The sequence below is a fragment of the Pinus tabuliformis genome, chromosome 1_1 (genome assembly GCF_031772625.1).
Source record: "Pinus tabuliformis cultivar Carrire ecotype Pingquan chromosome 1_1, CPIR1, whole genome shotgun sequence".
NCBI lineage: Eukaryota > Viridiplantae > Streptophyta > Pinopsida > Pinales > Pinaceae > Pinus > Pinus tabuliformis.
Genome location: NC_142297.1, coordinates 28,872,162 through 29,016,340, shown reverse-complemented (window position 1 = coordinate 29,016,340; position 144,179 = coordinate 28,872,162). Strand labels below are relative to the sequence as shown.

Sequence of the window (144,179 nt, the reverse complement as noted above, 5' to 3'; positions counted from 1 at the left end):
CGAGTCAATGTGAGAAACCGGTTTAATAACCAACACTAAAAACCAATCAGCAAGTAAACAAGCAGCAAAACAACCTCAAGAAAATCAATAAGACGGTTGCGGATGAATCTTGGACAGAGAAGTAACCCAAGAAAATGACTTCTCGATGAAACATTTCACGGAGCTGGGTCACAAGGTCTGAAAACACAAGACTCACTCAATGAAACCAAAGAGAAACAAACCTTAACTAAAAGCAGTCAAAACAAGTTGATGAGAGACAAGAAGCAACAAGGGGCAAGCATGACTGGTGGATTCAGGAGGTAAAGTTGTAAAAACAACTTGTACAGGAATCTTCGTGGGTATATAACAAGCAACTTGAGACGAAAAGCCAATCGTTGCAAGTGGAGGGACAGCAACTGGGTGACATCATCACAGGTGTACACCTGTCTTCTATGGCGTTCCGATTTCAGGAATCATTGTGACTGGATGACGGGTTATCTACAACATGCAGGTTTGGTAAAGAGGACAGGTGTGATGTCGTCACATCTGTTAAGCTATCTTCAGTGACGATCTTAATAAAGGGAAAAGATAAATAAAAACACCTAAAGGACACAAGACTAATCTTCTAGACAGTAAGAAGGACTCCTAGATTGACCTAGGTAACCCAGAATACTGATGGCTTAGCCCAAAAATCAAGAGACACTATATCAAACACAAATCAAGAGCAAGCAAGAGGAAAACATACAAAGGACTCCCTAGTGGAGTTGCCAACTTGTGAAGTAGGAAATGTTCCCTCTGCGGACAGAGGCAACCCCTCTAGCCCTAGAGTGGGTTTAGTCATAGCAGAACAAAACAATAATTAATTCCCTTAAACAATCATTGTTGTAGGAGCCTACCTCAAACTGGTGTTTTATGAAGCTTTCGTCGCGCTGCTTCAGCTATCATTTCCTTCTCCTCAATGAGTAATCAATCCTGAAACAACACAAGAGAACAACAAAACACGTAATCATTGATTGTATTAAAATGAATCAAAAGCAAAGCTTAGAACCAAGCCTTAACGTCGCAAGCCTTCTTGGAAGGTCCAATCGATATGTTTCTTCAAGCATTCACTCTCAAAAGGGTCTCCCAAATGGATGTTGACTCTCTCTCTCACTCACAAGATCTAACACAAAGCTAAGGCAAACCACAACCAATTTCTAAGCTATCAACAATTCACACTGCAAACTCACACCAAAGCTAGCTAATTTACTCCAATCCAAAAAACTAAGAACTAGCCAATCATAGCAATGGGGAGTGCTTTTATAAGAGGAGGAGCCTCCATAAAATGAGGGAGAGGGAGCTTATCCTCAAGGGAGGTTTCTCAAAAGGTGGAACCACCATCCCAGAGGAGGAAAGGTGAACCAACTTGACCCAACAACCAGTTCTAGAATCACCCAGAAGGCCAACTACTTGAACTAATTCACCTAATCTGGATCATCGCAAGTCATATGCTAGGGCTTAGTGATGACATCACAAGGAAGCAATGCATTCATACCAACCGTCGCAAGAAATATATTGAGCACTTGCGCCGAACCCTAACATTCGACCGTCGTAGGAAAGACGTGTACACCTGCGAAAAAGTCGTGACGATACAGTTTAGAATAGAGAATCGTTGCAGACATAAAGGGGCTCACTTGCAACGATGCAAAAACATAGGCAAAAGGGTCAATCTTCAGTATTAGAGAGCACTTGTTTAATCTTCTTGCATGAGTGGGAAGATATGGACATTTTTATTTATGTATGACACAGTGGAGATGTCGCTCAGGGACTGAGATGAGGTTAGTGACAAATTGCTGTGCAACACGGACCCAAAGATGGTGGGTGGATATACCCATGGTTTTTTGCATCATTTTTACACATGGTTTTGGGCATGATGGTTTTTTTCCCATGGCATTTTGTAGATCGGATCAAGGGAACTATGGTTATGTTATAATCCAAGGTTTATGGATGCTTCACCATATATATATATATATATAGATATATTGTAATAATGAAAGGAATATAATTAAAAATCAATCTAGTAGTATCAGTTTTGGGATCCAAGCGAAAATCTCCTTGTATATTTGTTTTTTGTTCTCTCCATTTTTTATTGTTCTGTTTGAAGAATGTGTTTGCAGGTAATTTTTGTACAGGATTAAAACCTACATTTGGTATTAGAGTTGATTCAACTTCAAGGGGATGCCTTTGTTGCCGAGTGATTTTTCTTAGGCTTGCGGTAGACCCTGTTCAGTGGGAGATCTGCGAGTTTGATTCTTGAGGTGAAAGAATATGGAAAACAATGGAAATATAGAGATTGAGAAATTTAATGGGCAAATTTTAGAGTTATGGAAGCTCAAGATGGGGGATTTTTGGTGGAATGAAATCAATGGATTGTTGTAGATCTAGACACGACATCGATAGGAATTTTGACATAAGACTAGGCAGTAGTCACAAAATACTCTGACGCTTCCCTGACAATAGCGTTAAAAAGTGGTGAGCACCAGTATTGCAGCAATAATGCTGCAACTCCTGGGGCTTCCTACTTTACTCTTATCAACCCGGTAGTTCGTAACAAACTTGGAAGCAACGGTGCTGTATGCACAAGTACTAGCTCTTAGTGCAGGCTGTTACTTGGTCAGTGGACGCAAGATCACTAGGAGCTCAAGCCAACTTCTATGAATTCCAGAAGAAGATTTTTAACTGTTGATGAAAGAAAGCTAACTCTACAGGGGCTATTCTACTTGCAGAAAGAGAAAGAAGACTGGAATGTAAAGCAAACCCTAGCAAACCCTAATTTTTCTAACTAACCCTACTTTTGCAGAAAGAGAGGTAAAAACCCATGAAATGAATGCCATTACCTACTGAGAGAGCATACTACATCTACTTAAGCTATTTCTAGAAGAAAATGAGAAAAGAACATCTTTTTGAGTTTTTATGTATTTTATGTGAAATTGGTATGTATGTGATTTTGTCTTGTTTGTGACTGTGGCAGAGGTTTGGTGGTGATGGAGGGTGGATTTGATTTTTCAAAGGCATAGGAAGGTGTGGAGGGGTCCTAAGAAGCCTCTAGTACCCTTCTAAAGACTTCCCCTGCATTCAGACTTCGAAAAATCACTCACAGGAAATTCTATGGGAGGTTGTAGGGGATCTACAGGAGGTTCTACAGGAGGATGCCGAGAGTTGTTTTTAGAGGTTTTGAAGGTGGAAAAATGGTGGGGAAGGGTATCTGAAGACTAGAGAGATGTGTTAAGGTGTCTGGGGCTTATCAAGGAAGATTAGGAAAGAAGATGATGGTTGGATTTGTTCAAATGATGAGAGGAAAGCTTATGGAAAAAGTGCAGAAATTAGGGCAGATTCGTGAAGGACTGTGAATGACCTGTGGAACTTGTGAGAAATGAGATGATGCAATCATTTTTATGGATGTATTGTGAGCTGAGGTGTGTTGCGAGAGATCTACACATCTAACTACCAAGACTGAGCAAGAGAAGGTCTAGTTGTACCATGAAAACAGAAATATATCTCTGGTTAACCTAATTTCTAACCTAGAAACATAAAATGTTGAACAGTATCCAATGAACAGAAAAGCATGCAAAGAGATTTATTGCAAAAATAGGAAATGATCTTGGCAAAATGAATCTGAAGCAACACATTAACTTTCAAATCAAACTACCACACGAGAAATTGCGTGGAGGAAGCAAAACTGTGTTTTTGGTTGCAGCAATAGTGCCTTGACCTCAAATCATGGTCCCAAAAGGGAAGAAGAGAGATCAAGGCTCTGTTGTTGGCCTTTTTGGATCTTAGCCTATCACTGTATCAATGTACTTCAGCAACTGAAACAAAAGTAGCTATGCAAACCATCAAAAGCAACCTATTTTAAACAAGGTAAAATAAATCTATCTAACAAAAATTAACTCATGAACTGAAGCAAAAACATATAAGTACAAAGAAAGAGATGTTGAGCAGCTTGGGTTGGGCACTAACCCAAGAGCTTCAGCCCTCTAGAAGAGATCAAAGCTGGCTTAGAAAATATTGCATCTCCATTTATAAAAAATAATAGTCACATTACATAAACGGTCCACAAAAAGGAAGCTCAAAAATGAGCTAAACAAGAGCTGCACAAAAGTGCGAAAATTTGACTAACAACTGACTAAAAAAATTGAGGCCCTAAGCCCCCTTATTTATACAAATGGAGTCCCCTAGCAGCCCTCCTAAAATCAAGGGGCTCGGCTTCCCATTACTACAGATAGACAACAGTCCTTCTTTACTTGCTCGGCTGCCCCTTGGATGTATCAATGTGGTTTCTTGTGCTCCAAGTTTCTGATGGAGGATTTGAGGTAGGGAGTCATAAATGAGGGGGACACCCTCCTACAAATCCTCTCCCCTATTTTCCTCGAATATTGACTACGAAATGCTCATAAATCCTTTGACTTTGTCCAAAATTGACCAAAAAATCTTCATAAAGCACACATTAGACTTCATGGCATAATGACTAACCCAATTCACTCTATTTACATAAATATAATCAAAAGCATGAAATAAACTAATGAGAATGGTGGATTAAGTTGAATTAAGAGGAAAAATGAGCCAATATAATTACCCATTTCTGGGGATCATCAAAATCAAAAATATTTTTGACAAGAAAACCAAAGCTGATGATTTTTACATAGGTGACAAAGTACTCAAATGGGATTCTAGAAGAGAAGAAAAGGGTAAACATGGTAAATTTGATTTCCTATGGCAAGGACCTTATATCATGTATGGTTACAGAGGTAACAATGCATTTTTCTTGAGGTAGTTAGATGGAACAAATCTAACAAGTGGACCAATGAATGGTAGAATGTTGAAGCATTATTTGTCCCCAGATTAACATTACTTCAATTGTTTACTTTTCTCATTGCGCATAACATTGCAAAGTTTAGATTGGATTGGATGATTATCTTTTGAGGTTGAAGCCCAAAGAGAAGGCCTTGAGCTTTGAAAGGTGTACCATTATATGTATGAATAAAGCAGATCACTCAGAAGCAGTTACAAGGCAACCACAGTCAAAGTTTCAAAGGCTATTGATCTTAAAGTTCTTGACATTTCACTAGGAAATGCCATCCCCATGTTGAGCCAATGTTAGGGTCCTATAATAATATGATTCATAATTTTGAATTGGCTATGATTATTGGTGGGCTCCAGTATTGCAGCAATAATGCTGCAACTCCTGGGACTCCCGTCTTTACTTTTATCAACCCGGTAGTTCGTAACAAACTTGGAAGCGACGGTGCTGTATGCACAAGTACTAGCTCTTGCCGCAGCTGTCACTTGGTCAGCTGGCACAAGTCCGCTAGGGGCTCAAGCCAACTTCTATGAGCTCTTAGAAGAAGCTTTTTTAGCTGATGGATGAAAGCTAACTCAAAGGAAGCTAATGTACTTGTGGAAAGAAACTGAAAGCCAAACAAAAATGCAAACCCTAGTTCTACCAGCTAGATCTACTAATGCAAAGGAGAGAATGCAAACTACTGGAAGTGATGCCATTATTTCTATGAAGGTAAAATACATGTGTCTAGACTACCTCTACCTGAAGAAAACATCTTTTTGTATTTTTGAATAGTTATTAGAATTATCATGCATGTGCTTTTAACTGGATTTTTACTGTGCAAGGGTGGATCAAGGAGGAGAAATGCTTGGAAAAGGTTGGGAAGGTTCGGAGAGGGTCTAAGGAGTCCCCAACATCCTTCCAGAGAGTTTCACAAAGTTTGGCTATCAGGAAACCTCATTTCTGAGCTTCTACAGGAAGTCTGCAGGGGTTCTACAGGATGTTCAGAAATTTCTACAGGATGTTCAGAAATTTCTATAGGATGTTTAAAAAGTGGATTTTAGAGGATGAGTGAGTGAGGGAAGATGCATGAATGGATAGGGAGGTAGGACAGGGGCCTGGAGTGACCCAGGGACTGGTGGATGGAGAGGTGAGAGGGTGTATAAGGCTGACTTGGCTTAAAGAAGGCTAAGACAATGATTGAGCAAGAAGGTAGGGTTACGTGGGCAAAAGGACAGGTGTGAGACGAGGAACCTAGCTAGGAGATGGAACAACTAGCTCTGATGAAGCTTACGTGGATGAGAGAGTGGTAGAGATGCCCTACACGATGTACATTTAATCGAATCAACAAAGTCTTACAAATAATCAAAGCCCTAGCTAATCTAATCTAACTGTCAATAAAACGAATGAACAACAGCTTTATTTGGAGGAGAACCATGTATATCAAAGATGCAATGAACCATTTCAGAGATCTGAACACATAACCAACTTCTGCAAATGAAAAAAGTACACTCAGGATTGCATGGTAAAGCAAACTAGTGTTTTTGTTGGGACAGCACTGTTTCTTCAATTCCAGCCCCTGATCCAATAAGGATGAGGTGAAACCGAGAGTGTTGTTGACCCTTTTCTTGAAGCACTTTCCTGTTATTATCCTACCAATCTATTTTAAACATCTGAAGCAATTCTATTCATAAGCAGTGACCTATTTAACCAACACAACTAAATCTGCCCAACAGAAATACGTTTCAAATGCATAAAAGGAAAACAACGATGCATAAAGGAAAGGTAACAGTACAAAAAGGAAGCCCTAGGCTCTCAGGTTGGGCCCAACCCTGAGAGCTATGGCTCCTATAGAAAACTCAGAGTTGATATAAAATCAGACTGCTTCTCATTATCAAAAAATAGTCATAAGTCAAGAGTTATGCCAAAATGGCTACAAGAGAACAACGTAAGGCTAACAGCACTGTAGTGCAAAATATGCAATGGTTTCAAAAGTCCCTCACGAAGGCTGAGGCCTTATCATTTATACACCATGAGGGCCCTAGTTGGCCTCCTAAATCTATGGGACTTGGTTGTCCAAACTGTGAGTAGACAGCCCCTTCCAAAATTTGCTTGGCTACCTTCTAGATCTGGTTTTGGTGGCCATTGGAGCTCGGAGTTGGGGGTGAATATCCCGAGGAAGGGCTATTTAATGCCATAGACAACCCCCCTACAAATCCTCACCTCAAGCTTGGCTACCTTCTAGCCCATAATTGGTCGGGTTTGCTCCAACATGTGTCAAAAAACCTGAAATGAGCACGTGTTAGCCACCTAGGAAGAGTGACTATCCTTATTCGTACAAATGACATAAACATACTGAAAAATAATGCATAAGCTATGAAAAATGAAGGATTGAACAAGGACTGAACAAGGATAATTAGGCCAAATGAGCCTGTTGGATACCTATAGTAATAGGTTTCATATTTCATGATTGGCAAGAGAAAAGCCAAATATGCTCTGCTTTGGTATCCCAAAGATCCCATATTTCCTAGAAAGCAAGAGCTGGGTAAAGTGTTTCAAGTATTGAGGACCTTATTTCAATTTTTGTGGATGATTCAACAGTTTAATCTGGATCATGCGATGTTTCAATTTTGAGTTGTAGAATAGAGAAAGAGGTCTGTCCAAACAGCTTAATCTTGGCAGACAAGTAGTTCAGGTAGAGAAGCAAAGGTTCCCAAAAGTTTAATCTGGGACCTTGGAAGACATAAGGGTAGAAGTAGATAGAGAAAAAGAGGAAAAAGCCAAAGAAAAGAAAAGGCAATTGAGGGTTGCAAGTTCAAGTGCCCCTCCAAGAAGAAACAAAAAATGCTAGGCAAAATAGTTGGGTAGGCAGTTGTGGTTGCAGAAAGAATAAGATCACCATTACACAACTATCAATAGGTCTCTTGCCAAGGCAATTAATCTATCAGCAAGCAAAGTGGTGAAGTCCATGAAATTACAGCAAAGAGCATCACTAACTTCCTCTCTTTCCCTCTCTACTCCATCACTAACACCCCCTTTCTAAATTCCCCTCCTTCATTCATATTAACTCCTAATTCTACTATATAACCTCCCTTATCTTACCCCACCCCTAATATTATTAACACTAAGGTGTATAAAACCCCAAATCTTATGTATATTCCCTCCCCTAGGCATAATAGCCGTGTTTTTTTCAAAAGGGGCCAAATGGCATCTGGCCACTTTGGTGAACCTATTCCACCCTTTTTCCCCTTTGCTGCAAGTCAATTTGCCTTCAAATCACCTCTGCATTGCTAAAACCCACTTTCCAAACCCATTTTGCCTACAAAACCTTTGCAAAGGTCAAATGCCCGCCTCTGGCACGTTTCCCAATCCTACCGCATTGTGGTTCAATCAAAACATTTGCAAAAACCCACATAAAACCCACAAATTTTAATTTTTCCGCCCGCAATATCAATGGCGCTTGTTTCCCCTCCGCCAGCCGTCGGATCAAGCCCATCAGATCCGACGGCCTACAGCAATATCGGAGCGCCTCCCGTGGCCGCACGTTAACTTCCGGGGAAGTGACGTTGCGCCTCGTCACGCCTCCTCCACGCGTCGGGCGCTAAACCATCTCGGAGCCCGCTCTGACATCCTCCGCGCCGTACCTTAACCGCCCCGGGAAACCGCAACGGTTAAGGCCTTAACCGTGACCGCCGCACGTTAACCGCCACCTACCCGCCGCTAATTCGCCGCCACGTTTGCCTGCCCGTACCCGCTTATGTTATTGGCCCACCTCACTGCTGACTGGACTGCCACCTCGCCGAACCTTTGACCAGTCGCCCACTGCCACGTCGCCCGATGACGTCAGCTGACGTCACCTCACCATGACCCACCAATGACGTCATGCTGACGTCAGCAGAAAAAAGCGCCAAATGGTAAAATGACCCATATTTACCAATTTTTCCCGTGTTTTTACCATTTTCACTGTGTTTTTTACTGAGCGCTCTGCTTGACCGTTTGAACTCGAATTTTCGCCAACCAGCCGATTAGCCCGGGCGACCTCCTCAAAAAAGCACCTGTGCACCTGTGTTTCAACCTCTGCTCGTCGAATTACAGGTATTTAGACCATTTCGCCCTCCATACGACCTTCATTAGGCTCAAAATTTCTCACAGGGATAATAGAACCATAAAAACTATATTTACACCGTTCATTCCCCTTCATTCCTCCAGCATTGTCATTGTGAGGGCCAAGAAACACTGGCAGAGCTCTAGAAACCTGCAATTCCCATTAAACCTCTGTAATTCTGCGTTTTCCCGGCAGAATTGCTAATAGACATAATTCACCCGGTTATAGAGTTCAATTACACCGCAGAGAGGTTCTATCACTAGACTCCAGTAGTATTTCAATTGCTACTGAGAGAATTCCCCTTGAATACTCAAAACCTCAACTGTTTCCACAGAAGACTGTCTCCAGACTGTGTTTTCACCATTCCACCTGTCTATTTGCAATTCTGGTAACTTGAACAGCTATGGAGACCCCTATTGCACTGAACATTAAGCCCATCAATGCACCTCACCAAGAACTAGCATGGAAAGCCCTGGGGGACATGGACTACCAAATGCTGGATTGGTTTCCCATGGGAACCAAGTATAATGTGTTAATGCTGAATGAACTAAGAGCCCAGCACCTCAGTGGAGCAGATATCTTGGGGATTTGGGAGTCAAATTTGCCCATATACAACCTTCCCCAAGTCAATCCAATGCCAGAGCTCATTTACAGCTGCCAGGAATGCTATGACCCCAGCCAAAGGGCAGTCATAAGCCCCACAGGCCTAGTCCTGTTCCACATCACCCCAGAGAGCATAAACCAGATGCTGCACTTCAGTACAGCCAAGAAATTGACCCCTCTGTCCATGCAGAATCTGATTAACACAGGGATCAAGCTGTCCAGTGACCAGATTATCAAAATTAACCAACTGTTTGTCACACCAAGCTCAGAAACAGTCAGAACCCCTCCTATTGGGTACCGTTATCTGAATGAGTTGGGCAGAATGCTGGTGGATCTGATTAGCTATGTCCTAGGGTTCAGGGGGCTGGAAGATGTAGATGAAAGTCTAATGGCAATGCTGTCCATGTTTGCCCCTGGTAAGCCTCCAGCTGTGCAGTATGACTATGCAACCTACATAGCAGAGAAAATCCATGATCAGTTCATGAATCTGAAGAGGGAGAGACTGTTCAGGTACTCCTCATATATCTATCATTTATTCCTTTTCTATCAGCCAGCTACCTTCTCTGTTCCTTTGAGGCCACTCAATGCCCAAGGAAGCCCAAGATCAGTTGTTTTCTGGACCTCTGTGTTTCATTTTACCTCAGTATCACCCTATACATACTGTGAGTTCATTGATTTATTTGTTCATCCAGCCCTAACAGTTCTGCAAGGCTCTCCTCCTCCTAGATTAACCGATGAAATGAGGAGGATTCTACATTTGAACAAATCTTACAATATTGGCAACTGGTACTTCTACCAGAACCACACAGTCATTAGGATATATGGCTGTGAATTGAACCCATTTAGATTGCCAAGGTATGTCCCCATGAGGCTTTTTGCCCTAGAGTATTTCAGGCAGTTTGGGAACTCAGATTACCTTCACTTTCAGAGTAGAAACAAGAAGTCACAATTGAAGGTAAGAAGTCAGCTAGGTTCCTTCCTGTATAACAAGAAAGAGGAAGGGTGGAAAGAGGCACACAGCATCCTGGAAGGCCTCAGATTGCAGACCAGTTTTGAATGGATTCCCTATGACCCCAATCATTCTATCTCCCTCAGGAGAATTAGATACAAATTGGGCAACTATGCACATAAAAGACAACCTGAAATTGAACAGTATGCCAATGCACTAGATTGGGAAGAGGGTACACTAGTAGAACAAGTCACTGAGGTAGAATTACTTGAGAAAGAAGCTAGGAATGTGCAAAAAGAAGCTGACTTGGAAACTTGTGGACAGGTGCCCCTCTCCTACAGAAGGCAAATCGGAACAGCTGCTAAATCTCCAGCAGCACAGCAGCAAACCACTGAGAAGACATCCCAGGCAGCAGGCAAAGACAAAGGTAAACAGGTGGAACAGCCACCTGTATTGACAGAGGAACAAGTTGACACCTTGCTACAACAGCAAGAAGAAATGGAACAGCAAGAACTGGGACAGCAACAAGAAAAAGCACAGTCCAGTGAACAGCAGCCCTTGCAGCAGGAAAAGGGGACAGATTTACCCAGTAACACTGAACAGCAGCCTCAAACAGAGGTGCCTCCCAGGACAGACACCAATGTAGACACCTCAGTCCTCCAAACACCACAGAAGGAGGATGTGACTAGGAAAAGGGAGAGAGAGACCCCCCACACCTCATCCTTCATCAGAGGAGAGAAGAGACAAAGACTGAATGACTCCCAAGAGGAGGACATAGCAGTAAGGCAAGCCATGGGCATGGGCCCACCCAGTGGAGAACTTTCGGCCAGCTCATCTCAGCGAGGACATGACATGACTATGGGAGGAGAGGTCAGCTCCTCCGGTCAAACTAGAAAAGGGCAGTCAAGTATAAAACAGCAATTCATTGACATCAAGAGGAGGAGTGATCCAATAAAAGTGCAGCTGTACGATCACTTGTTGAACCTAGCTCCTAGCAACCAGCAGAGACTCATGTCTGCTTTCGATGTGAGCGAAGGCAAAATGATAATGAGCCACTTCATGCCTACAACTTTGCAGCCTCAGTCCACCTCAGACTATCTAAGAACCAACATGGAGGTTCTTGCCAAAGACATACACCCCATGGACAAGATTGAACTACATAAGCAGACTGGTGAAATGGTGTATGCCTCCCTGGCAGATGAGACATTGGAGAATTATAAATTAAAGAGCAGCCTGGACAACACAGCTTCTCAGCTGGAGTTAGAAAGAGCTTCATCACAAGCCAAGGACAATAGGATCAAGTCCTTGGAAGAGGTAATTATAGAGATAGGGCATGATCCTAAAGATGTCAAAGGCATCCAAGAGCTCCTGAAGATAAGGGATGCAGATATGGCAGCCCTAAGAAAGAAAATCAAACTCCCGGCCACCATCCATCCACAAACAGATGAAGTTGCCCAGCAAAGGCAAGAAAAGGATGCTACAGATCTGCTGGTATCCCTATACAAAGAGCTGGTTAGGACTCAAGACCAGCTGGGACAAACTGAAGCTGCAAAGGCAGCACTACAGGAAACACTGAAGCAAAGAGAAGAGGGCCAACCCTCCCAGCCTCCTCCTGTGATAATAAATCTTGAGGAAATCCCTCCAAAGACTACTCCTCCTCCTCAGCAAACAGAAGCTACAGCACCAACTACAGCACCATCCACAGCAGCAACAACTACAACATCAGAACAGGCTGCTAGCTTAGACATGCAAAAGCTGCAAGCTGAGATCCAAGCCATGGAATCTCAAATCAAAGAGCTGGATGAGCTTAAGAAAACCTTGACTAAGGTAAATGAAAGGTTTGACAAGAGCAAACAGAATGAGGCAGCCAAGGACAGAGAGGTAAAAGCTCTTAAGAGAAGAATTGCTGAACTAGAGAAGGAGCTTGCACTAGAAAAGGTGACAGCTGAAATGAAAGCAGTGCTATGGAGCAACATTGGAAGGTCCATTGCCAAACAGTGGCAATATATTGAGACCATGGATGAGCAAATGGTGCTCATCACTAAAGCAAACAAAGAAATACAGAGAGCCAGGGCGAGCCTTGGACACATGCCAGAAGCTGCTACTAGGATAATCAATACTCTGAACTATAAGACTAGCTCTCAATTAGCTGTCATGGGAATCACCAACAGGACAGAAACAATTGCTGTAGCCAAAAGAGTCATTACATTGAGGAACTTGGTTGGAACACTGGAGAGGAGGACACAGGATATGCAAACTGAAATCAACAGATTCCTGGAGAAATTCGTGGCACTACAGAACAGAGGCCTCCCCAGCATTTTAAGCAGTGTAGGAAGACTGCTCACCCTAGAGAATTACAATAAGAGAATTGATGCCCAGGCAGTAGCAGAGATTGCACAACCGCCCAGCACTTCAGCAGAACCAGGGCCAGCCACCGGGCAGAGTATGTATGACAGAGTGGAGAACCTGTTTTTCCTCATGAATGAAGTTGACCATCTGTTTGATACACCACCTAACTTCTTCAAATTCACAGAAGCAGATGAAACTCTAGGGGCAATCTTAGCACACCAACTGCCCACACAGGATGCCTGGAGAAATTTGACACAGACAGTTTTGTCAGGCCAGAATCAGTAACGCCATTTCTACAGGCAAATAAGCATACATGCGCAGGCACAATTTTGAAGAAAGAGATCTACAGGGAAGAGGCAGAAGCTGAGCCAACTCAGCAGGACCATTAACTCGCCACAAGCAGCAGTCACAATCACAGGTGACAAGTCCAGGATACAGCGTACAAAGCCTTAAAGACAGATCTTCCAGCATTTATTCAGAATATCTCGACCGACTTAGCTGTTCCCAAAGGCTAAAATATCTTCTGACAGAGCATTAAAATGCCTGTACTCTGTAATCAATGCTGCATTAAATTTTGATCTTAATATCTTAAGTAGTTGGTAAGAATGTAAAATCTGAGATAACTCAGAACTCAGATATTTTGTAAATCACCGCAAGTATATATTGACCCTTCACAGCAGTTGAAGAGGTTGTTGTTATTTTCTTTTGAAAAGCTCTAGCTCGTTGTAATATTTTCAGAGAATTAATACAAAGGAAGAATGGAATTTCCAAGGCTTGGTGTTCTTTGATGTATTGTGGTGAAAGATGAATGTTACAGGATTCCAGGGTGTTGCATAAAACAGCAAGTATTCTCAAATCTCTTTGTTATGTGTTTTTGAGTCTTTTGTTCTCTTTTGTTGTTCAAATGTTTTTACACTTGATAGCAAGGTGAAAGGATAGTCCCAGGATTTAACAATGTTTACCCTGGACTCAAACTGAGCTATTATACATGTTTTCCTCAGATACAGTGACAGAATTGTAATTCTTAATTGCTGCATTTCAAAACTGTGTCTTTTACTGTGACAGTCATTCTCAGGGATTCAATTTTGCCCCTAAGACCTCTGTTTTCTCCTCTTAAAGCTGTCTGTTGGGAACATATAGATAACAAGTGAAAATTCTTAAATGCTTTCACTGTTTGTATTACCTGTTTCCAGTAATTTAATTAAAAAACCTGTTCTATTAAGCACTCAAATGGCCCTGTAAGTTCCATCTTTCATCTCAAAGTTTCAAACACATATAGCCACAGACTCCATTGCCCAATGGTACTCAATCTCTCAGAAAACTACTTCACTAGAACCTAAAAGGAGTTTCATCAACCAAAACATAAGCAAAAAACCAGTACATAATAGCTAGCCTAAAACCCTATCACAAACAGTTACAAATCATAAAGAGAGAGCCCTCTCTGATCGCAGTTTGGCTAGAAACAGTGATCCGAAGATTGGTTAGTGGTTACCCCGGCCGTATTCCCTTGGGAGTCATAGGGAACAACCTGGGTGTTAACATAAATGGCGACTCCACTGGGGAGTTAAGATTTTTTCAATTACTATCTATTTTCAAAAGCTACCATCAAGCCTGAAACTAGCCAAGAGGCCTTAGGACTGTTTCTGTAAACACAGGGACAGCTTTAGGGAAGAGCTAACTAGGGAATCTTCATCTTAGCTTTGAGAAATATATAGTCATTCCAGAATTCTTACCTAGTCCTTGTACATACAAAACTTTCTGTATAAAGTTCTAAAGAATACTTAGAAGCTGGCTCCCAAAAGAAACCCAAGGCACACTAGGGCAAACCCTGACCCTAATCAACCCATCATCGTCGATAACCCAAATATCATACCAAAGAACATAAGGAGACAGCAAAAGCAGGAGAAGCTTGCTGATTCAGATATAAGTTTAGACCAACCTATCCTCATTCCAACTCCTTGTAAAGTCCTTTTCCGTTCCACACCTAATTCCCCTAGCTCATCATCAACACCTCACAGCCCTTCTCTCCCATCTTCACCATCTGCACACACTCCCTCAACCAGTTCCCCACTTATTACCCATCCTCTTAACCCGGTTACACCTGTAATCCCTGTTGTCCCATTTGTTCCTATTAACCCTATAAATCCCATAAACATGGCTAACAGATATGCACCTCTGCAGATACCAGCCAATGCTCCAGCTCTACCCCAAGACTACCAAACTAGACTCTCATTTTTTGACTCCCATGGCCCTTTGACAGCCATCCAGCATGCTAAAAAGATGCAAGACCACTTTGAGACCTATGAAATAGATGATGACAGTGTTAGGATGAGAATTTTTGTTCAAAGCTTAACTGGGGATGTCAGAACTTGGTTTAGATCCTTAAATGCAAATTCCATTGCAACCCCTGAAGTTCTATACCAGGAATTTACCAACAGATGGGAGAAAAAGAGAGATCCGCACCATATACTTGGTGAATATAACACTATTAAAAGAGGTCCCCAAGAAACGGTGTTGGAGTATTGTGCTAGGTTTAACAACATATACAATGCTATCCCCCAGAACTTAAGGCCCCCTCCTGATTTGGCCCTTTATAAATTCCCTGATGGTTTTGATTCTGATATGGCCTATCAGTTGAGAGAAAGAGACCCTCCAACCCTTGCAGAAGCCCAAAGAGTTGCAGTCACTGTAGAGGCCAACCTAATTGCCAAAAGAAACAGGGCAAAGCTTGAAAAGAAGGTTGGTTTCAAAGAAGAGCCCTCAGGCTTTGATCAAAAGTTGGATGCAATACTAAACAGCATGAAAAGACTAGGTGAAAGAGTGGAATCAGTTGAAAGAAAGTCATCATGGGAGGCACCACAAAACAATCCTCCTAGAAACCCAAATTTTAGGAGAACACAGAACCCCAATATAGGGAAGACAGGTGCTGACCAAGATATCAGACCCCCTTTTCAAGAAAATTATGCAGAAACTTCCTCAACTAATCAGCTCAATGAAGATCCTGACATCAACTTAATAGGTCTGGATGGTAAAAGCCATGTTTTCTTAACACAAGAAGACCATGAGGAGGATGAAAGCAAAACATTCCAAACACAATCTAGAGAATCTTTTGACTTTAAACAAGGGTATGATACTGCTGTCTATGAAGTCCATAAACAATACAAACTAAGAAGTCGGACTGTAAATGCAAATCAGCCTGAGAAGGTAAAGGAGAAACAGCAATCTAAAGAAACCTTAGTCACTGAACCTAATGACAAAACAAACTTACCTACAAAAGAAGTAGTGGTTGAGGAGGTCACTGAATTACTGTCCACACCACAACAACCCTTGGCAACCTCATCCTCTCACCCAAATCCGAACATTACCCCTCAAGACATCAACATGAGGGGCAGGTTCCAAAATCAAGATGAAATCCAACAAGAAGATTCAATGAAGAGAGAAAGGACTGCTATCCGTGACTCTAAAATTCAGGTGGATAAACCCTTTGACCTAGGAACAGAAATTGGCAAGTTAAAGATAGCAATTCCCCTTTCAGAGCTAGCCAAGCATGACATATATAAGCAACAGATCAAAAAATCCCTTCAGCTCACCAACAACAAAGATGATGTAAATGTGCTAGATGACACTCCAGAATTACTGTTTGGCCCAGAGGTAGATGGAAAAACAGTAGTCACAGGGGTTTTACCTTTTTATGTCAGCTTGCATGTTCATGATAAAATACTGCATAATGCAATGTTTGACTCAGGTGCCTCTCACAACCTTATGCCAAAAGCTGTCATGGAAAGATTAAACTTGGATATAACAAGACCATACAAAGACCTGTTTTCTTTTGATTCTAGTCAAGTCAAATGCTTGGGCCTAATTAAGGATTTATGTGTGTCCTTGGTTCAATTTCCCAACAAAACCATTTTAATGGATGTTGTTGTTGCTGATATCCCACCCAAATATGGGATGCTCTTATCAAGATCATGGGGAGCCAAGCTCCAAGGCTCCCTGCAATTAGACATGTCATATGCAACCATCTCTGTCTTTGGACAACCAAAGAGACTTTATAGGGAAACACTCATGAAATATATGGTCAGCAGTGAAGAAAAGCCTCAAAATTTTCCAATATATGCTGTCCATTCGGACATAGACTCCTTCATCCTCTTCAATGACAGCGCAAGCTTCTCAAACAATGACATTAAAACCGAAACACCCATACGAGAACAAAACATTGATCAAACAAGTGGCACCTGCCAAATTTCAATCAGCCCAACAATACCCATTAACCCTCCTCTAGTTGTCAAAGATTGTCAAACAAATGATGAAATTATCCTAGGAGACAAATGGGAAAAGAAACCTCAACTCATGCTCACATGGCCATCCCATGAAAAGAATTTAAGATCCCCTGACCAGCAAGATAGTCTGTGGGTCCTAGAGTTTGATGGCTCAGTTAACAAGTTAGGGGCAGGAGCTGGAGTATGGATACATAACAAACAGAAAGCCTGTGCACAAGGCCGGGCTTATAGATTGAACTTTAAATGCACTAACAACATGGCAGAATATGAAGCTCTGCTATTAGGCCTCAAGATTGCAAAATCATTACAAGCACATAGCCTCTCAATCATGGGGGACTCTGATCTAGTAATCCAACAAGTAAAAGGGGATTTTGTCACCAATGACAAAAGATTAAGGTCCTATAGGTCTGCTGTAATTGAAATACTAGAAACTTTCTCCGAGTTTGTTATCACAAAGATTCCAAGGGGCCACAATCTCCATGCTCACAGCTTGGCAACATTTGCCAGCACCTTCAAATTCCCACTACAACCCAACAATTGTTTCACAGCAGAAGTCAAATATAGGCCTTCTATTCCAAACAATGTCAAAGAGTGGCAAGTATTTGAGAATGATAGGCAAATAAACAACTTTTTAACCTTGCAACAAGAGTTTACAGGATTAAATATTGACCTTGAGACAGCAAGTCAATCTCAAATAGTTGATGGAGCAAGTCAATCACAATTACAGTTTCAACAGTCTGCCCACCCAATGTCACCTAGGACAGCAAAACAACTACTCAGTCCAACCATTTTCAACAAAGAAAACATTCAGCAAATTCACCAAATTGACTGTGAAGAGCTGAGCAACGCTGAAGATGAAATCATACAACTCAAAGACAATCTTCTTCCAGCAGGCCTTACCCCACTAGAGGACATTTTTGACTCAAATGATGTCCCCAGGAAACCAAAGATGCAGCCATTAGATGCAACAATTGAAGAATGTAACATTGGTACCACTGACAAGCCTAAAATAATAAAGCTATCTGCTGCTTTGCCCCCTGATCAAAAACCCAAATATGTTGATCTCTTTAAAGAGTTCCAAGATGTCTTTGCCTGGGGTTATGAAGACTTGAAGTCTTATGATACCTCTGTTATCCAGCACACCATTCCCCTCAAGCCTAATCAAAAACCATTCAAACAGAAATTGAGAAGAATCAATCCTGTCCTTCTTCCTTCCATTGAAAAGGAATTACAAAAAATGTTCAAAGCTGGTATCATAGCACCAATCAGATTTTCTGAGTGGATTTCAAATTTGGTCCCTACAAGAAAGAAAACTGGTGAGATTAGACTTTGTGTAGACTTAAGGAATTTGAACCTAGTGTCACTCAAAGACAACTACCCCTTACCCAAAATGGACCACATCCTTCAAAGAGTAGTAGGAGCCTCAAGAATATCATTGTTGGATGGCTTCTCAGGTTTCAATCAAATCCTGGTGCACCCTGATGATCAAGACAAGACTGCATTTACTACCCCATGGGGTACTTTCAAGTATGTGAAGATGCCCTTTGGATTGAAAAATGCAGGGGCAACATTTCAGAGAGCAATGGACATTGCTTTTGCAAAGGAAATTCATGATTTCTTGGTCATTTACTTAGATGATCTTACACCCTTTTCAAAATCTGACCAAGAACACTTGAAACATCTGAGACAAATCTTCATAACATGCAGGAAATATGGTATTTCCTTAAACCCCAAGAAGTCTTTATTTGGCTTAGAAGAAGGGAAACTTCTAGGACACATCATTTCGAAAGATGGCATAAGAATTGATCCAGATAGGATACAAGCTATCCTACAAATGCCTCACCCAAGGAATGTCAAAGAGCTGCAAGGATTCTTGGGAAAAATCAACTTTTTGAGAAGGTTTATCCCAAATTTAGCAGAGTTAATCAGATTATTAAACAATATGCTAAAGAAAGATTCAAAGGTCAAATGGACTGTTGAAGCAAAACAAGCTTTTGAAAGTATAAAATTGGCCTTGACTCAAACCCCAGTGTTAACTAACCCTCAGTTTGACAGAGACTTCATCATTTTCTCCTTTGCCTCCCAACACACTATTGCTGCTGTTTTATTACAGAAAGATGACCAAGGGAATGAAAAGCCCATTGCTTTTTTCAGCAGAGCTCTTAGGGATGCCCCCCTAAAGTACCAAATAATGGAGAAACAAGCCTATGCCTTAATCAAAGCTATCAAAGACTTTAGGATTTACATCCTTTACTCCCATGTTGTGGCTTATGTACCAAGTCCTATTGTCAAAGACATTCTCACACAAGAAAACTTAGAGGGAAGGAGAGGAAAATGGATTGCAAACATACTTGAATTTGACATTGAAATAAAGCCTACAAAGCTGATAAAAGGGCAAGGTTTGGCCAAGTTAATGACAGAAGCAAATTTCCAAGCTTTAGATATCAACCAAATGGACAGTGAAACAGAGCTGGCGACTCCAAAGATCAATGTAGCCTTTGAACAATCTCCATGGTACTCTGATATCTGTTATGTGTTACAAAACCTGTGTGCTCCCCCAGGACTGTCCAGAACTAAGTCTAGGTTCCTAAAAATGAAAACATCTAAATTTTGTGTGATAGATGAGAATCTACTCTGGAAAAACCATGAAGGTATTTTGCTGCACTGTCTTCTTGAGAGTGAAACTGACAATATCATGCAAGAATTCCATGCTGGAGACTGTGGTGGACATCTGTACTGGAAGTCCACTGTGGACAAGATATTAAGGGCTGGTTATTACTGGCCCACTATGTTCTCGGATATGAAGAAATTCACAACATCATGCCACAAGTGCCAACTGTTTGAAGGCAAAAGACAGTTGCTGCCACTCCCTTTGAGGCCCATTGCAACAGAGAGACCTTTTCAACAATGGGGCTTGGATTTCATTGGAGAAATTCACCCCTCATCTTCAGGGCAACACAGATGGATTCTAACAGCAACAGACTACTTCACCAAGTGGATTGAAGCTGCCCCATGCAGACAAGCAAATGATTCAGTAATCATTCAATTTTTGGAGAACAATATACTGGCTAGATTTGGCTGCCCAGACAAGATAATAACAGACAATGCTGCTGCCTTCAGATCCAAGAAGATGGTCAATTTTTGCCATAAATTTCACATTACTTTGGGCCATTCTACAGCTTACTATCCTCAAGGAAATGGTCTTGCTGAATCATCAAACAAAAGCCTGATAAACATCATAAAGAAAGTGCTGGAAGAGAACAAAAAGAACTGGCATAAGAAACTAGTAAATGCTTTATGGGCAGACAGATTAACCACCAAAAGATCAATTGGGACCAGCCCATATGAGTTAGTCTATGGATTAGAGGCCAGATTTCCTTCATCACTAGGAGTGCCAGTTATGAAACTTCTACAAGAAAGCCAAGCAGAGCCAAATGACATGCAAAGAAGGATTAACCAGATAATTTGTCTACAGCAGACTAGAGAACAAGTTTTCAGCAGAGTGCAGATACTACAAGAGAAACTGAAAAAGGCCTTTGACAGAAGAACTAAAGCTGAAGATTTCAATGTAGGGGACAAAGTTTTAAAGTGGGATGCAAGAAGAGAAGAGAAAGGAAAACATGGGAAGTTTGATTCTTTATGGAAAGGACCATTTGCTGTCCAAGCAGTACAAGGTAATAACACCTACTTCCTAAAAAGCTTGACTGTAACTGAACTGGATGAAGGTCCTGTCAATGGCAGGATGCTGAAGCACTATTTTGACTGTTCACTATGATAGAAATTCAGAGGTTCATTGTATATATGCAATGGTACATAATATTTTTGATTTAAATTATATAAAGAGGTTTTCCCAAATGCTGCACCTAGCAGCAACAGGCAGATAGAATCAGAGGTTCTCCAAGAAAGAAACACACTATTTTGACAGATTATATGCAGCAGATTTTAAAGACAAAGATGGGCAGTCAAGCAACAAGGCAATCTGACCTGCTGTTCTTGGTCTTTCAAAAGAAAAACCATCCCCATGTGGAGCCACTGTTGGATACCTATAGTAATAGGTTTCATATTTCATGATTGGCAAGAGAAAAGCCAAATATGCTCTGCTTTGGTATCCCAAAGATCCCATATTTCCTAGAAAGCAAGAGCTGGGTAAAGTGTTTCAAGTATTGAGGACCTTATTTCAATTTTTGTGGATGATTCAACAGTTTAATCTGGATCATGCCATGTTTCAATTTTGAGTTGTAGAATAGAGAAAGAGGTCTGTCCAAACAGCTTAATCTTGGCAGACAAGTAGTTCAGGTAGAGAAGCAAAGGTTCCCAAAAGTTTAATCTGGGACCTTGGAAGACATAAGGGTAGAAGTAGATAGAGAAAAAGAGGAAAAAGCCAAAGAAAAGAAAAGGCAATTGAGGGTTGCAAGTTCAAGTGCCCCTCCAAGAAGAAACAAAAAATGCTAGGCAAAATAGTTGGGTAGGCAGTTGTGGTTGCAGAAAGAATAAGATCACCATTACACAACTATCAATAGGTCTCTTGCCAAGGCAATTAATCTATCAGCAAGCAAAGTGGTGAAGTCCATGAAATTACAGCAAAGAGCATCACTAACTTCCTCTCTTTCCCTCTCTACTCCATCACTAACACCCCCTTTCTAAATTCCCCTCCTTCATTCATATTAACTCCTAATTCTACTATATAACCTCCCTTATCTTACCCCACCCCTAATATTATTAACACTAAGGTGTATAAAACCCCAAATCTTATGTATATTCCCTCCCCTAGGCATAATAGCCGTGTTTTTTTCAAAAGGGGCCAAATGGCATCTGGCCACTTTGGTGAACCTATTCCACCCTTTTTCCCCTTTGCTGCAAGTCAATTTGCCTTCAAATCACCTCTGCATTGCTAAAACCCACTTTCCAAACCCATTTTGCCTACAAAACCTTTGCAAAGGTCAAATGCCCGCCTCTGGCACGTTTCCCAATCCTACCGCATTGTGGTTCAATCAAAACATTTGCAAAAACCCACATAAAACCCACAAATTTTAATTTTTCCGCCCGCAATATCAATGGCGCTTGTTTCCCCTCCGCCAGCCGTCGGATCAAGCCCATCAGATCCGACGGCCTACAGCAATATCGGAGCGCCTCCCGTGGCCGCACGTTAACTTCCGGGGAAGTGACGTTGCGCCTCGTCACGCCTCCTCCACGCGTCGGGCGCTAAACCATCTCGGAGCCCGCTCTGACATCCTCCGCGCCGTACCTTAACCGCCCCGGGAAACCGCAACGGTTAAGGCCTTAACCGTGACCGCCGCACGTTAACCGCCACCTACCCGCCGCTAATTCGCCGCCACGTTTGCCTGCCCGTACCCGCTTATGTTATTGGCCCACCTCACTGCTGACTGGACTGCCACCTCGCCGAACCTTTGACCAGTCGCCCACTGCCACGTCGCCCGATGACGTCAGCTGACGTCACCTCACCATGACCCACCAATGACGTCATGCTGACGTCAGCAGAAAAAAGCGCCAAATGGTAAAATGACCCATATTTACCAATTTTTCCCGTGTTTTTACCATTTTCACTGTGTTTTTTACTGAGCGCTCTGCTTGACCGTTTGAACTCGAATTTTCGCCAACCAGCCGATTAGCCCGGGCGACCTCCTCAAAAAGCACCTGTGCACCTGTGTTTCAACCTCTGCTCGTCGAATTACAGGTATTTAGACCATTTCGCCCTCCATACGACCTTCATTAAGCTCAAAATTTCTCACAGGGATAATAGAACCATAAAAACTATATTTACACCGTTCATTCCCCTTCATTCCTCCAGCATTGTCATTGTGAGGGCCAAGAAACACTGGCAGAGCTCTAGAAACCTGCAATTCCCATTAAACCTCTGTAATTCTGCGTTTTCCCGGCAGAATTGCTAATAGACATAATTCACCCGGTTATAGAGTTCAATTACACCGCAGAGAGGTTCTATCACTAGACTCCAGTAGTATTTCAATTGCTACTGAGAGAATTCCCCTTGAATACTCAAAACCTCAACTGTTTCCACAGAAGACTGTCTCCAGACTGTGTTTTCACCATTCCACCTGTCTATTTGCAATTCTGGTAACTTGAACAGCTATGGAGACCCCTATTGCACTGAACATTAAGCCCATCAATGCACCTCACCAAGAACTAGCATGGAAAGCCCTGGGGGACATGGACTACCAAATGCTGGATTGGTTTCCCATGGGAACCAAGTATAATGTGTTAATGCTGAATGAACTAAGAGCCCAGCACCTCAGTGGAGCAGATATCTTGGGGATTTGGGAGTCAAATTTGCCCATATACAACCTTCCCCAAGTCAATCCAATGCCAGAGCTCATTTACAGCTGCCAGGAATGCTATGACCCCAGCCAAAGGGCAGTCATAAGCCCCACAGGCCTAGTCCTGTTCCACATCACCCCAGAGAGCATAAACCAGATGCTGCACTTCAGTACAGCCAAGAAATTGACCCCTCTGTCCATGCAGAATCTGATTAACACAGGGATCAAGCTGTCCAGTGACCAGATTATCAAAATTAACCAACTGTTTGTCACACCAAGCTCAGAAACAGTCAGAACCCCTCCTATTGGATACCGTTATCTGAATGAGTTGGGCAGAATGCTGGTGGATCTGATTAGCTATGTCCTAGGGTTCAGGGGGCTGGAAGATGTAGATGAAAGTCTAATGGCAATGCTGTCCATGTTTGCCCCTGGTAAGCCTCCAGCTGTGCAGTATGACTATGCAACCTACATAGCAGAGAAAATCCATGATCAGTTCATGAATCTGAAGAGGGAGAGACTGTTCAGGTACTCCTCATATATCTATCATTTATTCCTTTTCTATCAGCCAGCTACCTTCTCTGTTCCTTTGAGGCCACTCAATGCCCAAGGAAGCCCAAGATCAGTTGTTTTCTGGACCTCTGTGTTTCATTTTACCTCAGAATCACCCTATACATACTGTGAGTTCATTGATTTATTTGTTCATCCAGCCCTAACAGTTCTGCAAGGCTCTCCTCCTCCTAGATTAACCGATGAAATGAGGAGGATTCTACATTTGAACAAATCTTACAATATTGGCAACTAGTACTTCTACCAGAACCACACAGTCATTAGGATATATGGCTGTGAATTGAACCCATTTAGATTGCCAAGGTATGTCCCCATGAGGCTTTTTGCCCTAGAGTATTTCAGGCAGTTTGGGAACTCAGATTACCTTCACTTTCAGAGTAGAAACAAGAAGTCACAATTGAAGGTAAGAAGTCAGCTAGGTTCCTTCCTGTATAACAAGAAAGAGGAAGGGTGGAAAGAGGCACACAGCATCCTGGAAGGCCTCAGATTGCAGACCAGTTTTGAATGGATTCCCTATGACCCCAATCATTCTATCTCCCTCAGGAGAATTAGATACAAATTGGGCAACTATGCACATAAAAGACAACCTGAAATTGAACAGTATGCCAATGCACTAGATTGGGAAGAGGGTACACTAGTAGAACAAGTCACTGAGGTAGAATTACTTGAGAAAGAAGCTAGGAATGTGCAAAAAGAAGCTGACTTGGAAACTTGTGGACAGGTGCCCCTCTCCTACAGAAGGCAAATCGGAACAGCTGCTAGATCTCCAGCAGCACAGCAGCAAACCACTGAGAAGACATCCCAGGCAGCAGGCAAAGACAAAGGTAAACAGGTGGAACAGCCACCTGTATTGACAGAGGAACAAGTTGACACCTTGCTACAACAGCAAGAAGAAATGGAACAGCAAGAACTGGGACAGCAACAAGAAAAAGCACAGTCCAGTGAACAGCAGCCCTTGCAGCAGGAAAAGGGGACAGATTTACCCAGTAACACTGAACAGCAGCCTCAAACAGAGGTGCCTCCCAGGACAGACACCAATGTAGACACCTCAGTCCTCCAAACACCACAGAAGGAGGATGTGACTAGGAAAAGGGAGAGAGAGACCCCCCACACCTCATCCTTCATCAGAGGAGAGAAGAGACAAAGACTGAATGACTCCCAAGAGGAGGACATAGCAGTAAGGCAAGCCATGGGCATGGGCCCACCCAGTGGAGAACTTTCGGCCAGCTCATCTCAGCGAGGACATGACATGACTATGGGAGGAGAGGTCAGCTCCTCCGGTCAAACTAGAAAAGGGCAGTCAAGTATAAAACAGCAATTCATTGACATCAAGAGGAGGAGTGATCCAATAAAAGTGCAGCTGTACGATCACTTGTTGAACCTAGCTCCTAGCAACCAGCAGAGACTCATGTCTGCTTTCGATGTGAGCGAAGGCAAAATGATAATGAGCCACTTCATGCCTACAACTTTGCAGCCTCAGTCCACCTCAGACTATCTAAGAACCAACATGGAGGTTCTTGCCAAAGACATACACCCCATGGACAAGATTGAACTACATAAGCAGACTGGTGAAATGGTGTATGCCTCCCTGGCAGATGAGACATTGGAGAATTATAAATTAAAGAGCAGCCTGGACAACACAGCTTCTCAGCTGGAGTTAGAAAGAGCTTCATCACAAGCCAAGGACAATAGGATCAAGTCCTTGGAAGAGGTAATTATAGAGATAGGGCATGATCCTAAAGATGTCAAAGGCATCCAAGAGCTCCTGAAGATAAGGGATGCAGATATGGCAGCCCTAAGAAAGAAAATCAAACTCCCGGCCACCATCCATCCACAAACAGATGAAGTTGCCCAGCAAAGGCAAGAAAAGGATGCTACAGATCTGCTGGTATCCCTATACAAAGAGCTGGTTAGGACTCAAGACCAGCTGGGACAAACTGAAGCTGCAAAGGCAGCACTATAGGAAACACTGAAGCAAAGAGAAGAGGGCCAACCCTCCCAGCCTCCTCCTGTGATAATAAATCTTGAGGAAATCCCTCCAAAGACTACTCCTCCTCCTCAGCAAACAGAAGCTACAGCACCAACTACAGCACCATCCACAGCAGCAACAACTACAACATCAGAACAGGCTGCTAGCTTAGACATGCAAAAGCTGCAAGCTGAGATCCAAGCCATGGAATCTCAAATCAAAGAGCTGGATGAGCTTAAGAAAACCTTGACTAAGGTAAATGAAAGGTTTGACAAGAGCAAACAGAATGAGGCAGCCAAGGACAGAGAGGTAAAAGCTCTTAAGAGAAGAATTGCTGAACTAGAGAAGGAGCTTGCACTAGAAAAGGTGACAGCTGAAATGAAAGCAGTGCTATGGAGCAACATTGGAAGGTCCATTGCCAAACAGTGGCAATATATTGAGACCATGGATGAGCAAATGGTGCTCATCACTAAAGCAAACAAAGAAATACAGAGAGCCAGGGCGAGCCTTGGACACATGCCAGAAGCTGCTACTAGGATAATCAATACTCTGAACTATAAGACTAGCTCTCAATTAGCTGTCATGGGAATCACCAACAGGACAGAAACAATTGCTGTAGCCAAAAGAGTCATTACATTGAGGAACTTGGTTGGAACACTGGAGAGGAGGACACAGGATATGCAAACTGAAATCAACAGATTCCTGGAGAAATTCGTGGCACTACAGAACAGAGGCCTCCCCAGCATTTTAAGCAGTGTAGGAAGACTGCTCACCCTAGAGAATTACAATAAGAGAATTGATGCCCAGGCAGTAGCAGAGATTGCACAACCGCCCAGCACTTCAGCAGAACCAGGGCCAGCCACCGGGCAGAGTATGTATGACAGAGTGGAGAACCTGTTTTTCCTCATGAATGAAGTTGACCATCTGTTTGATACACCACCTAACTTCTTCAAATTCACAGAAGCAGATGAAACTCTAGGGGCAATCTTAGCACACCAACTGCCCACACAGGATGCCTGGAGAAATTTGACACAGACAGTTTTGTCAGGCCAGAATCAGTAACGCCATTTCTACAGGCAAATAAGCATACATGCGCAGGCACAATTTTGAAGAAAGAGATCTACAGGGAAGAGGCAGAAGCTGAGCCAACTCAGCAGGACCATTAACTCGCCACAAGCAGCAGTCACAATCACAGGTGACAAGTCCAGGATACAGCGTACAAAGCCTTAAAGACAGATCTTCCAGCATTTATTCAGAATATCTCGACCGACTTAGCTGTTCCCAAAGGCTAAAATATCTTCTGACAGAGCATTAAAATGCCTGTACTCTGTAATCAATGCTGCATTAAATTTTGATCTTAATATCTTAAGTAGTTGGTAAGAATGTAAAATCTGAGATAACCCAGAACTCAGATATTTTGTAAATCACCGCAAGTATATATTGACCCTTCACAGCAGTTGAAGAGGTTGTTGTTATTTTCTTTTGAAAAGCTCTAGCTCGTTGTAATATTTTCAGAGAATTAATACAAAGGAAGAATGGAATTTCCAAGGCTTGGTGTTCTTTGATGTATTGTGGTGAAAGATGAATGTTACAGGATTCCAGGGTGTTGCATAAAACAGCAAGTATTCTCAAATCTCTTTGTTATGTGTTTTTGAGTCTTTTGTTCTCTTTTGTTGTTCAAATGTTTTTACACTTGATAGCAAGGTGAAAGGATAGTCCCAGGATTTAACAATGTTTACCCTGGGCTCAAACTGAGCTATTATACATGTTTTCCTCAGATACAGTGACAGAATTGTAATTCTTAATTGCTGCATTTCAAAACTGTGTCTTTTACTGTGACAGTCATTCTCAGGGATTCAATTTTGCCCCTAAGACCTCTGTTTTCTCCTCTTAAAGCTGTCTGTTGGGAACATATAGATAACAAGTGAAAATTCTTAAATGCTTTCACTGTTTGTATTACCTGTTTCCAGTAATTTAATCAAAAAACCTGTTCTATTAAGCACTCAAATGGCCCTGTAATTTCCATCTTTCATCTCAAAGTTTCAAACACATATAGCCACAGACTCCATTGCCCAATGGTACTCAATCTCTCAGAAAACTACTTCACTAGAACCTAAAAGGAGTTTCATCAACCAAAACATAAGCAAAAAACCAGTACATAATAGCTAGCCTAAAACCCTATCACAAACAGTTACAAATCATAAAGAGAGAGCCCTCTCTGATCACAGTTTGGCTAGAAACAGTGATCCGAAGATTGGTTAGTGGTTACCCCGGCCGTATTCCCTTGGGAGTCATAGGGAACAACCTGGGTGTTAACAGAGCCCAACAAGTTACCAAATTTGGGGCTCATCATCACCCCCCTGCTAAAAGGGTTGCTCATCCTCTAAGCAACTAGTCCAGCTCCTCATCCTTCATTGCTTTAATCGCCACCCTCACATCCCAGGCTTCTGAAGTAGTATCCTCCTCACTGTCATGGAATCCGGCTTTCCTTTCCACCTCTTCCCACTGTTTATGCTCTTCTTCTTTTGTGCCTCCTTCTAACAATCCCAAAAGCAGAGGTGGACTTAGCTTGAGGCCTATCCAGCTGGCCTGGAGGTTCTGCATAGACTTCTTGTATAGAGGCACTCGTGCCAAGGCCTCCCTCATTCTAGTTGGAGTGTGATATTCCCTGATTTTGAGGCTGTGGGACAATGTGTTCCACCTACGGGTGCAAGCATGAACACAATTGTCCCCTAATAATCGCTCCATATCCTCGAAGTGTGCTACAGCCTGAGCCTGCCGATCCATGTACTCTAATAAAGTCTAAGAATTGGTTGCTAGGTGCTGGTGAGCGGATATCAATGTTGTGGGGTCCCCTGGCTCTGCACTAATCAACAGTGGTTCATGTAGTTCTCGGTCCATGACATTTCTGACCTCTGCCGCTCTCTTTTCTTCGTGGTTTAACCATGAGGTCATTGCCATCAGTTGCATGTCCCTTACTGCTATGTTGGGGTCCCACGAGGTTATATTTGGAAGGGCCAAATTATGAAGGTAAAACTCTGAAAGCTTAGCCTTATCTTCCAATGAACTGTTGTTACATAAATCCATAAACTGCTGGGGGTTTTGGATTTGGGAGATACCCCTTTGTGCCAATGTGTTGATTTGGAATTGCAGCCACTGATCCCTTAAGTATAGGCCATAGGATTTGGCCGGCTGCCTACATTGCAGAGCTTCCATTGCCCAACTGGCCATGCAGGCCAGTTGTGCCTCCTTTTCTTGCATCTGCTATTTTAGAGATTGTATCCCTATGCCTGCCTGCAATTCCCTTTCCTGTAATTGCCGGTTTAGTTCCTCAAGATCAGCTTGCACTCCTTCTTTTTCTTGAGGTTCTGCTGTGGTGTCCTTGGCTGTTGTGTCCTCTTCTTTCCTCTGTCCTTGTAGCTGTAGCTGTTGTCTAAGCAGCTCATTCTCTTCCCTTAACTTGGCCTGTTGGGAGCTTTCCACATGCCGTACTCTTGCCAACTCCCTTTGTGTTTCCTTGAGCCTTTCCTCTAGAGGCCCTATATCTGCTACCCCTTTGGATTTAGCGATCCTCATCCAAGTGTGGGTTCGTACTATTTCTTCCTCTAGTGCTAGAAATAGTGGCACTGTGAATTTTTGAGGAATAATTTTGCTGACCTCCAAAAAGTTATAATAAGATCCCAGGCTGGGCTGGGCGCTTGGTTCCATGATGACCTCGGTCTTCTCCTCCTCCTGTGGTGACTTGGCTGCTATTTCCTCCATCTGCTCAGTTTCTTTCAGCCTAGCCAAAGTTTCCTGTAGAATAGCCTCGACATCCTGTCGAGAGGCTTCCAAGTTCAATTTCTCCATCCTTTCCCTCCATGAGGATGTTTTCAGGCTCCCCCGCTCATAAGTAATGGATGCCTTGGAGGGGGACCTATCCCTTAGTGTGGTAGGGGTATCCACAATTGTGATTGGCTCTTTTGATGGAGGTTGGGGTTTGCCAGTCTTAATTCTCACACTCCTTCTTGCTTTAAAATACAGAGGAGTCTCCCTCTTTCGTTTTTCCTTTGGTTTGGGAGAGGTAACTAGGGTGTCCAGCACAGCTGCTGCCTCCGTAGCTAGAATTTCGGCCGACGTCTCCTTCTACTGTCTTTTTTTCCGGACTTCCTGTAGAAAGTCCTGTAGTGGCTGGTTTCTAGCTTCCTGTAGAAGCCATTTTTAACTTCCTGTAGAAATAGCCTTCTTGGTTCCTGTAGAAGCAAATGGCACTGTTTTAGCCTGCTTGGCTGAGGGTGCTTTTTTCTTTAGCTTGGCTGAGGTTGCCTTAGGGGTGCTCTCACTGGCTTGGACTTTCTTATTCCTTTCTACCCTGCTCTGTAGCCTTTTCTCCCTGGGTGTTGGTGTAATTTTACCACCCCCTGTTTTGGCAGCTTGGCCTTTTTCTTGTGTTCCTTTCTGTTCTTTCTTTGGTGTTTTGCCCAATGTTTCTTTTCCTTTAGCTTTCTTCTCTGCCTGAGTGTGCTTCTTCTCCTCGTTGCTGGAGGGAGTGAGCTCCTCAGCCAAAATTCAGATGTCATCATCCTTAGACATATTCCAAAAGATTTCCCAGGAGAGAGGGACAGTGTAAGTGTGGAGTGCATCTTCCACGAGGAGCTTGATAAGCCCATGATGGGCTAGCTGGTCTGGTGTCCCCTCTCTCAGTTTGGTGGCACACTCAATCATGGATTGTAGGAGGAAGTAAGGAATGCTCAATTTTTGTTCTGAGGGTAGGTCCATTTGGTGCCTGAGTTCTGTGAGCAACCAGAAATGATAGCCATACATGATGCTAAATCACCCCTCACACGTAATATACTTCATAATTTGGAGGCTGACTTCACTCCAGAACGGTTGTAGGCTAGTTCTTCGAACTCCATTCTTGTCCTCTGAAAATTGTTCCTCTAGCAAGAAGAACTCTTTTTTAGCTTTCTGACCCAATTTTCTCTCCTCCTTATCCCAGGGTACCCCCATCGGTAGATCAGTTACTCTGCTAATGAGCTGTGGGGTGAGTCTGAGGGTCAATCCTCTGAAGTTGACAATGGCCAATGTCTTTGACTTTGGCTTCAAGGACCTTAGGAATTCTTCTGTAATTTTGTCATCGTGACCTTGAAGCTTGTCACAGAATGACATCCAGTGTGCATGGGAAAACAAGTCCACCACCTCAGGGGTTTCCCGTAATTTCTTGGAGTCTGAAGGTTCTTTTCTAATGAACCCTCCCGGCATGGGAAAAACTTTGTTTTTTTTGTTTTGAACTTGCCTGCTTGTGTACAGAAGGAGGACTTCGGGATTTCTCTACATAGAGCGTAGAGCTACGTCTCCATTATGCACACAGTCATATAAAATTCACAATTTTTTTACCAGTGAGCCTTGACAGTGTCTCAATTTTTCTACAGGAGGGCTTTTAATTCAAGACCCTGGAGAAAATCCTGCATGTAGACTACGAAGACAATTCAGGCAGCGATAAGAAAACGGCTTTTGAATTCACATTTTCCTTACCCCCTAAACACGTCGAATTCACCACCTTTTGAATTATTTGCATGGGAGAGTGATGTTCAGGCCTACCTCATTGAGAATTGCCACCCTCGACGTGAACAGTCCAAGCTTCTTCGTATGCTGGGTTTCCGGTGGCGCAGCTTCCTATAGAAATCGTGCACGGCTTCCGGAGGACGCTACAGTGGTTCTGGACGAGTCTGAGTAGCAACAGGATGTTGGAACAGACCGAGAACTCGGGCTAACAACTTGCAGAGGAGGAGGATGCGTACTTGGCTACAAAATGCTTGTGAGTGTAATGATTGTAGTGTATCATAAGTTATTTGGCCAGCTGATTTTGAATTGCTGCGGAATTCATGGCACGGGGGTGAGCTGTCCTGGTCAATCCGTTGGTCGACATCACAGTCATCATTCCTCGGCGTGTCCCTGACCGTTGAATCCTTCCCTCTACATTCACCGCCGCCATTCGTGTCATACTGTCGCTTCTCCCCGACTGGACACTTCTCACGTGTCAATTTCCCGTCTTTCGACATAACCAAGCCCATTCGGATCCTACGAGGCCATCAGACTGGTTGTGCTGGTCAGTTGCATGGCTACCAGACTTGTTCAATCCGTCCATTCTCATAGTCATGCACATATAGAGTATATCTTATGTAATTTGATGAAATAAGGTTAGGCACTTACCTGTGCAGCCGTGGACATGGTTTTTTTCAGGTTCCGGGACAAGGAATGCTGGATCTGCTTGTTGTTGCTTCGTGTACGGGTGCTGGAGCTCCCCTTCATTGGCTGCTGCTGGCTACGATACCTTGAGGCCTGATTTCCTGGTGGTGAATGCTGCATGCACCGGCTTCATGAGCTGCTGGTGTTCCCATGGTATGTGCTCCAGCTGGATCAGCTGCTACAGGATTCCTGTAGGACATCCTGTAGTCGTTTCTCCTCCTGGGGTGCATGCTGAAATAAATGAGTCACGTTTACAGGTGCAGGGTCTTGAGGTCGCCTTGATAGGTAAAGTGTGCGAGCCTCTGCATGCTTCATTTCCCACTTAAAAACAATTTTTTTTCTGAGAAAACAGGGTTCTGGTATGACTGTGCAGGTATATTCGACCAGATGGCCGCAATGGTGGTGAAAGGAGGTGAAACAAGCGGAGGATGGAAGAAAAGAGGGGTGGCATGCCCCCTCAATGGACTTCAAGCTTTAAATCCTTCTCCATAATCGATCTTGGCCCACCCAAAAGCTCTACAGGATGTTTCCTGTAGAAATATAGAACTTCCTGTAGAAAGTCCTGTAGCTTCCTGTAGAAGGCTAAACCATGAGTAGATCGTGTCCAAACCTTGGAAAAAATGAGTGTTCATGGAGGGAGTGTATGTGAGGTTTCTTGGTAGCTTGGTAGGGACCCTTGTCCTTGAGTTGAGAGGCCTCTTTTTTTTTTGCATTGTGTTCCTGCAACCTGCAACAATTTCCGGAGATTAAACTTGTTTTCTTCTGTTTCTTCCTTATTTTTTTCTTTTTCTTTCTTTTTGTTTTTTTCAAGAGACAGCAGGGGCACCTCAATGAGGTTTTCACTCCTACTATTTACCTTGGGCGCCTCAGAGAGGTTTTCACCCAAGGATCTTTTTATTCCAATTCTTTTTCAGAGGGACAACAGGGGCGCCTCAATGAGGTTTTCACCCCTACCATCTACCTTGGGTGCCTCAGAAAGGTTTTCACCCAAGGATCTTTTTTATTGCATTCTTTTTCTTTTTTTCTTTTTTTTTTCTTTTTTTTTTATACATAATGATGCTCAGGGTGTGCCGAAAATAGAGGCAGAACCCTTCTCTATGACCAGCACTGATTTTTCCATAGTTTTGATGAACTCTTGCCTCGAAAGAGATTTCCTGTAGATCTTTAGTAGATGCCCATTGACGAGCATGGGGATGGCTTCTTCATCAATGGTCCAGATAAGGATAGAACCATTGTCATTACACTTCTCCACTGCATATGGTCCCAGCCATCTTGTCCTCAGCTTCCCCTTGAAATCCTTATGTCTAGAATCATACAGCAGCACCCAATCTCCCGGCTGGAATTGTTTGTCATTGAGGTGCCGGTCATGCCATATCTTCCTCTGAAATTGAACCAATTCTGAGTAGAGGAGGGCCTGCATTCGGTGTTCATCTAACCCATTCAGCTGCAATAACCTTTCTTGTTGAGCATGGCTGAGATCTAGGTCCAACTGAGCTGCCATCCTCAATGTGTTGTACTCAAACTCGATTGACAGCAAAGCTCTCTTCCCATAGACGAGCTCATAAGGTGTGAAACTGGTTGTGGTCTTCCAAGTGGTGTTTTAGGCCCAAGTGGCCTCAACCAGGCGATCTGCCCAATCCTTTCTGCTACTGCTCACCACCTTAGTCAAAATCCCTTCTAATGCTCTATTGGTGACTTCCACCTACCCATTTTCTTGAGGATTATATGGGGTGGAAGTCCTATGCTTGATCTTGTGATGAGCGAGCAAGTCTTCAATTAAGTTGGAGGTGAATTGGCTTCCTTGATCGGTGACTAACTCTCTTGGGTAGCCAAATTTGTAGAAGATGTTTTCTCTTAAAAATTCAGCCACCTTTTCTTCTGTTGTTGCTTTGATTGCCTTGGTTTCTGCCCACTTCGTCATATAGTCTATGCACACAATGATGTAAGACCTTTGCCTTGAAGGAGGGTTGATAGGACCCACAAAATCCATACCCCACTTCTCAAATGGCTCAAGAGTCACTTGAGGTTGGAGAGGCATTTCGTCCCTTGGAGTCGTTTTCCCCATCCTTTGGCATCGATCACATTGGCTGATATATCTTCTGACATATTGATGAAGAGTGGGCCAATAGTAGCCTGCCTGTAGGATTTTGAAGGCAGACCTCTTGGCTGCAAAATGTCCTCCACAAGGCCCATCGGGACAGGTTAGGAGGATGTCAAATATTTCCTCCTCCCTTACACATCGCCTTAAGATCTTATCGGGGCCAAGTTTGAATAGGTTGCCCCAGATCCAAGTGAATGAGGCACTCTTCCTCACGATTCTGCTCTTCTCCTTTGAGGATAGATGCGGAGGGAACTGTGTTGAGACCAGATAGTTTTCTATATCAGCAAACCACGGAGAGAGTACTGAGATAGAAAACAGATGTTCATCCGGCATCTGGTCATCCACTGTTCCTTCTTCACCTGCAGGCAAATCCAATCTAGACAAGAAGTCAGCAACAACATTTTCTTTACCTGGTTTGTCAACGATAGTCAAATCAAACTGCTGCAACAAAAGTAACCATCTAATAATACGAGCATTCACATCAGGCTTATTCATTAAATATCTAATTGCAGCATGGTCAGTATGTACAAATGTTTGATAGCCAGTGATGTAGTGTCGGAACTTGTTCAGGGAATGGACCACGGCCAGTAACTCTTTCTTAGTTACAGTATAATTCATTTCTGCCTTGGATAAGTTTTTGCTAACAAATTATATGGCATATGGAAGTTTTTCTTCAACTTGTCCTAAGGTTGCCCCTATGGCTTTGTTCGAGGCATCAGTGTGGATGTGGAAAGGCAGGGCCCAGTTTGGGCCTCTCAAAATTGGGGCGGACACCAAGTTATCCTTTAATTCATTCAGAGCCCTCTGACAGTCGTCAGTCCATTTAAACTCAACATCTTTTGCTAAGAGGCCAAACAATGGTGAGGCCAGATTACTGAAGTCTTTAATGAACCTTCTATAATATCCTGCTAAGCCGAGGAAACTCCAAACTTCTCTTACCTTCTGAGGAGGTGGAACCTTTTTGATGATAGCAATTTTATTAGGATCCACCTGTAATCCTTGGCGAGAAATGGTATGACCTAACATGGTCCCTTCAGTCATCAGGAATTCACATTTTTCAGGGTTGAGGGACAGGTTCATCTCAATGCACTTGCTCAAAACTTTTCCCAGGTTGGACAAGGCTTCTTGGAAGCTAGACCCGTAAGGAGTAAAGTCATCCATGTAGATTTCCACTGAATCATGAACCAACTCGGCAAAGATGCTCAATACAGCTCTCTAGAAAGTGGCAGGGGCATTGCATAGCCCAAAGGGAAGGACTCGGTAGGCAAAGGTACCCCATGGACAAGTGAAGGTGGTCTTATCTTGGTCCTCCGGGCTTATTTGGATCTGATTATACCCGCTGAACCCATCTAGGAAGGAGAAAAACTTCTTTCCTGCCAGTCCATCCAACACTTGATCTATGAAAGGCAGAGGGAAGTGGTCTTTCTTGGTGGCTTTGTTCAGTTCTCTGTAGTCCACACAGATTCTCCACTTCCCATTTTTCTTGGGTACCAACACCAGAGGGGAAACCCATTCGCTATCCGAGATGGGGTAGATGAATCCTGCATCCAACAATTTTTGCACTTCTTCTTTAACAATGTCCTTAAGGGCTGGATTCATTCTCCTCTGAGGTTGCCTGACTGGTTTGTAGTCCTCCTTAATGTAAATATGATGGGTACAGACCGAGGGATGGATTCCTTTCATTTCCTTGTAGCTCCAGGCAAAAGCCTCCAAATGGCGGGTCAAGAGGCTACATAGCTCCTTTTCCTGAGAGGGAGAGAGAGAGGAGCTGATCTTTAAAGTTCTTTCAGGGCCAAACTCCACATTCTTAACTCTGGGAGTGGTCGGATCAGTCGCACCTAGGTCCACTAAAGCACTGGCTTGGGTATCTTCCACCAACTCTTCCAAGGATAGCGCACCGGGGGAAGGATTTTGGATCAAGTTTTCAATCAAATCATCCTCAGTTTGAGGACCTCCCCTGGTGGCCTCCACTATGCATAATGGTGCAGAGTAGACCTCATCCTCCTCTCCTTCTTCCAACCAGAGGGGTAAGTCATGTTCTAGCAGAGGTTGGGCAGGAGGGTATAGGACCAGCTATTTGGACATAGGCCCATTTTTTATGGTCATGCTTCCTGCTCGACAGTTGATGTAAGCATCCGCAGTAGCTAACTAAGGCCTTCCCAAAATGAGGGGATATCCAGTGAGTTTTTCCTTTGGCTGAAGGACCAAAAAGTCCGCAGGGTACTCCCAGGAGTCAACAGAGACTAAGACATCTTCCACAATCCCTTCGGGAGTCACTATGGAGCAGTCTGCCAATTGCAGTACTGTCGAGGTGTTCCTTAAGGAACTCCGAAGGTTGAGTTTAAGCATGGTGTCCCTAGTCATCACATTAATGGCGGCCCCTAGACCAATCAAGGTGTGGGGTATGATGGTGCCATTGATGTGGACATCAACTACAGGACACCCAGGGTCCAAATACTTTGGACAGATTACTTGCCCTAACATGAGATCGGACAGTTGTCCTACGACATTGATGGTTGAGGCATCTTTCTTTCGCCTGCCTGGGTGCCTGAAACACTTCTCCTTAATCAATTTGTTGTATATTGGTACATCTTTAATGGCCTGGAGAAGTGGTATTTTTACACACAACTGCTTGAGTTCTTCCAGAAGCTCATTCTCTTCTGGGTTGGGTTGTGTGGTTACTGTGAGTCGCTCAGGAAAGGGTGGAATGGCTTGGGGTTCACTTTCCTGTTTCTCTTCCTCCTCCTCTAGGGGAGGAGGTTGGCGCTTTGGAAGGACCTTCCCAGATCGCAGGTTGATCTCCTGGATCTCCATAGCATAGGTAGGGCATGTTGTCTCCCTAGTATATACCTGTTGGGCCTGTCTGTTATTGGGGTTCAAGTTCGGTTGAGCAGGCATCTGGGGTTGTCTTGGAGGAGCAGGAGGTAATGGTTGTGGTTGAGCCAGTGATGTAGGAAAAATGGCGGGAGGAGTGTTTGTACTAGGGCCTCCACCCTGGTTGAGGTGCATTCCATTGAGGTTGTAGCTGGGCATGAGAGTGAAACGAATGAGAAGGAGTTTGAGTATGGTATGGAGATGGATAAGACCACGGAGGAGGTGCAGACCAGGAAGGATGAGCAGGGGGGCCCCAAGAAGGTATATGAGCAGATTGGTTGGGGTTATAATAAGCTTGGGATGTCCCTTGCATCCCCTGCTGGTAAGGTCTCGGTCCATGTGGCCTCCTTTAGTTGAGGAAGTAGAGAGGTTCAGTAGCCACCTCAGCCCCTAGATACATGGCTTTAAATCCAGGCAAGGTAGGGCATTGGTTGGTGGGGTGGTCTTCCTCACAAACGAAACATACCTCTACTAAGTGCAATGGGCACTCATTCTTAGGATGCTTCCTCGTGCATCTAGGACAAAAAATGGCCAAAGCCCTCTCAGCTTCCTCTTTCTTTTGTTGAATTCGGAAGGTATCAAGTTGCATGGCAATGGTCTGTCTCATCTCACTCTTGAGGTCCTCCATCTGGTTAGCAAACTCATTCTTGGAGAAGGTGGTACTAGCTGAAAGATGATTCCCCCTACCTCTCTTCCGGGCTGCCCTAGAATGGTTTCTAAACACGGTCTTTATGTCCTCATAAGGTAGTTGGTAGACGTCTCCTCCAGCCAGCAGGTTAAGGGTGTCCAGAAGGTCTTCAGGGACTCCTCAGAGCAGGACCAGCTTCAGAGATTCCAGGTCAAGTGTGCACCTGGCCCATTTATAACTGAGTTGGAACCTTTCCTCGTAATCTTCTAGAGACTCATCGCTTCCCATGGTCATCCGAAAGATTTATCCCTTGGTTTCCTTGGACCTACAGTAGTCCTGGTATTTGGCATTGAAAGCTTGCTGCATCTGAGCCCAAGTGGTGATACTATTTCCAGGTAACCCCATGAACTAGCGTAATGCTGCGTCCTTGAGAGTAGAGGGAAAGAGTTTCAACTTTTGTTCATCCTCAGCATAGTCATAAGTTCAACAAAGGACAGGAAACTCAAACAGGAAGGTATCAGGGTCTTCAGTAGTCAATCCATGGAAGTGAGGTAAAGCTGAGGGACTTATGTTCTTCATTTTCATGTCTCCATTGGTCTCCCGGATGGGAAAGACACCTTCTATTCTCTCATCTTCTCTTCTATCGTTTCGATTTTCAGCCATGGCTTCAGATGGAGTGTTCTCTAATTCTTCTTCTATTATAGGATCTTCGTATATCTCAAGAGGTTCACCTATAGGTTCTTCTGGCTCACTGTCACCAGAGAGGAGAGAAGGTTGACTCAGTGATGTGGTGGGGATGTTGGGTAAGAATTTGCCGGTTTTATCTCTGTTCCTACGAGGCATGAAATGGAAATACTTTTATTTGCTTTTGTTTTTTTTCTCTGCTTGTACCTGCAAAACTGAAACAGATGGAATGGCAACTAACTAGAATCTATCTTGCAGAAATGAAAATGCGGAATTGAAATGAAAGCAGGAAAGGACTAATCTACTCTGCTGAAATCAAATTGCAAGAAGGAAATACTAGACTATGCTTGCAAAATTGAAATTCTATTTTACGCTTGCAGAATTGAAAGTCTAATCTATGAAAGCAGGAAATGTCTACTTTACTTTTGCAGAAATGAAATTGCAGAATGGAAATGAAATAAACTACTTAGTAGAAAGTGAGAGTAGAGAAATAGAAGAAAAGCAGCAATCACAAATACTCTGACGCTTCCCTGGCAACGGCGCCAAAAAGATGGTGGGCTCCAGTATTGTAGCAATAATGCTGCAACTCCTGGGACTCTCGTCTTTACTTTTATCAACCCGATAGTTCGTAACAAACTTGGAAGCGACGGTGTTGTATGCACAAGTACTAGCTCTTGTCGCAGCTGTCACTTGGTCAGCTGGAACAAGTCCACTAGGGACTCAAGCCAACTTCTACGAGCTCTTAGAAGAATATTTTTTAGCTGATGGTAGAAAGCTAACTCAAAGGAAGCTAATCTACTTGTGGAAAGAAACTGAAAGCCAAACAGAAATGCAAACCCTAGCAAACCCTAGTTCTACCGCCTAGACCTACTGATGCAAAGGAGAGAATGCAAACTACTGGAAGTGATGCCATTATTTCTATGAAGGTAAAATACATGTGTCTAGACTACCTCTACCTGAAGGAAACATCTTTTTGTATTTTTGAAGAGTTATTAGAATTATCATGCATGTGCTTTTAACTGGCTTTTTACTATGCAGGGGTGGATCAAGGAGGAGAAATGCTTGGAAAAGGTTGGGAAGGTTCAGAGAGGGTCTAAGGAGTCCCCAACATCCTTACAGAGAGTTTCACAAAGTTTGGCTATCAGGAAACCTCATTTGTGAGCTTTTACAGGAAGTCTGCAGGGGTTCTACAGGATGTTCAGAAATTTCTACAAGATGTTTAGAAATTTCTACAGGATGTTTAAAAAGTGGATTTTAGAGGATGAGTGAGTGAGGGAAGATGCCTGAATGGATAGGGAGGTAGGATAGGGGCCTAGAGTGACCCAGGGACTGGTGGATGGAGAGGTGAGAGGGTGTAGAAGGATGACTTGGCTTAAAGAAGGCTATGACAATGATTGAGCAAGAAGGTAGGGTTACGTGGGAAAAAGGAGAGGTGTGAGACGAGGAACCTAGCTAGGAGATGGAACAACTAGCTTTGATGAAGCTTACGTGGATGAGAGAGTGGTAGAGATGCCCTGCACGATGTACATTTAACCGAATCAACAAAGTCTTACAAATAATCAAAGCCCTAGCTAATCTAATCTAACTGTCAATAAAACGAATGAACAGCAGCTTTATTTGGAGGAGAACCATGTATATCAAATATGCAATGAACCATTTCAGAGATCCGAACACATAACCAACTTCTGCAAATGAAAACAATACACTCAGGATTGCATGGTAAAGTAAACTAGTGTTTTTGTTGGGACAGCACTGTTTCTTCAATTCTAGCCCCTGATCCAATAAGGATGAGGTGAAACCGAGAGTGTTGTTGACCCTTTTCTTGAAGCACTTTCCTGTTATTATCCTACCAATCTATTTTAAACATCTGAAGCAATTCTATTCATAAGCAGTGACCTATTTAACCAACACAACTAAATATGCCCAACAGAAATATGTTTCAAATGCATAAAAGGAAAACAACAATGCATAAAGGAAAGGTAACAGTACAAAAAGGAAGCCCTAGGCTCTCAGGTTGGGCCCAACCCTGAGAGCTATGGCTCCTATACAAAACTTAGAGTTGATATAAAATCAGACTGCTTCTCATTATCAAAAAATAGTCATAAGTCAGGAGTTATGTCAAAATGGCTACAAGAGAACAACGTAAGGCTAACAGCACTGTAGTGCAAAATATGCAATGGTTTCAAAAGTCCCTCACGAAGGTTGAGGCCTTATCATTTATACACCATGAGGGCCCTAGCTGGCCTCCTAAATCTATGGGACTTGGCTGTCCAAACTGTGAGTAGACAACCCCTTCCAAAATCTGCTTGGCTACCTTCTAGATCTGGTTTTGGTGGCCTTTAGAGCTCGGAGTTGGGGGTGAAGATCCCGAGGAAGGGTTATTTAATGCCATAGACAACCCCCCTACAAATCCTCACCTCAAGCTTGGCTGTCTTCTAGCCCATAATTGGTCGGTTTTGCTCCAACATGTATCAAAAAACCTGAAATGAGCACGTGTTAGCCACCTAGGAAGAGTGACTATCCTTATTCGTACAAATGACATAAACATACTGATAAATAAAGCATAAGCTATGAAAAATGAAGGATTGAACAAGGACTGAACAAGGATAATTAGGCCAAATGAGCCCAACAAGTTACCAAATTTGGGGCTCATCAATTAGTCTTGTAATATTGTACATACTTTTGTTTTCTGCAAAATGTTTTCCTATATTAAAAATAAAAAATGTAAAGAGGGTAAGTCCTAAAAGAAAAATCAAAGGACTAAAAGAAAAGGATCAAAAAGAAAATAAAATATGAACCCCACCAAAAAGAGATTAAAATAGATTTTGAAAGTGATGCAAATTCAAATGCCACTACTTTTTACTTTGCCTTGCAAAAATAAGATTGTGTGCAGCTTGTCAAAAATGCCACAATCCATGATGGTCAAATAGTTTAATCTTGATTCATTCATGCTTTAAATTTCATGTTGATAGATAGAGAATGAAGATCCAACCAAACTATTTAACCTTGGTGGATCAATAGTTAGGTAGAGAATAATAAGGAGCTCATCAGTTTAATCTGAGCCCTTGGAAGTTATAAGGTTAGAATTAGATAGTTTGCTTATCAAAGAAAAAGAAATCAAGGGTCAGCAAGCTCAAATGCACCCAATAAATGAAGAGAAAATGCTAGGGTAAATAAAGGGTAGGTACAAGAGGTTTTGGAGTGCACAAGGTTGCAAGCTCAAATGCACCTTCATTATGCTTAACCCTACGTTTCATGTGTAGGAGGAACTGTCGGAGGAAAGAGGACATTCACAAAAGTTGTGTAGTACTTTGGGTATTTACCCTAAACAAGTTCTATATGATTTTAGGCCTAAATACTAAAGTTCATTCACTAATTTCCCCTCATTTCACTCAAACCCTTACATATCTAAGTTTCCCTCCATTACCCCTTCATTAATTTTCATTCACTAATTTCCCCTTCTTGATTCCAAAGGACCCTTCCCTTTCACTTCCTCTCATTTTAACATATTCCCATTGTAAAAACCCTTTCCCTTCATTTTAACCCTATTTCCCCTTGATTTTACACTTTTCCCTAGACATTACCCTTTAAAAATCATTTTCCCCTTATTAATTTCCCTTTTCCCTTAAAAACCCACTAGACCCCCTTATCCTAAGTTATTTCCTAACCTATAGTCCTACTTTATGTATATTAACCCCCCACTATATAAATCCTCGACCCTCACTAAACCTTTGAAAATATGTAACCCACCACATTATTTATCCCCGGGCCCCGCCAACCACACACCGACTTCGTCCTTGCAACTCTGTCGCGAGATAGCCATCAGATCAAACACTCCCAGATCCAACGGCCCATATTCATATCACGCGCTCCCAGCATCCGACTGTTAAAGTTTTGCCTGAGTGCTCTTTTTCTATGGGCAGCCCCACATTATATCGCGTGCTCTCAGAACATACTGCCTTTCACTCAAAAGCTATGTGATGTGCCACAAAACCACCTCCCTGCATAGGATGACATTGCCCACTATTCATACTTTAATCTCGCACCCAAATGTTAACCATTTTTGGATAAAAGCCAAAAAGCTGCCCTTTTACCCTTTTCGTCGTTAGTTCGTTGCAAACAACCTCTACAGAAAAATTCTAAACCCTAAAGCTCTGCTCAACCATTTTAACCTCACCTACAACCAGAAGATGTCGCAGACTTCAATTCTCAAGTAGTACACAGGCAATTGAGGTCTCAGAAACCTCTACTGCTACCACAAAACCCTAACTACACACCAAAACTTTGTTTTTCCAGGTATTCTTGAATAAAACCAGAACGACCTTCTACTTAAAATTTTCACAATAATTATAAAAGGTTAATTAATTAAATTAATTATAAACCTTACCAAACTGAAGAAACCTACTGTGCATCTGAAGAAACCCTTTTCTCTAGAATATATTCACCCTTCCCACTGTTCCAGAACTCCTAAGCTTACTTATTAAGCTAGATAAACAATAATTCAATAGAACAAACCAAATTATGGATTCCCAAAGCATTCTAAATGAGAAACCCCTACAAACCCCTCACCTAGATGTTGACCACCTCCCATTGGCTAACAAAGATTTCCAAATTAAAGACATAGTTTCCCCTAGCCATCTATTGAAACTCCATTGCTGGAGTAAAGACAAATTCCTGAACCAAAATGATGACATTCATCTATGGGAATCCAATTTGCCCAAATACTTGTTCCCACAGGTATACCAGTTCCCTAAAATCATCCATCTATGCTAAAATTGTTATATCCCAAGCCAAAGAGCCATAGTCTCTCCTAACCAGTAGATTTTGTTTACAATCACTGCAGAGTCAATAAACCAAATGTTGTAGATCCAACCAAACCCAAATGAAACCCAATTTTCCATTGAATACCTACTTGAACTCTATTTGAAGCTGGACCTTCCCAAGAGGACTCAAATATTTCATACTTTCATCCTAAAAGAGTCTCATACCCCTACAGATAGTCCCCCATACTCTGCTACCATTTTCTCTAAGAGGGCTAAACAAATTGTGACCATGCATTCTTGTATTCTATGATACACCACAGATGAACATGTAGATGAGCCTATTCTTACTTTCCTCTCTATTTTTTCCCAAGCAAGCCTCCAGCTACAATTTTCAATTTTATCCAGTTCTTGGCAGACAGAATCCATGATCAATTGATTAGATTTCGAAATGAAAGAGTATTCAAATGCTCTTCAGTATTATTCCACATGTTCTTGTATTTCCAATCAGATAAGTTTCCAGTCAATATCCAGAAGCTGGACACTAAGGGCCATCCCAGATCAGTCATCTTTTGGACACCCTTAATGTTACACAGTAATTTTTCATCGACTCTACATTCCCTGATCTCGGATACTGCCAGTCGATGTTACTGACATCTGTGCTGTGTCATGTTGCCAATGATGTGTCATTACCTTCCTTGTAATCTTAGGAAGAGTGTCTCATTTCATTATCCCTGAAGAAGACCCTTTTTTCCTAAGTTTCTAGGTCATCACGAGTAAGGAGTTATCCCCCTCGCGAAGATGTTCAAGTTAACACTAGCCCAAGCGAAGTCTTCTCTCTATCTCCATGTTGCACCCGCGATGAGCTAGATTTGGCAATTTTTTTCAACAACTTGTCGAAACTTCGAGATGAAATTGGTTCATGGGAAATCCTAGGGCTAGTTTTTGGGTCAGTTGATCTTGCCTTTCTCCTCTGGGATAGTTGTTCCACCTTTTGTGTAACCTCCCTAAGAGATAAGCTCTTCCTTCCTTCTCTCATGGGACCTCTCCCTCCTATAAATATCTCCTCCATGAATAAAATCAGCGATCTTGGATGTAACTGGATGATAGCTAGATGTAAACTGATAGTTTCAAGTTTCTAAGTGACGAGTAGAGGTAGAGAGTGTTATTGGAGTGTGGAAGTAGCCTCATTTGTATTTTGATTTAAGAGATGCTTGAGTAGAGTTGGCTTGAGAGCTTTCTAGTATCAACCCTTTTGTACAGAGTCACATGTTCCCTTGGGAGATGATTCACAAGTAAATGCTTATGGAGACATACCGATAGGACCCTTCAAGGAGGCTTACGACCTCAAGGCTCGGTTGTAAGTTTCATTTTGATTTATATTAATACAAATTAATAGCTCGTTTCCTATATCGTGTGTTAAATTGTATGTTGGTAGCTTGAGGTTCCTTAACTCTTCAAGTAGATTGTTTGGTTGTTTTCTATTGTGTTTGTGGTGTTTCTCTACATGTTTTCAAGCATGAGCGACTAGAAGAACAAGAGCTAGAGCAACATGACGAGGACTTCATCCAACGTCGGATTGAAGGTAGGTCTTCATAAAACCAACTTTCTAAGGAAATTTGCTTTGGTATTGTCTATGCAGTGACTAGACCCACTCTAGGGCTAGAGGGGTTGCCTCTATTCATAGAGGGAACTTACCTGTGTCACAAGTTGGCGACTCCGCTAGGGACATGCCTTTTATCAATTGCATTGATTGGCTTTGATGGTTTATTGTATTCCTTATTGTTTGGATAGCATACTTCATTCTGGAAATTGTTGGACTACTTCGATAGCTTTCCTACCCTTTTGAGTGATAGATCTAGCCCTGCTCCAATCAAACTTTCATTTTTTTTCTTTTGATTCTGGGTCATCGCTGTTTATTTCCTAACAGTCACGAAGTAGTTGCGTTTGCACTGTCTTCTAAGTTGCACCTTTTACTATACGGTGCAGATAAATTTTCTAACAATCATGACGAATCCTAAAATTGGCTCGGCACAACTAACTGATGTACTTTCGCAAAGACGTCGCAAAGTGCTTGGTTAGGGAGGTGAAACGATTTGTTGTTGCCGCATGTTGCTAGTGTTTTACTTGTGACGATTCCTGTAAGTTTCAAATTTTGAGGTTTGTTTGGTTGATTGGCCAATGTGTTTTGTCCTCAGAGCTTGTTTTTCTCCTCTTTGTTGTGTCAAAAGTGTTGGTTGTTAAGATTTTTTATTTCGGTTTTCAAGTCTTTTCAAATCCTCTCTCTTGAACCGTGTGACCTAGATACCGTAGGGTTTCTCCACTGCTTGGTTTGCTTGGGTCACTCATTCATTGAGATCTTTAGACTTTGCTTGGTAAATCTCTCTCGTTGTTGAGGCTTCTTGTTTTTTGTTGTTTTTCATCCTCTTGAATGGTGTGTGTGTGTTTGGTCACCGAACTTCCTTGTCTTGTTCGTTCAATCCCTCTCTTTCACTTGGTATAAATTGCTTTGCATCCCAGTTAATGAGATAGTTTTCTAGTTTTGTAAAAAGGATTATTTCTTTAGCTTTGAGTCTTTGATTCATTTGTACATGTAGTTTCTTATCATTTATTCAAGAAAATCAAAAAGTGCATTAATCTTGTATTAAGGTTTGAAAGACGATTTTTTGCATTAGTATATTCTTGCGATTAAGACATTGAAAAGAAAAAAGTGTGTTTCTCATTCTTTCTTTTCTGGATTGCTTGCAGGTATGGGTAAATGGTAGAAGTGTCATTTTTATTTGATTGGTTTGATCCATTACTATTCAGTTGTTATGCATTGAACCTCTCACTCTTAGCTAGTTTTTCATCCAATGAAAATGGTCTTTTTGCTCATTTAGTTGCATTCTAGGAGTGTTAAACATACATTCGATATGGCCTTGAAATCGAGACTTACCTAAAGATATTTATTGAATGAACTTAAAAACGCATTGGAACCTAATGCTTACATATCTAGAGGTCTAGGCTAGATATGTGTTCCGGCGTCGTTAAACCTAGTCCCTATTTTTTTCACTAAGGTTGGGTGATTCCTCCTTTTGTGATAGAATAGATACTAGTATAGATTTGTGCTCTCCATACAGTCGCATATATATTGGGAGACCCAACTAGGTTATCATCCTAGTATCCATAGGAAGTTGAGTCTACCGCCTTACGAGTCGTAATGCACTGAACACAAAATTCAGGAAGATTGATTGCCGTATGAGAAGTCCTTGGTCATTTCTCTTTGATTTTGTTACCAAGGTGTATATGTAGTTTTACAATTTGTCTAGTAAACCTCTTGCCTAGAATTCTAGAGTAGTCACTTTTGTTCCTTTTAGACTCTTTAAAAGTAAAAGGATCATCTGAGCACTTGTCCTTTTAGGCTCATTAAACTTCAAAGGCGACTAGAGTCATCTTTAGCCCTTTTTCTCGACTCTTTAAACATGAAAAGGCAGTGTTTCATTCTAGTGTCATAAAATTTATTTGTCTGCGATAACATTTTACCTATTAATATTGGTTGTATTGTGATCACATCTTGAAAGATTTTTTGCAACCCTATTGGTTATATCTTTCCTCCCAGACTTCTGAGTTAGGCCATCCTGGCGGACTCACTGAAGCTGCCATCCCTGCCAAGTGACGGATAGCCCCTTTCTCCTGTCCCTTCTGAGGTATCATCTGTTACTGAAACTCTTCCTATTGTCCCAAGTGTTCAGCCCCTTGATTCTCGAGCTCCGGGTGAGGACCCTTTTAATTGGAATCCTCCCAACCGTTGGGAATTTTTAGACACGCTTCTCCCGTCTACTCGTCCTGGTGCTTCGATTCCGATGGCCACTTCTAACATGGATGATTCAAGTCCCATTAGCAGTCAAGAGAGCCTTGGGTCAGCCGGGGAACATCAGTTTCCCCCAGAAGGTTTTCCTTTCCACACTGCTCCGCCTGTGTCGTTGCCACTTCGCTATCCCACTCTGGCTAACATACTTGGTTCTACATCTCTACATTAGAGCTCTATGTGGTCCTGTTCTACCATTCCGTCTTCCGGACCTTCCATGTCTACTCAGTTGGACCTGGCTTCCATACCTCAGACATAAGTTACATCCATTACATCAATTCCCATCGTGTGTGTGGAATCCACACCCCCTTCTGTTAGTGCAATTACCGCATCTTTGGTAATTACTACTGTTACAGGGATATAGTCCAAAACCACTGGCAGCAGTCCTTCACCTCTGGTTTCCAGAGTCGGTCAGCCTACAGGTAATGTACCAATCTCTTCGAATTCCATTCCAGTGAGATTATCATATGAGCATTACTTGTTTGCTCTTCAAAATCTGATTCATAACCCTTTAGGTTCTCAACCGATGTCTATTCCACATAACCCTCTGCACTACTATGATCACTGTGGAGCTCATATTTATTACACTTGGTCTCTTCCTCCAGGAATTCCAGTTGAGAATTATGTTCCACTTTCGGTTGCCTAGAATCATACTACCTACCATGGCCCACAAGGACAACCTTCGAGTTCGCAAGGGTAACCATTTCAAGGGAAACCTTCAGGCCTCCAAGGACAACCCTTGTTATAGACATTTTTGTGCCTTATAGCATGAAGCATGAAATGTCCATAATCTAAGGGATCCAAAGTCCCTAAACATGTTGTTCCTACCCCTAGAGGAACAAGGTCAGCAAACCACAGCACTGAATAAAAGTTCTCCACCTGAAAACACTAAAAAACAAGGCAATTCTGGATCATGTCAACTGCTCCACTGAGCATCTGCGTTGAATGTCAACTGCTCCACTGTCTACCTGCGTTGAATGTCAACTACTCCACTGTCTACCTGCGTTGAATGTCAACTGCGCTGGGTGAGTTTGGACAAGTGGCACAATCATTCCTCAAGGTGTCAATGCCCAGGAAGCTTCCAAAATGACACTTGGATCAAGGAATTCGACTGGTGATGAGTAAGAGGTTCCAGATCTCCAAGTGGACTCAAGAACTGAAGAATAACTGAAGTGAGAGACGACACTAGTCAGCTTCATGCTAGCCTCAAGCTGACTCATCCTTTCTCCAAAACTCCTATATATAGATCTCTCTCATGAGGTCTAGGGAGGCTGGAATCTTGTGAAGGTAAAGAATTGTTGTTGATTTGAGTTTAGAACTATTGGGTGATTTTCTTTGAAGGAGGTGAAGAGGAGATTTCTTTCTGCTGGGAAGGTGATGCTGGATTGGGCCTCTTATGGTTGTATCACTTCCTGAACTTTACTTCTTCCATTAATAAAGCATTTGAGGTTCTTCTATATGCATGTGTCTCAATGATGTATTGTTATACTTGTGTATTTGATTTATTCTAATCCTTGAATCAATTATGAATGTATACTTCTTGTAGTTTCCCTCTCTTGTCATTTTGCAGGATCTTGGTGTAGCTAGGCCAGTGAAAGAGCAAGGAGCTGGGGGCAAGCAGCAAGGAGAGAAGATTGGATCAATCATTAGCGGAAGACATCGGTTAGTGGATCTCTTTCTCCCCTCTTTTACATCTCATAAAGAAGTAATCTCAAATAGTTTTGCTTTGATTGTTGCTGAGGTACTATCACCCTTAGAGTGGGATAGGGTCATTCCGTATTGGATACTTTTCCCAACAACAAATTGGCGACTCCGCTGGGGATCGTATCTTGTTGGTTGTTTGTGTTTTTGCTATTCATTTCCTAAACACAGGGAGTACCGAATCGAACTGCATTTGGATCTTTCAAATGCAAAGTAGAGGGTAGCTACTCTAGCTCAGTTTCTGGGCATGTTTATGATTTGAAAAGCTGATCCACAAGGACTCTGAATAGCTCTTAGTGATAGCTTTTCATCCTCCTTTTCATCCTTTAGTGTGTACTTGATTGATAGCTTTGATTTGGCCAAAAACTGTTGATTTTTGAGCAATCTGTGACCCAGAACCTGAGAAAAACGAAAGTTTCTCTCTTCATTGCAGGCACTGTGAAGGCAGTCTGCATTTCATCGCAGGTCCCAAAGGGGCTACCTGCGCTGAATGTCAAACTAATAGTGTTCTACCTGCGCTGAACCAGTTAGGCCTTGTGCAACTGGGGTTCTCTGCTTTCTGTTGCCCTGTTTTCATCCCTGTTTTTGCAGCCTGTTGTCAGTCAATGTACCTATCTGAAACCACCTTTCTTTGCCACTATTCCACCTCGGTTGTGTAAAGAAACTGTATTTGTTCTTTGTGTATTTCTTACATCATTTGTAGTTTCCCATAACGAAAGTGAACTAGTCTTGCTGTGGCCTCTTAGATCTAGACCTGTGATAAGTGTCGTTCTGATCTTAAGAGTTAGTTTGTTTGTTGTTCATAGCTGATTGAGCTTTTGCTTTCGTCATATGGTTTGAATTTATGTATTTCTAGTGTTGAAACAAGTAAATCTTAAGGTGTCTTTTGATTTTGGACAAAAGCTTGTTTGCTTTCACTTGAAATTGAATTCAAAGTTATACAACAGCTTTCTTTTTGTAGTACATCAACATTAAGATAGAGAAAAGAAATACCTGCATTATGCATGTGCATTTTGACAGCTTGCATGTTGGTTTAGGAAAAGTGAATTAGTGTGTGCTCTATGATCTGTGTGAAAAGATGATGTCTTTCTTTTCCCTCAGTAGTTAAGATTTTCATAAGTTGAAAAGATTGAAAAAGCTTGCTTCTCATCTTTAGACTGCATTTAGGAGTTGTACCATACATCTCATGGTGATCCATAAAGGCAAACTGCTAAACAAGATCAACCTTAAAATAAATTGAATTTACATAACAACGCTTTGAAACATAACGCAAACATATAGAGGTCTAAGCTAGAGACGTGTTCCGGCGTCGTTAAACATGATATCTTAGCGTTGAGTGGTTGGGTGATTCCTCCACGGTGAAGCGATAAGTATCAATACGGACTTGTGCTCCCACGTACCGTCGCGTATATATTGGGAGACCCCTATAGGAACAAAGCCTTTATCCATAGGAAGCCATGTTGGCCGCCCTACTGATCGCAATGCAGTGAACACAGCATTCACGAAGATCGACCACCCGTACCGTAAAACGTATTCTGTGGTTTTGCGAAAAGTTTGGCACACCCTCTGCCTAGATCTCCAGAGTAGTTTCTTTTGGCCTTTTTCAAACTCTATAACTAAAAAATTCCATCCGAGCATTTGTCACTTCAAGCTCGTTAAAACATCAAAGGAGACTAGAGTCATCTTTAGCTTTTTCTCGACTCTTAAAAAGTGAAAAAGCAAGTTGTGTCTAAAGCGTCGTTATAAAATTTATTTTAAACGGAACATAATCACCTCCCATTCCTGCGTTGATCTGTAGGTTGAGAACATGGAATGCACCAACCAAGGAATTCCTCATGATGGAAATCCTAATCCTTTCTCCTCTTGGGGAGAAGTTGGTGCGCCCCACATGGCCACATTGTCGCTTCTAGGACTGACAATTGGCCTGCCAATATGGCTATTCTCAACCAATGTAGTTCAGAACACCATGGTTCCTGAACAGTCGAGTCAACAGTTAGATCCGTCTAGAGCTGCCCACCAGCCTTCTACTTCCTATAACTCTTCCTCCAATCCTTCATCTTCGCAAGGTAGAGCCGGCAAAAGCCAAGCTCCCATGGAGAAGAAGGAGAAGAAAAAGAGAGAGAAGAAGAAGAAGGAGCCTAAGGCGACTGGGGGCAAGCAAAAGACATCTGACAAAAATCCACACACAGCACAGACCGGGCCTAAATCGCCATGTTTCATATGTAGAGGAGACCACTTCCATAGAGATTGTCCCTGTATTCCCCGGATACTAAGGGACTGGTCCCCTCGTTTGCACAGTTCGGGAGCATCAACCTCTGATAGCCATGTTGAATGCTTACCGTCAACCAGCGAAAGTGAAGGTTCAAGACAAAGAGGGGGAGCAAGATCCCCCTGCAGACTGTGTGAAGGCGATCACGCCATCCACCGTTGTCCCTTCTTAGACGAAGCGAAGAGAGTTTTGGAAGATCGTCCGGTTTCACCGTTGAGACTTCCTCCTGGATACAAAAAACTCGTGCCAAGTCCTTCGTTGGTTGAGAATACGGCTGGCCCGCTCAAGTGGTCAGCTGAAACGTCAGTCATTGAAAATGAACCTACTGAATCCAGACCGGACGAAAGTCCAAAGGTCGAAATGGCAGTTGACCCGGTTCTGCCTTCGGAGGTTTCATCTTCAAATGACACCGTCAATGAAGATTCATCTTCAAATGACACCCTCACTGAAGAGAATAAGGAAGACACCATCCAGATTCTTTTCATCAACACAGACTCTGATGGGCGTCAGGGCAATGCGCCCATTCCTTTATCGCAGGAAGGAACATCGTCAGGGTCATATCCGGTCGTATATTCGGTCCCACCACCAAGCAACCTGGTTGTATCCTTTGATTGGAACCAACTAGGCAGACCCCGGTTGCCAGCCAATATACCATTCAGAATCATAGTCCAAATTTACAGAATGGTAATGGCTGGCACTATCATTGATGAAGGGGCATCTGTGAGTATCCTTTCCTCTGTTGCTTGGAAAGCACTGGGTTCCTCGGCGCTTTTGCCTGAGATAATAAATCTCTCGGGTTTCGATAAAGGAACCAGTCGACCATTAGGGATCCTCACCAATGTGCCTGTTACATTGAAAGGGAAGACCGTTCAAATGAATGCGATGGTCGTTCAAGGACCCTTGGATTATAACCTACTCCTTGGACGAGAATATATATATTGCATGGGAGCAATAGTCTCCTCACTCTTTAGAGTAATGTGTTTTCCACACGAAGGAAGGATGGTCAAGCTCGTAGACCAACTTTCATTTCCGGGATCACGCATCGCAAATAGTCACATACTAACCCTGAATGGTCTATTCAATCAAGAAATGTCTCCACCCCCATTCCTCCTTCCCGATGAGTGTGAGTGATTCGGAAAGATGGGACTGGAACCCAGGGGGCATGCGTCCTGGTCTGCGTTGGGCAGAGAAAACTTCGGGTATAAGGTAGAATTTCCACGAGAGAATATGACTAGTCCGTACCCCGTCCGTGGATGGAAGAGGGGTTGTTCTAAAATAGGATTCTTTTGTCAAAGTTACGTGTTTGGCACCAATCATTCACCCTTGTCTATTTCGGTAGGCATTGCCGAGGAAGTGTTTCGTTTGAAAGATTAACGAGACAATCTTTGGGTAACTAGAAAGAGGTAAGCCTCCCTCGATAACACAAATGTTTTGTCTTTGAGTAGTGTTCTTATCTTGTCGCAAGTAGTTGTTCTCTTGCGATCTTGCGAATAATCTGTTAAAAGTTGGGCTAACGAGAAGACAAGTATCGTATAGACCCGTTAAAAATAACGAGAAGACAAGTATCGTTAACATTAGACTAGCAAGACGACAAGTAGCTGTGAACACCCAAAGAAAAGCAGAGGTGGGAGAGAGGAGGGGCAACCTTGAAATTGTATTTTATACCTGGGGGCATGCAAACCTTTTGGAGTGCAAGCTAAGAGTCGTTATTTATCTGTTTTTGGGATTAGCCGTTTCCGAACTTGCATAAAAAAAGGATATGGAGTAAATCTTAGTGAAGATGAAACTCCTTAAAAAATAGAGATCTCACAGGGGACATTTCTTATCTTATGACTGGTATTATCGAGCAGTTTTAGCATAAATTTCATGCTCGTTAAAAAATAAACGCAATATCCGAGCAGTTTTAACGCGGTCTTCATGCTCATTAAAAAATAAATAAAAGCAGTGAGCAATGTTTCCTCCAGAGTTTAAGCTCATTTTTATCTAAAAAATAAACCTATCCCGGTAAATAACCATTGTGATCGTAAATTTATCAGCCGTAAAAGCCTTGGTCGTGTTTGCACCTGCCGCCTCCACTTTCATTTGGCCGATCGTTCACCTCCATATGATTGTTTACCCATTTTGAGGAACAGCTGCGAAGAGTGATTTCACCTAGCCATCCTTGTGACACTGTCGTGATTGGAAAATTCCAACCTGTACCTGGAATCAGTTGCTATCCCTGTTTATCACTCGTTCCTCAAAAGACGAGTCTTCTTTAAGCTCTTTTCAACTGACTCGTAAAATATGAAAAGTTTGTCGAGTTTTGGCCTTCCAACTCGTTAAAATGACCGGAAGAGCTATCCCTCCTCTAGATTTTAATCTTTTTAGACCTGAGGGATTATTGCACAAAAAGGTCGAGTGCTTGTTTTATTCGGCTCGTTAAAGTTATCGAAAACAAATCCCTTCTGTATTGTTTTATACTTTTTCGGACTTAAGGGATTAGATGACGAAAAAGGAATTTTGGAGTTGACTTTATGTACCTTTTCAGACTCTCTAAAAATGAAAAGGACCGAGTTTTCCTTGTCGTTAGCCTCGTTAAAATGATTAAATAGCGACAAACTTGTCTTTAGAGGAGAGCGAGTTTCCCTATCGCTAGGCTCGTTAAAACATAGCGATGGGCTTGCCCGAAGGGCAAGTTATAGAACAAGCATATGTTATCCTCCTCAAGCTTGACAAAAATAAAGAGGTACTGGTCAGAAATGACTGGGGAAAAATTGGGAGAACCTCAAAGCTTTAATGGTAGCAAGTCGCTCTTGAACATGACACTTTTCCTCCGTATCACATCGGGTTGGGTTGTTTCATTCACCGGTCTCATCACCATGGTCTCGCCAAACCATCCACATTTGGGGTAATGCTACCGATCCATCGGATCCGTGTCGTTATATGTTCAAGAGATGTCGTTCAGAAAGAGTCAATCGTGTCCCATCCACTACCATACATCATCTTTCATCCTTTCATGACCGCCACCCTGAATCGTATTTCACAGATTGTTTTCACCTCCATTAAAATCATTAGCTCCGTTCCGTGTCACTGATGTGGGATTCATTAAGGCCCTCCTTTGACGGATCGCTTCTTGTCGACTTCAGCTCATTATCCAAGAAGTTGATCTAGGAACAAGCCCCTCAGTACTTTGAAGCTTGCATGCCTCAATGGCAAGTTTCTCACTTCCGGTGACAGGTATACATCAATGACCTTCGACCAAAAGATTTTGCATGGTGTTCGACACCAAGTCCTTTATTCACACCACGTGAATTGTACTACAGTACCTTGAGGGTCATTATCATTATCGGTGATTCCTCTCGCGCTTGTTAACGGTTTACATCATTGACTGGTAATCAAGCGATGTCTTTCCATGTTCGACTTCAGCGCAATTCTCACATGGATCGACTTGTACTTAGAGTGAAGATCGAACGAGTTTGAAGACCCCGGATCTAGTTTCATCCATCCGGGCTGCGATATATATTCAGGAAATATAAAGACATTTGACATGTACATCATTGCAGCAGATGATCATCCTACTCAAAGGATGATAATTTCAGCAGAGAATTATCAATCTACCATCAGACGATCGTCTGTTCTATGTACCAAAATGAATTTATAAAGCTGAGCATGGGAATGCCCGCCTCAGCTAGATCATGAAAACAATATGGAAAATAATGTATTGTATTGTATCTTATTACAGGTCACCTCTCAGCGATTGAATGAACTTCGGATCCTCCTGATAAAGCATTTCACCCGATAAACAACCTCATACTTTAGGGGGCAACTGTTATAGACATTTTTGTGCCTTACAGCATGAAGCATGAAATGTCCATAATCTAAGGGATCCAAAGTCCCTAAACATGTTGTTCCTACCCCTAGAGGAACAAGGTCAGCAAACCACAGCACTGAATAAAAGTTCTCCACCCGAAAACACTCAAAAACAAGGCAATTTTGGATCATGTCAACTGCTCCACTGAGCATCTGCGTTGAATGTCAACTCCTCCACTGTCTACCTGCGTTGAATGTCAACTGCAAAGAAGGCTACCTGTGCTGGGCAAGTTTGGACAAGTGGCACAATCATTCCTCAAGGTGTCAATGCCCAGGAAGCTTCCAAAATGACACTTGGATCAAGGAATTCGACTGGTGATGAGTAAGAGGTTCTAGATCTCCAAGTGGAAGCAAGAACCTCCAAGTGGACTCAAGAACTGAAGAATAACTGAAGTGAGAGAGGACACTAGTCAGCTTCATGCTAGCCTCAAGCTGACTCATCCTTTCTCCAAAACTCCTATATATAGATCTCTCTCATGAGGTCTAGGGAGGCTGGAATCTTGTGAAGGTAAAGAATTGTTGTTGGTTTGAGTTTAGAACTATTGGGTGATTTGCTTTGAAAGAGTTGAAGAGGAGATTTCTTTCTGCTGGGAAGGTGATGCTGGATTGGGCCTCTTATGGTTGTATCACTTCCTGAACTTTACTTCTTCCATTAATAAAGAATTTGAGGTTCTTCTATATGCATGTGTCTCAATGATGTATTGTTATACTTGTGTATTTGATTTATTCTAATCCTTGAATCAATTATGAATGTATGCTTCTTGTAGTTTCCCTCTCTTGTCATTTTGCAGGATCTTGGTGTAGCTGGGCCAGTGAAAGAGCAAGGAGCTGGGGGCAAGCAGCAAGGAGAGAAGATTGGATCAATCATTAGCGGAAGACATCGGTTAGTGGATCTCTTTCTCCCCTCTTTTACATCTCATAAAGAAGTAATCTCAAATAGCTTTGCTTTGATTGTTGCTGAGGTACTATCACCCTTAGAGTGGGATAGGGTCATTCCGTATTGGATACTTTTCCCAACAACAACCCTTTCAGGGAAAACCTTCGGCCTCCACAGGTTCTTCTTTTGTTTATATAGGGAAACCTTATGGTTAGCCAGGCCAGCCTCAATTCCAGTTAGGCCAACCTGCTACCCAGTAAGGTCAACCTTCTGGTCAACTAGGTCAGCCTCAGTTTCAGCAAGGCCAACTAGTTTCCCAGCAAGGACAACCCTCTTGTCAAGTAGGGTAGCCTCAATTTCAGCAAGGTCAACCTTCTGGGCAAGTAGGTCAATCTCAATTCCAACAAGGCCAACCTTCTGGTCAGTTGGGTCAATCCCAATACCAACAAGGACATCAATTTGGTCAAGTCCATCACACTCTTAGTCAAGCTGGTTCCCAAGTTCAACCCAGTCTCCAGACTCAGGCTGGACTCCAAGCTCAACCCGATCCCTAAACTCAAGTTGGATTTCAAACCCAACATGTTTATCAAATGCAACTTCGGCCCCAGGCATAGTTTGGACCTCAGCCACAATATGGTATCCAAGTACCTCAGCAACCCCAAGGGCAACCTCAGGGTGCTCTGTATCAGAATTATTAGCAACCTTAAGTTAATCCTTATCATAATTTTCAGCAACCATAGGCTGCCCCTATTGGTCAAGCTGGTAACCAATGGTTTGTTGGCCGTCCAAATCCTGGCCCACAACCAGGTTATGGCATTCCTCCACCCAACTATAACCCTTATGGATAAAACCCATATGGGAAAAATCCTTATGGACAAAATCCATGGGGGCAACAAGGCTCTGGTTGGAACCCTAATGATGGCTCTTATCAACAGCCCATGATGTCCTTTAACCCTCAATTACCTTTTCTTGTGAACTTGGAACTTCCCAAAGTGTTCAAGCTGACGAATGACCCTATCCTTCATAATGCATATTGACCACCAGTTCCGACGAAGATTCCTGGTGACTGTCCTAAATTCAACGGTAAATCTGGAGAGGATCCCCAAGCTCATGTTATGACTTATCATCTATGGTGCTTATCTACCTCATGGCTTGATGATTCTATCCGTCTCCATCTTTTTCAAAGGAATCTTACTGGCTCTGTTGCGAAATGGTATATTGAACTCACTCGTGGAAATTTCCAAGACTCCAATTCGCTTGCGATGGCATTTCTTACCCATTTTTAGTTATCAATTCACTATGAAACGTGAACACACCTCCTTACTTCTCTAAAATAGGACACGGCTACCCACATATCCAATCATATTCATGAATGGAGACGGAGGCATCATTTGATTAAGTTATGGATCCTTGATCAGCTTCTAACTAACTAGTTTACTACCTCTTTTGTCGGTCTGATAGCCCAAGTCAATGCTATGGGGGCATGTGTTACTGAAGAGCAAGATATCTCAGATGCTTAGTATCTTGACTTGGTTTATTCCCAATCTGGCACGCTTTATGATCTCTTACCTGATGCTCCGCGACCTGGAACTTCTAAAGCCCCATCGACGCCTTCCGTCGATGGTGTTATTGGTTCCGTTGCTCAATCTTCCCGAAAGTCTTCCACGACTCCTGCAAAGCAAAAACCTACTGCTCCTAGTGAAAATGCTTCTCAGTCTGCATCTAATATTGGGAAAACCTCTGAAGTCAATGTCGTTCAGTCCACCACGGTAGAAAAGACTTCGAAAGGTAAAAAGAAAGGGAAAGGTAAAAATAAGGCCGATGCACCGAAGCAAGATCCTCTAAAGCCTCTTGTCGATGATGGTTCAAAAAGGAAACCCAAGTATCCTTGTCTTATTTGTGACGAGGATCACTACACTAAATACTGTCCTAGACGATCTGAGGTTAAGCGTTTTCTTAAGGGGACTTCGGGCACTCCTGTTGTACTTAAAAAGCCTTTTCCCTCCCAGTAAACTCAAATGGTGGTCGATCAACCTCAGTCCTCTTCCACTTTTGGCTCCCAAGTTTTTATGGTTGGGACTATCCCTATTCATGTAAGTACTCAATAGAAATAATATGCTCCACCCACCAAAAAGGAACCTGAAGATCCTTCTAACATTCCTTCATCCAGTTCTGGCCCTCTTCATATTGAACGACCCAGCACTAAGTTTATCATTAGACCTCCTACTAAGGGAGTTCTCTGGAAATCTTCCTATACCCCCAATGCTCGTGCCATGCAACACTATAGCATTGTCAAAGACTTAGCCCAAGCTCCTTCAGCTATGTCTGCCTTGGAAGTTTTCCAAAGTTGCCCCCCAATGGAAGTCTTTGTTATTCACCGTTGGTGGCATTGATCTGGCCGATTCGGAGTTAATTACATTCGATATTGAAAACCATGTGCCACGATTACCTCATCAAATGTCTTTTCTTATTCAAGTCATAATTAACTTGAAGAATATTCATTGTATTGTTATTGACAAAGGCACCTCAACTTGCATTATGTCTATTGCTTGTTGGAAGGCCATCAGTTCCCCGTCTTTGAGTCAATCTCCTAATACCTTATAAGCCTTTGATGGAAGAGATTCTTGTCCATTTGGTATTCTCCCACGCTTGCCTATCACTTTGGAATGGAAGACAATCGACATCGAAGTCAAGGTCGTTGATGCTAATCTGACTTACAATCTTTTGTTAAGCCGAAGTTGGACATATGCCATGCATGCCGTGGCTTCGTCTTTATTCTGCGTACTCTTTTTTCCTCATCAAGGGAAAATTGTCACGGTCGATCAGCTATCCTTCTTCACTTCCTCTTCCTCGGATGGCAATGTTCCGTTTGTGGAGCATACCAGTATTCCCTATGACAGTGTGGGTGCTAGTCCCTTTAAAGATCCTACCCTTATGGGTGTTTTTTCACTCCCACCTCCTCATGTTGCCTCGATTAATATGATCTCTATCAATCCTTCCCTCGGTAATTCTCCCCATCGATTAGGTGGATAAATGGGGTGAGGTTATGTCATTGAGCCCTACAGAGCTCAATTATGTTGCAATCATTTTGACTTTGGTTTCATCTTTTGATTCTAGTCCATCGAGTAGGTCTCTCGACACGTATGTGCAATCCCCTTGGCTTGGATAAATTGCTTCTCCGGATCCGTTACAAGATACATTTTCTTCTGATGATGCGATTCTTGAAACTATATCTTTTGAAGATCCTCCTTGGTTCAATAATCATCATCGTTCCTCTTTTCTCCCAGGCTTTGGGGCCATGACTTCCTGTATAGATAAGTTTGCTTCCTATGTTCCTTCTCAACCACTCCAGACGCCTGTCTTGCTTCATGAGGTTTTTTCTGAGGGGAATATGGGGAGTATTTTGCAAACCATGCCCATCGACATCTCTGTTAAACCAAGGATTGTTGAAAATATTCACATTGTAGTTACTTGTTCTCCTGAGGAGATCCAACTTTACACCGACCTTTTCAGAGAGTTTCGTGACGTGTTCACCTGGTTGTACGAAGAAATTCTCGGTATTGATCTAAGTATTGTGGTACACGAGATCCCTACGTATCTTGGTGCCAAGCCGGTTCATTAACGTTTATGTCTCGTGCACCTGAGAAAGGTCGTTGCCATTAAGGGAGAGGTTGAAAAACTTCTCAAGGCAGGTTTTATATACCCTATCCCACTGACAGACTAGGTATCTAACATTGTCCCTGTGACCAAAAAGCAAGGCACTATTATAGTTTGTGTTGATTATCATGACATCAATCGTGCATGTCAAAAAGATAACTATCCTACTCCTTTTATTGACCAACTTATCGACGACTATGCTAGGAGTGAGATATTCTCTTTTATGGATGGCTTTTCTAGTTACAACCAGATCAATATTTTGCCTACCAATCAACACAAAATTACCTTCATCTGTCCGTGGGGTAATTTTGCTTACAAAAAGCTCCCTTTTCGCATGAAAAATGTTGGTGCAACTTTCTAGCGTGAATTTTCCTATTCTTTTCATGACATCCACCACATTATTCAACCTTATCTAGATGATATTCCTACTCATTCAGCCAAATGCTCAGACCATCCGAATCACCTCTGCCAAATTTTCCTTCATTGTAGGCATTACCGTATTCGTCTCAATCCACACAAGTGTGTCTTCTACATCGAATCCAACAGACTTCTTGGGTTTTTCATTTCTAAAGAGGGTATTCATCTCAATCCTCTCAAGGTCGAAGCTATTCTGAATCTCCTGCCTCCTACTTCTTTGCATCAGTTGCAGAGTTTGCAGGGGAAGGCCAATTTCCTACGTCGTTTTATCCCTAACTATGCCAAGATTACTAAAGGTTACACGCATCTCCTTAAGCATGACACTCCATTTATTTGGGATGACATTGCCCACAGGTCATTCGAGCAACTCAAGACACTTCTTGTTTCTGATCCCTTGTTGTGTCCACCCGACTATCATCGCGATTATTCACTTTATCTCGTTGTTGCTGATAGTACTATCGGTATGGTTCTAGTCTAGGACGACGACGATGGTTCCAAGCACGTGATCTATTATCTTAGCCGCAACCTTCTCGACATCGAGAATCGCTATGCCTATGTCGAGAAGCTAGCCTTGGTAACTATTCAGGCTGTCCAACGCTTTCGTCATTATATTTTGTTGTGCACTATGACCGTGATTTACGATTGCAACCCGATGACGTACATTCTGTCATGTCAATTGTTGGGGGGCAAATACTCCAAATGGATTGTGATCCTTAAAGAGTTTGATTTGGAGTTTACCACTACCAAGTCTAAGAATTCGCTGGTCTTTGTTGAGTTGATTTTCTCATTACCATCTGCTTCTGCCCCCTCTCGAATAGAGGACTGCATTCCGGACGACATGCTTTTCTTGATCAGCACCCTCGATCCTTGGTATGGTGACATTATTGTTTACCTCCAGACATCTTCATTCTGCCCTGATTTGTCTAAGGATGCTAGGTGATGCATTCGTCACCATTCTTAGCCCTATCGTATTGTTGGAGATACTTTATACCATCTCGGCATTGATTCAATTCTATGTTGTTGTCTAATTTTCGAGGAAGCTGAAAAGGTCTCAAATAACTGTCACTCTAGCACTTGTGGCAGTCATATGTCTGGCTATGCTACTACTCAAAAGATTCTTCATGCTAGTTACTTTTGGCCCTCCATTTTCAAGGATTGCATTCTAGCTATCTGTTCCTGTCACGCGTGTCAAATTTACCAGCGGAAGATGCATGCACCACCTTCCCTTTTGCATCCTGTCATTACCGTCGGCCCTTTTGCTAAATGGGGCATTGATTTTATGACCTATAACCCTCACTTGGTTGGGGGCATGGGTATATCATTGTTGCCATTGATTATTTTACGAAATGGGCTGAAGCAATGCCTACATTGTCTAACGACGGTAAGATAGCTGCACAATTCCTGTTCAATCATGTGATTACCCGGTTTGGAGTCCCTCAGGCTATAGTCACTGATCATGGTTCCCATTTCTGTGGTTATATGATGACTGAGTTGACAACCCAGTTAGGCTTGCATCATGATAGTTCGATGCCTTATTACCCTCAGGCCAATGGCCAAGTCGAAGCAGTAAACAAAGTGTTGGTTACCATGCTTCAGTGTACCATTGGAATGCACAAGTCCAACTAGCATTTGATGTTGTTTTTTTCCTTATGGGCCTACTGTATCTCGGTGAAGGATGCAACTGGATTCACACCATTTCAACTGGTTTATGGTCTAGAAGCTACCCTTCTGATTGAATGCGAAATCCCTTCTCTCAAATTAGTTGTCGAATTTCTCCCGAATACTACTCCAGTGGAAGAATGCCTTCTTTATCTAGAACGGCTTGATGAGACTCATCAACTTGCTTCCTTAGTCATCGAAGCACAAAAGAAGAGGGTGAAAACTCACTTCGATTAGACAGTCAACCCACGTTCCTCCAGGGAGGGAGATTTAGTCATGCTATATGATCAAGCTAGTGATAAGCTAGGGGTAGGAAAATTCGAACCCATGTGGCATGGGCCCTATATTGTTAAGCATGTGTTGCAAAAAGGGGCTTATGAGCTAATTGATTATGAAGGAAACCCTTTAGATAAGCCACGGAATGGGCTTTATCTTAAGAAAAACTATGCATGAGTCTTTCATGCATTCCTGTGTACATAAGTGTGTTTTTCATTTTTTCTTGTCTAGATTGGTGTGTAAGCATTTCCTACTTATTGTGTCCTTTTTGCTTCTTATGCAGATGTCTGTCGCACCTTATGTTGGTTTCGTTGATGGTGCCTGTCACAGTACCGGAACCTTTCCTCTGCAGCATGGGTTATCTACAATCCTCATGGTGAATTGGTGGATCTTCAAGGTGTTTGTCTAGGATGCACCACAAATAATGTCGTTAAATATAGTGTAGTCATTGAATTACTGGTTGAGGCTATTGTCCTCAATATTTGCTAATTGATTGTGAATCTAGATTATCATCTTGTTGTTCTTCAACTCAACGGACGTTATTCCATCAGAAATCCTCAAATTTTAAGGTTGTATTTACGTGTTTGTTTACTAGAAAGGAATTTTGATTATATTACATATCAAAACATTCCTAGAAGACTAAATACATTAACTAATGCATTGGAAAATCATGTATTAGATAGACATTTGCGACATTTATGAAAGTAAATCGTTAAAGACATAATAAGTTCGATAGCACAAAACATAGGTATATATATATATATATATATATATATATATATATATGTCAGTGTTGCACATCGCAATGCTCAAAAAATATGTGTTCGGTTACATCACAAGACACATGTCTTTCAAAATTTGCAGAAATTAAACCTAGAAGTCTAATCTATGTGGTCCTCTCTATAAAACACAACCACTCGGACCACATGTCTGAGAAGACAATGAATCCTGCCCGACATCCTTACTGTGTGTCATTGGTACTGTCGAGGAACATCCTCGAATCTAGCGTAGTCAGGAATTCCCTTCGTCAATCCCTCTAGGTCGCGAGCAATCTCATCCTCTACATCTCCACTAGGAGGGGGAATCTCAAACTCCCGCTCTACTCTACGAGCAATCGGAGACAAGCCTGCAGGCCTTTCCGGCCCAACCTCTACAAAATTGAAACATAGTGATTAAAACATATATATATATATATAAAATGATAAAAATTATAAAAACTTTAAAATAATTAAAATATGTTACCTCTGTCATCCCAATGTTCCCCAGGAGGGAGTACTAACTCAAGATCACCCCTGAAATCTAGCCCAGCATATGCCCAGTCCTCGACAACGACAAGCTGGTGGTCCATCTAGCACACCTATTGAACTAGCAGATGGAAAAATTCGGGCCTCCATGACATATGTTTCCCACCGCCTTCTTTGGGCATCAGCAGTGCCCACCGAGTGATCCGCGGCTCCCATTGAGTCGACCATGCTACAACTACTTCCTGTCTTTGAAAGATAGGAAGGTGCTCAAGGATGAATGATACTAGGATGGACTGTACCCGAACTGTTTCATGTCCCACCGTCGACACTTTGTTAATTGTTGTTTCATGTTATCAGCCACGGCCTCGGCCCAGTTGAAGACGGTGGGATCCATACAGTCGGATGCCAACTGAAGTTGGGTTTTAGTCACCTCATGAGGGGCTTGTGAGCGAGCTACTCTAGTAATAATCGAGAGGAGGACATGGAGAGTCAAGTCTCTGATAATAGCAATCTTGAGCTTTCCGCCCTTGTCTAACTTCTCTGCCTCTGGACACAATCTTCCCATCATCATGTCCATAGTTTCTCCAGCAATCCGAGTCTCGGTCATGCCTCGTTCAGATCCCACACTCCAACTAGATATTGGAGCAAGTCTAGTTGTGCCCTCAGACTAGGCACCATGAAGAATTTTAGCAGACCACAGTTCCGGAGTACATCCAGGCAATTTTGGTCACCCATGGCTAGTTCATCATCGTCGGTATGCTCTCGTTATTTCCACTCAATCACCATTTTTATTCCTGCACACACACATCAAGGATTATGGCTACTTTGTCTGCATTTAAAATATAGCGAAATGGCTTCAATTTTGAGAAATTTTAAGAATCAGTGCTTGGCGCGCCTGTTTTCAAACAGGTGCACCGAGCCAAAATGACCTATTGGAAAAAATCGAGATCTTCGTGACTTTTACGAGTACAGTCGCGAAGACCTCGTTTTCTCCCTGTGGAAGATTTTGGGTCATCGTAGTCCCAAGCTGGCGACTCGCGACAATCGCTTCTCACATTACGGCCCTAAATCCTTCCTTGGAGATGGCCCAAACCATCAAAAATGGAGTTTTATCTATGAAAGAATGTAGGAAAATGATTAGAGATTACCTAGACTGGACGAATTTGCTGACATGATGCTGATCTCTCTCCAGTCGATCGTTGAAATTTCGAGTGCACAAGGATAAAATTTTCACTCTAAGGTAAAATGGTGAAAACTAATTTGTTTTTTACCAAATGACTCTTTTATAAGCCGTTTTGGTCAAATTAGGATTTATAAATTAGGGTTTTGTTTATTTCACGTATTTTTATATCAAAGATGGATCTTATGCTTGTTTTTGTGTAGTAATAGGTTCCGCGAACCCTGGTGACTACCCTGCGAGTTATATTTTATACTTTTTTGAACTCGGTAAAAACACAAAAAAGTCCCTTTTGGAATCATCTTTCAACTCTTTTTTGACTCTCGAAATGTGAAAATATCGTCGAGCTCTTGTCGCTTTGAACTAGTTAAAGGTAGCGAAGCATCATCTACCTGATATACGTTTACCCCTTTTTCAAGATGGGATAGATTATTTACAAAAATGGTATACGTTGATCTTTCATGGTTAATAGGTTCCCTTGGATATTATTTTCTACCTTTTCGGGCTCGAGGGACAAATTTAAAAAAAGGGACCTTTGGAGTTTTCTTTTCCGTGTCTTTTTCAAACTCTCTAAACATGAAAAAGACTCCGAGTTTTGCCTATGTCAAACTTGTTAAACCCTAACGACATTGGACTTGTCATCATGACAAGATTGAGCTTCTCCTTCCTAGGGCTCGTTAAAACTCACTAGGTTAGATTCGTCTGAAGGATGAACTTACATTACAAGCATATGCTATCCCCTTCAAGCTTGTGTTTCAAAAATAATTGGGGTACTCGCTAGAAATGGTGGGGGGGAATTTGGAAACATTTTGTTGATTGCATTAGTTATTACGGCAGCTTGTCGCTCTTGGACATCGACACTCTTTCTGCTTCGTGTCAGGTTGGGATATCCTCATTTTATCATTGGCCTTCCGGGTTTTGGGTTATTCATTTTTCCTCATTTCATTTGATCCTTGCTGCATCGTCGTGACCTTTGATCCCTTGGTACCAAAATGTTGCCAAATTCTAGAGTCGTGTCGTCGATATGTTCAAGATCTTAATCATTTTCCAGTTTGTAGCCTTACACACCTTTCTCAGATTCTCTGCCTCATTCACAATCATCTTGTTCCTTTGTCACGCATCGATGATGTGGGAAACATTATGGCCCTCCTTCGGTCGGTCACTTCCTGTCGACTTCAACTCATTATCCGAGAAGTTGACCTAGAGATTCCTTTCTGGTACCTTGGAGCTTGCATGCCTCAATGGCAAGTTCTTCACACTCGACGACAGGCTTGCATCATTGGTCTTTGATCGAGTGATTTCACAAGTGTTCGACTCCATATCATTTTTTCACACTTTGTGGATTGTACTAGCAGTACCTTGAGAACCATTGACATTACTGGTGGTGTCTCTCGCTCTTGTTAATGGTCCATGTCATTGGCTGGTAATAAAGTGAATTTCTAGTATGCTCGAATTTAACACATCTATTCACATATTAGAAATTATACAGTGGTCAGGTTGGGATTCAAGACCCTAGGCTCAGATTACACAAGTCCAAGTTGCGTGGATTGATTTATACATGACTCTTTTGATTGGATGGCTGCGACCATACCTAAGTCATTTTTGTGGTCTTTCTGATTGGATGGCTACGTCCATACCACAGACCATTTATATTTATCTTCTGGATGGCTGCACCCATGCCTTATGCACATGTATTTCCTTTCACTATGTACTCATGTATCAGAGATATCAGTTGTACTTGTGTCTGTAGGTTCTCCACGAGGACGTTCTGTTTCGGTTATGGATTCGTAAAGCATTTCACCCCTCCCACTCTCTCAGCCTTCATGCTTTAGGGGGCATCTGTTACACAGTAATTTGTCACCAACTCTACATTCCCTGATTCCAGATACTGCCAGTCCATGTTACTAACATCTATGTTGTGTCATGTTGCGAATGATGTGTCATTACCTTCCTTGTAATCTCAGGAAGAGTGTCTCATTTCATTATCCCTGAAGAAGACCATTTTCTCCTAAGTTTCTGGGTCATCACAAGTAAGGAGTTATCCCCCTCGCAAAGATGTTCAAGTTAACACTAGCCCTAGTGAATTCTTCGCTTTGTCTCCACGTTTCACATGTGACGAGCTAGATTTGGCAAGTTTTTTCAACAACTCGTTGAAACTTCAAGATGAAATTGGTTCATGGGCAGTCCTAGGGCTAGTTTTTGGGTCAGTTGAGCTCGCCTTTCTCCTCTGGGATAGTTGTTCCACCTTTTGTGTAACCTCCCTAAGAGATAATATCTTCCTTCCTTCTCTCATGGGACCTCTCCCTCCTGTAAATATCTCCTCCATGAATAACATCAACTAGCTTAGATGTAACTAGATGATAGCTAGATGTAAACTGATAGTTTCAAGTTTCTAAGTGAGGAGTAGAGGTAGAGATTGTTATTGGAGTGTGGAAGTAGCCTCATTTGTATTTTGATTTGAGAGATGCTTTATAGTAGAGTTGGCTGGAGACAATTCACAAGTAAATGCTTACAGAGACATACTGACAGGACCATTTAAGGAGGCTTATGACATCAAGGCTCGGTTGTAAGTCTCACTTTGATTTATATTAATACAAATCAATAGCTTGTTTCCTATATTGTGCGTTAAATTGTATGTCGATAGCTTGATGTTCCTTGACTCTTCAAGTAGATTGTTTAGTTGTTTTCTATTGTGTTTGTGGTGTTTCTCTACATGTTGTTTGCAGGTATGAGCAACTAGAAGAACAAGAGTTGGAGCAACACGACGAGGACTTCATCGAACGTCGGATTGAAGGTAGGTCTTCATAAAACCAACTTTCTAATGAAATTTGCTTTGGTATTGTCTGCGCAGTGACTAGACCCACTCTAGGGCTAGAGGGGTTGCCTCTGCCCACAGAGGGAACTTACCTATGTTTACACAATAATTTGTCACTAAATCTACATTCCCTAATCCCAGATATTGCAAGTCCATGTTACTGACATCTGTGTTGTGTCATGTTGCCAATGATGTGTCATTACCTTCCTTGTAATCTCAGGAAGAGTGTCTCATTTCATTATCTCTGAAGAAGACCCTTTTTTCCTAAGTTTATGGGTCGTCGCAAGTAAGGAGTTATCCCCCTTGCGAAGATGTTCAAGTGAACACTAGCCCTAGCGAAGTCTTCATTCTGTCTCCATGTTGCACCCGCAACGAGCCAGATTTGGCAAGTTTTTTCAACAACTTGTCAAAAGTTCGAGATGAAATCGATTCATGGGCGGTCCTAGGGCTGGTTTTTGGGTCAGTTGAGCTTGCCTTTCTCCTCTGGGATAGTTGTTCCACATTTTGTGTAACCTTCCTAAGAGATAAGCTCTTCCTTCCTTCTCTCATGGGACCTCTCCCTCCTATAAATATCTCCTCCATGAATAACATCAGCTAGCTTGGATGTAACTGGATGATAGCAAGATGTAAACTGATAGTTTCAAGTTTCTAAGTGAGGATTATAGGTAGAGAGTGTTATTGGAGTGTGGAAGTAGCCTATGGGAAGGTAATGACACATCATTGGCAACATGATGCAGCACAGATATCGGTAACATGGATTGGTAGTATCCAGGATCAGGGAATGTAGAGTCGGTGACAAATTACTGTGTAACACTTAATCCAAAAGTATTCCACTATTTTCAGTTACAAAGAGTTCATTGATTCCTTTGTGCATCTAGTTTTAAATATGATAACCAATAGCAATCAACCCAGGATCATTAATGAGATAAAAAGAGTTTTTCAATTGTCTAAGAACAATAGAATAGGAGACTAGTATCTATACTAGGACCACACTGAAATTAGAATATATGGATGCCAACTCACTCCCTATAATCTGCCCAAATATCTTCCCATGAGAATATTTGCATTATAATATATGATCTAGAGGATTCGTTGATCCCATTGCACAGGTGTTCATAAGTGTCATTTAGTGTCGTGGTCGTTTCAATTCAGTGTCAACAGATCGACAGTGGTGGTTTACGATCATGTTAAGGTTAATGTTATGGTTTCATGTCATTCAAATATGTGGTGTTGTACCTAGCTGCCGATTTATGTTCATCGACAGTTCTTCCAGGGTTTGGTCGACGACAAGTGTTTTGTCGTTCAACTTTGCAGGTTTGGTGTGTCAGCACCAGCGTTGTTTGTGGTATAGATTCATCGTCCATGTTGTCATTGCAAAGGCAGATGGAGTCAACAATGTGTGTGGGTTGTCATCGTGGCAAAGGAATGATATCGTCGTGTGTCAACGATCGGCATGGGTACATTATCGTCATGTGACGAAATCGCGAGCGTCCCATTGTGACAATGTTGTATACTTGGGTTTTTGAAAATAAATCCTAATCAGTGTGATAATCCTATGATAAAATCCTAACCATGTTCCTCAAACCCTAATCCTATGCTACACATTCAAACACCTAACCCTAAGCTACATTCATGTATCAAAAACACCTAAAACCTACATTCCTAATACATATCCTATGTATTAAAGTTCATGTATGAAACCATATTTAAAAAAAAAAAAAAAATACCTATCGCACCCTAGTCCTAGTTCTAAAACCTAAGTCCTACCCCCTTTGCAAACAAAATGCATTGAACCTATGTTATAATACCCCTCGGGCCTTTGTAAAACATTAATAAACAAATTAAATTAAAAAACACAGTCCCTAACCACGTCCTCAGACCGCAGAAGGACCGTGTGATATGTGATCACATATAATTAACCATCAGGGTTTTTATATATAATCAAAGAATGGACCACTAGTCCTAACTGCTGGATTAAACGGCGATGGAGAACCATGTGAATGCTGTGGGGATAGCGGCAGATGTTAGCATTAACCGCAACCTAACCGCGCGGGGAGTCAACCATGACAGCGGACTTATCACATGTAACTGTAAACACCACTATCACCGTAGCCGCAGAGTGGAACCGCCAGTGTGCTAACCACGGCCAGCTAGGTGTTCATGTGTGACAGTTAGCCAGCATGCCTGGTTAAGAAACCGCTTGCGGTTTCCAAGGTTATTATAAAGTTTTGTTTGGGTTTTTAATGTATTTTTGGTATGAAAAATAATTCGGTGCCATGACTAAGCCCTAAGGTGGTTAATCCAACCCTAAATCAATCCCAGAAGTCAGCCATTTACAACCAAATTCATTCCTAATCGAGCCAAAGGTGGTTATGATGTATGAATAGGCCTATAAAGGCAGTATTGTTCCTTTGAAGAGAAGAGGAGAGTTTATTAGTTTTGTGTGTAGAATGCGGAGAAAGATATGCTGTTTTGTTTTCAGGATATCAGGAGAACCGGGAATATGATTTAGGAACCGTAAGTGGTGTTGGAAAGATGATTCAGAGAGCTTTCTATTGAAAGACGTCAAAATTTTCTATGAGCAAGTTCAGTCTAACTAAATCACTATGTAAACCACTTCTTCTTCTTCATTCCTAATAAAAGCAGTCACCCATCTTGAAAGCGGACTCGGAGACGTAGTTCATCAGGGCCGAACTCCGTAATCAATATCACTATCTGTTATATCTGTGTTTTTGCTATTTTCAATTCAGTTTTGCATCTTTCTTATGGTTTATCAGCTATCATAAAGTGTTCTTCTTCAACAATATTCCTCGTTTTTCGTGCTTATGGTTTTCATTCAACTCACTAATGGCTAATCAACTCTACATCATTAATTAATATATGATCATATCAGATCAATATATCAGGAAGATTATAAACTCAGATGATGTTAATTTCCTATCAGCTAGGAAGAAAACATAGTTCAAGATAAAAAACCATCTTGGTCCTTTTATCTGTAATAACAGGGAGGCTGGAGAAGAAGCAGAGAAGTGTTTACAGGAAATGAAGTTCAGTAGCAGTTTTAAATGGCAGTATGACCCTTTAGGATTCATAAACAAACTAAGGCTCAAATTCAAATTAAGCCCTTTTATGCATGAGTCCAGGGTATACATTGAAAAATATGCCAACCAGTTAGAATGGTTGGAAAATACCTTGATAGATATGGAGAAACAGATGGATACTAGTTCCATTCTGCATACTTCAGCCTTGAACAACAAAAGTACAAAGAGGACCATGGAAGAAGGTTCCTATTCAAGAATAGATACAACACATGATAGATTTGAAATCATGTATAAGAAGAAGTTGTTGATGGGATTATATCCCCTAGGGTTTTTGGTCAACACCCTAGCAGAGCGAGGGTTATCTACAACAAACAACAAGCATTCCACACAGCCATGATGCTTAAATAAACTAACTACGTGCAGAGAGGTGAACCTAGGGGTCCTTCGTTCGGGTCGATCTAGCCAGGGTCCAAACCCTCTTGGAGTTCCTCTCAATCCTTGAACCTGCAAAACAACCGATTCAAAGGAACATAGCCATATATAGACAAAGCATCATACAGAAATCAACTTTACAACTTATTGAAAGGTGGTTAGTTATATATAAAAACAACTATTCATATACAATCCATCATAAAGACATCATAAGCATAAAGAATATCATTTTTTGAGAACAAGACAAGTGTTTCTTTATTGAAGATAACTAAAAACAGCAAGGAATGATTTCACCTGAACCTTCCTTTCGCTGGCTCCAAGCGGAACCATCCTCCGAATCCGTCCACTCCCAAGTCTTCAACAAGCTCCTTCCTTGACTCATACAAAGATATCTCCACTAATGGGATAACATCATAACTCAAGGAAATAAGGGTTTCCTATAGTGGGGGAAGTGCTGGAAGCACAGGGATCTTCAAACCTAATCAGGGATAATCTCAATAGAGTAATTCTCTCGATTCTCTCCTCCCCTAGGCCTTCCCATTGGATGCTTTTTATACTTCTCCCAAAGTAGTTTTTTAGTTGGGAATTCATTGGGAACAGTTGGACCACGGGTACTAATAGGTAATCAACAGGTAAAACCCGTGATCTCCACCCGAAATTAAGGAGACTTAATTTTTTTAAGTGTTTTAAGACGTATACGCGGGTTGGGTATACACAGACCCGCATACACATGCGTTTAGCTCAGGTTAATGTCGCGTATAGGGAGTAAAACACTATTTTTTAAGTATTTGGACTAGGTCTGGAAGGAGGGGTTTCCCTAGGCCATAAATGTAGCATCACAAACATCAAGAGTGAGATTTGGAGCTATGACAGAAGGCCAAGCTAAATCCTGTCAATGAGCAAGAAGAGCAAGAAGAGATAGTTGGGATAGTTGAGACACTTCAAATCATTGATAGAGAAATAGTGGTTAGAGAAAATACATCTCCATTAGTTTCAGAGGAAACTCATCAACCTTCCACCTCTAATACCCAAAGCATTCAAAAACAACTTAGCATAGAGGTTTCTTCATCAAGCAAACCAGTAGATAAGGAAAAGGACATAAAGGAGAAGTATAAAGAGATCAAATTAAGGAATGAGGCATTAAAAGTTGAAACATATGCCCAGTATTTCAAACAGACTCCTAGAAATTAGAATAGGTTGATGTTAGCTTTTGAAATTAAAACTGGTAAAATGCAAATGACCTTTTTATAGCCTACAGTCCAGCAGCCTAAATCATCAACAGACTATGGGAAAACAGAATTTGAAGTTTTCGCCAGGGATGTTCACCCTATTGATCAAATTGAAATATATAAGCAAGCAGGAGAAATGATCTACTCAATGATGACCAACAAGGCCATGAATGTTCAAAAAATTAAAAATTCTCTAGACAAAATCATAGCGCATTTTAAGATAGAGAAATCATCCTCACAGGCAAAAGCTAATAGAATCAAGTCACTAGAAGACTTGATTATTGAGATTGGATATAATCCAAGTGACTTCAAGGCTACAAAAAAGCTCATGAAGAAGAAAAATGAAGACATTGATGCACTGAAGAAACAACTGAAGTTACCTTCTTCTGAACATCCACAGACTAAGTAGGTTCTAGAGAGGCAAAGCCAGAAAGATAAAATGATGGACCTCATTCTCCAGCTAAATGCTCAATTAAAAGAAATAGAGAATGAATTGGACAATTTAATACAGCTGAAACAAGCTAGCATTGAGATAGCCACTTCCACTACTATTCCTATAGTTACTACAACAGTTCCCCCTACCTTGGCAGCTTCATTGGCCCCAACAGCTCCACTAGCTACAACACTACCAACTGTAACAACAACTACGTCAACGACAGGTTCAACAATAACAGTAGCTCATCCTAGTGATGAAGCAGCTAAACTGGTCAAAGCCATGGAGGATATGTCCATCCAGACCACTGAAATAAATAGACTTAAGGAACAAATCAAAAGTCTAGAGGATGAGAAGAAATTGGCTCAAATTATGCATAAGAATGAAGTTCAGAAGACAAACAAGTTGAATGAAAAGATTGGGAAGCTGGAAAAAGAATTAACACTAAAAGAGCCACTAGCCCAAGAAAAACAACTTTTATGGGCCAATATCATTGACTCAGTCAATGATATTTGGCCATCTATACAGGTGATATTTGAACAAAATGATTTAGTCAAAGACGCTGGTGAAGCAATTCAAAGGGTTAAGGCCGAACTTGGAAATATTCCAGAAGAAGCCTCTAGAATAATCTAGTTCCTTAACTCAAAGAATAAATATGAATTGCAGGAGCTTGGAATAGCTGACAGAACTGGCACTATACTAGAGGTGAAGAAGGTAATCACCAAGAGGAACCTGATGATGCAGCTTGAGGACAAATGCCAAACAATGGAGCTAGCCATAGGTAGGTTCATGGTCAAATTTGATACCTTGAGGTAGAAAGGTCTACCTAATCCACTGGTAATTAATGACATGTTAATGCCACATGAAGACTATGACAAGAGAATCAAAGAAGTGACAAAGGAGCAAGCCAATAGTTCCTGCATGAAAGGGATGCCTACAAGAAAGGTTCTTTACCAAACTTTGAGAACCTCTTTTACCTCCAGCATGACGTAAAACATCTTTTTGTAAACAAGCCCACCTTTGCAAAATATACAGAAGCTGATGAAATCTACAGAAGAATGGTAAATATCAAATTACTAGATACAAAGATTTGGGAAAAGTTAAATGATTTACTGTAAAAATGCAAGGTAAACAGTGAATACAGAGCAGTAAAAGTAAAATAGCAGATCAGCTAAGTCAAAGAATATCAGATGAAAGAGTATCAGGTAAATGGTAGAGTAAAAGGACAGCCAGTGTGTAGCAACAGAAAAGGAGAGAAAGCAGCAAAATATCAAAGCATAAAACAACAAAATCAGTAAAAGAAGGGACAACTAGCCTTTTAGTCTCCTAGTTGTCTTTATCTTCTTGCATGAAGATATTTATTTTCCTTGAATAACTCCTAAAATAGTTTAGGATATTTTGTAGCTATTTTTTTGTATAAATACTTCATAATTTGAAGTATAGAAGTGTGGATTACTGAACATTTCTATAGTTACATTGATCTGAAAACCTGAGGGTCTATTGTAAACATTTTCAAGTCAGCAGACTGGACTAAGTAATAAAGGCATTGCATTACAGGATTCATGTGTTAGGCCACTTCAATGAAGTATCTTTCATTTGTTGAATTGTTATCTTCTTATGTTTTTCACATATATACATGTTTTCAAATTTAAATGAAATAACAGGAATTTTACTTTAAAATTTGTTTAAGTACACTCTGTCTTGAACAATTATTCATTTTTATGTTTTCTTTTGATATCCGGAGTAGGGAATTCTTCACTGCTCCCTAGTTTTGGTTGACCTCTTTCATTTCCTTCATTATCTGGTTTCATGAATCCTTGGCTGCTCCTTGACCCTGATTGAAAACCCACTTCACCATCCAACCTAAAAGATCTCAAATTACTCAACTACCTTTCCCTATGAACACTATCTTTAGAACTTGATTCAATCATGTTTTCTTGACAATTTGGACTCCATGGCCCAATGGTAAAAAGACATTTATCTATCCATCTGAATCAGTGATTCCACCACCAAATCAAAACCCAATCAAGCTTACATAACTAGCCTAAAATCAATTAACTCAACAAATTTAAATCATTAAGAGAGAGCCCTCTCTGAGCATTAGGAAGGCTAGATCCTAATCTCAAAAGTAGGTTTGGGGTTACCTCTATTATTTCTTTCATGACAACCCTAGGGAAATTTTAGAGTGAGAACAGGCCCAACCGCTTCACAACCTCTGCTGAAATGAGGTTCTTTTGGCTTTCACAATCGAAATTGAAATGCAGTGGGGAACCCTTCACCCACATTTGTGAGTGGTATAGTCGTTCCCCCTCCTCTAGATCTTCGGGCTCATCCTTCAGGATCTTGGTGGTGGCAATAGTGGCACTAGGCTCGGCATCGATAATGTGCTTCCCTTTGTTATTAGCCTTATTGGTTTTTGACTCAGAGTCAAAACATGTCTCTTATTTTGAAGCCTTCAGCTCAACCACCAGTGACTGCTTAGCTCGACACTCACTTGTGTTGTGAGTGGGGCTCTTATGGAACTCACACCATTTCTATGTGTCCTTCTTTGTCTTTGTTGTGTTATGCTTAGCTTGTGGCTTCGGTGGGTTGTCCTGAGTCACCCTACCTTGGCTTTGTCCTCTTTTCTGTAGTTTGGGGCGCCTTTCCCTTACATCGGATTCAAAGATCCAAAGTCTCGCTTCTTCTGCTTAAATTTCTTCTCGATCTTGGAAACGTATCGATAGCCGATGCCAAGCAAGAAAATGTCTAGGAACTCCATCTCATCCTAGATGTACTTATGTAGAAAGTCACAGTACTTGAGTACCAAATTCCACCCAAAATATTTGATACCCAGCTTTTTGTGAAGGGTATGGAAAACATTTGTGAACTCCGACACTTCTTGGTCCCTTCCCTGTTGCAACGTGGCCCACTTTATGTATTTATATTTATAGCTCCCAAAAGAGTAATATTGTTCCTTGATGGTGTCTAAGAAAGAATTCCAAGTCAGTGCGCTAAAAACAGCAATGATTCCCTCTCGTCCTTTTGTTCACGGTAGGTTTCTCACTAGTCCTTGACATGTGGGATGACTTTGAGGAGTTCAAAAGTAATCTTTTCTCGATTGGAAAAGTCATGAACTGAAAAATATCCTTCCAACATATTTAACCATCTATCTACGACGTGTTGAAAAGTGTGCAACAAGAAATGCTTGTTGAAGATGCAACAAGATGATGAAGCTTAGTGGAAAGGAGTCGCCTTCACTAAGTGGGCCCGCAAGCTATTTTTGGCGCAAGTTCTATTTTTGGATCCCAACAGGGATGATCACAGCAGGAGTGACCACAGTAGGGATGATCATAGTAGGAGTGACCATAGCAGGGATGATCACAGCAGGAGTGACCACAGCGGGAGTGATCACAGCAGGAGTGATCACAGCAAGAGTGATCAAAGTCTATTTTTAGACTGGCTGTCAAAAATAGAAAAGTCAAATATTATTGTCTCATAATAATATTTGGACTATAAACTTGATCTTATTCTCTTGGAGCACTTTAGTTTGAGCTATAGATGTGGCACATGCAGCTGTCAGAAGGAAGTACGCTTTCTTTGTGGGTCAGTTGAGTTTTTGCATGCATGACTTCAGTTAGAACTCAAGTGAGTTGAGTTTAGTGGACTGGAGGTGGAGTTAACGGAGTTGTGTTCAGTTTAACTTTGTTAAACTAGTTGTATTTAGTCTAACTGATCAATAGACTAGAGATGAGTTGGGTGAATTAGTTATTAATTAATTCACAAGTTATTAACTCATAATGCAACTATAGAATACATCAGTTAACTCAGTTGCATGTCAGTGCATGTTCAGTTCAGCAGGGACAGGTGTTAGAGGATCAGATTGCTATCAGTTGTGACTATAGTTGTGCATGAGGATTTGCACAATCAAAGGGATTGAGTATGCCGATGAATTGGCCAATACCAAGTATTTTAGCCTTTGCTCACATCTTTCGCAGTGTGAGTGACTCTTTGGAGGTTAAATACGAGTTTGGTAAACCATTCTCATTCATTCTTGAGCAGGTATTGAGCTGTGGAGGCAAGCAAGCAATGGAATAGATTTGGAGATTAGATCTGAGCTATATTGTGTGTAATAGGTGGAGCTGGTACTGGATTTCTTGTTATAAGCATTGTACTTTGTAATGTTACATGTTCTCAATCATTAATATACAGATAGTGTGGGGTTTTTAGCGAGATGCTTTCCCCGGGTTACATACTGTGTTAATGTGTGAATGCTCTTGATGTTTTATTGTTATTGATGTCGCTATATTGATGATCAACGTAGAGGAGCTTATGTATTGTGTATGTATTCCGCAATAGTACATGATCAGGATAATCTCCATTGAATATGTGTTTATCATTCAAAATTTCTACATGGTATCGGAGCTGACTGATTTGTAGAAAAAGTTCTACATGATATTAGAAGCAGATTGATCATCAGATCTATTATTCAGAAAGTGTTTACATCTTATTTCTTCAGGAAAAGTCTGTAATCGTGCCAGGTAGCCTCTGGATTCATCCTTCTTTTGGAAGGTGAGATATCCGGTAAAAGCCCATACAGTCGATCTCTGTACGAGAAATACTTTGTTCTCACGAATTTCAGATCAGAAGCGGTTGAGTTTTGTGCTGGTGGAATTCAAATTTAATTCCAAAGCAAGAGATAAAAATTAGAAACATTAAGTTTGAGAATGGAGACAGTGTGCCCCAGTATCTCACAAAGTTCACCCAATGCCGGGATGAACTGGGTAGTGTGGGGGTGACTGTCGGATGAGGATGGTGAGTCTAGCACTCCTTGACCTTCCTAAGAGTTGGCATAGCTACCAGGACTCGGTGAATGGAAGGGAGAAACTGCCAGGATGGGAGAGATTTTGGTCGGATCTTGTGCAAGAGCAGATTAGATGGAGCACTAGAGACGGTTCTTCATCCATGCATGATGAGGAGAACTGTGCCTTAGCGAGTAAGGTGAAGAAGGGGAAGGAGAAGGTTTCTCTTTCCAAATCTTGTTCTTCCAATGATGGGAAGAAGGTTGAAAAATCGAAAGTGCGATGCTTTCGTTGTCATGATGGAGACTTGGTGGTTGAGAGGGAGCATACATTACCTCTCAACATGCAGAGCCAGAAGAAGTCTCAGACGATTGTGGAGGAGCCACGATTGGTGCAGCAGCTTCAGGAGGTTGTGGAGGAGCCACAACAGGGGAAGCTGATAGGAGATCAAGTAGAGACATCTACTCATCCAGAGACCTCAATAGGGGGAAACTTCGAGCCAGGTGGGCTCAGGGATCGCATGCATCCATACCTCCAGGTAGGAGGTGGGGTGATGTGGATTGATCGTCCCAAGGAGGAGGGGTAGGATCCTTGAGGTACCAACCTCTTGGATGAGACCTTGCTACAGGAGCCCCGATGTGTAGTAGCAGGAACTGAATGATTGGGTACAGACAAATGTGGATGGAGCGGCAGAGAGAGCGACAGTGCAAGGAATCCCAGGACAGCGCATAGCTAGCAGGCTGCAGTGTTTTGCACAGTGCTAGGTGGCACAGAGAGGTGTGCAATGGTGCGAGATGCATGGAGATGTTGCAATAGCGCAGATGTCAGAGAGGGAGCACTTGTCAGCAGCAGGTAGAGCTTCAACATCAGAGGGTGTTTCTAGCCCAACAGGGAGGTCAGTTGGGAGGTGCAGTGCGGATGCAATGCTGGGAGATAGAACCAGCAGCAGCACGGATGCAGTCAGAGATCAAAGTGACAAAGGCTAGAGCAGTCAGATACTGAAGATCACATAGATGCAGAGTTTTCAGTCGAGAGAGGCAATAGCAGTTAGAGACTTTGATGACAGAGCAAGTGGACCGGCCAGATGTGCTGCATGGAGAACATTCCAGAGTTACAGTATTGGGTTTGAGAGGAAGCCTTTCTTGTTGAGAGGGAGTGTTGAAAAGTGTGCAACAAGAAATTCTTGTTGAAGATGCAACAAGATGATGGAGCTTAGTGGAAAGGAGTCGCCTTCACTAAGTGGGCCCACGTGCTATTTTTGGCGCAAGTTCTATTTTTGGATCCTAACAGGGATGATCACAGCAGGAGTGACCACAGCAAGGATGATCACAGCAGGAGTGACCACAGTAGGGATGATCACAGCAGGAGTGACCATAGCAGGAGTGATCACAGCGGGAGTGATCACAGTAGGAGTGATCACAGCAGGAGTGATCAAAGTCTATTTTTAGACTGGCTGTCAAAAATAGAAAAGTCAAATATTATTGTCTCATAATAATATTTGGACTATAAACTTGATCTTATTCTCTTGGAGCACTTCAGTTTGAGCTACAGATGTAGCACATGCTGCTGTCAGAAGGAAGTATGCTTTCTTTGTGGGTCAGTTGAGTTGTTGCATGCATGACTTCAGTTAGAACTCAAGTGAGTTGAGTTTAGTGGACTGGAGGTGGAGTTAATGGAGTTGTGTTCAATTTAACTTTGTTAAACTAGTTGTATTTAGTCTAATTGATCAATAGACTAGAGATGAGTTGGGTGAATTAGTTATTAATTAATTCAAAAGTTATTAACTCATAATGCAACTATAGAATACATCAGTTAACTCAGTTGCATGTCAGTGCATGTTCAGTTCAGCAGGGACAGGTGTTAGAGGATCAGATTGCTATCAGTTGTGACTATAGTTGTGCATGAGGATTTGCACAATCAAAGGGATTGAGTATGCCAATGAATTGGCCAATACCAAGTATTGTAGCCTCTGCGCACGTCTTTCCCAGTGTGAGTGACTCTTTGGAGGTTAAATACGAGTTTGGTAAACCATTCTCATTCATTCTTGAGCAGGTATTGAGCTGTGGAGGCAGGCAAGCAGTCGAATAGATTTGGAGATCAGATCTGAGCTATATTGTGTGTAACAGGTGGAGCTGGTACTGGATTGCTTGTGGTAAGCATTGTACTTTGTAATGTTACATGTTCTCAATCATTAATATACAGATAGTGTGGGGTTTTTAGCGAGATGCTTTCCCCGGGTTACATACTGTGTTAATGTGTGAATGCTCTTGATGTTTTATTGTTATTGGTGTTGCTATATTGATGATCAACGTAGAGGAGCTTATGTATTGTGTATGTATTCCGCAATAGTACATGATCAGGATAATCTCCATTGAATATGTGTTTATTATTCAAAATTTCTACACGACGTCTGCATCTATCTATCCTTCAAATATGGGAATGTCAAAGTTAACTTGTACCTTAAAAGGAGCAGCACCTCCAAAGTCGCTGCTAGATGAAGATGTACTATCTATGGGTAATCGTCGAAGGATCTGGGCAAGTTATCCATCATCATGTTCCTTTGTTGCTCAAGGGCTTCCTCAAGCAATATTTTGAAAGGATCTCCTGCCCCCTCAATTTTCTTTTCTTCCGTCGTGAGAGGTTGTTGGGGTTTGTGAGGTTGGTCTTGCAAAGGTTCAACTAGTTTGAGCCCTAACTCCTTATACCTTGACCTCATTGAAGACATGCAAAGAAAAACAGAGAAGGAGCAGACCGCTCTGATACCACTAATCTAGACTTATGCAAGAACGCAACAAATTACAAAAATGCACATAAACACAGAGATGCAACAGAAATAAAACTTCCTTTCATTGATATCAAAGCACTGAAATATGCTTACATACAGAAATGGAAATAAACTAGCTTGGGCAATGGTAGCTTATCTTTGAGAAGAGATGTGGTAGCTACATGCCTCTGAACTATGTTACAATGAGGCTCAAAGGCCTATTTATTACTAAGAAATAATGGAAAACCCTAAACATCCAAAAACCTGATCCTAGGAGATGAAGTACCAAAACTATGGGGCCTGTTTCAGTAAATTGGTACATCAACTTCTTGGGGTCGTAACTTTGGCATAGGATCTTTGTTTGGCTATCAGAATACTTCATTTTGAAGATATCAAAGAGGAGGCCGAAAAAATTAATTCTACTATTTTGAGACATTTAGGATATCTCCATTTTCAACATCGTCTTTTAGTCCCTCAAAATGGCTCTGGAAGTTTAGGACCCAAAAAACTGCCAAAAATAGTAATTTGTGCTACAATTAAGGAAACTGACAAGAAACAATGGTGGGGTTCTAAGTGGAATAGGTGGGTGGCCACCAATATCCACCTGGATCAGTAAAGGTCGAGGTGGTGACAATGGTGCTAATGAAGACAGTGTTTGGATAATAGAATGATGGAAACGGGAGAATAAACATGGTAGGTAGCACAGATATTGAGCACCGGAGATGGGACACGTCCAATTGCTGGTAAATCCAAAATGTCTCGTCAAAGACTACTGCCTTTTAAAATGGTTGCATTAGGGGAATTTTGAGGTCTAAAATGGGCCTCCAAAGGAAATTATCAAATAATATTGGAAATAATAAAATAAGATTAGATTACGTCATCAAATTTTACAGGGAAAAAAAATACTATTTTTTCAACTTGTATTTTCAACTTATCTCCCTATGGGTTTACTCAAATTTCAAGTGTGAACACTTGTTGGATGCAAAATTTGATTCCTCATCCAAGGAGTACCCATGTCGCATACTTTCGATGGAACATGCTACACAAAAAAATCAGAAATACATGAAACACGTTATTGCAATAATGCTTTTTCATGTATTTTTTTATTTTTTGTGTAGTAGGGTCCATCGAAAGTATGCAACATAGATACTATTTAGATGAGGAATTAAATTTTGCATCCAACGAGTACTCCTACTTGAAATTTGAGTAAAAAATTAGGGAGATAAGTTGAAAAAGTAGTTTTATTATTTTATTATTTTTTAATCTTTTTACTTTTTTACTCAAAAAATGGTGAATCATCCTCCATGGTTGACATCATCATTTTGAATCCTATTCGTTCTTATAAAGTTTATTTTGGTTGTACATTTTTCTTAGGAGGCCCATTTTAGACCTCAAAATTCCTCTAATGAAGGTGTTAGTGACATATTGACAAAGTCAAAAGGGGAACTGGTTCAACTCTGATACCTAGAACTGCATGACACAGAAATATCAGAGATATCGTTTCCTATAGGTGTTTGCCCCAACCTCCAACATCTTGACATCAGGGATTTTCAAGATCTAGAAGAGGTTGGAATACTGTCAAAGGCACTCGTAAAACTGGTATTGCATAAATGTTCTAAATTAAGGAAAATAAGAGAGTTTGGAGGTCTTTCAAAACTCCAAATGTTGAAGATTAGCCAGTGTGAAGAAGTTCGCGAGCTACCAAATATTGAAGAATTGGCATCATTTGAAGAGTGGAAGGTGCCTCACTATGTGAAGCTAAAGAGCATAAGGGGACTAATGCAGTGGATAAAGATTCAAGAAATAGACATTTCAAACTACAATGAGTTGGAGGAGATGCACGTTGTTGAAGAAGTTGTAGGCATATGGATGTATGAAGCTGAAATGCATGCAGGGTTTGGAACTACTAATGACACTTCAACAACTAGACATTTATTATTGCTATGAGTCAAAAGAGTTGCTAGGTGTTGGACATTTGAGTTCATTAGAGATGTTAAGGGCATGTAATTGCATAAATCTAACAAGGATACAAGGTTTGGATCTACTAGAGACACTTCGGCAACTAGACATTTCTGGATGTTATAATTTAGAAGAGCTTCTAGGTGTTGAACATTTGAGTTTGTTGGAGTTGCTAAGAGCATGTGACTATGTAACTCTGACGAGCATACGGGGCTTGGCTCACCTGACAAAGCTTAGAGAATTAATTGTTTCTAGTTGCAATTTTGTCTTAAAAACTATTGCCTTAACTTTTTAATTATATTATTTTGATTATTTTTATTAAAAATAAAATAAAATTGTCTTAGAATTATAGTCTCAACTTATATTTTCTAAACTCTTTAATTATATTATTTTGATAATTTTTAATTATAATAGGGACGAGAATGTTGGTAAAAAATAATTCATGAAATGGCACTAGGATTATTCTCTTCCCTAGAGGGCAACATAGGAAGTATCACGTGTATGTTGGGAAAAGGCCCAAGGGTTATTAACTGCATCAAAACACAGGAAATTCTCAACACTGTACAAACACCAAGTGATCCTCGGAGGTGAAGAAAGCATCTACAACACCATAGAACAAAGGATGAAATAACATTATTTAGCATTGTACGACAATAGCAAAGAAAGCATGCAAATATTCATTATACCATAGACCAAGGGATTGAAGTCCATAGCAATTCACTCAAGCCAAGGGATTTAACTCCATGGAAATACACTACAGACCAAGGGAGTTTCAACACTTCCATTGACTTGGGGTTTCAACATTTCTGTTGTTATCAGAGAGAAAACTCTGAAACAACCCCCCTAAATAACCATTGCTTGAAATTTTTTGTTTAAGATCCCTGCAAGGTAAGGGCTATTAGAGAGTTTTTATATTTAAGTTTAATAGGAACACATTTACTTCCAAAGACGTGAACTCATTACTCTTAAGATGTCAATTCAATTTTTCAAGTTTTGATTTCAAGTAATATAAGGGATTTATTGCTTGAATTCCTTCTTAATTTTTGATTGATGATTTCTAACCTATATTTTTTTCAGGGTTTTAGTTCGAGGGCTTTCTCCAATGAGGAAGACTTATATAGACTTGATGATGAAGCTCATCATGAAAACAAAACATGTCTAACCAGGTATCAAGCTTTCAATTCCTTTCCTTGTTATTCTACTTCGTTTCTGAGTATTAGGGTTCTCAAAATGTTCCTCTATATTTTAGGTTATTTTCTTCTTTAATAATTCCACTTTTAAGTTTTTATTTAAGGGTTTTATAGGCCCTAACTGTCCCCCCTCACATGGTAGTGGAGGTGGTTCTAGCACATGGTCATATAGCATGCGTTGTCTTCCTTCAGTTGGGTCAATGACTCATGTGCCAGAGATTGAACCACAACAACATCTCAACTAGTTTTAGTTTTCCTAGTAGTTGTAGAGCCAGTTGGCTTAATTGATCCACCAGAAGGAGATTATATAGTTTACCTCATTTTAGATACTCCAAGTCTGTACTTCGACGACTATGTGAAAGAAGAGGAAAAATATAACATATATTTTGACGATTGTTATTAGACGATCTTGTTATTTATGTATGTATTTGGCGATTTTAGAGCAGTGATATTAATGTATGGGGGTTGGAAATGAATGAATGGAGGGGAAAAATTGTTGCTTAGTTGCAGTATTCCATCCAGAGATAAAACAAATTCCTTATCTAGGGAGGGAGCATATTCATCGATGCTATTACCCAACTCAACTTCCCACTCAACCCCTACCCCCTCTGTATGCAAAACATAATAAAATGACCACCATCAGGAATGACGTGAATTTGAAGAAGGAAATGCTAAGGCTCAAGTGGAACAAATAGAACCTAAATCAATTTTTGGTGGCTTTCACATATGATTCCATGGTTTCTGGAAGGTAGAAATTTTGTATTTATTTTTCTCACAATTGGTTTAATTTTCTGCTTTATTTTATAGTTTTTGAATTTGGGTCAGTCGTAATATCTATGACAACTTAGGACTGATCGTAGAACTATGAATTGGGGAAGTGGTTTTTGGAGTCTTTTTATAAATTTATGATTCACTACGATGTCCACAGAGGATGATTTTCATATCTGCAAAATATGAATTATGTCAGTTTCCTAGAGTCATAATAGTCAGAAAAAAGTTGTCTTTCAAATTTATTTGACAAATGTATAAAAGTTTGGTTATGATCTTGTAGAAGATCAAGCTATGAGTCTCAATTTAGAATAAAATTTTCATTATTCATTGTAATTATGGAAAAGTGTGTAAAGAGCCACAAAAATGGTCTTTTATATCCTAAGGTGTCAAGTTTCTGTTGGGCCGCTAGTTTGTCAGTATTATTATCACTCTTTAATGCCTATTTCATCCATTTCTACCCTTCTTTATCACGTAATTTATCATATAATTCCATTTTATAATTATTTATGCTCTTATGGATAAATATTATTTCTTCTCCTTTATTTTTAATAAATTGATGATTATTATGCATGATTTACCAATGATGGTTTATTAATAAATTTTTTGTAACATCACTCACCATTTTAGCCTCCAAGATATTTTATAGATTACAGATTTGATCTCCAGCTCATCATTAAATATGCCAACTCAAAAATTTGCTAGAATAAGAAGTGAAAGTTTTGCATTGGACGTTTCGGGAAAATAGAGAAGAATCTGGAAAATCTGAAACATGGGTTTTGTTCAAAACGGACCGAATTAGTTTTGTTTGATGAGCAGTTTTCCCAAATTTGGTTTGTATTAAGAGAAACGGAAGGTTTTCTGAATACATTTTTCTTAGGTTCGTTGTTGCGGCCGGTTTCCAAATTATCTTAGTTGCAATACCAAATTCGACCTTTTCTTGTTGAATGTTGATGGAAAGATATTTTAGATATGATATTGTTGATCAATTTGTTGCTAACAATCCAATTTTGTTATGGGAATCATTTTGTAATCATATATATTGTAACTTCTCTCTGCTCTCTGTGTATTTAAATGAGAATAGAGATCAAAGAAGGGGTATTAGAATATAGAATATTAGAGATAGATAGGATAGGATAGGATAGGATAGGAGGAGAGGGGCTAATGGAGAGATTTAGCTTTTGCCTGGGACTTCAATTGTAATTTCAATATACATAATGTGATTCTAAAGGAGATCGTATTTTAATGAGGATTAAATTCAATGGTTAATACATAATTTACGTTGCGGTTCATTCGTATTCTCTGAAGTAGCTCAACAGCGTTCGCTAGTGACTAAGGGCCCGACCTCTAGTGGATTGAACTGCTTCCTTGTGTTATATATTTCCGATTCTCGCAAGTTTGATTGGTTTGATAATTTTCCTGTTTTCTGTGAGTTTATCTTATTCGCTATTTACCGCTTTCCTGTATTGAAGTAATACATTTTCTTTACATGTTTTACAGCACTATCATTTGATTCGATTGACGCTTATTCCAGATTAAATTATTTAAACAGTGATTCATATTGATTTAATCAGCTGTAAGAGTTTGGTTATCATTATTGAACTCTCAGATTGATATCGTTTCCATTTGGATTGCTTCCTATAATTTGAGTATGATTTAGATTGAATCAACTAAGAAGAGATGAGTTATTGCTATTGTACTCTCAGCTGATGCTATTGTTAATTGAATTGCTTGTGTGAGAATTGATTACAATTTCAGTAGAGGATTGTGTCTTGAAGCTTAGATGCCATATTTTCTTTAATAATTGCAATTTTAGTTTATTAGATGCATCCGTTTACTCTTGTATCAAGTTTTATAGTTCAACTTAAAAAGAATTACTCTCTGGATTTATAGCTTGCACATATTGTGTACACTCTTGAAACAAAAAGACTTACCCAGGTTGATAATGAATGTGAGGCAAGTAGGAGTTTTAAAAGACACCTTTTAGCACCCAACATTTTGGTGTCATTTCCAGGGAGAGTGTTTCCATTTCATAGGGAGTGATCTATGTTTGATATTTGCTGCTGGGAAAGAATTGGTTATTAAAAAAGAAATGTAAGAACCTACGTAACAAGCAAGTAAAGTGCTTGCTCCTCTGCCCGCTTTTCAGCACAATTGCATAGAATTTGAAGTAGGTGTTTGATGTTTGTCTGCTGTGAAAGAATTGGGTATTAAAAACGGAAGGTAAGAACCTGCGTAACAAGCAAGTAAAGTGCTTGCTCCTCCACCCGCTTTTCAGCAGAATCTCGTAGGAATTGAAGTAGGAAATTTAGAGGTAGAATTTTTGAAAAAAAAATCTCATAATTCCACTCGAGTGGTGATGTAAGCACCACCCATTTCACTAACCAATTGACAAGAACATTTGAAGGAGGAGCCTCAAAGAAACACATGAAGAACATCTTCTATTATGGTAAGAAATGGCTCACATTGCAACTTTTGAATTCCTTATCAAAGATCTAGGAGGAGTGACACAAATGCACATAATTCCCCCATCTTCTCTACTAAATTTTCATGGTTTGACAAATGAAGATCCAGATACATTCTTATTTGAGTTCGAAATACTTTGTACAGGATATGATTATTGTACTAATGATCAAAGGTTGAAAGTGTTTCCTCTTACTAGAAAAGGAGCAGCTCTCCGATGGTTCATGAGCCTAGGTGGGAACTGCATCCAAACATGGGAGGACATGAAGAACATATTCTTGAAGAAGTACCAAGACTACCGCAAATCCAATGAAGATATTTTCGATATGATACACGGGGAAGATGAAAGCTTGGAGGACTATGTGGAGTGATTTCGATACAACCTTCAAAATTCAAAGCATAAGTATTTGGAAAAGATATCTTAAAAACACTCCTACTCAAAGGAATCAAAGATGAATTTTTAGAACTCTTAAATCTGATAGGAAAAGGTGATTTTTTTCAGTTATCATATGATGATGTTTGTGAATTGTGCATAAGGTATTCAAGAGAAATCTCCAAGGCTGGTAAGAATTCTAGAGAATTTTCTTCTTTTTTTTCCAAATCTTCTACAAGAACAAGAGATATAAGAGCTAAAATCAATGTTTTATTTGAACATTTTAAAGTTGATTTTATTAGCTCTCTAAATTCACAATTGGATGTTTTGTAGGTTCAGAAAAAGCAAGAATTTGATGAAGTGTTTTTCCCTCATTACCGAAAGGAGCATCCCATAGATAGTTTTTCTTCCTTATCTAGGATGGAAGTAGCATATCAAAGAGATGAGGAAGCTGCAACAAGGTCAAAACCATGAAAATTGTGGCCTACAGGTACGGTTCAAAACACTTCCTCTCCATTTTCTTACTTGCATAATCCATTATGGAATACTCATGTGTTAGGGCAGCCATGTCAATTTCAATATAACTACCACCAATCTTGTCTACAAGTTTGGCATGGTTCATCTTATGATTGCATGACTACTCTCCCTCATCTTGTATCACAAACACATCCTCCATATTCTCCACCAGCTCTTCCATAACATCTTGTTTTCCTATCAAAATCATCCACTCAACCCAATCAACTACATCATCAAATGTGTTATAGACAATTTTGTGCCTTACAGCAACAAGCATGAATTGTCAATAATCCAAGGGATCCAAAGTTCCCTAAACATGATGTTCCTACCCCTAGAGGAACAAGGTCAGCAAACCAACAGCTCTCAGATCAGTTCTCCACCTGAAAACACTCAGAAACAAGCAATCCTGAAATCAAAGCAGGTGCTCCACTGGGTTTCTGCGCTGAAACACAACTGCTCCATGGTGTACCTGCGTTGCAAAGCAGGCAGAACAAAGCCCACCTGCGTTGGGCGAGTTTGGACATGTGGCAGAGTGATTCATAGCTTTGGAATCTTCCAAAAATGACACTTGGATCAGGTATTTCGCCTTGTAATGAGTTAGAGGCTTTGTTTCTCCAAGTGGAAGCAAGGTTCACCAAGTGGACTCAAGAACTGAAGATCAACTGAAGATTAACTGAAGAGAGAGAGGACACAAGGCAGCTACACATCAGTTGCAAGATGACTCATCCTTTCTCAATTCATCTATATATTGAGCTCTCTCCTATGAGCTCAGGAGGCGGGAATTTTGTGCAAAGTAATGATATGCTGTTGGTTTCATCATTGAGTTATTGGGTGATTGTTTGAGAGAGGTGAAGAAGAGCAATTCTTTCTGCTGGGAGGTGTTGCTGGGTTGGAGCCTGCAATGGTTGTAATCCTCTCAGAACCTTTATTTCTTCATTAATAAAAGCTATTGAGGTTCTTCTATGTGCTTTTGTTTCAGTTATGTATTGTGATAATTGCATGTTTGGTTTACACTAATCCATGAACCAGTTATGATTGCATGCCTCTTGTAGTTTCCTTCTTTGTCATTGTGCAGGATCTCATTGTAGCTGGGCGAGCAGAAGGACAAAGAGCTAGGAGCAAGCGGCCAAAGAGGAGAGTTTGGATTCGACATTAAGCGCAAGGCAACAGTTAGTGCCTTCTCCATCCTCTTTTGCTTTCATAAAGAAGAAAACCTTCAGTAGTTTGCTTTACAGTTGTTGCTAAGGAACTGTCACCCTTAGAGTGGGTTAGGGTCATCTGAGTCAGATACTTTTCCCTACAACAAACTGGCGACTCCACTGGGGATCGTATCCGTTTGATTGTGTTTGTAGTGTTTTTGCTATTCATTTCCTGAACAAAAGAGTACCAAATCGAAAAGCTTTTGACTATATCAAAAGCGAAGTAGAGGGGCTGCTACTCTTGCTCATTTTCTGAGCAGATTCATGATTTGAAGAGCTGATCTACAAAGATCCTTGTAAGCTCTTAGTGATAGCTTTGCACCTTCTAAATCATCCCTTTAAGTTTGCTTGACTGAATGCTTCTGATTTGAGCAAAAACCGTGCATTTTTGAGAAAATTATGACCCGGAAACTGTGAAAACGCAACTCTCGTTTTCCAAAGCAGGTAGTACACAGGCTACCTGCTTTGCAACGCAGGTCCCGAACTGGCTACCTGCGCTGAGAGCCAGTTTGACTGTGCAGAGCCTGCGTTGACCCAAATTTGCTTAGTGCATTTGGGGTTTCCTCCTTTCTCTTGCCTGTTTTCACTTAGTTTTGCTGCTAGGTGTCAGTCTTGTGCCTGTTTTGAAACCAATATTACTTGCCATCATTCCGCCTCTGTTATATAACGAAATTGTACTTGTTCTTTGTATTTCTTACTCATTTACAACTTCCCATAACGAAAAGTAAACTAGTCATGCTTTTGGCCTCCTAGATCTGAACTTGTGTTAGGCGTTTTGCTGGTCTAAAGAGTTAGCTTGTTTGCTGTCCATAGCTGATTAGCCATTTTACTTTCGTTAGTATGGTTTGATTTCATGTATTTCCAGTGATTAAGCAAGTGAATCTTAAGGTGTCTTTTGATTTTGGACAAACTTGTTTACTGTCGCTTTAAATCGAAATCAAAGTTATATAACCACTTTCTTTTTGTATCCATCCACATTAAGAAAGGGAAAAGAAAATACATGCATTGTGCATTTTGCATTTGACTGTGTGCTTGACGATTTAGGAAAAATTTGCATTTTAGTGTGTGCTCTATGATCTGTGTGAAAAGATTTGCCTTTCTTTTCCCTCAGTAGTTAAGGTTTTCAAAGTTGAAAGATTGAAAAGTTTGCTTCTCATCTTAGACTGCATTCAGGAATTTGTTATATACATCTCGTGGTGATCCTTAAAGGCAAACTGATAAGCAAGATCAACATTAAAATAAATCCAATTTACATAACAACGCTTTGTAACATAACGCAAACATCTAGAGGTCTAGGTAGAGACGTGTTCCGGCGTTGTTAAACGTAGTGACTGTCGATCTCTACGAAGGTGGGTGATTCCTCCTGAGAGTCGGTGGCACTAATACGGACTTGTGCTCCCACGTACCGTCGCGTATATATTGGGAGACCCCTATAGGCAATTATCCTTTATCCATAGGAAGCCGTGTCGACCGCCCTACTGATCGCGATGCAGTGAACACAGCATTCACGAAGATCGACCACCCGTACCGTAAAACGTATTCTGTGGTTTCGCGAAAAGTTTGGCACACCCTCTGCCTAGAACTCCAGAGCAGTTTCTTTTGGCCTTTTTCAAACTCTATAACTGAAAAAGTCCATTCGAGCATTTGTCACTTCGGGCTCGCTAAAACATCGAAGGCGACTAGAGTCATCTTTAGCTTTTTCTCGACTCTTAAAACATGAAAAAGCAAGTTTGTTTCTAAAAGCGTCGTTAATAAAATTTATTTTAAGCGGAACAAAATCACCTGTTATTCCCACGTTGATCTTTCAGTTGAAAAGTATGGAGCCCACCAACCAAGGAGGCAACCTTGGCGGAAGTCCAAATCCCTTCTCCTCTTGGGGAGATGTTGGTGCGCCTCATATGGCAACATTGTCACTTCCAGGATTGACAATCGGCCTACCTGCATGGCTCTTTTCAACTAATGTAGTCCAGATCGCCACTAATCCTGAGCAGTCGAATCAACAGTCAGACCAGTCTAGAACTACCCACCAGCCTTCCACTTCTTACAAAACTTCCTCTGATCCTTCATCTTCGCAAGGTAGAGCCGGCAAAAGTCAGCCTCCCATGGAGAAGAAGGAAAAGAAGAAGAGAGAAAAGAAGCAGAAGGAGCCTATGGCGAAGGCGACTGGGGGCAAGCAAAAGACAGCTGACAAAAACCCACACACTGCACCGACCGGGCCTAAATCGCCATGTGTCATTTGCGAAGGGGCCCACTTCCATCGTGATTGTGCTTGTATTTCCCGGATACTAAGGGACTGGTCCCCAAGATTGCACAATCCGGTAGCATCAACCTCTGGCAGTCATGTTGATTGCAGTCCGTCAACTAGCGAGAGTGAAGGACGAAGAGGGAGACCAAGATCACCCTGTATATTGTGTGAAGGCGAGCATGCCATCCACAAATGTCCATTCTTAGATGAGGCAAAGAGAGTTTTAGAAGATCGTCCGGTTTCGCCGTTACGACTTCCTCCTGGATACCAAAAACTCGCGCCTAATCCCTCGATAGTTGAAAATCCAGCTGACCCGCCCAAGTGGTCAGCTGAAGTGTCGGTCATTGAGAATGAACCTACTGAATCCAGACCAGACGAAAGTCTAAAGGTCGAAACGGCAGTTGACCCGGTTCTTCCTTCAGAGGTTTCATCGTCCAATGACTCCGTCGTTGAAGACCCATCTTCAAATGACGCCCTCACTGAAGAGGATAAGGATGACACCGTCCATATTCTCTTCATCAACACAGACTCGGATGAGCATCAGGGCAATGCGCCCATTCCTTTATCGCAGGAAGGAACATCGTCAGGGTCGTATCCGGCCGTATATTCGGTCCCACCACCAAGCAATCTAGTTGTATCCTTTGATTGGAATCAACTAGGCAGACCCCGGTTACCAGCCAGTATCCCATTCAGAATCATAGTCCAAATCTACAGAATGGTGATGGCTGGAACTATCATTGATGAAGGGGCATCTGTGAGTATCCTTTCCTCTGTTGCTTGGAAAGCACTGGGTTGCCCAGCACTTTTACCTGAGATGAGAAATCTATCAGGTTTTGATAAAGGAACCAGTCACCCGTTAGGGATCCTCCCCAATGTTCCGCTTACATTGAAAGGGAAGTCAGTTCGCATGAACATCATGGTCGTCCAGGGACCCTTGGCATATAACTTACTCCTTGGACGAGACTATATATATTGCATGGAGGCAATAGTGTCCTCGCTCTTTAGAGTCATGTGTTTTCCGCACGAAGGAAGAATGGTCCAGCTCGTAGACCAACTTTCATTTCCAGGATCACGCATTGCAAATAGTCAAATACCATCCCTTAACGGTTTATTCACTCAAGGAATGCCACCGCCTCCGGTTCTACTTCCCGATGAATGCGAGTAATTCGGAAAGAAAGAACTGGGACCCAGGGGGCATGCACCCTGGCCTGCCTTGGGCAGAGAAAACCTTGGGTATAAAGTTAATTTCCGCAGAAGAATGGACTAGTCCGTACCCCGTCCGGCAGTGGAAGGGAGGGTTGTTCTAGGATAAAATTCTTTTGTCAAAGTTATGTGAGCGAAGCGGTCGCTCCCTTTGTCTAAAGAGGTGGGCTCTCCTAAGGAGGGGGTCTATTTGTGGCAGCAAGAAGCCACCATCTTTGAATGTCAAGCCTCACCCATTAAAACAAGCTGTTTTGAAGGATAAGTAGGGGCAGTCTTCAAAGAAAGAGATGAAATTGCTGCAACAAGTGGTCACCATCTTTAGCAACCTAATGATAGACATCGCCGAAAAAAGAGTTAGTTTGCGGCAGCAAACAAAACCATTTTTCGGATAATAAGTAAGAGATGGCAGAATCTCGAAATTATACTTTATACCTGGGGGCATGCAAACCTTTTGGAGTGCAAGCACGGGACGACTATTTATTTTTTAAATTTTTAGGTCCTCCCTTTAAACCTGTAGGTCTAACCCGTTAAACTCGTAGGATTAGCCGTTTCCAGCTTGCATAAAGAAAGGATGAAAGGCAAAAGTTAAAACCTGCCAAATTGGAGTAATTAATGAGGTATCGCTCCTTAAATAAGATTACCTCACCTAAAGCATTCCTTGTATTAAGACTGGTATAAATCGAGCAGTTTTTGTGCAGAAGTTCATGTTCGTTAAAAAATAAACGTAGATTGTGAGCAATCTTTCCCTAGCAGTTCAAGCTCACGCATAAAAAATGAACCAGTAAACAACCTTGAGAAATGTAACCTTTGAAAGCCATATTAAGAGCCCTTGGCCGTGTTTTATATGCCATCACCTCCATCCATTCATTTGGCCAATCGTTCACCTCCATATGTTTGTTTACCCTTTTTGAGGAACAGCTGCGAAGAGTGATTTCACTTAGCCATCCTTGTGACACTGCCGTGATTGGAGAATTCCGACCTGTACCTGGAATCTGCTGCTATCCCTGTTCATCACTCGTTCCTCAAAAGACGAGTCTTCTTTGAGCTCTTTTCACTGACTCGTAAAATATGAAAAGTTTGCCGAGTTTTGGCCTTCCAGCTCGTTAAAGCGACCGGAAAGCTATCCCTCCTCTAGATTTTAATCTTTTTGGACCTGAGGGATTATTGCACAAAAAGATCGAGCGCTTGTTTTGTTCGGCTCGTTAAAGCAACCGAAAATTCATCCCTTCTGTATTGTTTTATACTTTTTCGGACTTAAGGGATTAGATGACGAAAAAGGAATTTTGGAGTTAACTTTTCGTACCTTTTCAGACTCTCTAAAAATGAAAAGGACCGAGTTTTCCTTGTCGTTAGACTCGTTAAAATGATTAAATAGCGACAAACTTGTCTTTAGACGAGAACGAGTTTCCCTATCGCTAGGCTCGTTAAAACATAGCGATGGGCTTGCCCGAAGGGCAGGTTATAGAACAAGCATATGTTATCCTCCTCAAGCTTGACAAAAATAAAGAGGTACTGGTCAGCAATGACTGGGGAAAAATTGGGAGAACCTCACAGTATTAATGGTAGCAAGTCGCTCTTGAACATGACACTTTGTCCTCCGTCCGCTTCGGGTTGGGTTGTTTCATTCACCGATCGCAGAATCATGGTCCTCGCCACACCATCCACAATTGGGGTAATGCTACCAATCCATCACATCAGTGTCGTTATATGTTCAAGAGATGTGGTTCTGTAAAGAGTCAACCCTGTTCCACCCACTGCCATACATTATCCTTCATCCACTTCATGACCGCCACCCTGAATCATACATCACAGTTTGTTTTCACCTCATCATAATCACTAGCTCCGTTCCGTGTCACTGATGTGGGATTCATTAAGGCCCTCCTTTGACGGATCGCTCCTTGTCGACATCAGCTCATTATCCAAGGAGTTGATCTAGGAACACCCCCCTCAGTACTTTGAAGCTTGCATGCCTCAATGGCAAGTTTCTCACTTCCGGCGACAGGTATACATCAATGACCTTCGACCAGAAGATTTTGCATGGTGGTCGACGCCAAGTCCTTTATTCCCACCATGTAGATTGTACTGCCGTACCTTGAGGGTCATCATCCTTATCGGTGATTCCTCTCGCGCTTGTTAACGGTTTACATTATTGACCGGTAATCAAGCGATGTCTTTCCATGTTCGACTTCAAGAAATTCTCACATGGATCGACTTGTACATCGAGTGAAGATCGGAAGAGATTGAAGACCCCGGATCTAGTTTCATCCATCCGGGCTGCGATATATATTCAGGACATAAAGACATTTGATATGTACATCATTGCAACAGATGATCATCCTTCTCAAAAGATGATAAATTCGGCAGAGAATTATCAGTGAAGGATGATAAATTCGGCAGAGAATTATCAGTCTAGCATCAGACGATCGTCTGTTCTATGTACCAAAATGTATTTATAAAGCTGAGCATGGGAATGCCCGCCTCAGCTAGATCATGAAAAATGTATGAAAAATAATGTATTGCATTGTATCTTATTACAGGACACTTCTCAGCAGATTGAATGAACTTCGGATCCTCTCAATAAAGCATTTCACCCGATAAACGACCTCATACTTTAGGGGGCATCTGTTATAGACAATTTTGTGCCTTACAGCAACAAGCATGAATTGTCAATAATCCAAGGGATCCAAAGTTCTCTAAACATGATTTTCCTACCCCTAGAGGAACAAGGTCAGCAAACCAACAGCTCTCAGATCAGTTCTCCACCTGAAAACACTCAAAAACAAGCAATCCTGAAATCAAAGCAGGTGCTCCACTGGGTTTCTGCGCTGAAACACAACTGCTCCATGGTGTACCTGCGTTGCAAAGCAGGCAGAACAAAGCCCACCTGCATTGGGCGAGTTTGGACATGTGGCAGAGTGAGTCATAGCTTTGGAATCTTCCAAAAATGACACTTGGATCAGGTATTTCGCCTTGTGATGAGTTAGAGGCTTTGTTTCTCCAAGTGGAAGCAAGGTTCACCAAGTGGACTCAATAACTGAAGATCAACTGAAGATTAACTGAAGAGAGAGAGGACACAAGGCAGCTACACATCAGTTGCAAGCTGACTCATCCTTTCTCAATTCATCTATATATTGAGCTCTCTCCTATGAGCTCAGGAGGCGGGAATTTTGTGCAAAGTAATGATATGTTGTTGGTTTCATCATTGAGTTATTGGGTGATTGTTTGGGAGAGGTGAAGAAGAGCAATTCTTTCTGCTGGGAGGTGTTGCTGGGTTGGAGCCTGCAATGGTTGTAATCCTCTCAGAACCTTTATTTCTTCATTAATAAAAGCTATTGAGGTTCTTCTATGTGCTTTTGTTTCAGTTATGTATTGTGATAATTGCATGTTTGGTTTACACTAATCCATGAACCAGTTATGATTGCATGCCTCTTGTAGTTTCCTTCTTTGTCATTGTGCAGGATCTCATTGTAGCTGGGCGAGCAGAAGGACAAAGAGCTAGGAGCAAGCGGCCAAAGAGGAGAGTTTGGATTCGACATTAAGTGCAAGGCAACGGTTAGTGCCTTCTCCATCCTCTTTTGCTTTCATAAAGAAGAAAACCTTCAGTAGTTTGCTTTACAGTTGTTGCTAAGGAACTGTCACCCTTAGAGTGGGTTAGGGTCATCCGAGTCGGATACTTTTCCCTACAACAAAATGCTTCATTCCCTACACATTTTCTTGCTCAACTCATCCCACACCCTCACCACAATAAATCAGTACAACATGCTTACAGTGTTGAAATTCAAAATTTATCCACCCTTCTCACCCATTCTATCTCACATGCACCATTGGAGAAAACTTATATTGAGATTCAGAATGTTTCAAATCCACAATTGCAGAAGTTATGGAAGAAAATGAGGTTTCTTCTAGTCTGCATCAACAAGTCATTTTAAAAGTTCAAGAACTTCATCATATGATGGCTATGGGAAATCAAGAAAATAAAGGATATATTGAATATTAGTTTCACTCCATCATATGTTTGCAGCATCACTCCATACTTCAACAATTTTTGACACCATCTTTTCAAGGGAAGTTGGCTTCTCATACCCTAATATTTATTAACATGGATTTTTCAAATTTGGGTATGTACATACATGGAGCTTTATTTAGAAAATGGTTCCATTGGAAGTACTCTTATACGTAATCATATTAATTTTTCAAAGAAGAGTAGGTTAGTGTAGAAAATAAATAAATAAGAACATAAATAAATACATTTTGTTTTTATGTAAAAATAATTGTTTTTGTTGCAACACGTTGTGGAAATCAACATCGGTGATAAATATTTTAATTCATTTTTGTATGTAGATGAATTATAATGGAAATAAAAGTTCTACAAACACTCATATTCATTTTTATCACAAATTTGGAAAAAAATCTTGAATATCATATTTTTTTGGCTTGTGGGCTGGATGAAATTTCTGAAAACACAGTCGGGACAGTCATGTTTTGAAGAACCAAAAGGGAATATTTTTAAAACTTTTTTCTATATTAAGTAGCCCTTGATGTCTACTTTCCAACCCAATTTGAATCACTCAATTTTGATTTGAAACTAAAACGTTATAACCAAAACATTGACAGGGTGTCTAGTAAGCTGCTAAGGAACAGAGTTGGGATAGACAGTTTTTGAAGGCCTAAATAACTATATTTTTAAAACTTGTTTCTATCATAAGTATCCCTTGACGTATAATTTCCAACCCAATTTGAATCACTCAATTTGGATTTGAAACGAAAATGTTATAACCAAAACATTGATTGGGTGTCTAGTAGACAGCTCAAGAACAGAGTTGGGACAGTCGATTTTTGGAGGCCTAAATGACTATATTTTGAACACCTATTTCTATTGTATATTCCCTTATGAATTTAGTTTACAAGAAAATTTGAATCACTCATTTTTGATATCGTATGAGAAAGTTATGACCAAAATACTGATTGTTTATCGTAAATCAACACTCTTAAAACTTTGTTTTTCCGGCTGTTCATTAGAGTATTTGACCCATCAATTATTTTTGTTTTCAAAATATGTTTCTATTGGATATAAATAAATGAATATACTTTCATTTCCAATTTGAATCATTTGAATCCATCATCAAACGAAAAATATATGCTTAAAATATCCACTGTTGTTCTAAGTGGGGAAATCGAAAATGACTTTGTTATGCAGGTTGTTCTAAGTAAAATTGACATATCATATCATTGAATTTTTAAAACATGTTTAAATTGGTGATATAGCTTTCAATTATTTCTCATTTGGCTTTTGAATCACTTGAATCAGACCAAAAACAGAGTTATGATTAAAACACTGTTGGTTAGTATGGTCGACCACTGCTCTCCCACAAGTGACAAATAAATTTTACTATGTTATTTTTTCCATGGATTTGTTTTATAGAGTAACTACTTGTTATTTTTTTGCATAATTCTTGGATTAGGGGAGTCCGATCACCTCTCTTTCTCCATGATTTAATGTTTTATTGCAGGTAGACACTCGGTTTTTGTAGGTCTTAGGAGAATAAAGAGGATCAATTTATGAACAAGCGATTCTTGAAAGAAATTTTAATGAAACAATGGCATTTCATTCAATTCATTACCTGATGGATTCATAATAGAAGAAATGAAGAATTGATTTCCATTTGAAGATTCATGTCACTGCTGTCAAAACATTTTTCTAAGAGATCATTTTTTTTCCATTAACAGATTGATATTCCCTTAGGAAATAACATCATAACTGTTGTAACTTAATTTATATACTTTTTTTAAATAAAGTGTTGTTTCTTTTTTTATTTCTCTTATGATTTTGTGTTTCAGGTGTTTCTTCCTTCAAATTGAAGTTTCCGCTCCATTGGCGATTGAACAATGAAGACCCCACCATGCAAGTTTCAATTGCAGAAGGCAACTCTTCGGCAGCCCCAATTTTGTAAAAAGTTATTTTTGAGACTTGTGATTGTTTTTTCTATTTTTCTCGATTATTTTTCTTTATTCTGTATGATTGTCCTTCTGTTGTTTAAAGCAGTGGGGATGATTGCTTGTCTGTGTTGTTTTTCTCTCCCTGTTTTCTTTTACTATTCCTTATAGGGAACAACACCTTTCATGTGCATTTTTTGTTGTTCCCTATAACTTTTCATGTGCATTTTCTTTGTTGTTCCCTATAGAGAACAACACTTTTTCGCGTGCATTTTTTGTTGTTCCCTATAGGGAACAACACTTTTTCGTGTGCATTTTTTTGTTGTTCCCTATTGGGAACAAAAAAAAATTCGTGTGCATTTTTTGTTGTTCCCTATAGGGAACAACACTTTTCATGTGCATTTTCTTTGTTGTTCCCTTTAGGGAACAACATTTTTTCGCGTGCATTTTTTGATGTTCCCTATAGGGAACAACACTTTTCATGTGCATTTTCATTGTTGTTCCCTCTAGGAAACAACACTTTTTTGCATGAATTTTTTGTTGTTCCCTACAAGGAACAACTGTTGTTCCCTACAGGGAACAATGCTTTTTTGTGTGCATTTTTTGTTGTTCCCTATAGGGAACAACGCTTTTCATCTGCATTTTCTTTGTTGTTCCCTATAGAGAACAACACTTTTTTGGCGTGCATTTTCTTTGTTGTTCCTTATAGGGAACATCACTTTTGTGTGTATTTTCCTTTGCTGTTCCCTACAAGGAACAACACTTTTTCGAGTGTTTTTGTTGTTCCCTAAAGGGAACAACACTTTTTCAAGTGTTTTTGTTGTTCCTTCAAGGGAACAACACTTTGGGAGTATTTTCGAGAACAACCCTTCCTTCCTCTTGTGGGATTATTCCTAGTTCATCTCAACCACATTTTACTGATTCCCTTTCATGGCATGAAGTACACTACTTTTATGAGGACAAGAATTATGGATTCTATTGAAGTGAGTTAATATCATTCACGTTATGATCTTTAACAAGACAGCTCCTTGATGATAGATTCTTTTCAAAAGGGACACAATTATTTATATACTACTTTACTGCATTGTTTTCTGTTGTACATGATATTGATTGATCATCTTAATACCATGCTGGTTCCACCCTTCCTTATTATAATCTTCTTTTTCTGTAATTTTTTTTCTATTTACATGTTCAACTTCTTCCACCATCCCTACTCTTAAGGAGTACTGAGCCTCCCTCTATTTATCATAAAAATGTGTAATAGCAGTAAAATTTCACCTACATATAGAGGATAGGGGGTCTCATTAAGAGCCAACCTACCATGTTCATAAGGATGTAGCAAAGTGACATTCCCACTAAGGCCACCACACCAAGGTTATGATCCATTGTATAGCAAAAATTTCCTTGGAACAGGAGGTCTCATCACGATCCGGCCTGTTCACTTTTGCTACATCCTAATGAATGGTAGTGTAGTTATCTGGTTACCATGCCAGCACACTGATCTCTTCTGTAGAACAGCACTAGAACTTTCCATTTATAAATTGAGGATCTTGGGACATACGGGTTAAAAAGCAACCCTGTCGAGGCTATGGACGCCTGCTAGCAGCAGAGGCTCTGCTGATGGTATTGAAGTTATATCTTATCATCAATTATTACTATAATACCATTTTCTTATTCTCTCTTTTTATCAGAGAAGTTATTTCCTTAATTTTTCCCTGTTTTGAACCTTTACGCATGAGAAATTGTTTTCCGAATAATCGCATCATTTTCAGCTAGAATATCGTCAGCAACGCATGTTTTGGCATATTGTTGTCTTTTTTCTTTTTTGCATAACTTATCATCAATCCAAAATGTCCTATCTCTTATTCATAACTATGTTTACACACTCTGCTCTCATTATAACCATACCTCTCGCCATCCTATCATTGATATATGTACTATGCTTCATTTACTGTCATATTGTTCATTCCCTTGCCTTGACGTCAGCACAACACCTTTCATATGCTTTATGGTCATGGAATCCCTTTTCCAATTGGAGGGGGGAATGTATACATTATGGGATAGCATGCGATATAATTACTGAACTCTGCCATCACTTGTTGATTAGACAAAATATTAGTATTGCATTTATACAAAAAAAAAAATCTGATTGCGATTTTTGCATACGACTTATCTTTTGATATTCAAAACTAACACTTTGGATTCAAGAAATTTTCATGCAAAATAATGATTTGTTTACAGGAGAACAACAAGTATGGGGGGGAAATCTATTCACAGCAAGGCCACACTATTGTAACTAACAGAAGATACTCGACAAACTCGCGAACGCGAACAATTGTTCATACATGATGTGCTTTCCTGGATTCCACCTTTTGCATCACTTTCAGCATCAAATCAGCGTACATCAGCTTCAACAAATGCCGGTCTATACATGTCATTCCAAATATTTTCCAGATGTAAAACTTGAGGTAAAATAGCATAATTTTCTGATTTATTGAAAATTTAGTAGAATTTCATGAAAATCCATTGAGCATTATTTATCATCATTCATTCCACATCTTCACCACTTCTCATTTTTCAAAGACATATAATCTTTCAGTTTGGGGGGATGTTCGTTTCCTTTATTCCTTTATTTTGACCATACCATTAATATTCTTTATCATCCATTGATATTCTTATTCATTCTCAACACCTCCCTTATTCCATGTTGTTTTATTTCCATGTTGTAGAAACCACCTCAATTTGTTTTCTAGCATTGTATGAGGGCATGCTAATTCTCCAGTTTTGGGGAGGAACTACTACACATGATGGATGTTTTCTACTTTCTTTCTCATTTAAGGGATGCAATTTCATTTTTATACAGTGCTGACATTGATTTGCGTATATCTTTAAAACTATGAACTGAATTTTTGTGATTTCTAGAAAACAAAAGATGTATCATTAAAATACACAAACCCATATAATTTCAAGTTAAATTAGTTCATAAAATTTTGGAAATCGTGCACTCTCACCTACAACCATTTTGTTTATATCTCATGATCCGTGCATCAAAATGATATGGTTTTTGAATCATAGAAGCATTAATATAGTAGAAATCTACTTGCAAAATTTCAGCAAAATCTGGTTTGTAGTTTTTTGAAAAAATGGTTAATGAAGTTTGTTGTTACTTATATAATATTTTGTTGCAACTTCATATACATATAGTTGAACGTCAATGTAAAAATTGTTACACCTTCATCAACATTGTTAAAATTGAATATTCATTATTTGAGGAAGAATTCATTTGTTCCATCCATTTCATGAGTGGGGATGAACAATTTTTATATTATTGCTTGGTTAATACAGAGGCTTTGGGTTGCATGAGGACATGCAATATATTCAGTTTGGGGGTATGTTGGGCCACTAGTTTGTCATTATTATTATCACTCTTTAACGTCTATTTCATCTATTTCTACCCTTCTTTATCATGTCATTTATCATGATTTATCATATAATTCCATTTTATAATTATTTGTGCTCTTATGGATAAATATTATTTCTTCTCCTTTATTTTTAATAAATTGATGATTGCTATGCATGATTTTACCAATGATGGTTTATTAATAAATTTGTTGTAACATCACTCACCATTTTAGCCTCCAAGATATTTTCCAGATTGCAGAATTGATCTTCAGCTCATCATTAAATATGCCAACTCAGAAATTCACTGGAATAAGAAGTGATAGTTTTGAATTGGACATTTCGGACAAATGGAGAAGAATCTGGAAAATCCGAAACATGGGTTTTGTTCATAACGGACAGAATTAGTTTTGTAATGAGCCATTTTCCAATTTACCTTAGTTTCAATACCAAATTCGACCTATTCTTGCTGAATGTTGATGGAAATATATTTCAGATATGATCTTGTTGATCAATTTGTTGTGAAAAATCCAATTTCGTTATGGGAATCATTTTGTAATCATATCTGTTGTAACTTCTCTCTGCTCTTTTTTCATTTAAATGAGAACAAAGATCAAAGAGGGGGATTAGAATATAGATTATTAGAGATAGATAGGATAGGATAGGATAGGATAGGAGGAGAGGGGCTAATGGAGAGATTTAGCTTTTTTCTTGGGACCTCAATTGTAATTTCAATATACAGAATGTTATTCTGAAGGAGACTGTATTGTAATGAGGATTGAATTCAATGGTTAATACATAATTTATGTTGCGGTTCATTCATATTCTCTGAAGTAGCTCAGCAATGTTCGCTAATGGCTAAGGGTCCTGCCTCTGGTGGATTGAACTGCTTCCTTGTGTTATATATTTCCAATTATCACAAGTTTGATTGGTTTAATAATTTTCCTATTTTCTGTGAGTTTATCGTATTTGCTATTTACTGCTTTCCTATATTGAAGTAATACATTTTCTTTATATGTTTTACAACACTATCATTTAATTCGATTTACGCTTATTCCAGATTAAATTATTTAGATAGTGATTCATATTGATTTAATCAACTGTAAGAGTTTGGTTATCGCTATTGAACTCTCAGATTAACATCGTTTCTATTTGGATTGCTTCATATAGATTGAGTATGATTTAGATTGAATCAGCTAAGAAGAGATGAGTTATTGCTATTGTACTCTCAGCTAATGCTATAGTTAATTGAATTGTTTGTGTGAGAATTGATTATAATTTCAATAGAGGATTGAGTCTTGAAGCTTAGATGTCATATTTTCTTTCATAATTGCAATTTGAGTTTATTAGATGCATCCATTTACTCTTATATCAAGTTTTATAGTTCAAATTAAAAAGCATTACTCTCTCGATTTACAGCTTTCACATATTGTGTACACTCTTGAAACAAAAAGACTTGCCCAGGTTGATAATTAATGTGAGGCAATTAGGAGTTTTAAAAGACACCTTTTAGCACCCAACAATTTCGTCAAAAGATCATGAGAAAAGTCATGGTGTCGTGTCTTATCATCATGGCACAAATATGTAGGGTATCTTGAGTCAATTAGAGTGTCAAATCCTTATCAATCATGACATCACATTGGTACAACAGTTAGGAGGATAGCGCTGCATTTCTGAAAAGTGTTGCGCATTGATCATTAAAGTTCAAAGTTGCAATCATCACCCTTGAAGCCCACAGTCAACCACCTTGGAAGTTCAAATGCATGGTTAATTTTCAAAAATAGCTTAAATCCATCTTGCTATATGGTGATTGGAGGTCGCTATGCAAAGGAGGCAGAGGAGGCACTCAGCTTTCCTACAAGCGTTGCACTTTTGGTTGTAGGTGGAGGTTTGATATATGGAAGCTTTGCATAAGGAGCAAAGGATTCTAAGGAGAAATTTGATGATGTCCAGGCCATTTCACACATGTAATGATCATCAAGCAACTCAGGGAGTGACTAGAGCTACATCAACCATGGATTCGTTGTGCTTCTCTGTTGCACTTTTACCAAGGCATCATATTTTGATGAGGAATCAGGATTTTTGGCACTTTTTCCCATGTAGAAGGTTTTTAATGAAAATTTGAATCCTCTCCAACTCATTTTTCTCAATCGGAAGATCCGTTTTGGGTCATGTCATGTGGATAGAGGTGTTTTATGTGCTTCTGCTATAAGAAGAAAGTTTGGGGTTTGAAGGCTTGTGTTCAGCCTAGAGGTTTTATCATGGGTTTAAATTGTTGTATGGACTATTCCATTCCATCCCAATACCCTCAACATGTCATATGATGACCAAAGATAGTATAAGCTTGGGGTGATGCACTTCTACACTACACATTCACACAATCACCATATTTTCACCATATCTCTTAAACCCTATACTTTTTTTCCATGACATTTTTGCAGTAGATGCATGGGGGGAGATGAATAATCTCACCTAATTTCAGGTCAAAATTCTTCACGGTTTTCGAGAAATGGGCCACCATAATATATAACCATTTTTTGATTTTCTCGAGATCCATGAGTCGGATTTGGCTCAAATTTGTTTTGGGGAAGGGTTATGATGATATGAACTTTCTTTCAAAAAATCAGCTCAATCCAACTTAAATTTAAGGATATATTCAAAAAGTACAATCATTGCATTTTTGTGTTATGATGAATTAGGAGGTTGCACAGTGTTGGCATTGCGCTTTCACACAATCATCATTTTGAGCTAGTTACCCAAGTCAAAATCTTATGTAATTGGTTTTTATGGTATTAGTAATTTTTATGAATCATCCAATGACTCATAGGCTTAATTTGGATTGAGGATTAAATGTAAAAAGACTTAGAAAAGATCTAGTTAAGTAGTTCTTAGTTTTCAGAAATCTATTCTATTTTCATTGCATAATTTAGAAACATAAATTCCAATGAGGAATTTGACCCCTAGAGGTGGGAACTGAATCATTTTGGTATATTTTTGATTTGAATGTAATTGATCAAAGGATTGGTCAAGTTGAGGAGAAAGAACATTGTGTATTGCACTCTTTTGATATATTTTTACAGTGAATGAATAATAGAAGTGGAATTTTTTAGCCTCACTCTCTTAAAAACAATTATAAATCCAAATAAAATAATTAATTAAATTAAATCATGAGAGTTAGTTTCTCAAACTAAGGAGTTTAGTTAGGAGGAGAGATTCTCTCCAACTAGTTCTCCTAAATTAGTGTGTAAGTTGAGAAAATGTCTCAACCAAGTGAGTCTAAGATAGACACACTATCTTAAGACCACTTGCTCATGTATTTAAATGTATTATTAAATTATTTGAAAAAAGAGAGAATTACATGAGTATGAGAGACCATATGATGTCTCTCTGCCTTTTCCACCAATTTGTCTTTTGTGTGTTGTTGGTTTGATTATTGTGTGTTAATTTGCTGTGTGTGCATATGGTTGTATGGTTGTGTGATTCTCCTTCATGTGGTATCATAGCCTGGTTGAAAGTAGCATGAGACCAATCAAGCTATTGAGGGAGTAGTGGAAGGAAAATACAAATATTTTCACATCAATCGCCTTCAATAATACGAAATCAAAGCAGTGGAAGGTCTGCTAGATATATATATATATATATATATATATATATATATATATATATATATATATATATATATATATATATATATATATATATATATATATCAGCAAATTAGTTTTAGTTTGAGGGAAAACAAGGTTTTAAGCGTGATTTTTATAACTTTGATGGTTATTGAACGAGAGCTACGTGGATATGATTCCTTGAGGATGATTCGTTTGGAGAGGGTCGAATTAGTGGATTTACCAGCACTTGAGCACAGAGACTTCTCAGAAGATGAATCTACCAAGATCCTCTTTCCCAAAGCATGAGAAATCATCCTACGAGCAACTACCGGTACAGTTCTAGGTCTTGGCACTACTTGCTCCTTTGGCTCATCAATTTCTTCAGATGAACTAGGAGAAAAAATTCATTCCCGTGCAGCCAAGTAAGCAGCTTCCCTCTCTTGAAATGATATGGAAGGCAATTGGTCAGTTCTCTCCTTCTGCTGCAAGATTGTTGTGACAGAGGCATGGATATGTACTGAATAGGTATCACAATGTTTGGTTACATTGAAGAAACTGAAGATTGTAAATTCATCTTTTTGTGATCAGGAGCTCAGGACCAAGTGTCGTAAAATGGTTAAAAATGAAAGTGCTCAAAACTGGTATGAACCTAAACGACCGGATAGAGCTCGTCCTCCTGATTCCAGCACCATGAACGGTTCGAAAAACGGTTGTTGTATGAGAAAGTTATGCCAAAAACAAAATCGCCCAATGACTTAATTTTTGAATTTTTTCAAAAAATAAAAAATAAAAAAAATTATTCCACCGAATATTCCAAGGAATATTCCTTTTGGGCAGCGAATCAACGACTGCCACATGGCAGGCCCAGAGGCCGCCACGTGGCCCAAGGTGACGTCAGTGTATATTTGGGTGCAGTTTAAAAGTTGGGTGTATGGAGGATCAAACACACGACCTCCTGCGTACTAATGCTACACCTTACCATTGCACCAAAACCACGGGTCTTGTTAAGTGAACCAGCGGATTTCTAATTGAAGTTTGATTTTAGTTTGGGGGGCCCAAAAGGGGGCCAGCCCCCCATACCACATGACCATAGTCCCGAAGAACCAAGGGCTAGTCATTAAACCGCCAGCGTTAAAGCTTCAATGGTCACCGCTTTGTATTATTTCACGTGGTCACATAACCATTGAACGCGGAGGCAAACGGCAGTTAACCCGGAGTTTGGGGCACGCAATCCTATGCACTAACCTCCGCCCCACAAACCCGCTCACACGTAACAGTTCACGCCCGGTTAATGCGCGGTTAGACTGGTGGATTTTTGGCGGAGTGCCAAATTTGGGCGGTCCCGCCATAATTGGCGGACCTATCTGGACCTCAACTACAGTTAGCTGGAGTGATTCTAGGCTAAACTGGAGGAAATCTTCAAGGAGCCATAACTTTGGCTAGGAAAGTCCTTTTTGGATGAATTTGTTTTTGATTTTGGGTCTCTTCGACCTTCTGAAGCCATTGGCACAGGTTTCATAGCCATCTGAGGTCGTTTGTAGGTGTTTTAGCTTCGTGGAAGTTCCAGGAGCCACTAGGGCCAAATCAGTTTGGGAGCTGCATTGGGAATTGTGCAGCCATTGAATGTGGAACAAAGGTCATTCCTGAAGGTTTTCAACATTCTGAATCCATTTCTATAGCTCTTTTTTCCTGTTGAGGCATTCTTCTCACTGTTTAGCTTCAGGGAAGCTTTCAGGACCACTAGGGCCATTTCAGTGCTTGAGTTGTTTGGGGGCTACGTTCATCCATTTTTGGTGATTCAAAAGCCTATGTCTGCTATTTTCGACCTTCTAAGTCTAATGGAAGAGGTTTCAGAACCAATTGAGGTCATCTTCACCTCGAAATTCTCCATGCAATTTTAAAGGGCCACTAGGGCCAATTAGGGAAAGTACTGTATAAGGTACAGTTTCACTGTTTAGTGTTTGGGAAAGAGCATGTTTAGCTAATTCCTATCTTCTGATTCTGTATTTACAGTGAGATCTATCTTTCGAGACACTCATATTCTTGTATTATCCTTTGTAGCATTTTTAATACAAGAGGACAAGCCTAGTTTGAGAGGTTTGGTCCAACAGATGTAGCCCAGAGGGGGTGAACTGCTTTATCATTTTGATGTCTTTATTTGCTGAACATGATATGCTAAAAAAAACTGATATAAAGTGTTTAAACAGCAAATATACATAACTTGCATACACACATAATCACCTATTCAGCTGCAGAAAGTTATTTGTCTTATTCCGCAAGACATCAAACTTCAAGTATGTGTATGTCAAAGACTTCTAAGTGTTTACTTTGTTATTTCTTTAGGCAGAGACTATAGAGGGCCAGGTAGCCTCTGGAACTCATCCTCTCTTTATAGGTGACATGTCCGGTGAATGCCCCTACAGTCTATCTCTGTATAAGAAATAAAAAGTTTTCACATTTTCAGAGGTCACTGGGAGTGTATAACTCACATTTGAAATTATGGGAAATGGATACCTTGCACCCTTAAACAAGTACATTCCATTTTCAGATCAGATGGTATCATAGCACTAGGTTTGCTTGACTGACATCACTAGCTTGATTGTGTAGCTTGAAAGGTGTCTTAAGCAGTGTTGAAGATTGACTGCTTTATTATTCTGCAAACTACTTGTTGTTTGAGTTTGCTGAAGCTCTTTTGTTCATTTTTATAATGACAACTTCCATAAGTGAGTTCTCAAAATCATCCTCCTTCACAAGATTCTTTGATGAAGGCTTGAAGCAAGAAATTTTCATCATTATGAATATGGTGAGAGAAATGTATGAGGATGAAAGAAAGAGCTCTAGACTTCAAGAGCAATTGAATTCCATGAGGGAAGAGAAGCAGTTTCTTTCTGATCAATTGCAGGAAATGGAAGGCCAACTTCATATTTCAAACATGAATCTGGAAAGGATGCATGAGTTGGAGACACAACTCCTTATTGCCAAAGAAGCCTTAGCCAAGTATCAGCTTGAAGAAGAGGTAAACAATTCTAGTTTGTCTTCAAATTCTTATAAGAATGTTTATGTTGGTTCTTTTGAGAAACATACCAGAGGCATAGGGTCCAAGTTGATGTCCAAAATTGGATATGAAGGAAAAGTATTGGGAAAACATGCACAGGGTATAGTTGAGCCAATAATGGTTGAGGTAAGGCCTAAGAATTTGGGTCTTGGCTATGGACAATATTATGGAGAAAGTTCCAAAGTAGCCATGAAGGCAATTGAAATAGTTCCTAGAAGGAGTTTCATTTCAGGTTCTCTATCTCAAGGTTGTAAAGGTTGTATCCTTGAGGAATGCAATAGTTTGAAACATGCTTTGCAGGAAGAAGGTGTGCATAAGCATGCACTTGAACAAGAAAGTGGTGAAAGCTCTAAAACCATTGATGGGATTGATAGTGTTCCAAAGGGAGCTTCTTCTTCTTTCGATTCACCACCTTATGAAGGTAATGAAGGTGAAAGAGAAAGGTATAAATCTGATTTCCATCACCCTTCCTTTGATCATGTAAAGCATGGAAAATTTCCACATAAGCATTGGAAAGGAATTGCATGTTCTTTTTGTGGTTTGGTTAACCATAGTGTTTCTAGATGTTGGAAAAGAATGGCAACATACAGGAAATTTTTGAAGGAAAGGAGGCAAGAAGCCAAAGTTCCATTGAACAATGCAAATCATGCTATCAAGAAGATGAACATGTTTTGCACTTATTTCCATAAGCAAGGACATACTGTTGAAAGGTGTTGGACTCTGAATCCAATAATGCTTCCACGAAAATTGAAGAAATTGGAGAAAGAGTATGGCAAGAATGGGAAGGAAGTTTCCATCATTGATATGTGTCAGGATGATACACATGTTGATATTGATGTGTAGTTAAAGGAAGCGCCTTTGAAATGGATTGGTAAGAAATGGTTAGAATTCTTATCCAATTAAATTTGCATGTCTTTTGATTGAATGCATTTCTTTGTTAAGGGAATGCAAGTTGCAGGATGGAAAAGATGAGTATGATACTCACTAGTTTTGCAGCAATGTTTATCATTTCAGCTCTTGCCACCCACATGTGTTTTTATTGGGTTGATGTACCTGTTGGTCTTAGAAAAGAAGAGTTGAAGTTGCACATGCACATAGATGTTGTAGGTGTGTTTATCAAACTGTATATAGTTCATTGTTTTTTATACATACATGTGTTTGTAAATGTATCTTGTTGACAATTGACTGGTGTCACTTGTGAGCACACTTTTACATTGTCGATTGTGTCACACGTTGATTATCGACTTGTGTCGATTGTGGTGCACATGTTTTGTCGACTTGTGTCGGTTGTGTACACACTTGTTATGTTGATGGTTGAGTCCATTGTTCAGCATATTTCAGGACAAATTGTTGTTGATGATTGTCTTGTTGCACAAGATACCTTTGGTGTCATTTGGTGCAGGGAAATAATTTGGTGCAAAGTTGTGCACAATCCCATGAGCTGGAAAAGCATGCATGCAAAGAGGGCTCAAATTTCAGCATGGGTCTCTACTTCTTTTAAGAAGTTTTTGCAGCAAGTATCCCAAGAGTTTGGGATGAGCATTTGCAGTACATTCAGCATGCTACAGCCGGTAAAAGCCTTCTCATTTGGGAGGCAACTCTTCTTCTGGAGTGGAGGTGCCATGGATGGGCATCATGAAAATTGGCAAGCCCACATGTTCAGAGGAATATTCCAGCTCATATATCAGCAAGTATCATTGCTGGTTTCTACAAATTTTCAGTTTGTCTGACGAACAAGCTTGGTCAGGATTCGACAAGTACTTGGCTTATGCAGCGAAAAGTTGCCATGACAACAGTTGGCAAGGCAGGACATTTTGGTATCAGTATGCTCTTTTAGCTGAACGGAAGAGGATATTTTTGTTCCTCAAGTGTGCTACAGTTCAGTTCAGAGATTCAGTGAGCTTTTGGGGACCAAAAGCCTTCTCATTTGGGAGGTGTGATCAGGAGCTCAGGACCAAGTGTCGTAAAATGGTCAAAAATGAAAGTGCTCAGAACTAGTTTGAACCTAAACGACCAGATAGAGCTCGTCCTCCTTATTCGAGCGCCATGAACGGTTCGAAAAACGGTTGCCGTATGAGAAAGTTATGCCAAAAACATAATCGCCCAATGACTCTTAATTTTTGAATTTTTTCCAAAAAAAAAAAAATTATTCCTTAGAATATTCCAAGGAATATTCCTTTTGGGCAGCGAATCAACGACTGCCACGTGGCAGGCCCAGAGGCTGCCACGTGACCCAGGATGACGTCAGTGTATATTTGGGTGCAGTTTAAAAGTTGGGCATATGGAGGATCGAACACACGACCTCCCGCGTACTAATGCTACGCCTTACCATTGCACCAGAACCACGGGTTTTGTTAAGTGAACCAACGGATTTCTAATTGAAGTTTGATTTTAGTTTGGGGGGCCCAAAAGGGGGCCAGCCCCCCATACCACATGACCGCAGTGCTGAAGAACCAAGGGCCAGTGATTAAACCGCCAGCGTTAAAGCTTCAACGGTCACCGCTTTGTATTATTTCACGTGGTCACATAACCATTGAACGCGAAGGAAAATGGCAGTTAACCCGGAGTTTGGGGCACGCAATCCTATGCACTAACCTCTGCCCCACAAACTTGCTCACACATAACAGTTCACGCCCGGTTAATGCGCGGTCAGACTGGCGGATTTTTGGCGGAGCGCCAAATTTGGGCGGTCCCGCCATAATTGGCGGACCTATCTGGACCTCAACTACAGTTAGCTGGAGTGATTCTAGGCTAAACTGGAGGAAATCTTCAAGGAGCCATAACTTTTATTGAATTAAGGCTTCTGTGATCCATATCAAATTTTTGAAGATTCTTCGGCGAAAATCACATAGAGAAACTTTTGTCGACGCATTTTGAACCAACCAGTGTGGTTCATCGTCAGGACTTTGGCCAGGAAAGTCCTTTTTGGACGAATTTTTTTTTGATTTTGGGTCTCTTCGACCTTCTGAAGCCATTGGCACAGGTTTCACAGCCATCTGAGGTCGTTTGTAGGTGTTTTAGCTTCGTGGAAGTTCCAGGAGCCACTAGGGCCAAATCAGTTTGGGAGCTGCATTGGGAATTGTGCAGCCATTGAATGTGGAACGAAGGTCATTCCTGAAGGTTTTCAGCATTTTGAATCCATTTCTACAGCTCTTTTTTCCTGTTGAGGCATTCTTCTCACTGTTTAGCTTCAGGGAAGCTTTCAGGGCCACTAGGGCCATTTCAGTGCTTGAGCTGTTTGGGGGCTATGTTCATCCATTTTTGGTGATTCAAAAGCCTATGTCTGCTATTTTCGACCTTCTGAGTCTAATGGCAGAGGTTTTAGAACCAATTGAGGTCATCTTCACCTCGAAATTCTCCATGCAAGTTTAAAGGGCCACCAGGGCCAATTGGGGAAAGTACTGTATAAGGTACAATTTCACTGTTTAGTGTTTGGGAAAGAGCATGTTTAGCTAATTCCTATCTTCTGATTCTGTATTTACAGTCAGATCTATCTTTCGAGACACTCATATTCTTGTATTAGCCTTTGTAGCATTTTTAATATAAGAGGACAAGCCTAGTTTGAGAGGTTTGGTCCAGCAGATGTAGCCCAGAGGGGGTGAACTGCTTTATCATTTTGATGTCTTTATTTGCTGAACATGATATGCTAAACAAAACTGATATAAAGTGTTAAACAGCAAATATACATAACTTGCATACACACATAATCACCTATTCAGCGGCAGAAAGTTATTTGTCTTATTCCGCAAGACATCAAACTTCAAGTATGTGTATGTCAAAGACTTCTAAGTGTTTACTTTGTTATTTCTTTAGGCAGAGCCTGTAGAGGGCCAGGTAGCCTCTGGAACTCATCCTCTCTTTAGAGGTTACATGTCCGGTGAATGCTCCTACAGTCTATCTCTGTATAAGAAATAAGAAGTTTTCACATTTTCAGAGGTCACCGGGAGTGTATAACTCACATTTGAAATTATGGGAAATGGATACCTTGTACCCTTAAACAAGTACATTCCATTTTCAAATCAGTTTGAAAAATTACCATGTGTCTCTTGTTACCGCATAGATCGCACTTGGTTGCTAGCTTGACTTGGAAGTTTTTGTTCTCACTGTTGTTGTTGTATAACAGCTTTTCTCTACTTAAAAGAGCTAAGAATAGCTTGAATCTGTTTCTCAAAATCATTAACCTTGTCTTCTTTAAACCCGGGTGGAATACTGCTCTTCTGAACTTTAAAATATGCTATCATACGGTGCAAAGTAGTTTGGTAGTTTCTAAGCCAATCGATCAAGTTGCATGGACTTCTGACATTCCATTGAAAGCTTTGCAGATAATTCTATTATCGCTGGATAATAAATAGTCTTCAGATTTTGTAGTTTCTGATAAACATTCTCTTGCCAGTCAGCAACGGTTGGATGACCAGTTTGACCTGACAATTCCGTTGATGCTGGAAAACTTGAAGAGGCCTCTAACAGTCCTCGCCAGTGTAATAGTTTCCTTTGTTCTTCAATAGAGCTCACTTGCTGCAACAAACCACCAGTTGTCTGAAACCTTCGCAGTCTACCTTAATCGAAGAAATATCCAAACTTGCTCCTGCTTTCAAAACTGGGAAACTACAATAGAATTGATCCGGATTTAAACAGGAACGCAACAAATTACAGAGATAACCATATACACAAAGATGCAGTGGAAATAATACTTCATTTCATTAATGGAAAAATACTGAAATATGCTTACAATCAGAAATGGAAATAAATCAGCTAGGGCGATGGTAGCTTATCTCTGAGAAGAGATGTGATGGCTACATGCCTCTGAACTGTGTTACAATGAGGCTCGAAGGCCTATTTATTGTTGAGAAATAATGGAAAACCCTTAACATTGCAAAACCTAACCCTAGGAGATGAAACGCCAAAATGTGGGCCCCGTTTGGGGTAAATTGGTACATCAACTTCCCGGGGTCGTAACTTTGGCATATGATCTCCGTTTGACGTGTACAATAGCTCGTTAGAAAGATCTATCCGAGCACTATCATTGTTGGAATGGGCAACATCGGTCTATTCCATGGACCCATGTTGCCCTCGGATTCCCCAAAAAACGTCGTTTAGGGCCTCAAAACGGCTCCGGAAGTTCAGGACCCGAAAAACTGCTAAAAATAGTAAGTTGTGCTACAATTAAGGAAACTGAAATTGCTGAGAAAGACAATGGTGGGGGTCCAGGTGGACTTGGCAGGTGGCCACCAATATCCACTTTCTTCGCAGTCTACCTTAATCGAAGAAATATCCAAACTTGCTCCTGCTTTCGAAACTGGGCAACTACAATAGAATGCAACTGAGCAGAGGTGAAAGTGATGAAAATGTTGCTGCCTGGAGAACATTCCTAATTCCCGAACATTGCTGCCCACGTTGGTGTCTTCGAGGCTAAATTCAAGGTCTTGATTGGATATCATCTCATTCATGAGCGAAGGCTTTCCATTTTGAGGTGAAACATCAAGTGAAGCGTTGATCCAGATTTAAACAGGAACACAACAAATTACACAGATAACCATAAACACAGAGATGCAGTGGAAATAATACTTCATTTCGTTAATGTAAAATACTGAAATATGCTTACAAACAACAATGGAAATAAACCAGTTAGGGCTATGGTAGCTTATGTTTGAGAAGAGATGTGGTGGCTACATGCCTCTGAACTATGTTACAATGAGGCTCGAAGGCCTATTTATTGTTGAGAAATAATGGAAAAACCATAAACATCCAAGAACCTAACCCTAGACGATGAAACGCCAAAATGTGGGCCCCGTTTGGGTAAATTGATACATCAACTTCCCGGGGTCGTAACTTTGGCATATAATCTCCGTTTGATGCACATAATATCTCGTTAGAAAGACATATACGAGAACTACAACTTTAGGAAGAGCAACATAGGTCCACAGTCCCATGTTTCTCCCAATTTTCCAAAAAAAACATCATTTAGGGCCTCAAAACGGCTACGGAAGTTCAGGACTCGAAAAACTGCTAAAAATAGTAAATTGTGCTACAATTAAGGAAACTGAAAAGCTGAAAGAAACAATGGTGGGGGTCCAAGTGGACTTGGCAGGTGGCCACCAATATCCACTTGGATCATTCCTCCCCCTTTAGGAAGCAGTGGTCCCCATTGCGTTGAGTTCCTCCATGAGATGAGGAAACTTCTGCTGAACTTGGTCCCTGGTGAGCCACTTGCCCTAGTGAAGGAGTTGGCTTGCTTTGGCAACTCAATACAGTTGTATATTCTGTTGGCGAGTGTGCTTGATTTGTGTGTCCATGGTCTGATCAGTTGCAGCTTGTCCCATGCAATTTGGATTTAACTCTATGGGTGTGAGCTGTTCTGCAATGTCGGATGTGTCTAGTAATGGTGGAAAGTATGGCTGAAGCCTTGGTAATGGTGTAAGGACCATATCGGAGAGGTCTTAATTTCCGATAGGCTCCAATAAGGCATTCCTTCTACAAATGCAACCAGACTTTATCGCCCGCCTGAAACTTGTGTGGCACCCAATGTTCGTCATGTCGTTGCTTCTACTTGGCATTCGATTTCTCCATAATGTCATGGACCTGCTGGCGAATATGTTGGATGTGCTCAATCAAGCTGGTTGCCTTATCTGTTTCGGACTGCACATGAGCCGAATCTGCATGAGTAGCTGCAAATGGCATGGCCACATCAATGGGACATAGTGGCTGGAATCCCAAGCCCACCCGAAAAGGGTTGTGGCCAGTCAAGCTGTGAAGAGCTCGTTTGTAGCTACGCTGAACATGGGGGAGGCTCTCGTCCCATGTGCATGGATGCTTTGAGTTGTACATGTGCAGGATGTGTACAATCATCATGTTGACAACCTCTGTCCGGCCATCAGTTTGAGGATGGAAGGTTGTAGCCTTAGTGAGTTTGGTGTCTAGCATCAACCAAACACTGGACCAAAATGTACTGAGGAACCTATTGTCCCGATCTGAGATGATAGACTGTGGGATCACAAAGTGTACCCACACTCGTTCAAAGAAGTGTTTAGCAGTGGCTTCTGCTGTGATATTCTTCTTGTAGGCTACCATAATGGCCATCTTCGAGAACCTGTCGACGACCACAAAAACACAATCATTTCCATGCTTAGTGGAAGGAAGGCCTGACATGTAATCCATGGAGATGGATTCCCAAGGTCAACTAGGGGTAGGCAGCGGGGTATAGAGGCCTTGCTTCCTGATGGTCGGTTTGGCAATGACACATGCAGTGCATGATCTGATGTATTTCCCGACATCCTGTCGAAGATTCAGCCAATAGAAATACTTTTGTAGTACTACCACCATTTTCTCGACCCAAAAATGCCCAGTAGCCCGACTGTAGTGTGATTCCCAAATCATCTTGGCATGCTCGCTTGAAGGAACACAAAGGTGACCCAGGTGGCATAATAGGGCATCCTGGAAGTGGAAATCTGGAACATGCTAACCCTCCAAGAGTGTCTGGTATGTGTGGCCAAATTCTGGGTTGCTTTTGTAGAGAAGTGGCCATTCAGAAGTCTCGTGCCCACAAGAGTTGAGCATGGTGGTTAACACCATGATCGGTGGTCCACTGAGGAAATCTACAACATTATTGGTGCTTCCCTTCTTATACTTGATATTCAAATGGAACTTTTGCGGGTATGTGGACCACTTTTGATGGCGATCATTCTGCAATTTCCCTTGGGTCTGTATGAATTGCAAGGGTTGGTGGTCTATGTGGATGACCATTTCCTTTCCCAAAATGTAATGCTTTCATTGTCGACAGGCCTACACAATGGAATACATCTCTTTTTCATAAGTGGGATACTTTCGAACTGTATCTGAAAGTGTCTCACAGTGATATGCCACTGGATGCCCATGTTGAGTAAGGACTGCCCCAATAGCATAGTCAGAGGCATGTGTCTCGACCTTAAAGGGTTATTGCAAATCTAGTAATGCGAGCACTGGCGCCATGCAGAGGCGATATTTCAACTCTGTGAATGCCTTCTGTTGAGATTCAGACCAAAAGAATTTTTCTTTCACTCCTCCCTTGGTGACTTGACTCAAGGGCCAAGTGATATGAGAAAATCCCAACACGAACGTGCAGTAGAAGTTGGCAAACCCTAGAAAGCTATGGAGCTCTGTCAGATTGGTTGGAGATGGCCAATCCCGAATGACTTGGATCTTGGCTGGATCCACATGCACCCCCTATTCATCAATAATGTATCCCAGATACTGAACTTGGGTCATGCCAAAAGTGCATTTCTCCAAATTGGCACATAACTTGTGTTTCCGCAGTGTTTGGAGAACCTGTCGGATATGGTGGAGGGGCTCTTCCCAACTCTAGCTGAAAATCAAGATGTCATCCAAGTATACCACTACAAGTGAGTTGATGAATGGTCACAAGATGTCATCTATTAGCCTCATGAAGGTTGCAGGAGCATTCGTCAATCTGAAAGGCATAACCAACCATTTGAAAAAGCCCTCCTTGGCTTTGAAGGCAGTCTTCCACACATCGGAGGGTTCAATTGGTACCTGGTGATATCCTGACTTCATATTGATCTTGCTGAAATATTTTGTCCCCTTTAGTTGGTCTAGGAGGTCATCAATCCGCAGGATTGGGTACCTATTATGGACAGTGATCTTGTTCAGCGCCTGATAGTCAATACAAAGTCTCCAAGTCCCATCCTTCTTCTGTACCAACATGATCGGGCTCCCACTTGGTGATGGGACGGATGTGACCTTTCTGCAATAGCTCCTGAATCTGCCTCTTGATTTCATCATTCTCCAGAACGGAGTGCCGATAGATTGGTCCATTGGGCAGCGACGGACCTAGGGTGAGATCGATGGAGTGCTTGACCTGACAGTGCAGAGGAACCCCTACGGGGGAGGTGAAGATGTCCTCATACTCCTCCACGACATTGTCCATCTGTAATTGTCGTGCGGAGGGGCCCTGTCTAGAGGTCGTGGCCACCATCTTCTTCTTTTCTTGAGGGCGTATCATCAGGAAAACAAATTTCCCGGTTTTGGAAATGAGCTTACTGCATTGTTTTGCAATAACCAGAGAGATGGTGGTAGGCAGTGCTACCTCTGGTATCCTGTACAACTTATTTCCCAATGTAACAATAACAGCACGGGGGCTTGATTCACACATAGCATGTCACTTCCACAAGTATGGTTGTCCTAATAATACATCACAAACTTCAAGGGGAGCAATGTCACACAATACCTCATCCATGAAGGGCCTGATGTTGTATGGAAGGCAACACTGCTGGCTCACGTGAAGATCCCATCCTTGGTGAAGCCACCTGATGGTGTACGATTGTGGATGTGTTGTGGTCGATAAGCCCAACCGCTTCACGACCTCTACCAAAATGAGGTTCTTTTGGCTCCCGCTGTCGACAATGAACTATAGCAGGGAGCCCTTTACCCACATATGGGAGTGGAAGAGACGCTCCTCCTCCTCTAGATCTTTGGGTTCCTCCTTCTGTACCTTTGTGGTGGCAACAGTGGCGTTGGGCTTTGCATTGATAATCTGCTTCCCTTTATCATTCCCCTTGTTGGGTTCTGACTCTAAGTCGGAACATGCATCTGATTCTAAAACCTTTAGCACGACCACCAGTGACTGCTTAGCCCAACACTCACTTGTGTTGTGAGTGGAGCTATTATGGAACTCACACCACTTTCCCGTGTCCTTTTTCGGCTTCACGGCACTGTTCTTTGCTTGCAACTTTGGCGGGTTGTCTTGGGTCGTCCCGCCTTGGATTTTTCCTTTGTTCTGCAGTTTGGGGGCAACTTTCCCTTTCTTCAGATTCGCAAATCCAAAGTCTCGCTTCTTCTGTTTAAACTTTTTCTCAACCCTGACGGCATTTCGGTATGTCATGCCAAGCAAGGGGATATTCAGGAATTCTATTTCTTCCTAGCTGTACTTGTGCAGGCAATCGCAGTATTTGAGTACCAAATGCTACTCCGAATCCTTGATACCCAACTTTGTGCGAAGGGTATGGAAAATATTGGTAAACTCTGACAAGTCTTGGTCCCTTCCCTGCCACAGCGTGGTCCACTTTATGTATTGATCCTCATAGCTTCCGACAGGGTAGTACTGCTCCTTGATGGCATCCCGAAATGAATCTCAAGTGGGTGCGGCTAAAAATAGTGAGCCTGTACTTTCATCCTTCAACTCGCAGTAGGTTTCCCACCAGTCCTTGATGTGGGGAGCTGCTTTAAGAAGAGTGAAAGTAATCTTTTCCCGACTGGAAAAATCATGAACAGAAAAATAACCCTCTAGCAGATTTAACCATTTATCAATGACATCTACGTCTATCTAACCCTCTAATATGGGGATTTCAAAATTAACTTGTACCTTAAATGGTATGGCATTTCCAAAGTAGCTACTGGAAGTCGATGCATCGCCCCTAGGTAGCCAGTAAAGGATCTAGGCAAAGTTGTCCATCATCACATTCCTTTGTCGCTCGAGGGCTTCTTTGAGCAAGATTTTGATAGGATCTCCTGCCCCCTCATCTTTCTTTTCATCTGCCATGGGAGGCCGTCAGGATTTGCGAGGCTGGTCATGCAAAGGTTCAACCAGTTCAATCCCTAACTCCTTATATCCCGACCTTGTTGGGGACATGCAAAGAAAAAACAGAGAAAAATCAAATCGCTCTAATACCACTAATCCATATTTAAACAGGAACGCAACAAATTACAGAGATAACCATAAACACAAAGATGCAACAGACATAATACTTCATTTCATTAATGTAAAATACTGAAATATGCTTACAAACAACAATGAAAATAAACTAGCTAGGACTATGGTAGCTTATCTTTGAGAAGAGATGTGGTGGCTACATGCCTCTAAACTATGTTACAATGAGGCTCGAAGGCGTATTTATTGTTGAGAAACAATGAAAAACCCTAAACATCCAAAAACCTAACCCTAGAAGATGAAACGCCAAACTGTGGGCCTCGTTTGGGTAAATTGCTACATCAACTTCCTGGGGTCATAACTTTGGCATATAATCTCCATTTGACGCGCATAATATCTCGTTAGAAAGATCTATCTGAGAACTAAAACTTTAGTAAGAGCAACATTGGTCCATGGACACATGTTGCTCCCAGTTTTCCCAAAAAACGTCGTTTAGGGCCTCAAAACGGCTCCGGAAGTTCAGGACCCAAAAAACTGCTAAAAATAATAAATTGTGCTACAATTAAGGAAACTGAAAAGCTGAAAGAAACAATGGTGGGGGTCCAAGTGGACTTGGTAGGTGGCCACCAATATCCACTTGGATCAAGCGTTAAAATTTGTGGTTCTATGTTGAGGGTGCAATCCTCTTATGATCGTGGATCCATTGTTTGAAAGATGTGAGTTAGCACTGAAAACTTTGGTGATCATATGAGAGATCATGTGGACGTTTGTAGAATATGGCAGGTTATATGTGGATTATGTGTGATCTAAGCAAGGTAAAGCATCTGTTCTACAACACGATGATCTCATCCCTCAAGGAAAATATAATATGCAGAATGTGGAAGTCAAAAGGCACATAAAGAAAGTTCAAATGGAATACGCAGTCATCTGGTATCTTTATCTACATTCTCACTGGTATTCTAAATCTCAGTCCCTTCATTTGTTGATGGAAATGCTATTATGTCCATTTTCGTCAAAACTTACTCTACTGTTTTGAGAGTGTTGTGTTCGAATCATCTGCTTTGGAGCTTTGGCAGATTTTGACGTGGCTTTTCTACTCTATGTAGATAGGGTGCAATTGGTCATGCAAGAAATTACTTGAATTTTGATATTCCCACGAATTTTTTAAGATTGTTGCAGTGTCGACTGAGTACAACATTGGCTCTGGGTTGAAAAGTCTCTCCAAACAAAATCACTTTATAAAGGTGTGCGTTATTTTATTTTTTTGAAAACGCAACGTCCACAAAATTTTAAGTTTTGAAATCATTTCATTTTTCTAAAGGGACTCCATAAAATTCTTTTAAATGGGAGTTTTTGAAAGATAAATCTCATTATTGGAATGTCAGATTTTTTGTGGAGATATAAGGTGAGGAGTCATAAATGTAAATTTTTTTATTTTTGGAGTAATAAGGTGAAATGATTTTTTTGTATTTGGAGTGATAAGTGAATTTGTTTGAGAGAAAGTCTTTTTTGTAATCCAAAGTAATTTTTACTTTGAGAGTGATTGAGTCAGTACAGGCAATTTTTGAAGACAAGTTGCTTCAATAATTTGTGAGCTTCGCATTCTCATTGTTTGAGAAATTTCATTCACGGTGTTGTGAAGGTGAAGATTGATGTACTTCAATATTTAATAAAGACATAATTTTGTGGTGCTTGTGTCCTAGATCCGCCCGAAATTTAATAAGGGGATCTTAGGTACACCGTGTGTAATGAATGCATGTGCATGACTTGTGTTTAGATTAACTCTTTGTATTATGCTTAAACAACTACATGCACATAAGTACACAAGCACAAAGCGTCACATCATCAACTTGATAAGATGATCTTCCAAGCAAGCACATTTCACATTATGTAATCAAAGAAATCAAGTTAAGGACACTACAAAATCAAGCATTTCAAGTCAAGACATTTCTACATCAACATCTAATCAAGCTATCATCTACATCAACAATTTTTTTGCAGCAATTCAACAACAATTTTTTGGCAATTGCACTTGCACCATTTTTTAATAAGCTCAATACAAAACTATAATTTTCAAATCACCATTTGTAAGTTGGTTTGTAATCAAAGACAAATTGAGTTGAAATGTAAGGGTGCATTCTCAGTTGAAACCGACAGGCGAGCTTTGAATTGATAGGGAATCAATGAAACCCAGTGAATCCATTGTTTTTAACTAAGTCATTCAAATCATTATAAGCATTTCATTTGGGTGCATTTTCAACAGTGTTCGACACCCTTCCTTTTTTTAAAATCCACACATCCAGTGAGTGCATTCAAGAAAGCACTCAGTGTCAGTAATAAATCAAGCAAGTTCAAGCGAGCCATCTAGAAAACAAGCATAATTCAAACAATCAAAGCAAGTGAGCGTGAAATCAAGCAAGTGTTTAAAGCATCAGCAATCAACAACCAGTACAAGTGAGCGTGTCATTTCAGTCATCAACTCAAGTGCGCAATTTTCAAGCATGACTTCTACAACAAGCGAGCATGAATTCAAAGTAAGCAAGGCAACATGGCGACACACATTTAGTTGTCCCAAATTATTAACAATTTAATGTTATCATCAACTGGTGACATGGTGCACATCAGCAAAACCACTCTTGCTGACATTCAAGTGCATCTTCAACATGCACATGAAACGATTAAGTTTCTTCAACTAGAATCACAACTGTAGAGAAATGAGTTGCACGAGAAGCATGTTGCTTCCAAGTCTTTGACCAATCCAGAGACAGCTAGTCATTTGACTTCATTCATCCAACCAACTTCAAGTGTTGAAGTTGTTCCAATTCAACTTTCTTCCAAACCCATCATCAATCCATGGGAAGAAATCCAAAGCAATCGAAATCAATGTGGCTTAGGATATGTCGAAGATGACGACAACTTACATATCCCTGATTATTTAAAGCCCATTCAGTTTGTCAGTGTCAGATTACTTGAGCATATCACCTCAGCAAGTTCTTCGTAAGTTGTAGATAGACATCAATACATACAAACTCAAGTTGCAGACAAACCGACATGTTCTCATTGTAAAGAACCAGTCATCTGGTAGATCAGTGTTTTGATCTCCATCCTTGTCACCATTGTAGCAAGTTGAATCATTCATCAAAGAAATGTTGCAAACATGATCAACCTCCCAGATTGAAGATCAATTATTCATGGATTGATCTCTGGGAATGGTCATCCACAGCCAGAAGATCGTACAAGTTTTACAAACGGATTCACTCACACATATTGCAGACAATAGTCAAATGAAGATGGTACTCTCATGAAGTTGAATGGGGGAGTACAACAGTGAAACTCTCCTACACCTGAAGTGGGGGAGTTCATAGTTCAGATATAATTTGGAGAATATTTCCTCTCCTTTCAGTTGACAAAGGGGGGGAAATTTCAATGAAATTGACAAGTGGTTGTCATATTGAAAGTATCGACAAACATCAGCAAATTCGCCAGTGGGCGACCAGCAGCAAAGCAACAGTGAGCAGCTTTCATCACAGAAAAAGCAACATTGAGTTGTTTTTCGAGATCTTCAACCAGTGGGTGATCATCATCAGCAAATACACCAGTGGGAGTTCATCAAATTGTGTCAGTGGACATCGGATGTTGCTTTCGAGCAAAGGACCATTGGATCCTTTTGTGGCTTGGCACATGATGGAGTTATCAAGCGACATTCAGAGATGAATCAGACATGTAGCTAATTCATGTTCTCTTCAGATTTTAGTTTTTTCAGCATCCATATTTAGCGGTTTTTTCAGGAAAATGATTTTTGAGGAGCAACTTGAGAACTTGGAAGACGCTTCCTTGTTATTTTTGGATTTATCATTGAGGGGGGGAATGTTAGCCTCACTCTCTTAAAAACAATTATAATCAAAATAAAATAATTAATTAAATTAAATCATGAGTTAGTTTCTCAAACTAAAGAGTTGTGTTAGAAGGAGAGATTCTCTCCAACTGGTTCTCCTAAATTAGTGTGTAAGTTGAGAAAATGTCTCAACCGAGTCTAAGATAGACGCACTATCTTAAGACCACTTTCTCATGTATTTAAATGCATTATTAAGTTATTTGAAAAAAGAGAGAATTACATGAGTATGAGAGACCACATGATGGCTCTCTGCCTTTTCCGCCAGTTTGTTTTTTGTGTGTTGTTGGTTTGATTATTGTGTGTTAATTTTCTATGTGTGCATATGGTTGTATGGTTGTGCGATTCTCCTTCATGTTGCATACATTCTTATGTCAGTTTGATTCAGAGATGTGCTATTCTTATTTGTAAGTTATCTTGTATGAAATTCATGCTGTAAATGTGTCTTCTGGTTTATCTAAACAAAGATATTGATTTCAGAAATCATTTCAAATAGTGCTCTGATTCAATTTGGTAGACTTCTATGGTTTCTTCTAAATGAAAGTTAGAATTCATCTTGGTGTTTGATGCTCTATTGTCATTTTCCATTCATCTTCCACTCACCTCCTACAATGAATTTAAATTGAGACTCCAAAGGGACTACCTACCCTGGCCCTGTAGAGCCTCCGCTTCCTCTTTATTTCATCACTGGAAACTTAATAAGGTAGATATGACTCCATGCCTAATGGATATGCCTCCTTTCCTACCAGAAAATATTTGAAAATTTATGCCCTATTGAGCACCATACTGTTAGGGATTATATTTGTCGTCAAATTCCCTAAATTAAATTATCAACCGAGGTTCCTAAACTTTGAGTCACAGTGCATTCCTATTTAGGTTCTAAATAGTCTAGTGCAGAATTAAGTATGAAATTTTCAATCTTTACTTCTTATAATCACACAAAGTTGAAGTGAAGAAACCTATTAATCTATGATTAAACCTATTCTCTATTTAAAACTCCAATCACTGTTTTACTTTAACCATGACCTATTTAACTCAAAAACTCACTCAGAAATGAAACAGACAACTGACACTACTGATATTTCCAAGCCAAAATAATAGCAACCTAATTCAAAATCATTGCCTGAGCTACTCAAAAATCATTGTACAATATCCAAGTCATTGCACAGGTAATACAAATCACTGCACCAGTAATACAAATCACAATTATAAGAAATACAAATCACTGCATAGGAAATTCAAGTTACTGCACAAGTAATACAAGTCACTGCACAAGTAATACCAACCACTACTCAAGAAATCCTCTGGGGTTTATAAATCAAAGGAAAACTAATGATAACTCAAACTGATTCTTCTATCCTATCTAGTTCACACATTCAATTTCGAAAGACTTCAAAGGAAATTAAATGACAATTTAAATCAATTATGTATGCTACCCAATTCAACGCACTCAAATTCAAAAGACTTCGAAAGGAACTTAAATGAAAACTCAAATCAATGCTCCTATGCTACCTGATTCAACACACTCAAATTCAAAAGACTTCAAAAGATAGAGCTTGCTTTCTAATTCAAAACTAATCTAAATAAACTCAGACAATTTATTCTAAGTAAAAAGCTTCCTATGAAAAAGAGCAATAACCTATGATCTATTCAAAGATTATTATGCTACAGTTAAAATCAATCTCTTAATTATGTTATAAACACCACACAACTCCTAAGATATTAACACACGACCTGCATTAATGAATAACATTCTACCTCTATTGTTTCTGGATATTCCATGCAAAGCACAATTCTACAAGAACTTTGTGTCATTGATAAACGTACATGATCTTAAATAATAAGGACAGAATCCAATTTGAAATAAAAGATTAAGTTCAAAAAACGGTTATCATTCCTTTTTCGAAATTTGTTTGAAATTGGAAAACGTCCTTCTAAGTATTCTTGACTATAGAGATGTAATTATGAAATTATTCATACGCAGGAAATATTAATTAACATTGTTCCTCTATTCGCAAAGGCTCAAAGACAATACACTCACTATTCCCTTCTAGATTCAAGAAAAATAGAGCAAGTAACTTAAGTACAAAATGGAAGACAACAAATCTGAGATCTATTAAGCAAACAACTTTATAACGAAATGTAAATATATGAATTGCAGTAAAACACACTTCCTACAATAAACAATGATAACAGGACTCAATTCGAGTTTGTAGTGGGCCCTTGCCACTTCCCAGAGCAAGCCTTAAACTAAGTCAGTACCTTAAAAATCAAAAGACATAGCACTTACAAGAAAATAAATGTCGATACTAGAATTATATTAAATTTCAATATAACATCAGCTCAAACATCAACAAGAAGTATGCCACAATCACCAGTCTTATCTGAGTGTATATCCCCTTACACAAAACTATGCATATGGTACCTTTCGTCAGCTTTACATACAAAAACATGAGGATTTTTAAAGAGTTTTGCCGATGGAGAAATAATTATAACTAATCTCATGATAAAAGTAAACATATAACGTTAGAGCTAAGTTAAGCTATATGAAATCTCTCGGATGACTTCAGAAAGATTGCAACTGACATTATCTCGATCACAACACAATTAATGAAACTGATTCCAAGTTGAGAATAAGGAGACCTATTCTTGGATGCCAAAAATTTGACTGGGTGTCTGTTACTTAGTAGAATATAGAATGAGGTGCAAAATTAAGTACAGGATAGTAATTCCACAAATGGATGTCTATTGCGTTGTTAAACGATGTGTTGAACTATATGTTGGAGTACCTACTGACCTGTCCACATGTCTTCAAATGTCTGTGAGTCCTTGTAAATATTAGTCAAAATAATTCAAGAGTTACAGGTCCATTATTACCTACTTAAACTGATTAAATACATACGAAAAATAGCACTAAGTAACACATCTTACCTCCACTTGCAAAATAGTGCAGTTTGGCTAATGTAGAGTGGTATTATGCTACAAAAAGGGTAAAGGAGAGTAAATTTTGGTAAAAATAGGGGAATACGATCTAAAAAATGGATACAAAAGTAGGGCCCAACACATACCTAATAATATCAAAGTAGTTGAACATTTCAGACAGAGAGAGGCCTCTCTAGAGCTAGAAGGGTTAGATTCTAGCTTACAAGTGGTTTTGTGGTTACCTCTGGTTTTCTCTCTTCATCCTAGAGAAATTATGAAGTGATAACAATTTATAAGTTTGCAGATTGAACTCCAGGGTTAAATTTGAAAAATTAGTCTAAAAAATTGGGGAAAAATCCATTTAGGTTGCCATTTTAACAAAATTTCAAAGAAAGACTCAAAACTTGTAGAAAGAATTTTAAAAGTTCCACTACAATTTTCAAAAAATATAAAAACTTATCTGAAACTCATACTTTAAATGAAGTGGGAATCCATGCCTGAAAACCTTGCAAATTTGGAAATTTTATTTATCTTGATTCAAGCTCCAAATGTACTATGTGTGTTGGGAAATCACCAGAAAAATGAACCAACCACCCATGCACCCACCTTTGTGTTGTTACCCATGTCCAAACCATCTATAAGACCTACCAAACAAGAAACCTTATTGGATAAGATTGTATAAGCTAACTCAAGAGGAATTTATAAATACTCATACTAGCATAGATCCTTGTTAAACCTTGATCTATAAAGCATAGAGAAGTTTAAGCCTATGTTTTTTAATTCTGGCTCGATCTATGCTAGTATTATGGCAAAGAAGATATACATTCAAATGATATCCATAGGAGACTTGGAACTCTATTTCAATATAGATGCTTGAAATATAAATCTTGTTGTGGCTATGGAAACAGCATTCTTTAGTGTTTCACAGAGTTCCACTCCCTCAACATCTCTCACTTGCATTTGATCTTATATTTGGCTTCTTCAAACTATCTTTGGAGAAAATGATTAAGTTTTGTTTAAATTAGACACACACACTCATATGGGTAGAAAGCTTATAGATGAGACCAAGAAGTAAGGTGTACTAAGTAGTTGAATCTATTTATCTGCAATCCTCTTGGATTCTCTATATCCCATAGTTGCCTTGATTAGATTCTCCATTGCCACCTGCGAGATCAAGATGATTATAACTCTTCTCCATTGCCTTTTGGGAGATCTAGATGATTATAACTTTTATAGGTATCACAGAATTTAACATAGAAATTAAAGCCTACCTTGTTGGCAATGTTAGAACCCATATGTACAGATAAATCTATGCCAAGTTGTTGAGTTATCAAGCTGGATGCCTTGCATTGCTCCTCCTCTTTAAACTATGTGCACCCATGTACCCATGACATTAAATCATCAAAATATTATTTTAGAAGAATGAGAAATATAAGATGATGATAAAGCAACAAATTAGAAATTGTACTTCCATTCCCTTAATTAAAGAAATGGCTATAGCATGTTGTTTTATTTTTCCTTTTATTATTTTGCATAAACCCTTGAAAAACTGATGAGGAGTCACAAATACTAGTATGGTTGCATCCTTAACTGTGATTGAGAATTAACATTAGAGACTAAGTAGTGGCAACCAAAACTAAGGAGGAATTATCAGAGGAAACATGTAAATATAAAATGGACATACATGCCTCTTTAACTAGTACCTATACTCTCCAAGTCTAGATCTGCTACTATGTTTGACCCCAACTTTATATTAGATAGATAATTCACATTTTCTTTTGGTTAAATGAAATACAAATAACCAACATTTCTTAGAGGGAAATCTTTGGAACACAAATGTTATGTATGAACACAAAAGAAGAGTTGACATTAAAATATCAGAATTAACCATGTAGTTCAATATTAGCAATTTAAAATTGTGAAAGTGGCAGAGGCTATTTTTATAAAATCCTGAGAAATATAGTGATATAAATAGTTCAAAATGTGCATGGCGCTCTATTGTGTCAATAGTATCCCATCTTCCATTATACATTCAATACTAATAAAGGAAATGGCTAAAGTAATTTTTGAACTAGAAAATGATATTTTATGTATGTGGGATGATGCTAATAATACATCATATATGCATATGCATAGTATATATTTATTAATGTATTTTGAAGCATGGGTGCCAGGTGCAACAACTTGTTTCGAAGAATGGAAAAACAAAATTTCATTAGTTTGGTTGATGAGATCTGTAAGCTTTCTTTCTCCCATCAATATCTCTTCATATATCCATATCCTAACTTCCTTTGCAATAATTAAAATTATCTTAACTGATTAAATTATATTATATTTCATTAGGCTTTGTTTCCCAAATCTTACCACACATATGCCAAGTACAGAAGAAATGACAATAGTACCATGAAAACCACCAAGCTTATATGTGTTGGAAGAAACGGTTTTGGCAACGGTACCCCAATTTTTTTTGCCAATAAATAAAACCTTGTCTTTGACATTGTCATCTTTATTCATGCAACCAACATCAAAGTTATTAATGAGTGAGTATTCAGGATTAGAATGTTTTTGTTGGACATGCTCTTCTTGTTGGTCTAGAGATATCTTTAGTCTTGGAAATATGGTGTTAAATTTGTGAGTATACAGTATGAGATAAAAATAATATGGATCCAAATTTATTTGCACACTAAATTTTTTTGCTGAATTTTTTTGGCTCTTCTTCCAAAGATCCTCGATGTGGTACTTTTCTTGAAGTTTATTTCTCCTTCTTGAAGGTGTTTTCTATGTGGTGTTTGCTTAATCACGGGGAAGGGAAAGGGGGAGGACTACATTTTCATATGTTTCTTAGCCTTCTATGCAGGCATATAGACGAATGAACTTGACTTAATTAACTTGGATTGGGAAATTCCTCTGAAATTGTGTTAACTTTCTCCAAGAGGAGATAAAGTTTAGTTTGATGGATGGGTAAAGAGGTTGTTTTATTAGTGATAGTCCAATTCTCCTTTTCCTGCATTTTCCTATCTGCATGTTGTCCTTCTTTGTTTGATCTATAGTATATTTTCCACCAAACGGATAATTCTTGATCTTATGCTCCATAATTTGACAGTAAAAACATGAATTAAGCAAGTCATCCTATGTTATTTGTTCTGTGAAAGTGCTTTCTCTGCATTGGAAGTTGATAGACACTTTTAAGCGTTGTTAGAAATTTATTGTAGTACAAGTTAAATATTTGGGCCAAGCCATTTATATACTACCCTTAAGGTTAGTTCACTCTAGTGTAAATCAAGATGGCCAAAATTAATGATAAAACTAAATATGATCATGAAATTGTACTGAGAAATTTTGTTGTGTGTGCTGATTTCCTTTTGCATCATTTTGGTTTCAAATTTATATTGAATTGGTAGTTTTATTGGTACACTACTTCTATAAATGAGATTTTTAGTTGACTAACAGGCCATGAACATTGTAGCATAGTTTTGTAAATGGTTTTAGGGTCATTTATAAGTTGTATTTTGTTGGTAATGCGAGTTAACATATAATGAGTAGTTATTGTCATCATAGTAACTTGGGATAAGAAATGGATGAAAAAAATGTAATTTGCATGTAAGTTGGGTCCTATAGATGTATTTCCATACATGGGAAATGTCATCCTCATTTTAGAGTTGGATTTGTGGACCCATATAGTATCATCCTTCTAGAATATGTTATTTATGAAATTCTTTCAAAATTCTATATGATTCATATGTTTCCTGTCACCTTTCCTCTAATATGAAGTCCATATTGTTTCAGGTACTTGTTGAAAAGATGGAAGAGCTGTTAGACTTTGACAAGGATCTTGTTCACCTTGAAGCAACTGCCAAGGTAATATCATTTGAATCCTCTCTTCATTTTTTTTGGAAAAACCATAACTGTTTTTTTATTACATTGAATTTCCATAAAGATTACATCAAAATCTATGTGAGATTGTTTATAGGCCTATAAATGAAGCACAAAATTTAGAGTCAATCTTGGTTTTTCGGATGGACTAAATTCTTTTAAAGCATTTGCATTCAAACTCTTGCAGTGCCCACCTTCTGATGAGTTGCTTTGCATTATGAAAAGTTAGTCTCGCCTTTTTATAAGTCTTCAACTTTAAAAATAGAGGGCCATTTCAAATTTCTAAAGTATTTTTAAAATACCCAATATAATATAACACATTTATAGTTTAGAAAACGATTTATCAAATTTAATTTAATTTAATTATAATTTTATATATTTAAATTGTAAATTTATATATAGGGGAAAAAATAAATAAATATTAATAGATATGTCTATTTTAAAATAGGGCTTTAAGAATTTATCAATAATTATTAAGTAGATGGTAGGGATTTAACATACAATATATTTAGTAGTATACATTGTTGGAAACTAGATCACTACTAAGAGGGGGGTGAATGAGTAGTGTGGCACTTTTAAACTTTTTCTCCATTTAATTAAAATTTAAACATGCATAAACTGAAACACAAACACATAATCAAATATTATTGCAACAAACATAAACCAGAAACCATGAAACAATCACATAAGAGACACACATATTTCTAGTGGAAAACCATCCTCTTGGGTCAAAAACCACCCTTGTTGTTGCGGCACTACTCAATATATTTTATTATTTGTTGAACAAAAATACATGGATCAACTTACAACCATAAGTCAAAAGACTCAGTCTCCCACACAATATGTTGGCATCTGTCGACATGAAATCATTTCTCTCTCAAATCTATAGACTACCATCCGTTGAAGACTCATGAATGATTCTCACCCAACTTCCATTGGACTATCCAAATTGCATTAGATGGAGAAATATCTTCCTTTTACCGACTCCACCAAATCACTGTATACTTTGAAGCTTTCGTGCCTTTACTTCTTCCATTACAGCATTGTTTCAGAATATTTCACGCTGGACTCCTAATTCACTCAACATGGAACATCACAACAACATCATTGTTCAACAATGTAAACTTTGAAATGAGAATTGTAAGCTCAAAATGAGAACTCTAGCAAAAAAAAACCCAAAAAAAAAATGAAAAACAACCTAAAAACGAAAAATGTTGATGCCAGAACACTGAAATGCTGGAAAGCCTTAAAATTTTGACAATTTTTCAACCACGACATTATGGAAAAATTTCATGACTAAAAAACTTTTAAAATGAACATCTAAATGGAAGAGTCATTTTACCAAGAGTAGTTTCTTTTTAAATGTTAAAAATATGAAGATTTTAAAATCTTAGCCTAAGACAACTTAACACATTGCAAAAAAGGTTTAAAACTCAACCATCAAATTGGCACACAATGTAGGCAAACTTGACCCACTGCATGAAAACTCAAATATCAACCACAAAATTGACACATTGTGAGGGCAAACTCGACTCTTTATAATAAAAATTTTAAAAGCAACAATCAAATTGACACATAATGAGATCAGGTTGCTAGTCGAGGATCGACATGGACCCTGTAGGAAAAAAAACAATATAACAAATAAATAAAATTGAAAAATACAAAAGAAAACAAAAGTTAAAACATTGGAAAAAATTAGAAAAAAAAAAAAAAAACAACAACAACAACAACATAAAAGCTAAAAAATAATAATAATAAGTAAATAAAAACATATATCTTAAAACATAGAAAAATTAAAAAACATGACCAAAAAAAGAAGACAAAAAAAAAAAAAAAACAATTGAGAAACACAAAAATAAAATCATAAATTTTTTAAAAATATATTAATATATATATTAGAACAATTTTTTTAAAACATGGCAAAACAAAAATATGAAAACATATATAAAAAAGGACAAAAGAAAAAAATAAATCAAACACAAAAATGCCCACAAAACAACAACAACAACTATAAAAAAAAATTACAAATTTTTTTTAAAAACAAACCTAATTTAAATATATATATATAGAAAATTAACCCAAAAAATAAAAACAATTTTAAATAATTTTAAAAACAAACTTAAAAAAAATTAAAAACCATTAAAATTAAAATAAAAACATTAAAAAACAAAACAATCTAAAAAAACATAATTAATAAAAAAAAATCTAAAAATATTAAAAACAAAAACATATTAAAAAAATAACTTTAAAAAAAAAGAAAAATAAAAAATCAAAGGCGGGTCGACCCTAGGCTTGTCAGGGCAATTCTCGAAATCAACCTTCCAAGCCCACGACCGACCAGACTAGGGTGACCCGACCGCTGGGTTGGTCGTTCGTTGAGCTGCTAGCTACCTCCACGACCAGCCAACATAGCAGTTGGGCTGCCTTGGGTCTCCCTAGACAATTCTCGAAATTGGCCAGGTAGGCCAAGGGCGGCCCCGACCACTGGGTTGGTCATCCGTGAGGCTGTAGCTGGGCAACCTAGTGACCTGGCCACCCTAGGCCTACTTGGACGATTCCCAAAATTGGCCAAGCAAGCCCAGGGCCGCTCGGCCGCTAGGTTAGCCGACCTTGGGCTTGGCAAGGTTGATTCTGATAATCAACCCGCTAAGCTGAGGGCCAATCCGCCTCCGATTTTTAATTTTTTTAATGTTTTTTTTAGTTATTTGTTTTTTTAAATATGTTTTTAATTTTAATGTTTACAATTTTTTTATTAATTATGTTTTTTTAATTTAAATTGTTTTGTTTCTAATGGTTTTCTATATTATAATTTTTTTGTGTTTTTTTTATGTTTTTAAATCAGGTTTGTTTCTATTTTTTTTTTTTTAGTTTTTTTTTTTTTAATTTTGTATTTTTTTTCCAATATTTTATCTTGTAAATTTTTGTTAATCTTCTCATTTTTTATTTTTTTTTAAATCAGGTTTGTTTCTATTTTTTTTTATATTTTTAGTTATTTTTTTATAGTTTTTTTAAAATTTTGTATTCTTTTTCAATATTTTATCTTTTACAAGATAATTTTGTTTTTGTTTTTTTTACATTTGTTATGTTTTCTTTTTGTATTTTTTATATATATTTTTATATTTGCTTTTTAATATATTTTTAATGTTATTATTTTTTTTTATTTTAGATAAAAAAATAAAAATTCTATTATAAAAAACATTGAAAATAGAAAAAAAAAAACACATGTTTGGAAAACCCTTAAAAAACTAACACCCTTAAAAATCACCAACATTTAAAAAAAAATATCCATACTTAATACATTAGAAAATTTAAAGTGTCAAAAATAAGCCCTCTAAAAAAAGGGGTTGATGTTGCATCGACATGTTTCAATCAGCATGAAAATCACTAACATTTAAAAACAAATATTTATACTTGATACATAAGAAAAATTAAAGTGTCAAAAATATGTTCTAAAAAAAAGTGTATTCTGAATCAACACTTTTAAAAATCAGATGCTTTTTTTGATACCTCAAAAAAACGAGTAATCGTATCAGTTTCCATTTCAAATTTTATATTGTTGTTCTCAAAAAAATCTGAAGAATAAAATAAGAGACCACAATCTCCAAATGCTCCACTATCTGCCACACATTCTCATCAATCACTTCTCCAATCTACACTTCATCTTCTACTCACTTCAAAACGATAATGGCTGAAACATATTTCAGTTATCTACTGCTACAATTGCAAACAACTTCATAAATTCTGCATAATGTAACTCACATAGTTTGCAGACTCTTCTCCAAGCTTGCTCTCAGTCCACCCAACTAAACAATCAACAATACTAGCATTAAGCTTCCTCCTATATGTAGATGAACTCAAGTGCTTAATTCAATAATTACCAAGAACTACTCGACATTACAACTCTGTTCATACACTTGATTAGATCCAAATTCACCTCATTGACTCAATCAACCACTAACTCCACTTGCCTTTTTTTATATTTTCAACTTTGATCAGCTTCTAGAGTCTCCACAAACATTTCCAACCATAAACCATAATTTTTGACCAAGAATGTCACCACAACATAAAAATTAGTTGATCAGTGCGAGGAATGCAGTGAAAAGCTCGCAAAAAGGCTTGGTCACATGCACAGGCCTGCCATAAATTGATTGGAACTTGAAGTTGCTCCCTTGAGCCTGTCTTCCAGTGACTAAAGCTTTTCATTCACACTGATGACCCATCCTCCATGTGACTAATGAAAAGGATAGGGAAAAACACAACCAAATCAGCTTTGATCACTGCCAACCTCTTTGGACATCTTCTTCAGCTCTTGAACACTCCTCCAAGCCTCTGTGTCAAGTTCGAAACTGGTGAAATAGGCTAATAACAATTCAATGACATGCAAGACCTATAATGCCAAATTTAGAACCAAGACCAACACCTCTAACTCCTAAAATAGAAACCAAAACATCCATAAATACCTCTTGTACCTATAACAACATATCCAACTCCTGCAGTAGCAACCTCAACACCTACAACAACATCATCAAGTCATCCAACTTCCTCCATCACTGATAGAGGCATCTCCAACACTAGCAGCCACAACTCAACACATGTAGCAACATATCCAATGTCTCCAAGACATGTAGAGATATATGCAACACCAAGAGCAACACTCCAACCACCTGCAGCAACAACATCTCCAAATACAACATGCCAACCTCAATTCAATCACACATGTGGAACCCATCTCTACTCAATAAGCACAACATCATCAAATCACCTCCACTAGCTCTAGTCATAAGTATGTTGACATCAATGGTTGATGAGCCTCATGGATGATTTGTGATTATGAGGATATATTTGCTGCTGCTACTATGATATATTGTTATGATGATGATATCAGTTGATTTTGGTCCACATGTGGAGCATGGTGGTTGCTAGTGGATTTTATGATCTTGTTGCAGGATCTTTGTTGTTGTGATGGTGAAGGCCAAGATGTTAAGTGGTCATGCACTAGCATATGATGTTGTTAGTTCATCTATTGTTGTTTTTGCACGTTGAGAGCTTATGTTATTGCTCATGGAGGTCTTATGTTTTGATGCAAATGTCATGTATTGCATTGTATTGTCACTGCCATATGGAGCATATTTATTGCCATGTACTCATTTTATTCCATATTTTGGACATGTATAGATGAGAGCACATGTATGTGCAGATGTAAAAGCCATGTATTATCATTGTTTTATCTTTTGGGCACATTGCTCATGGAGAGACCCATGGTATCTATTATGACTTGTCTTGAGTTATGTATGGGTCAATGGATGTCCAAGTCATGTTCTATTTTGTATATCATTGTTGTGACCTCGCTTCATTGGGTGCATGATGTAAAGTCCACAGAGTCATGGTTGGTGATAGGAGAGTTTATAGAGGATTTGTATATCAGTCCTATGTATTTGTCTCAGCCATGTACTTGCTCCATGAAGTATTATATGTATTGTACTTCATTGTATATCTTGTCCAAAGTTAGTTGGAGTCATGGTCATGAGGAGTAGTCCCTTACATTTGGAAAGGAAGTTTATTAAAACAGACAGAGTATATGATTGCAACTCCATTACATGCTTAGGGGGAGCATGTTCAGTTCATATATGGCATGGCATTAGCAGAGAGATGTATGGCAACCAGCATCCTTGTTCTACATGCTTATCTTGCAAGAGATACCTAATGGGTTGTATCAATATGGTGTTAAATGTGATAGGGGGAGTCCTTCTCTCATCCGACACATTATTAGCATTGTACTTCAGTGTTTGTATGGCCATTTTCCATTGATGTCAAAGGGGGAGAGATTTTGGATTGTTGAGTCAACCTCGCATGTTGTATTGAGGTTGACATCAATGCTAAAGGGGGAGTTTGTTGGCATTATTATGTTGATATCAATGCCAACTAACAAGACCATCAAACCAAACATCCATCACACAATACTCATCACACATGCATATAACCAGCAACGACATGAACTTATTAACATCAATGCCAACACAACAAATGCCAAAAAACTCCCTCTTTGACATTGATGTCAACCTCAATACAACATGTGAGGCTCACTCAACAATCCAAAATCTCTCCCCCTTTGACATCAATGGCAAATGGCCATACAAACACTCAATTACAATGCCAATAATGTGAGGGACCTAGCCCCAGATAACTCCTCGAACTCTTAGTTGATTGATGTGCTTCTCTGATTTGTTTTGGTTTGATGTCTCTACGGAATCTTTAATTTTGCTGAAAAGGTTGTTACTTTTATAGTTTTGGACTTGTTAATGAGTTAATAAATGGTTAAAAAAAACATAAATTCATCCTGTCAAATAAATAATCTCAATGAATGTAATGGGCTAAATAATGTATTATTATTTTTTTTAATAAGGAAAAGAAACACATTAACATTTAAAAAAAATTAATAAAAAAAAAGTTAAAAGAAGAGAGATAATCTTATAGATTTGTGTGAGAACAAAATATACATAAAAAGGCCATCACACAATCCTGGCAGGGGGCGAGGAAAGAAGGATATGTGACGCAAATTGAAGGAAGCCGAGATAGCCTATATGCAGGAAACTCATCCTAATGTTCGGAAGATTGTTGACCACCTGGAGGAGGAGGCGCTGCAGGAACAATCGGATCCGGAGATGGCTGATTGGGAGCATTATCTTCCTGACCCTGGCCACACCAGAGGGCGGATGTCCCTATATAAACAATCTTTGCACGTATATTGGGGTCTGAAGCATTTGCTTGCCAAGTCCATGGAACAAGTAGCAGCGGAAATGGTGGAGATTGCCCAAGAGAACCTGAAAAAAGAACTGAAGAATCTACAAATTACTCTCATGATGCAGGACAGGAAGATCGATAAGCTGGTCCAGCTGATCAAAGATGGTGGCATCGTTAAGGTGGAACCTGATATCCAGCCAGAGGACATGAAGCAGTAGCGTCTGGCGGTTTTTATAGATCACTCTTTTTTTGTAGTTTCGCTATCATAGAGGGCTTTCATTTCAGTTCAGTCTTCGCAGCTTTGTTTAGTATGTTAAGGTTGAATAGTAGGGTTTTCTTTCCTGTTTAGACAACTTGAACATATACTTCCTTTTGCCTGGACATGAGTTATTTTTGAAGCCCACCTGGTTTCCCTTCGGGGCGGGTGACGGCATTTATATGTACATAGTTTTCTTATTTTTCTATTAATGGAATCATACCTCAGCTTACAAAAAAGAAATCTTTTAAGTTAAGTGCATATGTGAGTATATTTAAATAAAAAATGAATGTTTGTGATTTATGTATTTTTAATCTCCTTCGATACTTAATAGAATTGGGTTCAAAATATATTCATAAATAAAGAGGTTAATGTTTTGTAAATATAAAATTTACTTTTGTTTATATTAAATAACATTTTTTTTTTTTTAAAATGTTTAAGTAGATTAATGTAAATGTGTGAAATATATAAAAAGTGTATTCTAATCAATAAGGATTTTTTATCATTTTAACATTATTTTAATATAATTTGAAATAAAAGTGTGTTTTTTTATTATTTAAAATGTATTTTTAAATATATAAATAAATTTAATTTTAAAAAAATTATAATTATTCAAATTTTATAAATTATATTATTCAATTTTATTTTATAATTATAAAAAATATTTAAACAAACAAAACAAAACAAAAAACCAAACACAATAAACCAAACGAATTTTATAATTATAAAAAATCTTTTCCTAAAATTAGAAAAACAAAATAAACCAAATGAATTGAATTTTTTTTAATTAGAGTGAGTTTAGGGTTCTCTCAATATTGAAAAGAAATTTAGTATTAAGTGTGAAAGAAGTGGTTGGTGACAAGAAATGAGGACGATGGAAACTTCAACACATTCCACTTTGCTTTACAATTTTTACGTACGCGATGGGTAAAGCATCTTCCATTGTTTATTCTTTTTTAATACGTTTTCATGTGTTGAATTGAGGCTTCTGTGATCCATAATATTAATACGAAGAGCTTCGGCGTAAATCACATAAAGAGAGACATTTGTCGACGCGTTTCGAACCAACCAGTGTGGTTCATCGTCAGGACAAGTTGAAGAAACAGATCCAGCTTAGCAAGTTAAATAGACAGAGCAGAGCCTCCAACGGCTAAAAAGACCAACAGCTACTTTGGACTGGGTACCGGGATCAAAACCCCTTTTTTAAGGAAAAAGGTACTCTAGGGGGACCAATCCCTTAAAATAAAATAAATAAAAATAATATCAAGATAATAGTTAGTTAAAGATATTAATAAATAATTAAAATAATAGGTAAAAAATTAATTCATGATAATAGTTAGTTAAGATAAATAATTAAAAATTATATTTAAGGGAGAAAATTACCCTCGGGGGAATTCTCCCTTAAATATAATTTTTAATTATTTATCTTAACTAACTATTATCATGAATTAATTTTTTACCTATTATTTTAATTATTTATTAATATTTTTAACTAACTATTATCTTGATATTATTTTTATTTATTTTATTTTAAGGGATTGGTCCCCCTAGAGTACCTTTTTCCTTAAAAAAGGGGTTTTGATCCCGGTACCCAGTCCAAAGTAGCTGTTGGTCTTTTTAGCCGTTGGAGGCTCTGCTCTGTCTATTTAACTTGCTAAGATGGATCTGTTTCTTCAACTTGACCTGACGATGAACCACACTAGTTGGTTCGAAACGCGTCGACAAATGTCTCTCTTTATGTTATTTACGCCGAAGCTCTTCGTATTAACGTTTTCATGTGGTTCGTTGAACAATTCTAGATTCGTGACGGGTGGATATTTGAAGTTTCGTTAACTATTGGTGGAAATTTGAAGTCTGGTTAAATTCAAGTCAACGGTCCCATATAAGATCTTAGTATGAGATCCTATTGGCTGAGGCGGGTATGTCTCCCGATAGATGCTTCAAGTTGAGGCGAGTATCTTTTTGATGGAAGGTTTTCCAGATAAAGGTTTCAATATTCCAGATAAAAAGGAATATATGCTACATCTCTACGCAACTTCCAAAAGAAGGGAAACTATGATTCTCAACCGCGTTACGACTGTAAAACTATTGACAGCTTGAAGAAAAGCGCTTTCACGGATTGCACACATAAGTGGGTTTGATATGGAAGGTTTAACGGGTGAGGACTTCGACTCTTCGTCCCCTTCCCATTTTATTTTGAATGCAAGATGCACTATGAAATCGATATTTTTTTTTTTTACCGTACAAAAAAAAAGCAACATTTTGTATTCATATTAGGTGAGTTGCAATATTACATATAGCCTAGCAGAAACCAGAAGTATAAACATAGACTTAAAAAATCTATAAAAATTCATCATAAAACATTACTTTCTAAAAGCAGTACAAGGAGGAAAGAACAGAGATATGTGACAAAACATTGGAAATATGTATGAAATCAGAATATAGACCAAAAGTTAGGTTGGAGTGAGATAAAACCCTGTTGGTATAGGAACATCACTTGTAAATGCTAAAAAAACATGCTTTGTAGAGGTCAATGTGAGTGATCTAGTGGCCATAAACAAAAAAGAAGAAACAAAAAACAAGGAGAGAAAGAAACGGAATACAGATTATGTTCCAGGGAGGGAAAAATCCTCAATCTGGTAAGTGATATCACCCAGAAGAATGTTCATTTTCCATTTTCCCGGTTGAATTAGTAGCCCTTTCTTTGACAAACTGTCTGCATGAGCATTTTGTGATCTGTCCACATGTTGAATAGAAAAATCCTTTTTCCTTTTCCAGAAAAAATCGATTCTGTTCAACCATCCTGTTAGCATTTGATTTTTTATGGAAAGTTTGCCAGTGACATGATCAATAATGATTTTAGAGTCCCCATAGATATGAAGAGCCGGAATGTTTAGGAAGGTACTAATATATAGGAGACCCGAAAGAGCCATTGCTTCTGCTTTGTTGTTTGTGCCTTTTCCACCATTCTAGTGAATGGAGAAATTCTGATGTTCATTCATGGAAATGAATATACCGCAGGCACAAATCCCATTTTGCACTGCCCCATCAAAAAAAGCCCTAGGGAAGTACAATTGAGAAATTTGATGTTTCTTGATCTCTTTTTTAATATATTGTATGATCTGAGGAGAAACAGAGTTATAGAGAGAGATGATTTTGTAGAAAACTAACTGAAAATCTTCCTGTATGTTTTGAAACAGATACTTGTTTCTCCACTTCTAGATTATCGAAAAAACAATTTGTGGAATGGATCTCCATGATATTTTATGTGCACTCCACCATTCAAGTGACTCTTTAAGAGAAGAATGTAATATAAAACTGAAACCGAAATAAGACGATAGGTTCCTCCATACCAGAAAGGTGATGTTGCAGTTAAGGAATATATGATAATTATTTTCCCCATCAGCTTTACAGATTGAACATAAACCCGATCCTGTCCATTGTCTCTTTTGTAGATTTTCCCATGTGAGGTTTTTTTTATGGTAAACAAGCTAGGAGAATATAATAATTTTGTTGGGGACACCTGTTTTCCATAACGGATAAGGGAATAGACAATCTGAGAGAGAAAGTTGACTTCTAGTTTAGGATAAATAGATTTCCTCAACTCCTATGTTATCCTGCCCCCTTTTTCCCTTCCAGGTGAGAAAGTCACATGTTTCGATGCGGCAGAAACCTTTATTCATCATGATCATCAGAGTCTTGTTTGATTGGAGAGCCAGAGTTCCTTGTAGACCCAACTCTTGGGCTTCTTTCCAAATGGGAGTAGGTCCCTGCCAGCCAGCAATGACTTGACTCCAGACAAAAATCCCCGAACGATGGAAGGCTTTTTTGATTTGGGGAGGAATAATGATTTCTTTCCCTGCTCCCGAAATGGAATCAAAATCAATGTACACACTGTTTCCATTCTGTAAGCTCCAAGAGAGGTTTTGAAGGAAAAAAGACTTGATTTTACGAAAGCTCTGCCACATGGAAAAGCCATGTGGGGATCTTATGGTGCCTTTCCTGTACTAGAAAGAGAAATCCTTATTTCCCATGTACTTTCTTCTTATGGATCTACTCCATAAGTCATCCCCAAAAATATTCCTCCATAGAGATTTACATAACAAAGTGATCCCAAATTTGCGAAGATCCATGATCCCCCAGCCTCCTAGATCCTTATCTATTGGTTTATGTATTTTTTAATTTAACATATATATATCTATATATATATATATATAGATAAATTTTCAATTTTGTGAATAATCTGATGGGAACTAGTGAATAAGGTTTTTGAAGTTGTGTTCGAAAAAAGTGTGGGAAGTAATGCTTCCATGTCATGTGTAGTTGTCATTAGGAGTTACAAGGAGTCAGCCTAAAAGGTGTTGATTCCAATGTATGAGTTGGAGTCATTATCTAGAGACATCGAAGTCCGCGTATTATGTCTTCTATAATTGTAATTGTCTTGATCAATAAGATATTGAAGAGTGATTTGTGTTGTGTGTAATCAATTGTTTTTTTATATATATCTTTATTTTCTAATATGGTATCAAAGATGGCTTGACTCCCTCGAGAGAGAGCCAAGAAGATGTGAGAGAGGCTTAGATATTATTTTGTACATAGATAGATTGATATAATTATAAGTGTGTGACAATTGGTTTATGTTGTGAGTTTTATTTCTCCCTGTTTAAATCTTTGTGTAAGTGTGTTTTTCTATATCTAGATTTAATCTTAAGCGAGAGTTTTGCTCCATTTTCTTTAAGATATCTACAGCTCCAGGGATCTACAAAGTGTTCCCTATCATTTCATGTGGCATAGAGAGTGGCATAAAATCTATGCATGGTTCGTTGTGCTGAGATCTCTTTTTTTTGGAACGGTCATTGATTGGTTGAGCGTTGAATCTGAGCGTTGTGAGGAGCCAACGCAATGATGCAAAGCTATTAAAAGTCATATATCTGCTCAAAGTCATCACCCTAACATCAAAAAGCGCCAAGATCTACACGAGATCGAGATCCAAGGGTTCCACCATCGACAAAGTCACAGGTCCTCGTTGTGGCACATTTTTTTTGGGTCTCCTCACTGTGATTTGCACCGCATGAAGATCTGTACCATGCAATCGGTGTTTGAGGAGCAGCCAATTAGGGACAACATGAAGGCATAAGAGACAGCATGCCATCACTGTTGAACACTGTTGCGGATCTGTGCTAGATCGTGGTGAATTATTTCTACGTCATCAGAATGCCTTGGATCGTTCGGGAAAAAATCCACCTGTGGCGCCACTGCTGGTCTCTCTGCTCTACGGGGAGGATTCCCTGCATAAACCTATGGTGATGATCTCTCTGCTCATCTACAGACTCACTATACGACAGACTGACGTGAAGTTCTGCCCCGTAGGAATTCAGATCTATCAATTAGTGGCTCATGAAATTAACGCAACAAGAGTATTATATAAGTAATTCCTCCCGAATTACTTCAACATCACTGCACGTAAGGGTCCATGGCAGATCGTGACTAATTCTTTTTGCGTTGTTTCACCCAATTTCGAGCATAGACTGAGAGAAGCATTAAATCTTAGCGATGAGTGTCAGCAAACGTGGATCCAAAGACCCTTCGCATAATTGTGGTTTCTGGAATGTTAATGAAGCCTGCACATCATTTAATTGTACGCCTACATAGCCTTAGCTGAGAGGCGTCTGATGGGAAGGCCGACTTCATCGATGTCAGAAATGGGATCAACTTTAGCACCGTCATCTCACACTGTTCACAGTGCAAACTCCAGCCCCTTGGCCGTAGAGAATATGAGGGCCATCTTTGGAGCACCTTGCAAGGAGGAGCCCACCGCTCAGATCCCAATGACTTGCATGTTTTGGTTTTTCAATTTGTTGGGCAGGCAATAGCCTTAGACCAATTTCCAAAATTTAAGGGCGGGGGATATATATTTGTATATAAATAATGCAGGGTTATTATTATTTATATAAAAAAAAAAGAGTGTGAGAGATGGTGTTGGTGTTTGTGTTTTTATTAGTTATAAAAAGGGTTGATGATTCTTAAACTTGAAGCCCTGGTGTCCAAAATGTCAATTCTTGTATGTTAGTAATTTTGGTTATAAAAAGGGTTGGTGATTCTTAAACTGGAAGCCCCTATGTCTGAAACATCAATTCTTGTGTAAGATCAAGTTGTTTGATCAACTCTTAAGCACATTCAGTATCCAGACCTCCATCCTATCAACTAACAGATAGCCGAAAGAGAAATATCCGATAGATGGTGGTTGGTCCATAGGATGGTTCATTCTTTGATGGCTCTTATCGCGGAAGCCCCGACGAGCTAAGTTGTCAATATTGTTGGTCCTGCAAAGTTCATCAACGATGGTGAGAGGCGGTTTCGTTTTAAATGGAGGTCAAGTGATAGCTCGAAGATGTGGTGGTGAAAGAGCAGAGTTTGCGAGATGCCAGAGTGGATGCGAGCGTTGATGAAGATCAACATATCATATTGTTGTTGTAATATGTTTTCCATGTAAGAATTAAGCCAGGGTGTTAGAAATAATGCTTCCATGTCATGTGTAGTTTTCATTAGGAGTTACGAGGAGTCAGTGTAGAAGGTGTTGATTCCAATGTATGAGTTGGAGTAATTATCTAGAGACTTAGAAGTAAGTGTATTATGTCTTATATAATTGTAATTGTCTTAATCAATAAGATAATGAAGAGTGATTTTTGTTGTGTGCAATCAATTGCTTTTTGATATATATCTCTATTTTCTAATACAAAGTGTCAAAAAAAAGTTGAATGTGGGTAGAGATCCTACTAGCTTGGGAGATAAAGTGAAACATTTTGAAGCAAAAGCATTATTGCAGCAGCAAAGTGGAAGAGTTCAAGTCGTCGGCATCACTGGGTTAGGTGGAGTGGGGAAGACAACGCTAGCTATAGAAATCTTCATCATGAAGAGCTCAAATTACAATAAATCATACTTTTTATTTGATTTAAGAGAAAATGTTAAAAAATCATTGCATTCCTTGCAGAGACAACTTCTTAAGGGCTTTCTTCAATTAGAATTGCATATAGACAACAAGCATCAAGGTATTGAGATTCCCAGGAAGCATCTATCAGCTTATCAAGTTTTAGTAGTTTTAGATGATGTAGATCAGAGGATCAAGTATATGCACTTTTTCCCACAGATGTCCTACACCATAATAGCTTAATTTTGATCAGATCCCGTGACAAGAATGTCCTCACAAGGTCAGGGGTAGAACAGTCATCAATATATAAGTTGACTGGCCTCAATATAGAAAGCTCCAGATCTCTTCTACTCGCATGCTTTCTATCGTCCCCATCCAATGCCCGTATTTGAAAACCTAGTTAACCAAATTTTAAAGGCTTACAATGGATTACCTTTATCCTTAAAAGTCTTTTGGGGGTCTTCTTTATGGAAACCCTGATAAATCTTAATGGAAAGATGAATTGGAGATACTTAAACAAATACTTCTCAATGAGATACAAAAGAGGCTCTAGATTAGTTACGACACACTTTAGAGTGATGAAAAACATATTTTCTTAGACATGGCCTGCTTTTTCATAGGAGAAAATAGGGAAACTACCATAAGAGTATGGGACGGATCAAGTTGGAAAGGCTCGCGGGGGTTTCAAAGCCTACTGAACAAATGTGTTTTGTAGGTACACAATGGGAAGAAGATAAGAATGCATGGTCATTTGAGAGTTTTGAGAGATCTGGGTAGGGATTTTTCTAAGGATTTAAAGTGACCACGTCGTATTTAGATTGGCACCAGAAGCATTGACAATTTGTTGCAGAAATTTGTTGGAGGTACTACACACCTAGGACCTTCATTACTGGCACATGCAGACACTTATTTAGAGCATGGGACTACATGCAAGATCCTTTCTGCATGATTTACTCCATTATTTGCTCCTTCTTTAACTCTACAACTGGCTAGTTCTTCTGCATGATTTACTCCATGATTTTCTCCTCCTTTCACTCCGCAACTGGCTAGTTCTTCTGCATGATTTACTTCCTGATTTGCTCCTCCTTTCACTCCGCAACTAGCTAGTTCTCTCCGGAACTTGTTGTAGGTGTTGAGTCCTCTCATTGATCACCACTATGGTGCATTACCTTGGGATCTTCACCCAGTAATGCTATATCATGAGCATTGTAACCTATTTTCTAATTGAATCATTCTTTTTATTCTTTCAATTTTCTTTTAGTCTTTTTGCTCTACAAAGCTGTGCGTTCAACCTTTACTATCTAGATTCCTCTGTGCAGATTTTTTAACACATTTACACAATTTTCTGTAAGTATTCAAT

The 144,179-nt window shown here is 39.8% G+C and overlaps 1 pseudogene; it reads right to left on the bottom strand.

Annotated features, from left to right (window-relative positions):
• Positions 1-63,267: 63,267 nt before the first annotated feature.
• On the bottom strand, positions 63,268-127,535 carry LOC149211437 (glycerol-3-phosphate dehydrogenase [NAD(+)]-like; annotated as a pseudogene).
• Positions 127,536-144,179: the final 16,644 nt, after the last annotated feature.